Raw genomic sequence first — 121,896 nt, forward strand, 5'->3', positions numbered from 1 at the left:
TAGGTTGGTCTTGAATGCAAATCCCCCTACCTCACTCTCCCAAATGTTAGGATTACAGGTGTGTGCCACCAAGCCCAGAGCAGAGGCGCCTTTTAAGATGAGCTTAAAGGACTGGCAAGAGTTTAGCTGATGCAGCATGAGAAAGACTTCTAAGAAACAGCATGAGTCGAGTGGAATTCTCAGACAGGCCTGAAGTGAGACAAGGCTGATGCCTTCTATGCTCTGTGAGCACAGCAGGAGCCACTAAGTTGCGTCCCCCACCCCCACCCCCAGGGCTCTAGAGGTAGTTGCTAGGAGGACCTGAGAAGACCCAACTGTTTAGTGCTCAGTTTTCTTTTCTTTCTTTCCTTCCTTTCTTTTCTTTTTTTTGTTTTTGGGAAACAGGGTTTCTCTGTGTAGTCCTAGTTGTCTTAAACTCACTCTGTAGACCAGGCTGGCTTGAAATTCAGAATTTTGCCTGCCTCTACCTTCCAAGTGCTCTACTACTCACTAGAAGGAAGATTCTTTTTTTTTTTTTTTTTTTTTTTTTTTGTGGTTTTTCGAGGCAGGGTTTCTCTGTGTAGCCCTGGCTGTCCTGGAACTCACTTTGTAGACCAGGCTGGCCTGGACTCAGAAGTCCGCCTGCCTCTAGAAGGAAGATTCTTAATTGTGGGTGTGGGGTGTGCTGGACTAGCTCGCGCCTTCTCTCTCTCTCTCTCTCTCTCTCTCTCTCTCTCATCTCATCACCTCTCTCCTTCCCCAATCCCAGGGTGCATGTCTCACTGCCTTTCGGCAGCCTAGACAGTTCTGGGGCTAGGGTGGGATGGACGCCCGCACCCTCAACTCAGCTTTGGAGCTTTGTGAGATCCTTGAGCCCTTCCCTTGCTGCAGTGATGCAAATCCGTTCCGGATTTAGTAAAGGCATTCTTCCCGTGAAGGAGGCGCACAGGCGCCAGCGCCTGGCTGGAAGTGCGTCTCCCTGCCAGCCCTGACCTAAGGGCGTTGGGACCTGAGATAGGAATTCCCTTCTGGTTAGGAATCAGGCTTTTGAGAGTAGAAGATGGAAATTCCTTGGCGGGATAATTAATGTAGGGCACTGGGCTGAGAGAAGAAAACCGATGCCTAGCAAACCCTTTAAAGGACTCAGAGCCCAATAGGAGTGACAATGAGCAGGCGGGACACTGGTCTAGAGGTCTGTGGCAGGTTTGTGGTAGGGAAAACTTGAAGGTTAGTGAGCAAAGTTGGTGGAATCTTCAGATCACAAGTTTGGTTAATTTGACCCATCCCTGTCCTGGGGACTTCCTCACCTCTCACAGGGGATCTGCTAGGAGCAGGAAGGGCTGCATGGAGCTCCAGTCTCAGGAACCAGAGCTGCCAGAACTGTGTGGCAGCCTGTGGTGAAGAGTGCTTATATTATATGTACAAGCATGGAAACATGCGCTGACTACAGCATGCCAGAGCAAGCTTTGTAGCCAACGACACATCAGGTGAGCAGTGGTGCTCACTCTACTTACAGCTACTCTGGACTCAGGAGCTGGATGGATTATTTGAACCCAGGAGTTTAAGGGCCAGCCTGGGTAACCTAGTGAAACTTCTTTGCAAGCAAACAAGACACAAGAAAAGAAAAACATGGCTGGAGAGACGGCTAAGAAGTTAAGAGCACTGGCTGTTCTTACAGGGAGTCAGGTTCAATTTCCAGCACCCACACGGCAGCTCACAACCGTCTGGAATTCCAGTTCCAGGGGATCCAATGCCCTCTTCTGTCCTTCAATGTCTGGTGGACAGACATACACAGAAAAGAAAACATTTAAAACAATACAGTTCTTTTCATTAGCAAACATATAAACCAACTTGGCTTTTAGGTCTGCTCTAGCCATTTACTGTTTAGCCTTGGACATTCCTTCAACTTTGACAAATCTTGTTTTTCTTATCATAAAGTTGTAACAGGAATAGGTAGAGACAAGGTATGTTGTGAGGGAGAAGGGAGTTTAAGAACAGTATTTAGGCCGGACGTGGTGGCGCACATTAATCCCAGCACTTGGGAGGCAGAGGCAGGCGGATTTCTCAGTTCGAGGCCAGCCTGGTCTACAGAGTGAGTTCCAGGACAGCCAGGGCTACAGAGAAACCCTGTCTCGAGAAACCAAAAAGAAAAAGAACAGTATTTAGAGCCATTCTTCCAAGGTGGTATGAGAACCCTTAGCCTTTTGGGGGGCTGGTAGAGTCAAAACCCTGGCAGGGTAGAAATCCCAGCTAAGTCTGAACATATGATTAGATGCTGGTCTGGGAAACTCTGGGGAGGAGAAGAAGAATGTTAGTGACAGGGAACCGCGTGGTCGAGAAAGAGGACACAGCGACACATGAGGTATGACGCAGAAACAGTAAGATGGAGTCTTGACATTACCAAGACTAGTTTCATTCTGACAGCCTCTGAGGGCTTTTCAGTAAAAGTAGGAGTTGGGTTCCCAGAGACTGTGTAAAGGCAGGGAGAGCTATAATGGAGGATGGTGTGGCAGTGTCACAGGGAAGGGGACTGGCAGAAAGAATGACAGTGGTGGCCTCTGGATGAAAAGAAGTGGATAGCTCTGATTGAGATCGGAGCGGCAGCTCTTAGTGATGGGTTGAATGGAAGACATGAGTAAGAAGACACGTTAGTCAGCTTTCTGTTGCTATGACAAAATACCCAGGGCTTTAAAGTTTTCAGTGCATGGGGCTTGGTCCTGCCGCTTTGTATTTATGGTCACTCAATGTATCCTAGAAGACCTAAAGGCAGCCAGAAGTAAGTGTGAGAATGGAACTGGGGACTGAGGTCCTAATACCTCCTTTAAGAGCATGCCTTCAGTGACTTTCCTTCATTCCCAGTAGTGCCAGAGGCTGGAGACCAAGCCTTCCACACATGGACCTTTGGGGGACCTTGAAGACCCCAAACTCTAGTGGGAAGCATGAGAACGTTGTGCTTATTTCCAGCTTGGGTCTTTAGTGATGCTATTTTCAGAGGTAAGAAGAAGAAAGAGTAACATATTGGTTGAGAAGCTGAATTGAGTTTTGAACATGTCAGTGGCCGTACCAGTAGACAAGTCCTTAATAATCAGGATCTTTCAATCTTGCCTGGCAATTACTATATCCATATATAGGATGGAGTATGATTACCTATGGCTGATTGACTGTTCCCTGGCTTGGGCTGTTCTGAGTCTGAAAAGAGGATGCTGTCTGTGGTGAGGATGATGTCACCACGGGGCAGGACCAGATAGGTGTGTCTCCCCATATGGTGTTTTAGTGCCAGGCTGTATCTTTGGCTGTGGTCATATTATGTTAGTTCAGGGGTTGGGTTGTCGAGAGAGGGTGATGATACTCTGTGCCACCTCATAGCTGAGAAAAACTGAGGCTCAGACTTAAGTACAGAGCTGAGATATGGATAAAGCGTGTGTAACATACTTTCACAATAGTAACTGACATTTTCTCTAAAACGACAGGGAAAGTACTAAGACCGATGTTCTTAAGTGGAGCAATGTAGACTGGAAGATTAGTGAGGACCAGAGAAGGAAATAGAGAAAACTTCCTGGAGGTGATGTCATTTGTCTAACCCTAGAAACACAGCCTCATTCTGAACTCCCGGCCAGCAATAATTGTCAAACAGCCACTGCCTGCAGAGAAAATCAAGTAATCTAAGGGGCATGTAGGCAGAATGTGCCCACAGACCTCCACAAAGGCAGGCTGGGCTCCCTTCAGACAGGCTGCAGGCCACAGTTTTTTTAGCATCAGCCACCTCAGGATTTGGTTGCACGGCTGCAGCACGGAAGCTGGTACTTATTCATCTTCTTATCAGGGCTTAGCACAAGATGATGTTCATTTTCTAGGTTTTACTTTACTTTAAAAGGTGTGTGTGAGGGGTGACAACAAGATGACTTAACAAGTAGGGTCACTCGGAGTCTGATCCCAGGAACTCGTATTAGTGGAAAGAGAGAACAGACTCAGATTACAAGTCTACCTCTGACCTCCATGTGCATGCCTAAGTACTTGAACGACCTCTCTCCCACTAATACACAAACGAATGTTTTTAAAAAGGCATCATGTGATGAAGTGACAGAGTCTGTCTAAGAAAGACTGGCACTCTGGGCTTGGTGGCACACACCTTTAATCCCAACATTTGGGGGCAGAGGCAGTTGGATCTCTGTTCAAGGCCAGCCTGAGCTGGTTCCAAGCCAAACATAGTGAGACTGTAAAAACAAAGGAAGGGCCGTGTGTGCCTATGTGCATCAGAAGCCAGAGGAGGACACTGGTTGTCCTCATCTACCATTCTGCACCTGTCACCTCGATACAAGGTTTTCAGTGAGCCTAGAGCTAGACTGAGACCCAGTGACACAGCTACCTCTGCTCCCCTCTTCCCCACGGTGTTGAGGTTATAGGTGAGCACACAACCATACCTGGCTGTTTATGTAGGTTCTCAGGGTTTTGAACTGAGGTCAGCATGCTTGTGTACCCATTTTTTCAGCTCTGGGAAGAAGTGTTTTATTAGGGGATAACTTAGTAGGAGTGCTGACTGCTCAAGCGTGAGTACCTGAGGTTCAATCTCCAGCACCCACTGTAAAGCTGAGTGTGAGGTTGGATTTGTAATCCGAGCAATGGGGAGGCAGAGGCAGAAGGCTCTCTCGGGTCCACTGGCAAATCAGTGTAGCCAAATCAGGAATCTCAAGGTCTGCTAAAAAATAATTTATCAGCTGGGCAAGGTGGCACATGGCTTTAATCCCAGCACTTGGGAGGGAGAGATATCGGATCTCTGTGAGTTTGATGCCAGCCTGGTCCACAAAGTGAGTCCAGGACAGCCAGGATTGTTATGCAGAGAAACCCTGTCTTGAAAAACCAAAAAGTAAGGACTGGAGAGTTGGCTTAGTGGTTAAGAGCACTGACTGGTCCTGAGTTCAAATTCCCAGCAACCACATCTGTAATGGGATCCGATGCCCTCTTCTGGTGTGTCTGAAGACAACTACAGAGTACTGATACATACATACATTAAATAAATAAATAAATAAATAAATAAATAAATAAATAAATAAATATATAAATATTAAAAAGGGAAAAACAAAAAGTAAAAACAAAATAAATATATAATCAGGCTGAGCAATATGGAACATACCTTTAATCACAGTATTCAGGAAGGAGAGGGAGATAGATCCCTGTAAGTTCAATTCCAGTCTGGTTTACATAGTGAGATCAGGGCTATCTAGGGCTACATAATAGATTGTCTCAAAAAATTAAAATTAAATGATTTCTTTTTTTTTTTTTTTTTTTTTTTTTTTTTTTTTTTTTGGTTTTTCGAGACAGGGTTTCTCTGTGTAGCCCTGGCTGTCCTGGCACTCACTTTGTAGACCAGGCTGGCCTCGAACTCAGAAATCCGCCTGCCTCTGCCTCCCGAGTGCTGGGATTAAAGGCGTGTGCCACCACGCCCGGCTTAAATGATTTCTTTTATGAGCATGTGTAATTTGCCTGCCCATAGGTCTGTGCGCCTCTTTCAGATGAGATGTTCAGATCCCTGGGACAGGAGATGTAGATGGTGGTGAGCTGCTGTGTGGGTGTTGGGAACTGAATCCTGGTCCTCTGGATAAGCAGCCAGTGTTCCTAAGTCTGGAACCATCTCCCCAGCCTCTAAGCCACAAGTCCTAATGAGAGATACTCCTGCCTCAAGAAAGTAGGTGGATTCCAGTGTGGGAAGCCACATGTGCTGTTGTAGGGTGGCACTGGCTACCGTTGGCCACCACGCATACATAGGCAGTAAAGTTTTTTTTTTGCCAAGATGAGGTTTTGAGAATTAACCAATCAGATGAGAGACAAGGTAACCAATCAGATGAGAGAGAAGTTAACCAATCAGATGTAGGCATGCAAATGAGGTGGTAAGCATAACCCATGCATAACTAATCCGGGTGTGAGACACGCCTCTCCTAGCCCTATATAAGCAGCACCAGTTCTGGGCTTGGGGTCACTTCGCCTCTGCAATCAAGCTCTCCCAATAAACGTGTGCAGAAGGATCCTGTTGCAGCATCGTTCTTGCTGGCTAGTTGGGCGCGCGCAAGATTCCAGCACTCAGGAGGCAGAGGAAGGCAGGTCTTTATGAGTTTGAGGCTAGTCTGGTCTACACAGTGAGTTCCAGAACAGCCAGAGTTACATAGTGAGACCCTGTCTCTAATTTTTTTTTCTTTTCTTTTTTTTTTTTTTTTGGCTTATGTCAGAAGTTGGATTAAAAAAGACCATACCTCATAAATAAATAAATAAATAAATAAATAAATAAATAAATAAATAAATGGAGTGGATGGTTGATCTATTCTGAAGAACACCTGAAAATAACCTTTGGCTTTCATATGCATGGACACACACACACACACACACACACACACACACACACAGTTAATCTATGTCTAGTACATTGGAATATGCCTGTAGTTCTACTTATTCAGAAGGCTGAGGCAGGAGACTATCAAGGTATCAAGGTCAAAGCCAGTCTGGGTCACATAGACCTATTTCAGCAAAAGGAAAGACAAAAAAGAAAGGAAGGAGAAGAAGGAGGGAGACAAAAGGAAGGCCTCTACAAGCACTATATACATGTGGTACACACATACATACATGTAGGCAGAACATCTATACACATATAATACAAATAGAGGTTAGAAAAAGTAAAGTACTTTCTAAGAAAGTTTGTGGGGTTTGATGGCACTGGCTTTGAATCCTGGCCTCCTGAGTGCTGAGGAGGCAGAGGCAGGCAGGTCTCTGTGAACCTGAAGCCAGCCTGGTCTACAGAGCTAGATCCAGGCCAGACTGGGATACTCAGTGAGACTGTTTAAATCAACAACAACAACAATAAAAACAAATTGGAAAGGCAGACAGACAGAGACAGACACACAGTGTATAATGAAAGGCCAACTGTGGTGATACATGGTTGTAGTTCCAATTTTTAGGTAGCTGAAGCAAGAGGTTCCTATAAGTGAAGGAATTCAAGGCCAGCTTAGAAAACAAAGTGACATCTCACCTCAGAAAAACAGAAAGTAGAGGCTAGTAAGATTGCAAATTTGATCCCTGGAACCTGAACAAAACAAAAACAAAGCAGAACAGAACAAAAGCATATGCAGTATCCAGAGGATCTGACTTTCTCCCTCTCTTCTGGTCTCTATAGGCACTCTGCATGTAGGCAAAACTCTCAAACACAGATAGTCATGGTAGTACATTTGGGGGGGGGGTTGGTTTTTGGTTTTTCGAGACAGGGTTTCTCTGTATAGCCCTGGCTGTCCTGGAACTCACTCTGTAGACCAGGCTGACCTCGAACTTAGAAATTTGCCTGCCTCTGCCTCCCAAGTGCTGGGATTAAATGCGTGTGCCACCACACCCGGCTATTTTTTATTAGATATTTTCTTCATTTATATTTCAAATGCTATCCCCTTTCCTAGTTTCCTCTTCAAAAATCCCCTATACCTTCCTCCTGTTCCCCAACCCACTCACTCCTGCTTCCTGGCCCTGGCATTCCCCTATACTGGGGTATAGAATCTTCGCAAGCCCAAGAACCTCTCCTCCCATTGATGGCCAACTAGGCCATCCTGTGCTACATATGCAGCTAGAGTCACGAGTCCCACCATGTGTTTTCTTTGATTGGTGGTTTAGTCCCAACGAGCTCTTGGGGTACTGGTTAGTTCATATTGTTGTTCCTCCTATAGGGTTGCAGACCCCTTCAGCTCCTTGGGTACTTTCTCTAGCTCCTTCATTGGGGGCCCTGTGTTCCATCCAATAGATGACTGTGAGCATCCACTTCTGTATTTGCCAGGTACCAGCATAGCCTCACAGAAGACAGCTATATCAGGGTTCTGTCAGCAAAATCTTGTTGGCATATGCAATAGTGTCTGGGTTTGGTGGTTGTTTATGGGATGGATCCCCAGGTGGGGTAGTCTCTGGATGGTCCTTCTTTCAGTCTCAGCTCCGAAATTTGTCTTTGTAACTTCTTCCATGGGTATTTTGTTCCACCTTCTAAGAAGTAACAAGTATCCACACGTTGGTCTTCCTTCTTGAGTTTCATGAGTTTTGCAAATTGAATCTTGGTTATTCTAAGTTTCTGGGCTAATGTCCACTTATAGGTGCGTGCATATCATGTGAATTCTTTTGTGATTGTGTTACCTCACTCAGGATGATATCCTCCAGATCCATCCATTTGCCTAGAATTTCATAAATTCATTGTTTTTAATAGCTGAGTAGTACTCCATTCTGTAAATGTATCCATTCCTCTGTTGAGGGACATCTGGGTTCTTTCCAGCTTCTGGTTATTATAAATAAGGCTGCTATGAACATAGTGGAACATATGTCCTTACTACAAGTTGGAACATCTTCTGGATATATGCCCAGGAGTGGTATTGCTGGATCTTCTGGTAGTACTATGTCCAATTTTCTGAGGAACCGCCAAACTGATTTCCAGAGTGGTTGTACCAGCTTACAATCCCACCAGCAATGGAGGAGTGTTCCTCTTTCTCCACATCCTTGCCAGCATCTGCTGCCACCTGAATTTTTGATCTTAGCCATTCTGACTGGTGTGAGGTGGAATCTTAGGGTTGTTTTGATTTGCATTTCCCTGATGATTAAGGATGTTGAACATTTTTTCAGGTGCTTCTCAGTCATTTGGTATTCCTCAGTTGAGAATTCTTTGTTTAGCTCTGTGCTCCATTTTTTTCCTCTTTTTTCAAGACAGGGTTTCTCTGTGTAGTCCTGGCTGTCCTGAAACTCACTCTGTAGACCAGGCTGGCCTCAAACTCAGAAATTCACCTGCCTCTGCCTCCCAAGTGCTGAGATTAAAGGCGTACGCCACCATGCCCAGCTGTGCCCCATTTTTAAATAGGGTTATTTGATTTTCTGGCGTCCAACTTCTTGAGTTCTTTTTATATATGTCATATATATATATATGATATTAGTCCCCTATCAGATTTAGGGTTGGTAAAGGTCCTTTCCAAATCTTTTGGTGGCCTTTTTGTCTTATCAACAGTGTCTTTTGCCTTACAGAAGCTTTGCAATTTTATGAGGACCCATTTGTCAATTCTTGATCTTACAGCATAAGCCATTGCTGTTCTATTCAGGAATTATCCCCCTGTGCCCATATCTTCGAGACTTTTCCCCACTCTCTCCTCTATAAGTTTCAGTGTCTCTGGTTTTATGTGGAGTTCCTTAATCCACTTAGTCTTGAGCTTTGGGTAGCACACTCTTAAACCCAGAACTGAGGAAGCTGAGGCAAGCAGAGCCACGTGAATTGGAGGCTAGTCTACTGTATACATAGTGAGTTCCAGGCCAGCCTGGGCTATACAAAAGACCTGTCTTAAAACAAGCAAACAAAAACTTAACAAGCCACCACCAAACGACGACAAGACATAAAACACAAATAAAGCTTAAGTTAAGTTAAGTTAAGACTGGTTACAGTGGTGGCTGTAGAGGTGGCTCATCAGGTGACAGAATTTGTCTGATGACTTGTGATCAGCTTCAGAATCCACAGGGTGTAATGAAAAAAACATTTCTTTGTTTTGTTTTTGTTTTTGTTTTTTTGAGACAGGGTTTCTCTGTATAGCCCTGGCTGTCCTGGAACTCACTTTGTAGACCAGGCTGGCCTCAAACTCAGAAATCCACCTGCCTCTGCCTCCCGAGTGCTGGGATTAAAGGTGCTAGCCACCATGCCCGGCTGAAAGAAACATTTCTCTAAAGCTGTCCTCTGACTCCCACACATTGATCATGGCACACACACACACACACATACATGCAAAAAAATTAATGCAATGATAAAAGTCTGTGTGCACATATTTTTTAACTATTTTCTACTTTTTTGTGGAAGTGGACGTACAGAAAAGGCTAGTATAAAGCATGTTCCTGGAGACAGGTTCCGAGCTGGCCTGGAACTTACTGTGTAAATCTGGCTGGCTTTGGACCCACAGAGATCTGTCTGCTTCTGCTTCCTTGAATACTGTGATACCATGTTTGAGACAGGGTTTCTCTGTGTAACATCCCCAGCTGTCCTGGAACTCTCTCTCTGTAGGCCATTCTGGCCTCAAACTCACAAAGATCCACCTGCCTCTGCCTGCTGAGAGCTGGGATTAAAGTCGTGTGCCATCACAGTTGGTAAATACAGTGTTCTTAAGATATCTATAGTCTTTGGAAGAAAACAAAATCTGTATATAATAGTTACTGTAAAAGCAGAGTAGGCCCAAGGGAACAATAACCAAGATGTCCCGGAGCTCAGGGATGAGTTTGGTAGAAGAGGCACCATCTAGGCAGACCTTGCAGGAAAGACTTACTTAAAAAAAAAAAAAAAAAAAAAAAAAGAACTTAGGTCCTCAGGAAGAGCAGCCACTGCTCTTAAGCACTGAGCCCCAACGAAAGGCTTTACTTGAATTCAGGAGGAAGGAAATAGTGTGAGCCAGGTACTGTAAGCCAGACACTCATAAGCCCAAGTCACAGTGGAGGAAAGGGGAACAGCCTGAGATAGTCAGCATGGGCTGGACTGTGAAGTGAGGCAGTTTGGATTTACTCTGTGCCATCAAACACTTTTAGGCAGGAAGCAACAGAGTCATAATTATGTCTTCAAGTGATCCCTCGGGCTGCAGCTGGGCTGGGGGAGGGGGAGGACTGGCGTGGGACAATCCAGGAACCTGTAAGAGCTGACTGAGTGACTGCTGATGAAGCTCTAGGAATACAGATGGAGAGGATAACAGGATGCAAGGGGGGAAGGATGCTGCAGCTCCTCCTGAAAGACCCTCAGGGCTCATAGAGGACTCGCTCAGGGTGGCCCAATGGAAGTGGGTTTTAAGATAGAGGTCAGCTATCAACTGTGTCCCACCGATATACCTTATAAGAGAGGGGAGGTGGATGGCAGGGCTTCATACTCGTCTTGGGCACCTTCCTGTTTTGACATTGGACAAACTACTGGGAATTGTAGGTCTGGGCGGTTTAGGGACATTCTAGATATTATGACTCCCTGTGGGAATCAGCTTTCCTAGAAGAGATTTCTTCCAGCCTTCAGACCTTGGATGGAGAGATGGTGGACTGAGTGTTAGTGCCGGGTGATGTCTGTAAACATGCAGCAGAAAGGGGAAATTCCCACACAATCATTTAAAAAAAAAGTTGTTTGATATTGTAAATGGCCTGTTTACCTCCAAGAAGTCAAAGATCATCCATAATTTGATAATTTGGGGGAATGCTGAGTCTTTGAAGCTATTAAGTTGCTTTCATTTTTGTTTTGTTTTATTTTTCAAGACAGGGTTTCATTGTATATCCCTGGCTGTCCTGGAACTCACTCTGTAGACTAGGCTGTCCTTGAACTCAGAAATTGCCTGCCTCTGCCTCCCAAGTGTTGGGATTAAGGGCATGTGCCACCACTGCCCGGCCTTTTAAAAAAAAAAAAAGATTTATTTTTATTTATTATATGTAAGTACACTGTACCTGTCTTCTGACACCACAGAAGAGGACATCAGATCTCATTACTGATGGTTGTGAGCCACCATGTGGTTGCTGGGATTTGAACTCAGGACCTTCAGAAGAGCAGTCAGTGCTCTTAACCGCTGAGCCATCTCTCCAGCCCCTTCATTTCTTCTTTACTATATTATTTATTGTCTGTGTTTGTGTATTAGCACACATGTGTCACAGCACCATGTGAAGGACAGAAGACAACTATAGGCGTTGGCTTTCTCTATCCACCATGTGGGCCCTGGGTATCTAACCGGGGTGATCAAGCTTGGTTTACTTGCTGAGCCATCTCACTGCTCCCTTGTGTAGCTTTCTGATTGAGAGACTGAAGGGGGAATCTCGTGGGCAGACTTAGGGATGGAAAGAGTTTCAGGGAGGGGCCCCAGTCTTAATAGCCTGGCTGAGGTGGGTTTTTGTTGTTGTTGTTGCTGTTTTTGTTTTTCATCAGCTTCAATCATTTTTACTCACATTAGCTAATTAAGTGACCCTTTATCCAAGGGGAGATGGGGGATGGCAGAGGATGGCGAGCTCATGCCTTATCACTCTTCCAGAGGCTGGAGGAGACTGATAATGTGACCGCAGTACCAGAGCCAGAGTGTTTGTGTGTTTGCACAAGGGCTAACAAACGAACAGGAGCTAATTGATAGGCTCGTGGGGCCTGTGCATGATGGTCAGCTGATCTCTCTATAACAGTGTGATAAATGCCCCATTCAGTTCAGGGGCAGTGACAGCTCAGAGACACCCAGGCAGACCCTGTTGCTGATCTGATGACAAGCACATGGGGTAATTGCTGCCGCCACACAGATGTCTTTTCTGGAGAGTACTCTTGATTCCAGGAGGCAGAATGTGATTCTTCATGGTCAGAAATGTCACATACAATTCTGTTTTCCACAGAGGAAGTCTTCACACTGCAATAGAGCAAGCAATGAATTCTTACTATTGCTTTAAAAGACAGCAAGCATGATGGCTTATGATATCAGCACTTTGGAGACTGAGGCAGAAGGATTGCCAGAAGTTTGAAGTTAGTGAGTTTCAAGCCATCCTGGGCTACAGAATGGGACCTTGTCTCACAACAAAACAAAAAAACAGGGACCGGAGAGACTGCTGAGTGGTTGGTCAAGAACATTTGTTTTTGCAGAAGACCAGAGTTTGACTCCCAACACCCACATGGTGGTTCAGAACCACCTAAAACTACAGGGGATCTATCAACAGGGCCCTACACACACCACACACACACACACACACACACACACACACAGAAAGAAATAACTTTGCTTAAATAAAAGCAAAATGTTTACTGAGAATAAAAATAAGTAAAAATTAAAAATATCTTAGCTGGGCTTGGTGGTACACATCTTTAATCCTAGAATTCTAGGGACAAAAGCAAGCAGATTTCTGAGTTCAAGGCCAGCCTGGTCTACTGAGTTAGTTCCAGGGCAGCCCTGTCTCAAAAAACATAACACAACACAACAAAACAAAAATCTTGGCTTCCTTTCTTTAGAATCCAACCATTAAAATAGTTTCTTTTCTTTATAATTGTTTGTGTGTTTCCTTAATCATTTAAGGAAAACCAAAAGGACTGTGGGGGCTGGTGAGATGGCTCAGTAGAGGCACTACCTGCTGAGCCCGGTGGACCTGAGTTAGATCCTATGAGTTAGATCCACATGATGTAAGGACATGGTGGAAGGGGAGAACAAACTCAAGGCTTCTCTTTTTTTTTTTTTTTTAAAAGATTTATTTATTTATTTTATGTATATGAGTACACTTGGTTGTGAGCCATCATGTGGTTGCTGGGAATTGAATTTAGGACCTCTGTTCACTCACGGTCAAGCCCTGATCACTCCGATCAACCCCACTCCTGCTCAAAGATTTAATTATTATTATAAATAACTACACTGTAGCTAGCTGTCTTCAGATACACCAGAAGAGGGTGTCAGATCTCATTACAGATGGTTGTGAGCCACCATGTGGTGACTGAGATTTGAACTTGGGACCTTCAGAAGAGTGGTCAGTGCTCTTAACTACCAAGCCATCTCTCCAGCCCTCAAGGCTTCTCTTAACCTGAATATGTGCACCATAGCATGAGTGCCCTGCAAAAGAAAGGGGTAAAATTAGAGCAAAATAAAACAATGGGAAGTGTTTAAAACCTTAAACTCAAGTTTTGATAAATATTGTGTATCAGGGGGCTGGAGAGATGGCTCAGTGGTTAAGAGCATTGACTCCTCTTCCAGAGGTCCTGAGTTCAATTCCCAGCAATCACATGGCCTTCTTCTGGTGTGTCTGAAGACAGCTACAGTGTACTCATATAAATTAAATAAATAAAAATTTAAAAATTGGGCTGGTGAGATGGCTCAGTGGTTAAGAGCACCCGACTGCTCCTCCGAAGGTCCGGAGTTCAAATCCCAGCAACCACATGGTGGCTCACAACCATCCGTAACGAGATCTGACTCCCTCTTCTGGAGTGTCTGAAGACAGCTACAGTGGACTTACATATAATCAATAAATAAATCTTTAAAAAAAAAAAATTTAAAAATTGTGTATCAAAGTTGAAGGGCAAAATGGATGGCTCAAGAGTGAGGTGCAGAGCAGATACAGTCAGGCTGTACTCCTCGACTGATGCTGACCACAGACGTCAGGCTGTACTCCTCGACTGATGCTGACCACAGACGTCAGGCTGTACTCCTCAGCTGTATGCAGCTCTGCCTTTGCTTTGTTGTTTTTTGAGGCAGGATCTTGATATATTGTTCAGGCTCCCCCCCCAAGCTTGTTCTGCAGCCAAGCTAGCCTTGAAATCGTGATCTGCCTCCCTCAGCTTCCCAAGTGCTAGGAAGTAGGTAACAGGCTTTTCTTCTTTTTCTTTTTGAGACAAGGTTTCTCTCTGTAGCCCTGGCTGTCCTGGAATTCACTCTGTAGACCAGGCTGACCTCGAACTCAGAAATTCGCCTGCCGCTGCCTCCCGAGTGCTGGGATTAAAGGCATGTGCCACCACGCCCGGTGTGGTCAGTGCTCTTAACTACCAAGCCATCTCTCCAGCCCTCAAGGCTTCTCTTAACCTGAATATGTGCACCATAGCATGAGTGCCTTACAAAAGAAAGGGGTAAAATTAAAGCAAAGTAAAACAATGGGAAGTGTTTAAAACCGTAAACTCAAGTTTTTGATAAATATTGTGTATTTCTTTCAGAGTGGTTTAAAAGGAACCTAGTAATGTGTTACAACACTCAGAAAGCTAAGGCAGGAGTATGTGAACTTGAGGTCTCAAAACACCCCCAAAATAAATAAGATAAAAAAGGCTGAACATGGAGGTATCCACATGTCCTCTTAACCCTTTAAGAGGTGGAGGCAGGAGGATCAGGAGTGCAAGATTATCCTTAACCATATACTAAGCTCTGGGCCAGTTTGGGCGACATGACGTTCCGTCTCAAAGAAACAAGCAAACAGTGTCTACTGAGACTATCATTGGGTAAAATCACTTGCCTCGAAGCCTGATGACCTGAGCTGGATCCCTGAGGCCTATATGGTAGAAGGAGAGAACCCATCCCTACAAACTGCCCTCTGACCTCCACAGGCCTCTGTGACACTTAGTCTCACACACATGCATATACAAACAAATTGTTTTTAAAATATTTATTTATTTTACTTCTATGAGTACACTGTAGCTGTCTTCTGACACACCAGAAGAGGGCATCAGGTTCCAGTTGCAGAGTGAGCAACCTTCATTCCTAGCAACCACATGATGGCTCATACTGTAGACAGCTACAGTGTACTCATATACATTAAATAAATAAAGAGGGGCTGGTGAGATGGCTCAGTGGGTAAGAGCACCCGACTGCTCTTCCGAAGGTCTGAAGTTCAAATCCCAGCAACCACATGGTGGCTCACAACCATCTGTAACAAGATCTGACGCCCTCTTCTGGAGTGTCTGAAGACAGCTACAGTGTACTTACATATAATAAATAAATCTTTAAAAAAAAAAAAAATAAAATAAAATAAATAAAGAGAGAGAGAGAGAGAGAGAAAACTTAGCAAGGTCTTTAAGAGGAAAGATACTGTAGCTTCCCTCGAGTTTACTAAGCATGCTCACTAGTCTGCAGTCCAGAAGTATGACAGGGAACAGAAATAACAACGTTGGGTGAGGCTGGAGCTTCTCCTGTTTGTAAAGATGATGCTCTACTTCATTTTAGTAGGCACCTCCAAACTCTTTGAAGTTGTCAGACTGGCACCTTACAACTTTGATACAAGATTTTTACCAAAACTTGAGTTGTTGGGTTTTGTTTTTGTTTCTGTTTTTGTTTTTTGTTTTTCGTTTTTCTTTTTTTTCCCCTGAGACAGGGTTTCTCTGTATAGCCCTGGCTGTCCTGGAACTCACTTTGTAGACCTGGCTGGCCTCAAACTCAGAAATTTGCCTGCCTCTGCCTCCCGAGTGCTGGGATTAAAGGCATGTGCCACTACGCCTGGCTGTTGTTTTTGTTTTTGTTTTAAGATTTATTTATTATTATATCTAAGTACACTGTAGCTGTCTTCAGATGCACCAAAAGAGGACGTCAGATCTCTTTACGGATGGTTGTGAGCCACCATGTGGTTGCTGGGATTTGAACTCAGGACCTTCGGAAAAGCAGTCGGTGCTCTTAATCACTGAGCCATCTCTCCAGCCCCAAACCTGAGTTTTATGTTTTGAAAATATCCTATTCTAGCCAGGCAGTGGTGGCACACACCTTTAATCCCAGTACTCAGGAGTCAGAGACAGGTGAATCTCCAAGATTGAGGCCAGGGAAACACTGAGATACCCTGTCTCAAAATCAACAACAACAAATCATATTATTTTTTAAATATTAAATTAAAGGTTTATTATAAAACACAAAATGTTAGTTTCTCAATGTCAGTGATTCAAGAAAACAAAGCTATGAACTCTTGGGGGGTCTGGGAGTCAGGATACCTGTGTGAAGGCCTGGTGATCAAAAGCTACACTTAGGAACACACTGACAGATGCTAACGAGCAACCTTTAGCAAGAAGTAAAACAACACTTTTAGAAAGGTTTAAATCTTTATTTTATGTGTATTGGTATTTTGCCTTGAATGCATGTTTGTGCAGTGCCTAGAGAGGCCAGAAGAGGGTGTTGGATCTCCCTGGGACTGCAGTTATAGACTGTCAGCTGTCATGTGGGTGCTAGAGATGGAATTTAGGTCATCTGGAATGGCAACCACAGGCTGTCTCATCAGTCCCTGATGGGACTAGTGTAAGATAAGACATCTTCGTTATCTCTTCCTCCTCCTCCCCCTTCTACACACACACACACACACACACACACACACACACACACACACACTCACACACACACACACACACACACACACACACACACACTATATTTAAGGATAGTTGTTAGTTACTATATGGGTTTTGAACCTGGGTCCTCTGTATTAGCAGCAAGTGCTCTCTAAAGTGCCAAGCCATCTCCCAGGCTCTTACAGGCTCTTACAGTTCCTTTAAAAAAAATTACTATATACTTCTTTGTTTTTCAAGACAGGGTTTCTTTGTGTAGCTCTGGCAGTCCTGGATCTTATTCCATAAACCATGCTGGCCTCAAACTCAGAAATCTACCTGCCTCTACCTTTCTAATGCTTGGATTAAAGATGTGCATCACCACTGCCTGGCTCATAAGATATATTTTTGAATGTGTTCAGGATGCCAAAAACACATAGAAGCCTCAGACAGAAGTCATTGACGTAATTGCTGAGGACAGGTGAGAGAAAGGGCCATTCAGTTAGCCTAATGACTTGGGAGGACCTGAAAGTTGATGGTATTTGGGGGAAAAGTCACTCAGAGTATGAGGAAAGAGATTTCTTGCTCAGAGCATTCCACTGAGCCGCGGAGAGTGTTGAGTAGCAGACACAAAGCATGATGGAGGAGCTTCTTAGAGTGGTGAGGGGAGGTTTCAAGGTCTCGGGGCTAGTTGGCTAAGTGCTGAATGCTCTAACAGGCAACTATAGGGCTATTCAGATAATCTGCTCTGTCAGGGAGTAGGGATATATACAGCTTCATATGAATTGGGCCTGGATAAATTCCCATGGAAGGTAGAAGGTCTAGTAATCAGAGGTCCAATCTCCAATCGACAGATCCTGTGGGTAACCACAGAATATTAGATCTGTTCCGGGATAAAGTTTTGGGAGAAATTCCAGCTGCCAACCAAGATTGTTGGCAATAAGGGGAGAAAGGAGGACTGATCAGATCACCAAACAGAGAAAATGCAGTCCTTGCCAATTTGTCCCCAAGTCCAGCTTCTTAGGAGGCTGTGGCCATTGAGTTCTCTTGAACTCAGGAGTTTAGGACCAGGCTGGTGAACACAGTGAGACACCAGTTCTTAAAAATATTAAGAAAAAGATAGGCAATCCATCAAGGATTCTGGTGATTTGCAACTTTATGTGTGAGGATGAGACAGGAGAAATATATAACAGAGGGCCTTTTCAAATATTTAATTTTATTGTTTTATTTATGTGTGTGTGCGCGCATTCATATGTGTGCAGCTGCCTGCAGCGTCCAGCAGAAGACATCAGATCTCTTGAATCTGGAGTTATAGGCATTTGTGAAATGTTAGAATCTGAACTCCGGTCCTCTGATGGGGCAATAAATACTTAACCAATGAGCTATCTCTCTAGCCCCTAGTGATGGATCTAATAGTAGATCTTTAGGTTCTGGGGAGAGAAGCATGAGACTAGAAACTAAAAGACAGAATATGGGGGCTGGTGCTATAGCTTAGTTGATAGACTTTTTTTTTTTTTTCATCACCAAAGAGATTTTATTCAAGTTTCTAACACAAATGAGTTATTTTGGTTTGAATTACAGAACTAAGTCCAAACTGAAAACAAAGTTTCTGAGTTTTTTGTTTGTTTGTTTGTTTGCTTGTATTTTCAAGACACAGTTTCTCTGTGTAAAGGAGCCCTGGGTGCTTTGGAATTGCTCTGTAGACCAGGCTGGCCTTGAACTCACAGAGATCCACCTGCCTCCACCTCTTGAGTGCTGGGATGAAAGGGGTGCACCACCACGCCTGTCTCCCTTGCCAGTCTTTAAGGTCTACCAGGCCAGGCCCTTCTCGGCCTTTGCTCTGCTTTTCCCTTGTTTCTTTTCTCTCTTGGCCTTCAGTCTTTTTCTTTGCCTCTGGTTCATCCACACTGGGTCCTGGCCATGCTGGTCTAGAAGAGTCTTTCTGTTTCTCTTAATTTCAGTTTCCATTTTCATGTCATCCTTTTCCTCATCTGCGTCACACCGCCCTTCCTCACACTGCATTTTCTCCTGTAGAGGTTTGGCTACCACCACGGTTGCTATCTCCTCAACGTCTTTCATTAGAGCATCCCCGTCCACTCTGAGGATACTCTTCAGTCTGTTGAGCTCCCTTGGCGCATTCTTCTTTCTCTTCTCGGCCCGCATCTTCCTCTTCCACTTACTCCGCAGGCTTTTAGCCATGCTTCACCTGAGAGACACAACCTCGTACCACGCGTGGGACGCCAACCCAGACTGTTTATTATTATGCAGGATGCCATGGGTTCTATCTCCAGTACTGCATAAAACCAAGCATGTGGAATAGTGATAGCTTAGTTGGGAAAGTGCTTGCCATACCAACATGAAGACGCCAGTACCCATGTGAAGACTGAGTGCACAGCCTATAACCCCAGTGCTGGAAGGAGGTGGCTAGAGACAGGTGTTAGAGCTCACTGGCCAGACAGCCTAGCTGAACTGCTGAGCTCCAGATTCAGGTCTCAAAAAACAAGGTAGAGAACAATGTAGGACACATTAGAAGTCCATATCTGGCCTCCACTGACATGTGTACCTACATGCACAAGTACATATACAAATATGCATACATACACACATACTAAAATCAACATTAGGGATGGGGCACATGCCTTTATCCCAGTACTTCAGAGATGGAAGCAGGATGATCAGAAACTCAATGTCATCTTTGGCTACATAGCAAGTTCCAAGGTAGCCTAGGATGCCTGAGACCTTACCTTTAAAAAACAACAGCAAACAAACAACAACACCGAAAGAGGTTGTGAGTAAGTAATCAGGACTCCTAGCTAAAGAGGGATTCCAGCAATAGCATTCAAGGTTGAAGCACATTAGTGAAAAAGAGAAGGGATGGGCCTGGCATTTCAGTTATACTTAGCTCTCACAAGAGGAGGACACAGCAGGAAAGGAACTCACCTTTGTCTGGTGGATGCAGAATCCTGGGATGAGGGGTGACAGCCAGAAAATTGCCAGCTTTTAAGAGACTGTCATTATTTTAAAGACAAGAAGGAGTCTTGCTACATAGCTCCAGATTGCTTCAAATTCTCCTCCACTCCCTGACTGCTGAGATTATAAGCATGTTACCACCAAGTCCATTTTCCTGAGGTTTTTAATGGAAAAATTCATATGTAGAAAGCACCCAAGCCATCTCCCATCACAGAGGGCCACATTTAAGCTTAGCGCTCAAGTGTCCTACACAGCTTGAAAGAGAGGAGGGGTGAAAATGTCTTTGATCATAAACCTTGGTGGTATTCAGGAGAGGTAGGCACATTGGTGGGGATCAAGGCCAAACCGAAAAGTGTTTAAAAAATACAGGGATAGGATACCTGAATATTCTCTCTTCATCTGGGTATAGAAGCCATAGAAAAATAAAAGCAGAAAAGAAGCTGGGCAGTGGTGGCACACACCTTTAATTCCAGTACTTGGGAGGCAGAAGCAGGTGGATTTCTGAGTTTGAGGCCAGCCTGGTCTACAGAGTGAGTTCCAGGACAGCCAGGGCTACACAGAGAAACCCTGTCTCGAAAAACAAAACAAAACAAAACAAAATATTTTTGTTTTCTCTGCTTCCACTCAAGGCTTTCCAACTTAAAGCTTTAGTTTGGTGAAACATTCAAAGTTCAAAATGTACAAGGAGAAGCTATCACTCAAGGAAAGGCCAAGGCAGTCCTCTCTCTCTCTCTCTCTCTCTGTCTCTGTTGTTGTTCCAAGAATGGAATGTGACTTAGGGTAGTGGACTTAGGGTAAGCACAAGATACAGTTTGAGAAATCAGACTCTAGGAAATAATTCAGGAAGTCTGTATTAACTGAGAGGAATGAATTTTGAAATCACCTTAAACCCATTGATAAACTTTATTGTTTCTGGGTTCTCTACATCATAGATTCTATCTTATTTTTATTTTATGTGTATGAATGTTACCTCACCAGCTCCTACATCATCATCATTAAAATAAATGAATTTAAAGAAAAAGAAAATGTTGAATTCTAAAGAAAGGAAGCCAATGGTGGTGCATGCTTTTAAAGGGAGGCAGAGGCAGGTGGATTTCTGAGTTCGAGGCCAGCCTGGTTTACAGAGTGAGTTCCAGTATAGCCAGGGCTACACAGAGAAATCCTATATCAGAAAACCAAAACCAAAACCAAAACCAAACCAAAGAAAACATTCTCTTTAACTAGACTCAGCGATTACTTCCAGGGCAACCATGTGACCCAATGGGATAAGCCTGTCCCCCAGAATTTCTCTGTTACCATATGACAAAACTTATATTCTATTGGATGGGATTGCTTTGGGGTAGAGTGTAAGCCTGATCTGCTAGATCCATCCGTGGGGAAGCATCTGAGGGGGAGGGAACTGAGAACGAGTCAGATTCTTTTTTTGTTGCTGTTGGTTTTGTTTTGTTTTGTTTTGTTTTTTCTGAAATATAGTTTCTCTGTATAGCCCTGGCTGTCCTGGAACTCAATCTGTAGATCAGGCTAGCCTCGAACTCAGAAATCTGCCTGACTCTGCCTCCCGAGTGCTTGGATTAAAGGCGTGCGCCACCACCGCCTGGCTTACGGGTCAGATTCTTGCTAACACTGTGTTCCAGTTACTTTTCTGTGGCTGTGATAAACACCCAGACCAAAAGCCACTTGGGGAGGAGAAGGTTTATTTCATTTCCCAGGTTACAGACCAACAAGGAGGGAAGTCAGGGTAGAAGTTCAAGCAGGAACCAAGTTGAAAACCATGAAGGAATGTTCCTTACTGGCTGCTAAAAAACTTCAGCTACCTTTCTTACATAACCTATGACCCCTTGCCTAGGGATGGTACTACCCATGGTGGGCTTGGTTCTCCATCATCAATTACCAATCAAGAAAATGCCCACAGATATATACACAGACTAATATAATTGGGAAATTCTTCATCCGAAGCTCTCTCTTCCCAGGTACGTTGACAGCCAAGATTAGCTCTCATACATGGTTACAGCACCTCTGCCCTTCTGTTCCTGACGTGAACCTTTATTTGACTTAAGCTGGGTTTTAGTCACAACTAAAGTCATATTGTGACAACAGTGGTAGTGGCCCCTATGAAAGACTCAAAATTGAAGGTGTCCCTTTATAACTTCAACAATTTTGCTTAATCTTCATAAAAGCTGATGACAGGAAATATCACATAGGACATAAACACAGGCTATGAAAACATTTATATTGTTGTTGTTGTTAGTATTATTAGTTTTGAGGATTGAACCCACAGCCTCAGGCATGGTAAGTGTGCTGTCAAAGACTGAGTTACACCCTTAGGCCCAGAAGATCCCCAGATAACCGCCCCCATGTATGAACCCCAGGAAATCAAAACCAATCACAATGTTAACGAGGCGCTCATCCAGGCTCCTACATGTCCTTAGTGTTCTAACTTTGTATGTTACACTGTCACGGCCAATCCAGGGCACTGAATCAGAAGCCTGAGATCCAGAAGAAAGCCAAATCCCTCATCGCCAGAAAGTCACTCATTTGGAGGTCCAAGCTTGGTAATATGCTATTTATTTAGGTTTCATCCAAACAATTTTGTTGTTATGTTCTGTTTTGCTGGAGACAGGTTTCTCTGTGTAGTCCTGGCTGGCCTGGAACAGCTCTGTAGACCAGGCTGGCCTCAAACTCAGAGGTCCGCTTGCCTCTTTTATCTCTCTTAAAGAGGCAGGGTGTCAGTCTGTTGACCATTAGGTTAGGGGTCTTCCTACTTCTTGTTGCAGAGCAGCTGGGAACCCAGACGTGCATTGTGATTTTCAGTTGTTTTGTGAGCGCCATGATGTATCACTAGACACACTCTCAGGCTCCTTAAGAGTCAAGCTGTCAGGCAGGTCCAGCAGGAAGTTCCTGTCTGTCTTAGATATCATGTTCATGGGTGGCATTTGACTGCACTCTCCAGAACAGATTATTATTACTCAGTCTATGAATGTGAAGTTGGATGGAGGAGTGATAGACAGAACTCACAGCAAGGGTATGTCCACCATCCCCAGAGAAAACAACAAAGGCTTTCCAAGGAAAGGGACCAGAATTTCTTCCGAGGGAGACAGCTCCAAGACCTGACTGATGAGATTATAGAGGACATTTTACACTCTTTGGTGCCTAATAGCTGAACACTGTTCTCATTTTGGAGTAATGTTAAGCCAAATGAGAGGCAAATCTGATATGATATTGAATATAGTTTCAGAAATAAGGTAATATCTTAGGATTTGGGCTACTAAGCTCAAAATCTCTAATTAGAGATATAGTATACATACTATATGGGATGTATATATATATACATGTTGGGAGAGTAAAATCACAATGAGTAATCTAAAATAATTTTCCAGGGATGGCAGAACTTACAGCAAAAGCTACTACCTCTTTGTTTCTGGCACATTTGGTAGGCATTAGGGCTTGTACCAGTCACCACTCTAGCCCACCAAGGAACAGACAGTAAAACTGTCAGGGGCCTTTGGGATTCTTGAGCTGCAAGTAACAGAATCTAGTTGGATCATAATTTATATAAATATTTATATAAACAGTTTCTATTAGTGCTGAAAAAGTAGCAGCTCTGGTTTGGACCCTGTGTCTAAAGGGTCTTGCTTGAGCCCTTTTCTGTGCCAACTTCTCTCCTTAGGATGAGAAACCCATGGGGGCAAAGGGAATAAATTATTTACCCCAAATCCTTGCCTCTCACTTGTAGACCATCCTTAGTACCTGCTTACAAAGCCTCTGTTTGCTTCCAAGAACTTCATGGGCTCTTCCCCCGGATCTCTCTCTCTCTCTCTCTCTCTCTCTCTCTCTCTCTCTCTCTCTCTCTCCTTCTGTCTGTCTCTGTCTTTCTCTGAGTCTCTATGTCTGTGTCTGTCTGTCTCTCTCTAGTTTTTTTCAGACAGGGTTTCTCTGTGTAGCCCTACCTATTCTGGAACTCATTCTGTAGACCAGGCTAGCCTTGAATTCACAAAGATCTGCTTGCTTCTGCCTCCCAAGTGCTGGGATTAAAGGACATGCACCACCACCTCCTGGCTGAATGTGTTTTCCTAAGACCAGAAAACATAGTGCCAGCACCTTTAGATAGATCAAGGGACAGCTGTCAGGAAGGGATGGGTGGAAAGAGCTTGGATACTTACACGAGAGCTACTCTAACAGTACTGGATGAAGCTGGGAGTAAGAAGACAAGGGGTCATCTCTCTCTCTATCTCCTCCACGTTTTGTATGTGTCAGAACTCTGAGGATCCCTGAATATTAAATTTGAATTTAGTCTTCTGGGTTTTCATGAAGATGTATTTGATATAAGTGGACTTTATTTTTTTTAGTTTAATGGTGTGTATTTGACCTTTAATAATTTTGACAAATGGCATGTGGGTTTCCATTAATACTCTTGCCCCAAGCCCTACCAGTGTTAATATCAGAACTCAGTCTGGTGTCAGGAAACTCTAAACTGATGTCACAATGTTATATTGTTATAACAAAATACCCAAGGGTGGGTGCTTTATAAAATAGATTTCCCTTGCCTCGTGGATTTGAAGGCTGAAAAGTTCAAGCTCAGGCAGTCACATCTGATAAAGATCTATTTTTAAATGTTTTTAATTAGCATATTTTAATTACACATAATAATGGGTTTCATTGTGTCATTTTCATGAATGTATATGATGCACTTGGATCATATTCACCTCTCATTATCCTCTTATCCACTCACTGGTCTTCTCAACTCATTCCCTTTCTGCTTAAGTCTCTGTGTGTGCATTAGGGTTTTACGCAGGATGAAGAGTTATTTATAGGAGCACGGGCAATTGACCAGTGGCTGCATCACTGAAGAAAATGTCTCTCCCACCACAGCAACACTAATTGCCTATAGATCCTCCAGAAGGGGTGAGGCCCCATGAGTCATTCCTTACAAATAGCAGTTAACTGCCTATAAATCTTTAAAGAGGGGTGGGGCCTCGAGAGCCCCTCCCACCTTCATGTCAGAATGTTGATCAGCCAAAGCTTGCGCATGTCTTATTCTTGGGTCACAACTTGCCAGGAGTTCAAGAGTGCAATGCTATGTCATGGCAGAAAACAGTATTCTGCAACACCCCACCCCTTTCCCACTCCGGTCCTTCCATCTGTTTTGTAACCACTTCTGTGATATTCCCTGAGCCTTGGTGTGATACAGATGTTCCATTTTGGACTGAACACTCACCGGTCACTTATTCTCAGAATTCTGACCAGTTCAGACTCTTTGATAACTGCTGCCCACTGAAAAAGAAGCTCCTCTGGCCAAAGCTGCCAGCATTACTGGTCTGCTAAGACCTTTAGAGCATAGGACATAACAGCGGACATCATGTGCTGGAGGTGTGAATGAGAGCAGTAAGCCTATAAGAGAGAGAGAGCAAGAGCCAGGTGGTGGTGGCGCACACCTTTAATCCCAGCACTCGGGAGGCAGGGGCAGGCGTTTGAGGCCAGCCTCGTCTACAAAGTGAGTTCCGGGACAGCCAGGGCTACACAGAGAAACCCTGTCTCAAAACAAACAAACAAACAAACAAACAAACAAAAACCAAAAACCAAAAGAAAACAAAAACAAACAAACAAAACAAAACAAAAAGGAGAGAGAGAGCAAGAGAGGAAATGGAGGATGCTGGACTCACAATGTATCAATTCATACTCAAGGCAATTAATCCACTCTCTTGAGGTCTAATGGAGGCTCTGAGATGGGCCTTAATCTGTCTCTCAGATTCGTGCCCCATGACCTAGTTCCCTTCCACTCCACCTTACTCTTAAAGGTGACACCACCTCTCAATTACATTGTGGATCAAGTTTCCAGCACATGAGCTTGTTTTATTGTGATGTTTTCATACAAGTATATACTATACTCGATCATATCCATCTCTCCATTGCTCTCTTTCCTTTTTATCTCCTGTTAGTCCCCCTGTTAACTTTCATGTCTTTTTGTAAAACTCTAGATTACATATAGGAGAGGGGGGAAAAGGCTCATAGCTTTCACTCCCACTCTGGATTATTTCACAATACAATAGCACATCCATCCATTTTTTTAAAAAATATTTTTCTTAGGAGATTGGATATAATGGTATATGTCTTTAAAACCAGCCCTACGGTGGCAGAGGCTAGCTGGGGATACATAATGAAACCCTGTCTAACAATTTAAAATTTTTGGATTTATTTTTATTCTATGTGCATGAGTGTTAGCTGTAATGTATGTCTGTACTTTATATGTCTGGCCATCACCTGTAAAAGCCAGAAGAGAGCATTAGAACTCCTAGAACTGGAGGTATGTTGACTTGATATGATCGTAGATATCTAGGCTGATTCCATAATTTGGCTATTGAGAATAGTGTCACAATAATGATGGGTTCCAGCAGGAGAACTTTGAAGAATCAGCCATATTCAAATCAAAGAAACTCAAGAAACTGGTTACTCCATGTATTCATTCAGTCTTTTAACTCTATTCTATTCATATGATTTCCTTCCTTCCTTCCTTCCTTCCTTCCTTCCTTCCTTCCTTCCATCTTCAACACTGGGGTTGAACCTAGGGTCTTATGCATGTTAGATAAGCACTCTGTCATACAACTCTATCCTTGTAAAAGTATCTTTTACTTACTTGCCTGATGTAATTGTCATCTCAGAGGCTTACTGCTAGCCTAGGCCTAGTTTCAGAAGCCGCCATAGAACCTAATCTTGGCCTAGCATGTTTTCAGCCTCTGAGACTTGCTGTTGAATTAGCCCACCCTTTCTTACTCTTTCTGATCACTGGCTAGCTGATTTAACTCAGCTGTTCTAGCTCAAACTCACCTCTAAGATTGATTCACTCTGGCTTCTCTTAGCTCTGCCTCTAGCCATCTGCTAAACTTCTGACTCTTCATTCTCTGGCTCCTTCTGTCTTCACCTGTGTCTAGTTGTTCTCTCTCTGTAACCTGTCTCTGTACAACTGTCCTAGTAAGATTGCCCTTTCTCCTCCCTCTCTCTGCACTGCTATGTAGCTTCTTTTTTTCTCTTGTTTTCCTGGGAGTTGAGTATATATTAATTCTATCAAATCTTTCTCTGCTTCAACATTTTGTCTACCACTCAATTAGACATCACTTTCAAACATGGGTGCTTCCTTCTACAAACTAAACTTTACCTTCATTGTTTGGGATTAAAGGTGTGTACTAAAGGTGTGTCTGCATTCCAGCCAGATCACACAGACCTAGAAGGTCTTTGGTTGTGAAATTCTTCTACATATCCTCAGACCTCCTCCCTCCCTGCCCCCCTCTTTTTGAGGCAGGGTCATGCTATGTATCCTGGCTGGTCTGGAACTCTCTATGTAGTCCAGGTTGATCCTGAACTCCTAAAGATCTTGCCTCCTAGCCTTCTTTTTACTTTTTTGTTTTGAGACAGGCTTTCACTGGACAAGGCTAGCCCCGAATTCACTCTGTAGCTCAGAAAGTCCTTGACCTTGTGATCTCTATGTCTGGAAATGTAGGTAGTTCCACCAGGCCCTGCCTTCTTTGGTTTCCTTAAGAGTAGTTTCCTTTGAAATTCAGTGTTAGGGTGAACAGTACCCATAGCCAGCTCCAGAGGTTGATACTTTGTCAAGTCCAATCCTTTAAAAGTCTAATTTGGGTGGGGGAGTACTATTTCAAAATATTTATGAAAGGAAAACTAATTAACTTGGCCTGGGTGGGGTCACCTATGACAAGGAGCAAAGTCCTGTGCAAGTTAAGGAAGGAGATTTCATGTTGAAGGCATCACTACAATGGGATAATAGACTCACCAGCCTAGGACATGATCTTCATTCAGTGTCAGGCCATAATCCATAAGCGATACTCTTTGGGCTACCTGATCTAGACTGGAGGGTCCTTGAAATGAACGAATCATTCAGATACATAGAAGAAAATATATGAAAACATCCTCACTTATTTTCTTATAAAAAATTATAAAAGTGTACCCCTCTTACCCCCAAGGGTCTCACTGTGTAGAACTTGACTAGATCTCACAGAGATCCATCCGCTTTAGTAATGGGATTAAAGGTGTGCACTAGCAGTCCCAGAGCATGACACCATTTAAAAATAAACAAATGAACTAAATGGGAAAATATTTTAAAAATTATGGAACGGAGTATGATGGTTTACCCTTCTAGTCCCAACACTTGGAAGGCTGACATATGAAGACTACAGTGAGTCGAGTCCGAGGGCCAGACAGCTTGGGCTCCAGCATAAGAGTTTGTCTCTAAACATTAAAAAAATATATAGAAGAAGAAGACGGCCTGGTATTTGTGGTATTACTTCTCTAGGATTGCGATAGTGTCTTACCACAACTGGCTGGCTTAAAACAATAGAAACTTATTCTTTCATAATACTGGAGGGCTAAAGTCCAAAGGTTCAAAGCCAAGATGTAGGCAGGACTAGTTAGGACTTTCTGGAGACTCTGAGAGAGAATGCATGTCTTCTCCTAGATTCTGGGGGTTGCCATGTAATTCTTGGTGCTTTCTGGCTTGTAAAGGTATTGCTCTGACCCCTGCCACTGTCTTCAAACAGCTTTCTGTGTATGGCTGTGTCTCAGATCTACTTCTTCCCATTTGTCACAAGGACATTTGTCACTGGATCGATAATTCACCTTGAACCTATGACAATCTCCTTGCAAGATTTTTACTTACACCTTTGAAGACTTCTTTTTCAACTAAGGCCATATTTAGAGCTTCTGGGCTTAAGGCGTATACACAGATTGTTAGATAGAACTGGCTGAAGTGGTACTAGGGTATAATCATTTTCCTCAATATATGACTTGGTCAGAAAAAGAGAAGAAAAAAAAAAAAACAAACAAAACAGAGAAGTCTTAGTGGTCTGTTATTGAGTTAAGCGTTTCAGAACTGAAGCAATTCACGGGTGAGATGGGTACTGCCTGGTTCTTATTTGCAGGGTCCTAGGCAAACACTGCAGAAACAGCAACCACAAAGCCCCATATCAAGCTAGGATTCTGGGCTCAATTCCTCTATTGTCTTGGAAAAGAAGACTTAATCCAAGGGATGTGTTTCAGTTGTGGTTGGGGAATAAAGCCTGCAGTGAATTCCACAAGAACAGAATCATGAGGTTAAGACTCAGCAGTCAGAAGCCAGGGAGAGGCCAAGAGAGCTAGGCTGTTAGAGAGGGGGAAAAAAACCCCAAACAAACAAAAAACAAAACCTGAGAGGGCCAAGAAAGGGTGCTGTCTCGTCCTGGTTTTAGGGCCCTAGAGAGAATGAGTTAGTTTGAAAGCACAGAGGTCATGGAAATTGTTGCTTGTTCTTGTAACACTCCCTTATGATATAGTGGGCTTATTTAGGACAAGTAGTGTCTTCCAGAGTGCTCAGCACAAGATCGGTTCAGAGGAGAGGCTTAGTTGAAGTTGAAAATGAAAGCTTGTGATTTTGGACCATTTTTTTCTTTTTAAATCTCTCTCTCTCTCTCTCTCTCTCTCTCTCTCTGTGTGTGTGTGTGTGTGTGTGTGTGAGTGTGTGCTCTGAGATAAATTCTCACTGTATATTCTCACTTGTACTGTGTAGCCATGCTGATACAGAAATCTCTATGTAGCCTGGGCTGCCCCAGTGCCACCGTGCCTAGTTTTTACTGTGATGGGGATTTGAACTCAGGTCCTCATGCTTGCACAAGTATTAGGTTTTCTTCTTTTTTTCTTTTCTTTCTCTCTCCTCTTTCTTCCTCTCTTTCCTTTCCTTTCCTTTCCTTTCCTTTCCTTTCCTTTCCTTTCCTTTCCTTTCCTTTCCTTTCCTTTCCTTCTTTTCTCTCTCTCTCTCTCTCTCTCTCTCTCTCTCTCTCTCTCTCTCTCTCTCTCTCTTTCTTTCTTCCTTTCTTGTTAATTTGTTTTTCGAGATAAAGAGTTTCTCTATGTAGCCTTGTCCATCCTGGAACTCACTCTGTAGACCAAGCTGCCCTGAGAACTCAGAGATTAGCCTACCTCTGCGAATGCTGGGATTAAAGGTCTGTGCCACCACCACCCATCCATATGCATTGCTTTTCAATACACATTTCTCAATACCTTAGAAGCCTAAGTTCTGAAAATGATGTAATTTAGAATTTTATACACTGGCACTCAAAAGAGAGAAATAAGATATTAAATGAAGTTTAGTGTATAATAGTGATTTTTACTAAGTGTTGTCTCTTGTGCAAAATGATTGTAACATCCTCCTCCCCCTCCTCCTCCACTTCTCCTTGAGATAAGAAAACTCTGACATGGTGGTTCATATTAGTAGTCCTATATCTTAGGAGATGGAGGTAGGAGAGCCAGAAATTAGCCTAAGCTAGCTACAGACTTGCAGCACTATTTCTGTCTCTGTCTTCCATGTGCTGGGATTACAGACCTGTGCTATCATGCCCAGCTTCTTCCTTTTAATTAAAGACATTTTTTTGAGTGTATGATTTTTTTTTAATCAAATGATCAAAACTTTTGCTGTTTTTGTTTTTGGAGACAGGGTTTCTCTGTGTAGCCCTGGCTGTCCTGGGACTCACTTTGTAGACCAGGCTGGCCTCAAAATTAGAGATCCTCCTGCCTCTGTCTCTCCAGGGTTGGACTAGGGGTATGCAGACCAGATCTTTTGTATTTCATGCTTGTACTTTTCTTACTCAGAGATTTTTAAAAAAGAGTTTACTTATTTTTGTAGATTTATTTATTTTATGTGTTTGAATGTTCTGAGTGCATGTATGTAGGTTCACTATGTACAACCCTGGTCAGAAGAGGGCACTAGATCCCCTGGAATTAGATGCCCTGGATGATTGTAGGTGCTAGGAATCTTTAAGAGCAACAAATGCTAGAAACCACTGAACCATCTCTCCACCCCCTCAAACGATGATCTTTTAGCCCTGGAAGCTACCTCATTTCACCAGATCTCCGGGATGAGGTCCCTCTAGAGACTGATGTGGAGGTTTCAGAAGACCTTTTTTTTTTTTTTTTTTTTTTTTTAATACAGGTATTACACAAACCACTTGAGCGTTTCCTGCTGCTTGAAAAGAAAACTGTTATCTCCACTCTCAAACTGAGATTAGTAAGAAAACTGGGCTGGCTTTATCCTCAAACAATGATACATGTTAAATGTGTTATGCATTTGAGAACTGTGGCATTATATGACAATTAGATATACTCTAGAAAGGCAGCACAAGCGGCAAACGGCTCAGAGCTACTGAAGAATGACGGCCTCAGAAAGGAGCGTGCTTCAAAGCCCTATATGGAGTTACAGTTCAGAAATGAGCTGGGCTGAAAAACAAAACCCATTCCTTCCCTAGCTGCTGAGCTTCCCTGAATTTCCTACAAACTGCTTGGAATTTTTCAAACAATTCACAGCTGATAAAATAGAAGGGTGGTGGAACTTAACTTCTGTGGTGAAGACCCTGGAGGCAGCCAGCGGGAGAAGGTCACTGTCTGTCTCTCACAGTTCCTGTAACCAAAGAACTGCCTTTTTTTTTTTTTTTTTTTTGGTTTTCTTTTTGTCCTTTCAAATAAACCAGGAATCAGGAATCAGCTGAAGAGCTACAGAAAGAATTACTAGGGTAATCTGAATTTAGAATGCTGTAGAACCTCCTTGGAAAATGTATCATTTGGTGACCACTCAGAGTATGCCACACCCTTAGCTAGGCTTAGGTGACTCAAAGACCTGACCTCCACCCACAAGAAATTCTTCTTTTTTTTTTTAAAGATGGAGTTTCTCTGTGTAGCCTTGGCTGCCCTTGAACAAGATCTGTAGAGCAGGCTGCCCTCAAATTCAGAGGTCTGCCTGCCTCTGCCTCCTTAGTGCTGGGATTAAAGGTGTGCGCCACCAAGGCCCAACTTTCTTTTTTTAAAGAAAACTTAAAATATTATTTTATGTGTATGGATGCTTTTCCTGCATGTATGTCTATATACCTCAGGCGTGCCTGGTACTCACAAAAGCCAGAAAAGGGCACTGGATCCCCTGGAACTAGTGTTTCAGTCAGTTGTGAGCCTCTAAGTGGGTGCTAAGAATCAAATCTGGGGACTCTGGAAGTGACCAGTGCTCTCAACTGCAGAGCCATTTCTCTAACCCCAGAGAATTTTAAGGAACGTTGAAGAGCTATTTCTAACAGCACAGGCGTTAACATATAGCCCAAGGCTGTTCAGAGGGGCTGATGTGAGCAGTCTTTAAGAATGGCAGAGAAAGGAGTTTGCCATTTTATACTGTAGTGTGTCACATGGAGGATAAATTTTTACTGTTCTGATACTTATAAATACTTTGCTATAGTGTGGTGTTTGGACCAAAGAAGGCAAGGAGATTAGGAAGCTGTTCAAATGTGATTCAAGCCAGGTGTGGTGGCACACACCTTTAATCCCAGCACTCCAGAGGCAGAGGCAGGAGGATTTCTGAGTCAGCCTGGTCCACAAAGTGAGTTCCAGGACAGCCAAGGCTACACTGAGAAACCCTGTCTTGAAAAACAAACAAACAAACAAACAATCAAATGTGATTCAAGAAATTGGAGGATTCTGGGGACTGCGGACAGAGCTTGACCTGTAGGGCATTTGCCTCATCTGTATGAGGCCTTGGGTTTAGTCCCCAGCACTACACACAACCAGTTACAGTGGCACACACCTGTCATACCAGGACTGAGGGTGTAAGGCTGGAAAATCAGAGGTTCAAGCTCATACTTGACTGTATAGTGAATTGGAAGCTGTTGTGGTAAATCTCCAACCCAAATAAGCCCGTGCAATGAAAACACAACTCAATTAATATGAATACAAGCTGCGAGCCTAGATTGGGCAGGTCCACCACTACCCTACTCTATCCCCCAGCTAGGAGATCCCTTATAACTTGCGGTTTCTCCATTTTCTTTCCACCTCCTCCTCTTCTGTCTTCCTCTCTCTCTCCTCCCTCTTCCCTTCTCCTTAAAAATTTTCAGCTCCACCTTCCTTTCCAAGGCCCAATCATGGGCTCTAGCCTTTATTTTACAAGTTAAAATGGGGAGAATGTTCACATGAAGTCACCTGAGTAAGTGATAAGTCTCAGGCAGTCCCTCTTGGGAGAAGTAGAATTAGCATCAAAATACAAATAGTACCAGGCCAATTTCCACAACATTTTTCCATTTTTGTCCAATTAAAAGGCTCTTTTTCCATTCTACAATTTATAAAGTATAAGATACACTTAACACCCAGTCTATCAATTTTGTCAATTAAATAAAGCACTCTGCCATCTATCCAACTTAAAAGACTTATAATTCTATACCTGACTTATGTCCTGGTTTTAGATTGTATGTCATCTGAAAATCAACTGGGCTACAAGAGAACCTACCCTGTGTAAATAAAATAGACAAAACAAACACAATTGGCAAGCTGCAATTTGGGCCAGCTTTTTCTTTTCTTTTCTTTTCTTTAATATTCTTTTCTTTTCTTTAAAGATTTATTTATTTTATGTATATGAGTACACTGTCGCTGTTTTCAGACACACCAGAAGAGGGCATCCGATTCCATTACAGATGGTTGTGAGCCACCATGTGGTTGCTGGGAATTGAACTCAGGACCTCTGGAAGAGCAGTCAGTGCTCTTCACCACTGAGCCATCTCTCCAGCCTTACATATATGTAATAAAATATGTACATGTATATACATTTATTTGGCTGCTGGAACTTGCTATGCAGACCAGACTCTGCTAAAACTCAGAGATCTGCCTCCTCCTGCTCAGCCTTCTGAGTGACTGTGACTAAAGGCTCGCACCACCACTCTGGCTTAAGATATATGTTTTAATTATTTTATTTTATGTGTATGAATACTTTGCCAGTATGTATGCCTGTGCACTATATGTGTCAATCGAAGCCAGAAAAGGGCATCAGATCCCCTATAACTGGAGGTACAATAGCGGACCACCACAAGGATGGTGGGAATCTCTGGGAGAGTAGCCCGCACTCTTGACTGCTGAGCCATTTTCTAGCCCCTCGGTGAAACTTTTTCAGGCTTGAAGGCAACTGTATGTATTGGAGAATTAGAAATAAAGAGACCACAGGTAAAAAGTTCAAGGAATCCCAGCTCCTGAGAAGCTGCGACTTACCTGCACGTGCGTCTAGACCATCCTTTTTCCTGGCTCCCACAGCTTCCTGTCAGCTTCCCTTCCCATGCCTGCCATTATTTGTTCCTTTGCCGGCCCTCCTCTATGAGTCTAGAGAACTCACTGTTAAAGATTCTTTCTTACCTAGGTAAAAACATTTGTGGAAACATAAAGAGGCGAGGGGCTGGAGAGACTGGCTCACCAGTTAAGGGTCCTGAGTTCAATTCCTAGCAACCACATGGTGGCTCACAACCATCTATACTGGGATCTGATGCCCTCTTCTGACATGAAGGTGTACATGCAGATAGAGCACTCATACACTAAAAAAAAAAAAAAAAGAGGTGAAACTATAATGTCACAGAAAGGGAATGGACCTGTGGTGGAGACCCTGGCCTCTAGTGTCAGCTCTGTTACTAAGTGACTGCATGACTTTGAACAAGTTCCTTCACTGCTTTGGGTCTCAATTTCTCATCTGTAAAATGAGACTAAAAATACAATCCTCTTCCCCAGGGTTATGGAGACTACATGAGGTAACAGAGCTCACCAGCTGCTTGCCCTGTTTGTGCCCTGCCCTAGCAAAACAGCCTGGACTATTGTTCCTGTCATTTGGATCTCATTTGCTCTGTCTCCTGGTGAGAGCCAAGCTGAAATCTGTTGCCTTGTTGGAGGGGACATTTGTAGAAATGGCATACATATCATCCAGGTGGCCTTTGTGCTGCGGGAAGGGCAGATATTAAAAGAGAGGAACATGTCAGGCTACAGAGAGATGTACTTTCATATCCCTGAAAGCTGAAGGAGAATCCAAGGTGGGAGAGTGTGGCAGAGCAGATTTCCATCATGTGTGATGGGCCTAAGCCCCTTAAGCCCAGGACTTCATCAACGTTTGGACAAATGCCACTTCTTTAAAGCCCACTCATTCATCTACTGTCATAATTCTCAGGGCCTTAGGCTGATATGATTAACTCTATTATGAATAGTCAAATGTTAAAAAAAAAAAGATGAGGGGATGTTAAAAAAAAAAAAGGCAAATGCCATGTAAGAGCGATGCTATTCAGAATGTTAGGCACAGCTATCTCAAGAGATGTCTATCAATCCCCAGGTGAAATGACTTTCTAGAAGATCTACTAACACTGCTCTTTTTTGCAATCTAAGGGAAACTTTTCCACCCAAAAGCACGTGGATTAGGGAGGCCCTAGAAGCTGCAACTGATAATTTTTAGTGCTCTGTTTAGTTTCCATTTATTAAGTGAATTTCTTTAGCTGCATGGGCTAGGTCTCAGGAGATAAGTGGTCAGGGAAGGTGATGGGGGTTGGGGGGAGAAGAGATTGAGGCCAGTGGAATTCTTCCTGAAAGGCTAAAGTTAGTCCTGATGTCAAAGCTAACGACCTCAAGGGAAAAGGTACGTTTCCATTTTGCCAAGCTTTAAAAAAAAATTTGTGTTCAGATGGTACCTTTAATCATGAAGAACTTTTGGCTGAGTTCCAGGCAGAGTCTGCTGGCACAGAGAACTCTGAGATCATCCACTATATTCAGAACACAGAAGAAAAGTCTCATCCATTTCTGAAATATAGGGAAGGGGAGAATGGAGCATATTTGAACAGCTTTGTAATAAAGCAATACCAGGGTTTTAAGTAGGAAGTGCATCCTATCTATTTGGAATTCAGAAAGGTACTATTCTAACTATTAAGTGGCATTGTTTTTTATTCTTAGAGCTTCAAAATAAATTAAGTAGCTTGCATAAATCCAAAAGCAATCTCCAAGCTCAAATATATAAATGAAGGCAGATAGAGTTTGTGATTTACCTAAGGTTAATTTAAAGTAAAGAAAGAGTCAAAAGAAGGAGGGGAGGAAGAAGAGGAGGAGGAAGAAGAAGAGGAAGAAGAGGAAGAAGAAGAAGAGGAGGAGGAGGAGGAGAAGGAGAAGAAGAAGAAGAAGAGAAGAAGAAGAAGAAGAAGAGGAGGAGGAGGAGGAAGAGGAGGAGGAGGAGGAGAAGGAAGAAGAAAGCACCTCCCAAAGCAGCAGGTTGTGACCCAGAAGTTTGAGCTCTGAAAGCTGAATTTAATCCACAGTCAGGCCAAATATAATCCTGCAGTATGGAAGTGGTCCAGAACACCAGAGCTAACATTTTTTTTTAACCTTTGCCAAAGAGCCAAAGGCAGTTAAATGCCATGAATCAGAACCTTGATTCTGTTTCTTTCTTTTTTTTTCTTTTTCTTTTCTTTCCTTTTCTTTTCTTTTCTTTTCTTTTCTTTTTTTGGTTTTTCGAGACAGGGTTTCTCTGTATAGCCCTGGCTGTCCTGGAACTCACTTTGTAGACCAGGCTGGCCTCAAACTCAGAAATCTGCCTGCCTCTGCCTCCCAAGTGCTGGGACTGATTCTGTTTCTTAACTGAAAGAAAAGCCAACATCCTGTGATAGGCACTTCCCACCATGGTAGGACGCTGACTGAAGCCCATCTTAAAGGGAATGTTTTCTTTCTGGACATCATCATAGCTTCTTGTGCCACTCATCCCTTGGAAATCTCCTATGTAAAGGTCTATTTAAATTGGAGATTTGGATCATTCACTTTTTGGTGGTAAGATTGAATTATTGCAGTCTTAGGGTTACTATTGCTGTGATGAACCATCAGTATCAAAAGCAACTTGTGGAGGAAAGGGTTTCTTTTCCTCACAGTTCCTTAGAACGGTTCATCATCAAAAGCAGTGAGGGGAAGAATTCAAGCAGGATAGGAACCTGTAGGCAAGGACTGAAGCAGAAGCCATGGAGACGTGCTGATTATTGGCTTGCTCCCCCTGGCTTGCTTAGCCTGCTCTCTTATAGAACCAGGATCACCAATCCAGAGATGGCATCACCAACAATGGGCCGGGCCCTTTTACATCCACCACAAATGAATAGGATTCCCTACAGGCTTGCCTACAGGCCTATCTTATGAAAATGTTTGTGGTTGTTATTGTTTTGTTTTGTTTTTCTGAGCTAATGTTTCTCCGTGTGGTTCTAGCTGTCCTGGAACTCACTTTGTATACACCAGGCTGCCCTCCAACTCAGAGATCTACCTGCCTCTGCCTCTTGAGTACTGGGATTAAAGGTATGACCACCACTGGGGTGGCTTAAAGACATTTTTTTTTTAATTGAAGTTCCTTTCTCTATCCAGCACAATTGCTTGAATGCCGTGGATCAACCTTGATCATTAGACTTCTGCTGTGTTACCTTTTCACCCTGTCCTGATAAACCCTAGATATTGGTAAGGCCTGGGTGACTACTCTGTGTATCAGAAAGGGAAACCCATCACTAACTGGTCAAGCTCGGTCCAGGCAAAAGTTGCTGTGGAAACATGAAAAGCCATTATTATCTTTTCCACACTTTTGTCTCTTTAGTCTCATTTTCTTTGGGAATGCACAGGGAGGGACACCTGTGTATACCAACTTGCCCTTGACTGACTGCTCAGCCTTTTGAGTTATCTAATGTGAATACTTTTGGCACTCAGATATGGTGAAGTACAGACTGCTGGGAAGCCAGCCACAAATTAGAGTTGTTCTTCTAACATCTTCTACCTGAAGGAGCAGTTCAGGAGATTAAAATTAATGAGCCCTGCCCCAGAGCTGCTTAGCTTTTGAAATACATTTCAACTGAAGAGACAAAAGAAAGCATCTCCAGGATTCTAAAAGAATTCTAGTGTGCTTCTCTAATTTGTTTCCTTAGTGCTTTACCCTCTCTGTATTTTCTGAATTCTTGTCCTTTTACTTTGTATCCAGTTTGTACACATTTTGATTTTGACTGTTTCCTGGGCCTGTTTCAACTCAGTACACCCACATACACACACACACACACACACACACACACACACACACACACACACACACACACCCTCCCCCCCCCCCCCTTTTTTGTTTTTTTCCAGATAGGATTTCCTTGTGTAGACCTGGCTACCTTGGAACTAACTCTGTAGACTAGGCTGGCCTCAGACTTAGTTTTTGAACTCAAGAGATCTGCTTGCCTCTCTCTCTAGAGTGCTGGGTCTAAAGGAATGAGCCACCGTGACTGGCTTAACTCAGAGCACTTTTAAGAAAAGGTAGAACCCAGCTGGGCAGTGGTGGCGCATGTCTTTAATCCCAACACTTGGGAGATAGAGACAGGCGGATTTCTGAGTTTGAGGCCAGCCTGGTCTACAGGGTGAGTTCCAGGATAGCCAGGGCTACACAGAGAAATCCTGTTTCAACAAAACAAAGCAAAACAAAAACCAAACAAAAACAAACAAACAAAAAAACAAAACAAGAAAGGCAGAACCCTTTAGGAGGTAGAGGATTAAAAGTGGAGACCCTTCTAGAGGCCAGTCAATACACAGAGCTACTGAGGATAGGTTTTGCTCAAGCTTAAATCAGGTTGTCAACTCAAACACAATGGGCTTTGTTACTCCAGTGTAAAGAGGAAACAGCCGTTTTGGCCTCCTCAGACTGTATTGTATGGCAGGATGGCAATTCTAGGCACAGGTTAGCTATTCAGGGTTCCCCAGCAAGTTAATTAGCTGTTTCTGAAATGCATGAAAATGTTCAGCATTTTTTCTGAAGCAAGTCTCAGAACTTTAAGCTTGGAAGGAGGGACCTGTGTGTTAGGAAGTGGGAAACAGAAAAGCGCCTTTTTGGTAGGGGAATGCAACACCTGTGACTTACCACAGAAAACACACAGACACTGTAATTTAAAAAATCTATTTAATTCTTATTTCTTTATTTTCTGATTTGAGTACTAGAACTGGAGGGCTCGATGAGATGCCTCACTCTTTGCTTGAGCGTAACTATGGGTTCTAAAGTCCTTCAGTGTGAAGCGGAGTAGCGGGGGGGGGGGGGGATGACTCCCCAAGGAACATTCAAGGTTCAGGTACCCTCAGGGAGTGTGTGTGTGGGGGGGGTGGGGTGGGGGACGATGGGGATCTTGTCTGGACAGAGAGTCCTGCAAGTGGGCTTGGCGACCTTTGCTGTATCTGATGATTTAACACCGGGGTAGGGGAGGGCGAACGCAGCAAGGTGAAGAGGTTTGTGAGGAGGAACTCTGCCCAGAGACTTCCAATGGAGCAGAAGAGTGTGCGCCCCGCCAAGTGACAGCACGCCCCGCTGCCGCCGCTCCCCTCCCCCCGCAGCTAGTCTCCAGGCAGAAGAGTCTCGCGCCAGCCCGTTCTCCCCCTCGTCACTCGTCCGGGAGGACCGAGCCACAGCGGGAAGCCCCGCCAGTCTCCGGGCAGCTTGAGCCCCCGAGCGCTCGCCCAGCCTGTCAGTAACCGCCGTTTGCGCCTTCTTTCTTTCTCCACACCCCCTCTTCTTCCTCCTCTTTTCTTTTCCCCTCTGCCTTTGTCCCGCTTAGTAACTGAGGTCCGACCAATCGCCGCCTTACCGGCCGGCGCCGGCTATCTCCTGATTGGCTCGCTTGGGGCGCGCAGCCGTCTCCGCTCCTCAGCTGGAGCAGGGCAGACAAAAGACGCAGGCTCGGGCTCCGGCAACCGGGCTCAGCCAATCACCATCCGCCCCCCACTCTTGGAGGAGCTCGCGTGCGCCCGGCTCCGACTCCTGGCGAGCGGCCAGCGCCCGGACTGTACCATTCTGAGCGAGGCTAGGGGGTAATGGCAAAGTCTGATTAAAGTGTCGAGTCTCGCAGGCTGACGGGGAGAGTTAAAAGTCGAAGCGGAGGGTGGTGGCAGTCTTCATTTCTTAGGCACTTGACAATCTTTGCAGTTAAGGTGCAAAGGAGTGGAAAGGACAGTCGAGCTACCGGCTCTTCCTCCTGTCCTGCCCGGTTGGTTGGCGCCTCAGCGGGGGTGGCAAGGGGGGAGGGCGGGGGAGGAGGTCCCCTCAGCGCAGTTAAAATGAAACTCTAGTGGTTGGAGCCAGGGCAGAGCGTGAGGGGAGCCGGCGCTGTCGTGGTTACCTTTACTACTCGGGCACAGTCGAGCTGACTGGACTCTCCAAGGGGTCGCCATCCCGAAGCTGCGGAAGCTTGGGTTCCCAGCCTGACGCGAATAGAGCCCGAGTCCCAATCCCAGAGGGAATCGCTCTCCGCAGACCAGTGGGACCCCGAAACTTGAACGCAAACCCCCTTTTCAAGCCTTTGTCACTTCCCCAGCTTTCTCCCAACGCGTTCTTTTTTCCCCCTTCCTCTCCATTCTCTCTTCTCCGAAGGACACAAAAGTGGCTTCCGCTGAAAGATTAGGAGGCGGTGGGAGCTTTTCCCTTTGGAGAGCGATTGTGTAGGAAGGATTTTCGGGAAGCTGCTTTTTAACACCACTGCTCTTTGCTTTCCGAGCTTCCCTGTAACCCTCTGAGGTAAAAACCCCGTAGCTTGAAAGTTCGGGGTATTTTGTTGGGTGCTTTAGGAGGAGAGAAGAGGAGGACCTTGTCCTCATCCTAGTAGTTTGGCTGGACTTGTACTGGCCGTTGGAAACCCCCAAGTACATTTCCGTGTGGAACTTTTGCAAATATATATTTAGATTTTAAATATCAGATAAAAGATATATATGCTTTTTATATATTTCCCGACGACCTGCCCCTGACAGCGCGATGTACAATACGGTGTGGAGTATGGACCGCGATGACGCAGACTGGAGGGAGGTGATGATGCCCTATTCGACAGAACTGATATTTTATATTGAAATGGATCCTCCAGGTATTTGAGAGCAAACTTGTTATTTTTATTATTTTTTAAAATTTTTGGATGGGTCTGATTTGTGCTTAACAAAACCCCGGTGACGTTTTCAGGCCAGAAGTATTCTTGGGTGCGCCAGGTTCGGGATGAGGGGTAGATTGCAGTTATAGCTGCAGTAAAACTGCTCTGGCTTACACCTTTAAAGTTTGCAGTTAGGACCCTGATCCCATTGTCCTGAGGGGGTGGGGGCGGGGGGACTGGAGTGGGAGGAAAGACCCGTTTTGGTTTGGCCTTTGCATGTCATTCAGGGTTTTGACGGCCCTCCACTTTTTTTTTTTTTTTTAATCAAGATTTCTGCTGGCAAGGGATGTATTATAATCCATGCTTGAAGAATTTCCCTTTGTGGCGATTCCTTAAAGCTTATACTTTAGTGCAGTTATCTGCTATGGTTCGTTGTTATTTTACCTTGGTTAACTTTAGAAACTGAGTTGCCTTTGTGATTATTCATTTTGAGACTCCGTGCTTCTCTCATAGAAACCAAATGCCGGTTAGTGATTTTCAGGGATTGTGCGTTCTTATTCATTCATGGCCTTAGTCTGAGGCTTTTTTTCTCCTATGCATATAGTTTCTTAGGTCTGCATGTAGTATTTTACTACTCGTTAATTAATTTATGGTGATTTAACTTAATTTGGGGGGTAGAATTGATATAATTTCGACTCTTAAAAATAAAGAATCTTTCTCTTTCCCGTGAATGGGATATATACATATCTGTGATAGGTTTCTATATATGTACATGTGAATTGTACATATAAATATATTTTTATTTGAGGACTTTGAGGCCACTAGAGTTATTTTGTGTTTCTCACAGTGAAGGAGAAAACAAAACAAAACAAAGTTTTTTTGTTCTTTAAAGTGTGCCTCATTTTATGGTTATTATAGCTGTCAGATATTCAAACCCTCTTTGCATTTATAGATGGTGCTTTATGTAATGATTTTAAATAAGCAGAGGGCCTTTGTGATTCTTTGTTTTTAATTGAGGATAAATTGGTTGCCTTTTAAACTGTGTTATAGTTAACCTACAGAATAAAGTGTTTCTCATTAGAGAACCTTGCTTTTTATAAGACTATATATTTTTGGAAACATTTGAAAGGAATGGAGTCCATGCAAGTATAATGGAGTATAAATGTCTTGTAGAAGGTAGTAGCAATTATTTTTGCATCCTTGTGAGTGGCAAATTATCTTCTTTAAAAATTAGTGATAGTGTTAAATGGTGCCTTAGAAAGTAATAACAGTATTGAATGACCCTTTTCGGAAATTAGAAAGTAATAACAGTATTGAATGACCCTTTTCGGAAAACTCCTAGTGACCACCAAGAGTTTTTCTCTTTTCCTTTGTCTTAGTACTGTCTCCGTTTACTTTTGTGATTGTGGTGTGATCCACACGAAGCTCTCCAGTGTTTATAAAGTTTGCGAGATTTGCCACTGTCTATTGTGTGTTTTCCCTTTGTTTCCCCCAATGGTAAAGCAGAGCCTCTGTGACATACATTTGTCATTCATGTGTTCAGAAATCCAGGACATCACTGGTCTCTCTCCTGTAAAGAGTGAATAATGCTATATATCTGATTTGTAAGAATTATATATTCACATTGCCTTAGAATCATGCTGGGTCATAGAGTATCTTGCCTTCCAGACGTACAAAGGGGATTTATTGGGCGGGGAGTTGAGTAGGGAGGAGGATAGGAAGTAAAGAAGGTACTAATGATTGGAAAATTTTAATTTTGTGAAAAATACTGGCCAAGTTGAGCTGAATATATATATATATATATATATATATATATATATATATATATATATATATTATTTGTTTATTTTTGAGGCTGAATCAAACAATATAGCTCAGGCTAGCCTGTAGCTCTCTATGGTCTAGACTGACCTCTTAAACTTGCATTCCTCCTGTCTCATCCTCTGAAGTGCTAAGATTACAGGCATGTGCCACTATTTTTGGCTCCAAAATAATTTTTCAGAAAGCTATTGTAATTATACAAAATGTGGGTTTTAGTATGCATGTTTAGAAAATTCTGATCCAAACTTTCTTTTTCACTGAAATAAACTTTTGAATTTAAGATGTTTAATGTTTATCTTTTTTTTTTTGGTTTTTCGAGACAGGGTTTCTCTGTGTAGCCCTGGCTGTCCTGGCACTCACTTTGTAGACCAGGCTGGCCTCGAACTCAGAAATCCGCCTGCCTCTGCCTCCTGAGTGCTGGGATTAAAGGCGTGCGCATCCACGCCCGGCTTAAGATGTTTATCCTTAAATGAAATTCTGTATACTAAATATTCAGAACACTGAAAATACAGTTATACTGTGTTTTATATCCTTACTAGGATATGAAAGAAGCTGCTTTTAAATATGCTGAAACACTGACTATAAATTGAATTCATTTTCTTTCCTTCTTCTTTTTTTTTTTTTTGTCTGTTTGATTTTGAGATACTAGATTGTCCCTGTCTGGTGTAGAACTCAATATATGTAGACTAGGTTGGCCTTGAACTCACAGAGATCCACTTGCCTCTGCTTTCCAAGTGCTAAGATTAAAGGAGTAAGCCACCATACCTGGTCTAAAATGAATATGATTTTAACATGTGCATTACATTTTCTCATTATTTTAATTGTTTAATGCCAAATTATATTTTATTTAAGTTATCAGAAACCATAATAATTACTTCAGAGCAGTTCTTTGATTACCAGTGAAGAAACAAAAACAGCTAAATAAGACATATCTTTTTTTTTTTTCAAAACCAAGATACAATGATACTAACATTTTTTCTTTGATAGTTTTATACAATACTTTTTTGATTATATTCAGTTCCCCTTACCGACTCTCCCCAGTTCCAGCCCCCTTTGATTGGCAGCATGTTTGTGTCCATCTTTTTCCTAGCCTTCTATCCTAACAAAAAGTTCTTTCTCTAATCTTCTAAATTAAAAAAAAAATCTTCAAATGGTGCTGGGTGGTGGTGGTACATGCCTTTAATTCCAGCACTCTGGAGGCAGAGGCAGGCAGATAATCTGAGTTTTAGGCCAGCCTGATCTACAGAGTGAGTTATAGGGCAGCTAAACCTACACAGAAAAACCCTGCCTCAGAAGATGGTTTCTTTGCCTATTAAAAAAAAAAAAAGCCCCACATTGGTTACCCTTGCATATAAAGCCATCTTGCTTTTTCTTCTTAATTTTCTCATCATAACTTCTATGGAAGCTTTCTTCTTCTTCTTCTTCTTCTTCTTCTTCTTCTTCTTCTTCTTCTTCTTCTTCTTGTTACTTTACACTTTTTTTTTTTAAATCACTTGTAATGGTCACTTGTCAAAATGTTATATATGTTTTGAACTCATTATCAGATGCATTTTCCCCCCAGAATATATTCTCTGATACCCTTTGTTAGAAGATATTCTTCCCTTTTCTTTTTCTTTCTTTTTTTAGAGTACTTCTTAGATGGAATTTCCTTATCATGTTTATAGTGGCTGCTGCATTTATTTATGAGTATTTTGCCTGATGGAATTGTGTTCCTGCTTGGTTGGAAGTTTCTTAGCTTGTTTAGAGTTTTGGAAGTAGTAGGCAATTTAATCAATATATGTTATAGGTAACTAAGTGTCCCTGTTTCTTTCTAAGTTTAGGTGTTTTTTGCTTAAAGTCCTTGGTCACCTCACTCCTTGGCTATTGTAATAGCCTAGCTTTGGAGTTAGTTTATTTATTTGGGCCCTTAATTGGAATATTATTAATATTTTTGTGTATTATTTATAGGTTGACTTTAGTCTGACTATAAATATCATAAGTTTTAAAACCTGTTATTGCCTTAAAAACTATCTTCCAAAGATCTTTCCCTCTAACTTATCTTTCTTTTCAATAACTATTGTTCATTTCATCATTTTCTTTTTTTCTTTTTTCTTTTTGGTTCGTTTTTTCAAGTCATGGTTTCTCTGTGTAGCCCTGGCTGTCCTGGAATTCACTCTGTAGACCAGGCTGGTGTCTTAACTCAGAGAACCCCTGGGATGAAAGTCATATACCACCATTGTCTGGCTAGATTTTTAGTCTAGAATTATGTCTGAAGGGGCTAGAAAATAGAAAGATGGCTCACTAGTCAAGAACTATATTATAGAGAGTCGTTGTCTAAAAGAAAAAAGAAAAGAATTTAATTGAATCCAAATAGGAGCTTAATATCTTTTTGGAAAATTAATTTTATCTATCTATCTATCTATCTATCTATCTATCTATCTATCTATCTATCTATCTATTTGTGTGTGGAGCAGGAGTGTTATGGTGTGCCTGTGGCAATCAGATGACAAGTTACAGGAGTTGGTTCTTTTTCTCACCAAGTGAGTCCTGGAGATGAAACTCAGGTTGTCAGGGTTGGCAACAAGCACCTTTATTCACTGAGCTGTCTTTGTGGCCTAGGTTTCATATTTTAATGTTCCTGTATTTTCTGGCAGCTGTAGAGATACTGTTTATATGAAATGTAAAACTACCTTCGAAATGTTACGATTGGGGTAGAAATATAATTAAATTGTTAGAGTGCTTGTCTAGTATATATGATACTCTGGGTTTGATCCCCAACACAAGGTAAATTGGGTGTGGTGATACAAGTCTGTAATTCTTCATAGAGGCTGAAGAATCAAGATCACAGCCACACAGTGAGTTGAGACTAGCCTGGGATATGAGATCTGTTTACAAAAAAAAAAGAGAGAGAGAGAAAAAGTACTATCAAGAGTTAGGGTTGTGGGCTAGGTTGGCAAGATGGCTCATTAGGTAAAAGTTCTTGCTAACAGTATCCAGCCTCATAACCTGCATGTGATTCTCCAGAATCCACATGGGAGGAGGAGAAAACTTCCCTAAGTTGTCTCTGTCTTCTACCTGGGCACTCTGACACGTGTGCACCCACATATACATGTGGGGACACACACATTAAATAAGTAAGTAAGTAAGTAAGTAAATAAATAAATAAATGTGGGAAAAAAGCATTAAGCTGGGTGTGCTGCTGCATCACTCCCAGCATTTGGGAGACAGAAGGGGGAGTGTCTGTGTTCCAAGATCAGCATGATTTACATAAGGAATTCCAGGGCAGTCAGGGCTACAAAGTAAGACCCTGTCTCAAAAACAGAAACAAACAAATAAAAGAGAAAGGATTAAGACTGTAGCATACACAGAATAAACAAACAAAATATGGCACTGAGATTGCCAGTAACTCTTACTTCTGAGGTGGCTTTGGATATTGGGGTTACTAGACAAGTAGGCTCTCAGAGACCCTCATCTTTGATATAAGAACTACTGTAGCCAGGCAGTGGTGGTGCACGCTTTAGTCCCAGCACTTGGGAGGCAGAGGCAGGCGGATTTCTGAGTTCGAGGACAGCCAGGACAGCCAGGGCTACACAGAGAAACCTTGTCTCGAAAAACCGAACCCCCCCCCCAAAAAAAAAACCCCAAAACAAAAAAAAGAACCTCTGTAGAATTTATCTGTACATGATCCTAGAATCATTCACGTTTAAAGAATTTAGATAAAGTTCGAGATTAGTGGTACGTACACTGTAATCCCAGCATCCAGAATTCAAGGCCATCTTGGGTTACTTATCTAGACCTCTTAGGAAGAAAAAGAATAAAAGTCTGTACTGGCTAGTTTTGTGTCAACTTGACACAGCTGGAGTTATCACAGAGAAAGGAGTTTCAGTTGGGGAAGGGCCTCCATGAGATCCAACTGTAAGGCATGTTCTCAATTAGTGATCAAGGGGGAAAGGCCCTTTGTGGGTGGGACCATCTCTGGGCTGGTGGTCTTAGTTCTATAAGAGAGCAGGCTGAGCAAGCCAGGGGAGGCAAGCCAGTAAGGAACATCCCTCCATGGCCTCTGCATCAGCTCCTGCTCCCTGACCTGCTTGAGTTCCAGTCCTGACTTCCTTGGTGATGAACAGCAGTATGGAAGTGTAAGCTGAATAAACCCTTTCCTCCCCAACTTGCTTCTTGGTCATGACGTTTGTGTAGGAATAGAAACCCTGACTAAGACTAAGTCTATGTGATAATGGTCCATTAACTCAACACTTGAATTTTGACATCAAATTTTAAAAAGTTTATGTTTTACCTGCATGTATGTCTGTGCCACATGCATGCCAGATGCCTAAAGAGACCAGGAAAGTGCATTAGATCTTGTGAATCTCAGGAGTCAGATGGTTTCAAGCCATCCTATGGGTGCTAGGAATTGAACCCAGGTCTTCCACAAGAGCACTCATTGCTTTTAACTGCTGAGGCATCTTGCCAGCCCCACACATTGTTGTTCTGACAATGTATAAAAGAAAAATGTAATAAAAGATTCTTTTTTAAAATTAAATGACAGAACTCCTAAGATTCTAGACCATTTTGGGTCTCACCAAGATAAACTTTTGAAATTTAGGCAGCAACATTTCCTCAGTAGATAATTAATTGATTTTTTTTTACATATAATTATTGATATGTGTGTGTGTTTGTGTGTGCACACGTGCACATGCTCACATCAGGGTCAGAGGAATCAATTGTAGGAGTTGTTTGACCCCCTTTACCTGTTTGTGTTCCAGAGGTTAAACGCAGGTTGTCAGATGCAGGCATGTGCTGTAACCACCAAGCCATTTCACTGACCTGAAAATTAATATTTTAAATTATTTGGCAAGATACAAATATAGTACCGTTTAGAAAAGTGGTTCATTCGTGCTGGAGCTGTGGCTCAAGAGGCAGAGCACTTGCCTGCATGTGTGAAGCTTTGTGTTCGATTCCCTAGTTCCTACCTCCCAAAGTTCTCAGTGTCTTTTTTTTTTCAAAGATTTATTTATTGTTATATGTAGGTACACTGTAGCTGTCTTCAGACACTCCAGAAGAGGTCATTGGATCTCATTGCGGATGGTTGTGAGCCACCATGTGGTTGCTGGGATTTGAACTCAGGACCTTTGGAAGAACAGTCAGTGCTCTTACCCGCTGAGACATCTCTCCAGCCCATCTCAGTGTCTTTTGTCTTAGGATTCTGACTCTTAAAAATTATTGAGGACCTCAAAGACTTTCTGTTTCAGTGGATCATATTTTTGTTGTTAAAGAGTCTGTGTATTAGAGGTTAGACGGTTAGACCTGACTCGTTATGTACCCCAGTCTGTCTTTAAATTTATGGTGATCTTACTGTCTTAGTCTCCTCAGTGATGGGATTGAAGGAATGTACCATCAATTCTTTAAATCAGCAGTTTTCAACCTGTGGGTCATGACCCTTTTTGGGGTACACATGAGATATTCTGCATATTAGATATTTACATTATGATTCATAACAGTAGCAAAATTAGTTATGAAGTAGCAATGAAATAATCTTATAATCTTATTGTGGTTGAGGGTTACCACAGCATGAGGAACTGTATTACAGGGGTGCAGCATTAGGAAGGTTGAGAACACTGCTTTAAATGAATTATATTTACTGTTTTGGAAAAAACCTAAGAAATGCAAAAAATGCTTAATTCAAGTCAAGTGTGGTGGCACATATCTGTGATTTCAATACTTTGGTGGTGGAAGCAGCAGGATCAGGAGTTTGAGTATATCCTCAGCTACAAAGGGAGTCTGAGGGAAGCCGGGCTACATGAGACCCTAGCTCAAAAACAGAAAAAGAAAAACATTAATTCATTTAAAAATATAACAGAGCATGGCATATTAACATTTTAAAATGAAAAAAAAAACTTTTCTAAGAAACAAAATAAAGATTACTGAGAAAAATATTTGTCCTGTTTTTGCATGCTTTTAATATGCAGCTTTATAGCCAGATATTTGAATAATTGCTCTTGCCCTTGATTCATTGAAATACCATATTTAATAGCCTATGGAGAATTCTACAGATAAGAGAGAATTCTAGTGAAGAAGACAGGGTAAGTGGTGGTTTTAGAGGTTCATGCCTCTAATCCCAGCATTCAGAAGGCAGAGGCAAGCAGACCTCTGTGTTCTAGGCCAGCCTGATCTACAGAGGGAGTCCCAGGCCAGCCTGATCTACCGAGGGAGTCCCAGGCCAGCCTGATCTACCGAGGGAGTCCCAGGCCAGCCAGGTCTATGGAGAAACCCTGTTTCAACAAAACAAAACAAAAATATTTTTTAATTTTTAATTTATTATTATTACTTTGTTTTCTTGAGACATGATTCCTAGTTAGGGGTTCAATTGCTTCAATGAAACTTCATGACCAAAAAACAAGTTGGAGAGGAAAGGATTTATTTAGCTTACACTTCCACATTGCTGTTCATCACTGAAGGGAGTCAGTGGGGTATTGCTTCCCCTCCCTCCAGTGGAGTCTGAGGGAAGCTCAGAGATATACCTGTCCCTGTATACTGAATGAGAGTCATACATGTACAAGATAACACCTGGCTTTTTTTTTTTTCCCCGAGACGGTTTCTCTGTATAGCCCTGGCTGTCCTGGAACTCACTTTGCAGACCAGGCTGGCCTCAAACTCAGAAATCCGCTTGCCTCTGCCTCCCGAGTGCTGGGATTAAAGGCGTGTGCCACCACTGCCCACCAACACCTGGCTTTTTAACACCTGGTTTTGGGGATAGGAACTCAGTTCTTCAAGCTTTCAGGCCACTTTACCAACTAAGCCATCTCCTCAGCTTCATATTATTTGTAGACTCAGTACCATTTTATGCTTTCTTTGTACCATTTCTTTTAGCCAAACAACTATCTTTATCTGTATGGGTGCTTTGTCTGCAGGTAAGTTTGTGTAGTATGTGTGTATTGGAGGTCAGAGGAGGATCACTTGGAGTTGGAGTTAGAGAACTGCCGTGTGGGTGCTGGGAATTGGACCCAGGTCCTCTGGAAGAGCAGCCAGTGCTTTTAACCATTGGACCATCTTTGTAGCCCCTGTTGTGCATATTTGTAAGTTTATATAAAGTAAGATCATCTGTTTTAATAAGAGAGGCACAATAAGTTGTGCATGTCCCATGTCAGTGTGAGATCTACATTCTGCTCTGGTGTTGAAGAATGAAAACAAAACCAAAGTTATTGCCATCCACCATTATCTACTCGTGATTCCCCAGGGCACATAGCTATGAAACCTTGAGTTGTATTAAGAAAACTTAATTTAGTGATATTATGATTGTTGTTGTCATTTTTGTTGTTGTTTGTTTGCATTTGGAGACTGGCTCTCTCTGTGGAGTCCTGACTATCCTGGACTAAGTAGACCAGGCTGGCCTCAAACTCATAGAGATCCACTTGCCTCTGCCTCCTCAGTGCTAACTGAGGTTGAAAGTTTGTGACCACCATATCCAGCTAAAATTTTTACTTTGAAATTTATGATAAATCTGTCATGACTCAAATTTTATGATTATAAATTATTTGGGGAAGCCTCACTGAAATGAATTGCTTTGGAGTCTGCTCTGTTTGTCCTATTTGTTTTACTTATGTGTGTGTCCCACATGTGGAGCCCAGAGGACAGCTTGCAGAAGTTCTCTTCCACCATGTGGATCTGCAAATCAAAGTCATGTCATTAGAGACATTTTTTTTTGTCCCTAGAGTTTGTTTTTAATGTGTATTTGACTTTTTTTTTTCCAGACAGGTTTTACTATTCAGTACTAGTTGGCCTAGAGCTTGCTGCAAAGGCTAAGCTGTCTTCGAACTTACTAAGATTTGCCTGCCTCTGCCTCTGCCTCCTAAGAGCTAGCATAAAGGTATGCACCACCATGGTCAGTCTGTATTAGATTTTGAATTTCAGTTTTGTAGTAAGGACAGTTTTTATGGTATTATTTATTAATAAGCATTTTTCTGTTGTTGACATATGTATCATAAAATAGTTACTGTTTTTAGGGACAATTTGCAGAGCTGATTTAATGGCTTAAGAACCAACATTTTATCTATGTGACAGACTTCAGGGTTTGTTGAACTCCTGTTTTCATTAACCACATACAGGTAAAATGTAAAATGTGCTTGAGACAGGCCTAGTCACTAGTCTTCTAGTAAAATGGTCGCAGTGATTCCAGACAAACTCACACACGGCTTCTAAAAGAACAGGGACAGAGGCATCTGCTTCTGAGCTTCAGTTTTCAGGGGGGAGACTCCAGAAACCTTTCCCAGACTTCTTTTTGCCCAGAGTCAGGTCATATGCTAGTTCCAGAACCAGTGATCGATTACCCTTAAACTAATTGCATCTCTGAAAGTAGACTGGTGTTGGTTTCCCCTGAGGCATACTGTAACCGAGGGACTCTGTTAGGGAGACAAGGAGGAGGGACCCTAGGGGAGCAGTCAGCAGTGGTCATGATTTGCAGAACCACAGTTTTCCTCAAGATTATTCTTTTACTTTTTTTTTTTTCTTTTTTTGATTTTTCGAGATAGGGTTTCTCTGTGTAGCCCTGGCTGTCCTGGAACTCACTTTGTAGACCAGGCTGGCCTCGAACTCAGAAATTCGCCTGCCTCTGCCTCCCAAGTGCTGTTTTTTACTTTTTTTATTCCTTTATTTATTCACTTTATATATCTTAATTGCAGCCCTCCTTCTTATGGTCCCCCTCAGGATTATTCTTGTGCTTGTGCTTTAAAAAGAATTAGGAAGTTAATTGTTTTCCCCTTTTAGAATTGAAATCTAGGGATGGGAAACCCATTTTCACTTTCTGACTTGGAGTTCACAAGGCCAGATGGTATATATTAAAAGTTACATAAAAGGACAGTGAGGTGGCTCAGTGAGTAAGAGCATTTGCTACCAAGCCTGATGACCTGAGTTTGATTTCTGGGATCCACAAGGTAGAGAGAGTTGCCTCCAACTTCCACACTTGTGCTGTTTCTTGAGAATACAAATAAATGGATTAATGAACAGAAAGGAGGGGCTGTGTGAGATTGCTCGGTGCATAAAGTGCTCTCTCTGCTGTGCCTGCTGACCTGAGTTTGTCCCCAGGATCCATGGAAAGGTGGAAGAAGAGAACTGACTTCATGAAGTTGTCCTCTGGCCTCTACACAAGTGCTGTGGTTTGAATGATTTTACTTACACACACAGCATAGACCGTTTGTAAGCCAATAAACTCACTGCATCACCAAGTTAAAAAAAAAAAAGCAAAAAGCATAAATGAGAGTAGGCGTGTCTGTACATGCCTTTAATTCCAGCTCTGTACTTACTTTGGAGACTGAAGCAGGAAGAAGGAGAAGAAAGCAAACTGTAAGATAGACCTTTTCCTGTTTTGTCAGTTACTTATTGCAAGAAGAGGTAACCTCTCTGGTTGATACTTTTCTCAGTTGAGGAATATTAGGTCTGGAATAAATTTGCATAGCAACTAAAAATGTGAGAGAACATTGAATAACTATAAACGTTTACATTTTAATTTAGTGTGTGTATCTCAGTGTATGTGTGTATATGCACACATACAGATGGAGGTTAGAGGACCACTTGTAGGAGCTGGTTCTCTTTACCATCATAGGGTCAGCAGTCAGCAAGTACCTTTACCCACTGACCCAACTCACTGGCCCATAAACTTTAAAGTCTAAAGTAAACGAAGTAAACTTGGAATGGGTTATGATTTGAGCACTAACCTTAAAAATTAGGACACCACTATAAAGTAATCTATAGATTATATCTTTTAACTAACGTGTATGATACACTTACAAATTGGTTGTGTTCCCCCATCCCCAGTATGTTGGAAAGGTAAGGTCTATATCATAGGATGTTTAAGAGAAGTGGCTTTGGAATAAATTGCCTGACTTGCTATTGTGTCTCTGCTACTTGTTAGCTTACATCTCTGGGTCATTTACATGTGTTATATTTTCCTCATTTAAAAAAATGGAGGTGAGTCTAGGGTGACAGCTCCATTGGTGAAGTGCATTGACAGACATAAAGGCCTGACCTCTGTCTCCTAGAAAACTGGGCATGGTGGTGCATGCTTATAATCCCAGCCTGCTTTCTTGTACCTCTACATACATGGACATAGACACAGAAAAAAAATTGAAGTGGTCTGATCCTTTGGTAGGGTTACTGTGAAAGTTAATTGTGTGTGTGTGTGCGTGCGCGTGCGTGTGTATTCATATGAATGCCTGAAGGCAGCACTGACTATCTTTCTGGATTTGCTTTCCACATTATCTTTTGTTGGACCCAGCGCCAGTTGGTTAGACTGGCTAGCCAGCGAGCTCTAGAATTTCTCTTGTCTCTTCCTCCCAGTACTGGGAATACAGGCGTGCACTACCATGCCAGGAGTGCTGGTGACCCAGAGTCAAGGTCCCACTGGGCCATCTTCCTAGTTCCTACTTTTGTGTATTTATTCATTGATACTTTTAACAATTTGACTGTGAAACACTGTACTAGGTGCAGCAGTGAGCAAAACAAGTCTTCACAAGTGGGGGAAGAGAATCAACAAATTCATAACTATAATACACAGTAATGGTGATAAGATTATAAATAAAACCAAAGTATAAAAATGGACTCTGAGTTGGGGAACTGATAATGTTAGCTGGTTATGAAAGCAAGTGTGTACATATATGGCAGACATGAGAGCAGGGGAGTTTTTCAGGTAGATACAATATCTAATGACTTAGCTTGAATCAGGACTGTCTATATCAGTGACATATTCGGGGATCACATAGGAGACCAGTGGGGTTGGAGTAGAATGAAGGGAAAGTATAAGAAGTAAAAACAAGCTGAAGAGATGGCTCAGTGTTGAAAACGTTTTCAATGCAAGTGTGAGGACTTGAGTTCAGATTCCCTCACACCCTTGTAAATCTGGACAGGATGGTATGAGTCTTTAATTTCAGGCCCCTATGGCAAGATATGACGCAGAGATAGAATCCCTTGTAGCTTGCCTGGTATGTGTAGTGCAATGGCAGACAACACAGACCCTGTCCCAAACAATATAGTACTCAACCGACATCTGATATTGTTCTCTTCCATACCCACACCTGCCTACACAGACGGAGGTGTGCACACATATCATGCATACACCCACAATTTTTTAAAGGAATTGGAGGAGGCTTAGCATTTAAGGGTTCAAAGGTCTGGAGTTCTTTTCCCAGCACCCACACAGGTGTCTCAGACCATCTGTAACTCCTGGTTCTAGGGGGAACTGATCTATCTGGCTTCACAGGCACCAGGTACCAACACATATGCGCGCACACACACACACACACACTTATGGTAATTTTTTTTTTTTTTTGAGACAGAGTCTCTCTGTGTAGCCTTTGCAGTCCTAGAACTCTGCATAGACCAGGATGGCCTTCAACTCACAAAGATCCACCTGCCTCTGTCTCAAGAGTATTGGGATCAAAGGTATGAGCCCTGTGCCCAGTAATAAAAATTATCTTAAGAAAAAAAGAGCGATGATGGCTAGGCAGTGATGACGCACACCTTTGATCCTAGAACTCTGGAAACAGAGACAGGTGGATCTCTGTGGATTCAAGGCCAGCCTGATCTACAGAGTGCATTCCAGGACAGCTGGGGCTACATAGTAAAACTCATCTTGAAAAACCAAAAAAGAGAAAGAGTGGAGAGAGGGGAAGGAGGAGAGGGAGAGAGAGAATATGAATGATACAGGTGGTGGAGAGAGAGAATATGATATAGGTGGTGGTAGAACATGTTATTGTGTAGGACATTGTGAGCCATTATAAGAACTTAGGCTTTCAAACTTGAGTGAAGGCCCTAGTAAAATGGCTCAGCAAGTAAAGATACTTACTGCCAAGCCTGTCTATTCAATTTGATCTACATGGTGGAAGGAGAGAACCAACTCCTTCAGGTCATTGTTGACCTCTACAATGTGTTACATCTGTACATGTGATCACATACATGCATTCACACAAAATGTAATATAACTTGAATAGATGAGCAGCTCTCAAGCTGTGCTGAGCAGGGATGTACAGTAGCTGCCGGCAGAGAATACAGATTGGTGGGAGTGGAGGAACCAGTCGGAGCTCTGGCAGTAATAAGTAGTGGGTGCATTCTGAATATTATTATTGTCAATTATATGGACTGTCATTTCAAATTGTTTTGTAGTTTCTTAGCTATTTATTTCTGAATGTGAGTTGATTAAAAAATTAAGCAAAAGTTATGTATTTTTACTTTCTTAAAGTGTTATGATTCTGGTCTCTGAAATTTAGTTGGTTAGTAGAAGTATATTTGGCCTTGGTTATTGTAGGAAGAGCTGCCATAATATATTTATAAACATTTAGTATAAATCTAGTTTGTACTATAATTTACTTTAAAAGGTAAGTTTTAGAGGCTGGAGAGATGGTTCAGCGGTTAATTAGTTGGCCCATACCTATTGGTAACTCTAGTTCCAGGAGATCTGACACCATCTTCTACCTCCAACAACACCATCCACACACATGGTCCCTGGGCATACATGCAGGCAAAATATTTATATATATTAAAATAAAGTAAAACAACCCTTTAAAACTTTTTTTTTTTTTTAAGATTTATTTATTTATTATATGTAAGTACACAGTAGCTGTCTTCAGACCCTCCAGAAGAGGGAGTCAGATCTCATTAGGGATGGTTGTGAGCCACCATGTGGTTGCTGGGATTTGAACTTCGGACCTTCGGAAGAGCAGTCGGGTGCTCTTACCCACTGAGCCATCTCACCAGCCCTAAAACTTACTTTTTAAAAGTGGCTTTGAAAAGAAGATTTCCCTGAAGGTTCTTAGCTTATCCTATGGGCTTTGACAGGAAGAAGAAATTTGAAGAAACCATGCCATACACATTTAATTTTATGTTAGAATAATTAATATAGATTTATATATTTTCTCTTATTAATGTAGGTTTTTCCTTTATTCAAGTCTAAATTAGGTGGAGTAGACTGATTGCAGTATAATATTGAAGTGCCTAAACATATAGTAGGGTACTAGAAGAACTTTTTATTCAGTTTTTGTATGTTTTTTTTTTTAACATTGTGTGTGTGTCCTCAGAGGCTAGGTAAGTTTGTGGCCAGCCTAGACTACATTGTGAGACCCAGTCTCAAAAACAAAAACAAACAAACAAACAAACAAACCCAAAATATGGAAGACAGGGAATAAAAGAAGGAAGAAAGAAAGGAAAGGATGGGAGAGAAACCCTTTTTGAAAAAGAAAACAAAAGCCTTTCACTCTGTCACTTTTTTTAGCAGGCCACATGACTCAAACCGTCCTCCTTTTTCCTCAGAATAGTCTGTTCTCAACTCTTTTTTTTTTTTTTTTTTTGGTTTTTCAAGACAGGGTTTCTCTGCGTAGCCCTGGCTGTCCTGGAACTCACATTGTAGACCAGGCTGTCCTGGAACTCACATTGTAGACCAGCTGGCCTCGAACTCAGAAATCGCCTCCCAGCTCTGCCTCCCAAGTGCTGGGATTAAAGGCGTGCGCCACCACGCCCGGCCATGAACTCTTTTTGTACAAAGCTGCTGTCTGTTCTGATTGCCGTTAACCTTTAAGCTTTCATAACCTCTTCATCTACATAAGAGAACTTCCTTACTGATTTTTCTTTTTCCTTCCTTCCTTCCTTCCTTCCTTCCTTCCTTCCTTCCTTCCTTTCTTTCTTTCTTTCTTTCTTTCTTTCTTTCTTTCTTTCTTTCTTTCTTTCTTTCTTTCTTTCTTTCTTTCTTTCTTTTTTTGGAGGCAGGGTCTCACTTTATAGCCCTGGCTGTCCTGGAATCAGGCTAGCCTCAAACTCATGAGATCCACTTGCATCTGCCTTCCAAGTGCTAGCCTTAAAATCGTTCACTATTATGCCAGGCCCAGTTTCTCATTAATCCATCTATTTTTCAGATTGGCAACCATTTACCTGGTGCTACACTGCTGCTGGTAAAATCAGCAGTCTCACCCCAAGTGCATTTAGGACCCCATTTGCAAATCAGACACATCGAACACAATTCCCACCTTACAAATGTTTCAACAAAACTTAAGGTACATTAATTCACACATGTACTAAGCTGTTAATTCTCTATGATTGTACCAGTAATATATACGTTCTTCCTCTGCTTAAATACTTTTCTTAATATGATTCAAACATTTAGTCAACCACTAGTTACTAACAGAGCTAGGTATTGGAGAATGAGCAATTATTGATTCAATTCCAATTCCTATCCTATAATGGAATTAATAGCCTAATAAGGAATAAAAAAGCTAAACTACTACTAATAAACATAAATAATTTTAAAAAATGGACCAGAAAAATGGCAAACAGGTGAAGATACTTGCTACACAGCCTAATGACCTGAGCTCAATCCCAGAGACCCACATGCATGCATCTGTGAAGACATTATACAGCAACACTTTCATTTTTGTTCCATTTATCAGTCATGTTTTGGCTTTTAGAAGGCTTTCTGCTTAATTTAAAAAGTATCACTGGGTGATTTAGACTTGTGGGATATTAGTTCAGAACTTGGAGGTTAAGTCTTTCTCCAAATAATCATTAATTATAAGAATAGCTGTCACATATTGGACTGGGACTGATCTGAGGTGCTCATTGGTTTCTAGGGTTCAGTAATGAAACTTTAGGGTTGTCCGATAAAATGTATACTTTGTGTCTTATACACTATTTGGGACATATTATACTAAAAAGTATTGTGGGGTTGGAGATTTAGCTCAGTGGTAGAGTGCTTGCCTAGCAAGCGCAAGGCCCTGAGTTCGGTCCTCAGCTCTGGAAAAAGAAAAGTATTGTTTATTTGAAATTCAAATTTAGTTGGGTGTTATATATTTTTTATTCGTTATATCTAGCAACCCTAATTTAGGGAAAGGCTGCTAACTGGACAACATCTTCTAGTACATTTTCTGTACAGTGATGTGTAACTTAATGAAGTAGATATCTGAGTGAAAATTCAACAGAAATTCACTAAAACAATGGATCTATAACTGGAACTGGAACTGAAAAGACCAAAGAGGAAGGGCATCTGGCTTGGTCTGACCAAATGCTATTAAGCTTTGATATTGCCTCCAGTTCTTTTGGAATTACAAATCTCTGTTGTTTTTTTCTCAAGTTGGCTTTCCCAGTGATAAAGATGGCTGCTGCCTTTGGGTCCTGGAATTACAAGTATCTTATTCATAGACGATAGATGATGCTACATGAGCATGACACAGAAAGCTTGATGTTGAGTGTGCCGTGACCACCTCTGTGCTGTGAAGGGTCACTGCTTTAGAACCTGTCTGCACAGGAGCTGTTAGAGCTACTTCAAGGGTTTGTCACAACACAGATTGCTTGGCCTTACCTTCGTGGCTTCGATTTAGTAGGTCCCTATGAGTTTGAGTTCTAGTCACAAACCACACTTTTTTTTTCTAATTAAATTTTATTTTTAATTTAGTTTTTACATTCCATATTCCACTTCCCACCCCCCATCCACCCTCTGTCTCTGCATATCCTACACCTCTTCCCCACTCCACCACGTCTCCACCTGACCTCTACACTCCCTGGGGCCTCCAGACTCTAGAGGGTTAGGTGCATCATCACTGAATGAACACAAACCCGGATGTCTTCTACTGTATGTGTGTTGGGGGCCTCATTTCAAATGGTGTATGCTGTCTGTTTGGTGGTCCAGTGTTTGAGAGATCTTGGAGGTCCAGATGAATTGAGACTGCTGGTCCTCCTACAGGATCACCCTTCTCCTCAGCTTCTTTCAGCCTTTCCTAATTCAACCACAGGGGGTCAGCTGCTTCTGTCCATTGGTTGGGTGCAAATATCTGCATCTGACTCTTTCAGGTGCTTCTTGGGTCTTTCAGAGGGCAGTCATGATAGGTCACTTTTTGTGAGTTCTTCATAGCCTCAGTAATAGTGCCAGGTCTTGGGACTTCTCCTTGAGCTGGATTCTACTTTGAGCCTGTTGCTGGACCTTCTTTTCCTCAGGCTCCTCTCCATTTCCATCCCTGTAATTCTTTTAGACAGGAACAATTAAGGGTCAGAGATGTGACTGTGGGATGGCAACCCTATCCCTCACTTGATGTCCTGTCTTCCTGCTAGAGGTGGGCTCTATAAATTCCCTCTCCCCACTGTCTGGTGTTTCTTCTAAGGTCCCTTCCTTTGAGTCCTGGGAGTTTCTCACCTCCCAGGTCTCTGGTGCATTCTGGGGGGTCACCCCAATCTCCTATTTCCTGAGGTTTCCTGTTTACATTCTTTCTGCTGGCTTCAGGGCTCCAGTCCTTTTCCCTCACCCAATACCAGATCAGGTTTCCCACTCTGCCCCACTCCCCCCCACACCCCATTGACTTTCCCTCCCAGGTCCTTCCCTCCCTCCCCACTTGTGATTGCTTTCTTCTCTTTCGCAAGTGGGACTGAGGTATCCTCACTTGGGCACTTCAGCTTGTTGAACTTTTTGACTTCTGTGGACTGTATCTTGTGTATTCTGTACAGCTTTTTTGCCAGCTAATATCTACTTATTAGTGAGTACATACCATGCATGTCCTTGGGTCTGAGTTACCTCACTCAGGATGATATTTTCTAGTTCCATCCATTTGCCTGCAAAAGTCAAGATGTCCTCATTCTTAATAGCTGAGTAGTATTCCATTGTGTAAATGAACCACATTTTCTGTATCCATTCTTCTGTCATGGGACATCTAGGTTGTTTCCAGCTTCTGGCTATCACAAATCAGGCTGCTATGAACACAGTGGAATACATGCCCCTGTGGCATGTTGGGGCATCTTTTACGGTATATTCTCAAGAGTGGTTTAGCTGGATCTTCAGGTAGATGTATTTCCAGTCTTTTGAGGAACCTCCAGATTGATTTCCAGAGTGGCTGTCTCAGTTTGCAATCCCACCAGCAATGGAGGAGCATTAGAATCACTGCTATGACAAATCTAGGCCCATTCCTGAGCTGAGGAACAGGTTAGTCCCATCTAAATTTCTTACCAGGGTTGGGAAGGAGCAAGGTATTTTAGAGAAACGATAACTGTGTCCGTGAAAAGAAAAAAGAAGACGCTGGTTTTTTTTTTTGTTTTTGTTTTTTTTTTTTGTTTTTTTTGTTTTTTGTTTTAGATATCCACTTTTCTTCCCATTTATTTAGGCAATAGCTTCTTGATTTTTCTTACAAAAAAATTTCAATACCACTTGCAATCAATGTGGTAAGGTAGAGGTGGTCTGATCTGTGGTCTAAAGATACGCTTATGGTCCACCCCTGATCAATAAGGGCTATTGCTGGGTGATTGGCCCACCAGTGAATAGGGCAGTGATCTTTGCAGTAAATGAACATTCTATTTACTCTTCTCACTGATAATCTGAAAATGACATAAGCCTTATCTTCAAGGAGCTCAGACCCACATTGTTAAATACATGAAGTACTTCCCTGTATAACCCCTTTATTTTCATCTGGCTGTCATAAAATGTACACTTTCATTTTATTAATATTGTATTACCCTTTAAATTACATTTTATTTATTTGTGTGTATGTCTATGTCTGTAGTATGTTCTGAGGGTTCCAACCTTGAGGGCGATGGTCTTTCCTTTCAGGGTTTTTACAGAAATCTGCATCTTGGTGGTGGTTCTACCACAGAAGGTGAACCAGAAAGAAAGATCCCATTTTTATAAAACAAATAAAATACAAAGTGTATTTTACATCTTTTGTCTAGGATTATACAAACACAAAGAAAGGTAGAAAAGTATTTTTCATGTACTCATTTGGTGGGATGTAGCAAGTAGACAAAACAGTCTTTGTGTTCTTCTATGAGTGGAGGTAAAACAGTATGCAAATAAGAAGTAAATATAATTGGTTAGGTAGAGATAAGTAGTGTAGAAAATGAAGTGACTGGCAAAGGGGGTTGGAGGGCCGAGAAGGAATTGCTGTGTGAGTAGTCAAAGAAGGCCTCACTAATGTAGTGGCTTAAGCTTATTGTAAAATATATACAGAACTATCTAAACTATAAATGTGTAATTTATTGAGTTATATAAAGTGAACCACCCTATAACCACCACCTACATAAAGATGAAGATAGCCAGCTTCTAAGAAGTCCCAGGCACTCCTGTTTCCAATTATAGCCTTTTTCTCAACAGGTAATTATTAAGTTGACTTTTTATAGCAATTACTTTTTTCTTTATAGTTATATCCCTAAATGATGCATATTGTTTCTGTCTGCTTTTGAGTTTGTTATACATGGAATTTTTTGTTTGTTTTGTTTTTTGGACAGGGTTTCTCTGTGTAGCCTTGGCTATCCTGGAGCTCACTCTGGAGACCAGGCTGGCCTCAAACTCAGAAATCTACCTGTTTCTGTCTCCCAAGAGCTGGGATTAAAGGCGTGCACCACCACTGCCTGGCTTATACATGGAATTTTGAAGAATGCATTTTCTTATTCTTTTGTTTATTATTTTCTATACTGTTCTCATATAATGATAGTTTCTTTTTTGTTAATATAAGGTATTTTGTTGTGTACTCATTCATTTTTACTTTTTTCTTAGACAAGTGCTCACTCTGTATCCTTGGCTAACCTGGAACTCCCTATGTAGATCAGGCTGGCCTCAAACTCAGAGAGCCACCTACCTCTGCTTTCTAGGATTAAAGGCATGCACCACCACTGTCATTCTTTTTTTTGTTTTGTTTTGTTTTGTTTTGTTTGAGACAGGGTTTCTCTGTATAGCCCTGGCTGTCTTGGAACTCACTTTGTAGACCAGGCTGGCCTCGAACTCAGAAATCCACCTGCCTCTGCCTCCCAAGTGCTGGGATTAAAGGCGTATGCCACCATGCCCGGCTGCTCTTCAACTTGTGATCTTCTTTCTCAGCCTTCTGAGTACTGAAACTATGTGTATGTATTAATGTATTCAATCTTCAACCTAGTAATTTTAATCACCTCTGCAGAACTTTTGTAATCAAGTGATGAAACATATTCAGAGGATGGCATATGGACAATTTTTTATTAGGGTAGTTATTCTGTCAGTAACTCTAAATTTGAAGAAGATAAAATTTTACCAACCAAAGTTGGATTTGGTAATACATGTGTTTAACACCAGCATTTCAGAGGCAGAGGCAGGCAGATCTCTGAGTTGGAGGCCAGCCTAGGCTACAGAGTGATTGCCAGGACAGCCAGGGCTACACAGAGAAGTCCTGTCTTGAAACAAAACAAAACAAACAAAACTGTATTTAAAAAAGGGAGTGAGAATGAGTTGAAAAGAGAGAAGGTAAGGATGGATGTTCTGTGAGGTATAGAGCCTTGAGAGTTGTGTGTTTGGAGGAGCTATGGACATTTTGTTTTATCCAGTATGAAAAGTGCCTGTGGGAAAGCTCTTGAAAAAATGAGCCTGGAAGAGTGGGCAGAGACAAAGGCGGAGGAGGGCCGTCTATGCTGTGTTGAGTGCAGATGTTATCCTGTATCTAGTAGCTCTTGAAACAATTTGCTAAGCTAGGGTGGTTAGTTTTGAGAATTGCTTTCAGAATAAGCAATGAAGGTAAGAAAAGAACCAGGGATGCATTTTCAAAAAGGAAATGGATTCCTACTAGGATTAAACCCAACGTGATTATGTGAAATGAAGGTAGATTCTACTCTACTTTTCTGTAGGGAGGGCCTTGATAAGACATACTTAGGGAGTGGAATAGGCATCAGAGTAATAGATTTAAGAGTAAATATGAGGCGAGGAAACAAACAGGAAATATGAGTCACCTTTAGAAAACTTATGAAGCAAACATGAAAGTTAACTAGAGAAGTAAGAACAGTTTATGTAGCTCAGGCTATCCCTGAACTTAAGTCGTTATAATGACCTTGAATTTAGGATTCTCCTGCCTCCTGCTCCTGATTGGGCTTATAAGCACGTGCCACATGAGGCTGGTGTTTACACCCAGGGATTCATACATTCTAGGCAAGCACTCTCCTACCTGAGCCACATTCCCATCCCAAGAAACATGTAAGAATATTAGAGTTGAACTTGTTTCCTATTTTCAGGCTTTATATAGGTAAAATTCAGACAATGGGTCTGTGTGATTAGATGGAGAGAGGAAGGTGGTGGATTTGAAGATATGAAGGGATTATTAGTTTAGCAAAGGAAGAGAGAAACCTTTGTCCAACACTCAGAAGTCTGAACGTGAGTTTCAAGAAGAATGGAGGTTGGGTGATAAAATTGGGTGGCTGCAGAATTATTTTTTTCTGGTAAAGGGCACAAGAAGGGGGAAATAGGAAACAGTTATCACTTGTGGGTTTGCTTTTCAGGGTTTCAGGTGCTTGTGGTCAACTGCAGTCTGATAGTAATACATGAAAAATTCTAGCAACAATTGATAAAGGTTAAATTGCATGTTGTCCTGTGTATTGTGATGAAATCTCCTACTGATCCTAATACATCATGCATAGGACACAAATCTTCCCCTTTGTCACACAGAGGCCTTGGCAGTCACGTAGTAGCCATTTTCATTATTAGATCTACTGTTGGAATATCTCTGGGCTTATGTTCGTTTAACCCTTCTATCATAGCCTAACCCTGTAACGCTATGCCTTCCTCAGTTACCACCCTTTACCCCATCATTTAGGCGTTGTGCCGTCATCGCACAGCATTAGAGGAAGGGTGGATAAAGCATAATAAGATATTCCAAGGGAAACCACATTCATAAAACCTTTTTATTAACAGTATATTGTAATTTTTGTATTTTCTTAATCTCATACATTTAGTTTATAAGTTTAACTTTGTCATAGGTATATATGTACAGGAGAAGATAGTTTCTATTAGATTCAGATGTTATCTATGGCTTTAGGTATTCATTTGAGATCTTGGAGTATATCTTCCTGGGATCAGATTAGAGTGACCATTGGCCACTCTGTGGGATGGAAAGGTCACTGCTTAGAGGCATGTGGATAAATTGCTAACAAAATAGTAATCTCAGTTACCATTAGAAACTATAAATTGGAAGTGGCATGATTTTCTAAACTGTTGTAATTTCCTTCAGGAGAATTCAGAAGCTGTGGCATAGTAATAATAGAAACAGGGTTTTGGGGTTTTCCCCACAGTGGAGTGACAAAAGAACAGGGAGCTTGCTAGTGAATTCCAGGCCAGCCTGGCCTATAGAATGAGTTCCAGGATAGCCAGGGCTACATAGAGAAGCCCTGTCTCAAAAAAAAAAAAACCAAAATAAATAAATAATTGAATAAATAAATAGGAAAGCCTCAGAGAAAACTCTTGTTAGCCTTCATTCATATATATATATATATATATATATATATATATATATATATATATATATACATACATATACATATATATGTATATTTTAAAATTATTTTTAAGCTATACATGAAAACTGTATACATATGTTGGATACCATATGATATCTATCTTAATGCTTAGATCAGGTTAAAGAGATTTATGTTAAAAAAAAAATCTCTCTACCTTTTCCAGCCCATGGTCTTGAGCATGACAGGCAAGTAAGTACTCTACCATTGAGCTTCATCTCCAACCCGCCATCTCCCACTTTTTTTTAGATATTTTCTTCATTTACAATTCAAATGCTATCCCAAAAGTCCCCCATACCCTCGCCCACCCACTCTCCTACCCACCTACTCCCACTTCTTGGCCCTGGCGTTCCCCTGTACTGAGGCATATAAAGTTTGCAAGACCAAGGGCCATCTTTTGATACATATGCAGCTAGAGACACAAACTCTGGGGGTACTGGTTAGTTCATATTGTTGTTCCACCTATAGGGTTGCAGATCCCTTTAGCTCCTTGGGTACTTTCCCTAACTCCTCCATTGGGGGCCCTGTGATCCATCCAATAGCTGACTGTGAGCATCCACTTCTGTGTTTGCCAGGCACTTTTTTTTCTTTAAAGATTATTTATTATTATATGTAAGTACACTGTAATTGTCTCTAGGCACCCCAGAAGAGGGCGCCAGATCTCATTACGGATGGTTGTGAGCCACCATGTGGTTGCTGGAGTTGGAACTCAGTTAAGAGCAGTCAGTGCTCATAACTGCTGAGCCATCTCTCCAGCCCCCGATTTTGTTTTGTTTTGTTTTTGTTTTTGTTTTTGTTTGTAGAAAGGATCTCTACATAGCTCAGGGTGACCCTGCATTTGAGATCCTGCTTCCTTGCCTCTCAAGTGGAAGGACTGTAGATCAACATCTTACTATTTTACATGTATATGAAATCATTCTGCATTTGTCTTTCTGTGTCTTGCTTATTTCACATTTTTCTATTTTCATGCCATGAATCATAGTGTTTCTCTGTGTAGCTTTGGCTGTCTTGGAACTTGCTCTGTAAACCGGGTTGGCTTTGAACTCACAGGGATTTGCCCGCCTCCGCCTCCTGAATGCTGGGATTAAAGGTGCACTCCACCACTGCCCAGCACCCTCTACACATTTTTAAAGATTAAAAAATTGTTTAGATTTATTTTTTCTCTTTTATGTATATGGTGTTTTGCCTTGTGTTTAGAGTAGCTAGAAGAGAGCATTGCATTCTCTGCACCTGGAGTTACAGAGCCACCATGTGCATGCTGGGGATTGAACTGGGTGCAGAGTCCTCTAAAAGAGTAACAAATACTCTTAACTGCTAAGAAAATTGCTCCAGCTCTCAAAAACAAGGTAGTAGTTTTATTTTAAATTGTGTGTGTGTGTGTGTTTGTGTGTATATGTCAAAATGACCTTGGAGTACTTGGTGTGGTTGTTGAGAATCCAGTCCTCTGTAAGAGCACCACGCACTCCTAACTGCAGGCCTATCCCTCCTTCTCCCCCAACTTATATTTGAGACAGGGTCTCACTGTGTCTCCTCACAGTCCTGAAACTCACTATGTAGACTAGTCTAGCCTCAAACTTAGAGGGCTCTGACTACCTCTGCCTCCTTAAAGCTGAGATGAAAGGCATGCACCACCATGCCTGATGCCCACCCCCTTTTAATGGCCAAACAATATTTTATTTTACATAATGCCATGCTTTATCTATTTGTGAATTGATTTATATTTAGATTGTATTTCTTATGAATAAATGCTATGAGAAGCCGGGTAGTGGTGGTGCATGCCTTTAATCCCAGCACTTAGGAGGCAGAGGCAGGCAGATTTCCAAGTTCGGAATTCCAAACTACAGAGTGAGTTCCAGGACAGCCAGGGCTATACAGAGAAAACCCTGTCTCAAAAAACCAAAAAAAAAAAAAAAAAAAAAAAAAAAAGCTATGACAAACACAAGGGTACAGTATTCTTCTTAACACTTGATTTCATGAAAATAGAGTAGAATTGTTAGATCATATCATTCTGCTTTTGGTTTTTGACTATTGGGTCATATGGTTATTCTTTCTTTTTTCTTAACTACCATAATTTTGCAAACAGTTGTTATCTTTATTGATTTTTATTTTACGTGGGTATTTTGCTTATATGTTTGTCTTTGCTTTGCACATGCTTTCATGAAGGCCAGAAGGGGGTGTTGGATTCTCTGAAATTGGAGTAACAGTTGTTAGCTGCCATGTGGAACACTTGTTATCCTTTGTCATGCTTGCCCACCTTTGGTGTTGGCGATTGACCCAAGGCTTCATACAAACTAGGCAAGTGCAACCAAAACTACTACAACCAAAATCCCCAGATTGTTGTTGTTTGGTTTTTTAGACAGAGTTTCTGTGTATAGCCCTGGGTATCCTTGTGCTTTTTCTGTAGACAGGGCTGGCCTCAAACTCACAAAGATCTGCCAGCCTCTGCCTCCCATTAATCTGCTGGGATTCATGGTGTGCACCACTCCCACCCGGCCAAAATCCCCAGATTTTAATATAGCTTAGTCCAGATGTTGCCCTCACTCCCAGATTTAGAATGTAACTTGAATTACATCAGTAAGAGCTGTAGACTTCCAGAACTTTCCAGAACCTGTAAAGCCAGAATCGGGAAATATTTTGTTCACATGATATACCAGATGACATGAAAAAATAGCAGTATGTCAAGGAAGGCTTTATGTAAGGTGTGTTTTCAAATGATGAGCAGAATCTCGGACTTTCTTTGTAGTGGATCTGGAAACGACTGGCGTCACAGCCTCCTGGTGCTCTGAGCTGGAACAGACCTTCCCAGTGCTTGTCAAGCTCCCCTGGTTGGCTTTTGACAGCAAAACTGGTAGTTCTCTCAGCACCAATTTCTACAAACCTTAGTGCCACAAACACCTCACTTTCTGAGAAGATTCATCAAAGAATCCTCTTCTTTAAAACTATTTTAAAACTATAGATTTTGTCCATTTATAATGAGAACATGCAGGACAGACAGGACAAGCTGCCCTCATGCCCATGTATGCTTCCTTTTGCTATGCTTTGGCTGTTTCAGTGTCAGGAGGAAGCTCTTCATACTCATATATTTGCTGCTATGGCTTTTGTGTAGGGTATGGTGAAAGTGTTGTGAATTGAGAAATAGCCACCTTGATCACCCACCAAACTAAAAACTTCATAAAGAAATTAAAACAGGGTGAGTTCAAGGCCAAACTAGCTAACTAGCAAAACTGTCTCCAAAACAAAGGGTTGCCAGTAGAGCTCAGTTTGTGTGCGCGCAGTTCCCCCCAGTCCCTGTTAGGAGGAGAGAGAGAGAGAGAGAGAGAGAGAGAGAGAGAGAGAGAGAGAGAGAGAGAGAGAGAATAAAACTGGGCTGGGGATATGGTCCTGTGCTAGGTAACTAGCATGTACAAGACCCTGACTTCCATTCCCAGTATCATAAATAAAAGGTAGGAAAGGAGAAGGTAAAGAAGAAAGAGAAAAAAGAATGGGGAAGAAATTAGATTCTCACAGAGACTTAGTAATGCTCAGAAAAAGTTCTCACAGATTCCTTCTAATCTAATGAACTGATGGTGTTTGACCATTTTCAGTTGCTAAGACCTTTAAGAAATGATGACAGTAAAACAAGTTATCGAAGACTGAGGAATGCACAGAAGCACAGTAGACAGTCAGCCAGTGTGCACAATGAAAGTATGCACTGAGCTGGGCGTGGTGGCACATGCCTTTAATCCCAGCTCTGGGGAGGCAGAGGCAGGCGGATTTCTGAGTTCGAGGCCAGCCTGGTCTACAGAGTGAGTTCCAGGACAGCCAGGGCTCCACAGAGAAACCCTGTCTTGAAAAAACAAAAAACAAAAAACAAAACAACAAAAAAAGAAAGTATGCACTGTGAGGCAGCTTGGCACTAATACCCAGTTGTTTACATCATGATTTCCTAATGCATATACAAGACTTAAAAATGAATAAATTTGAAAAAAGACCAAGAAAAATATAAGAAACTAAAATAGAGTGTCAGAAAAAGATAATAGCAAATAGAACTTTTTACCTATTTATAGTGGTATATTTAGATAGTTGCTCTATTATAATAAAGGCAGATTAAATCATACGGTGATATTCTGTTTACTAAAGGATACTAAATTAGTGACAGAACACTTATGGGCCTGACAAGTAGCTCTGATGCCATCTGACTTATTCATCTTTGGTAGATGCTGATAAAACTGAAAGACCTAATCAGTAAAAACCACAGGCCACTTGTAAAATGAAAACTTCTTTGTAGTTCCCAGTGTGGAACCCTGTACCTAGTGCATCCTTCTTGAAGACTCTACCACTGAGTTTTAGCCCCACCCTAAAGAGAATAAAAACAGTCTTAAAAGTAGTTTAGGCCTCTAAATAAATTCCTAATCTAGGATTCAACTGTATTATTTTTCAATTTAAAGGGAACAATGTAAATGGTTCTTTTTCACATAAAGTAAATGATCAAGCATATCACAATGGTTGGGTTCTCATGAACCATGCATGTTCATCTTAAAATGTTCACTTTGTATGACATTTAGCTGTCAATTGGAACCCTGGGTGGCAATGAAGCAAGAACTTTATAGATGATGTATTTCATACAGAAGTGCCAATGCGTGGTATGCAACTGTGTGATGGTCTGAGCCATGTCACTGCTTGGCTTGGGTTTTCTAATGAGAACCTTATCTCCTGCTGCAGAAGTGAGCTTAAGACAGTCATCCTATAGTGGATGTTTGAAGTTTCCACCCCCAAAAGAAGTAGCATCCATCAGATAGCTTTAGCAACAGCTGTCTTCTGTTGAGCCTGCTCCTCTACGGATCACCAAGGACTTCATATTATTATTCCTGTTCATGTACTTTGCAAAGAGGCCAGCATCCATTGTGAATCCTCAAGCATACACTTCAAAGGACTTTGCGCTTTGTTCATCAGGAACAATGACTTGAGTAACTGTTCTGTCAAACTTAGCACATTTTCTAGCTTTTAGAACTATCTCAAGTTTGCCGAGCATCTTCTGTTGTTATGAAAGCCACTGCCTACAAGCCCAGTAGCCCATTCTTCTGCTGCCTGGCATTTGTGACTGAGCACTGGCTAGTTCTGAATGATTCATTCTTCTCTGGTAGCAGCAATCATTATCTTATGTTCTTATTGTCTGTATGATAACAGGCTACACACCAAATTTTTACAGCATTCCTCAAGGCACCGTAGGACAGTACACCTTGACTATATCTATGTGCCCATTCTTGGTCACATGGTAGAGTGGTGAATCTTTTTGATAGTCAGTGGTGTTTACCAAAGCATTATGCTGGAACAGCAATTCTATACCTTCAGGTACCGTACATGACCATATGGTTCATGCAATGGTGTCCATCCAATGTGGTCTTTAACTTTTGGGTCATTTCCATTTTGCAAAAGGTATTCAACAGAAGGTATATTGCTTTTAATAGAAACAACATGAAGCACAGTCTCTCCTGTGATTTCATTTCCTGGTGTAGTACTGGGTGATGACTTCACTGTGGAGGGGCTTGACATCATTTGTCTGTGAGTTGAATTATTCAGCATAAGTAGTGGTGTGTCCAGTGAAAGTTTAAGGGAATCATCTGATATGGTAGTTTCTCCTGAGTGTGACATCAACTTTTCACTCAGAGATGAGTGTTACCAGTAACATCTGATTGACAAAGCAGACTGATGGTTGGGGTGTAGGAAAAGGTTAATATTACTAAGGAGCAAAAACCATTGTGGAGGTGGGGTGGGATTTCAACTGTCCACACCGAGCAAAATTGTTCTGCACTTCAGTCCTGCATGCCAAGTGTTCAGTGAGGTCTGGACTGAATGTGGCAGCTCAGTGACGCTGAGGAGGAGGTGTCTACTCTCTGCTTTTGTAAAGGAGTTGATTAAAGCTTTCCCCCCCTTATTTTAGAAAGTCGAATGTTTTGTTTCTTTCTTTTGTTTTACAGAAGGCTTTCAAAAAGTTGAAAATTTAATTTAAATAACACGTTTTCTTTCCATATAACTTCTCTTTCTCCCAGAGTAGCTTGATTAAGCAGCTATTTTTCCAAGTATATTTGACCATAAACAGTTATAATACTCTGAGAAGTTTAAATTTATTGTTGTCTTGTGCCTTTAAAATAAAATGCTTTTTGGTCTAGGGACTATATTTTAAAGGCTTATTTTGTTTTATTTTATATTTTGAGCCTTTTATAATACCTAGTTTTTACAAATATATGCACTGGGATTTTTTTGTTTGTTTCTGAACAGTGATTAGTAAAACTGATAACATTTTCTAGAAATTCAGGGTATGGACCTCCTAACATGGTCAATTATAATAGCATGACTGAAACTTTCTACTAGGATTTATCATTTGATAAAATACTTCAGGTTTGTTGTGTATCTTTTATTGACAACTCATTTGCTTTTGATAAAATTTAAATTGGATAATCCTTTAGTTTCTTTATATTTAAATACCCTTAGTACTGCAGTACTATATAGCTGAGAACTGAATGAAAAATTTTTTTCTTTTTAATTTTAACATTTTCTTAAGCTGAGAATTTTTCACATCAAGGACATTTGTGGGAGAAAGGATTTACTATTTAGAGGATAAACATGTTTCACCATATGGCCCAGGCCTTGAACTCTTGATAAAGCCTGCTAAGTGCTGGGATTACAGGCCTGTATCAGAAGGCCTAGCTAGGAACTTTTACAAAACCAAATTTGAGAAATTAAGAAAGGGAAGTATTGAGGGACATTCGTTGACTTTTTTTTTTAAGATTTATTTATTTTATTTATGTGAGTTTACAAGTGTGTGCTACCACACTATATTAAAAATCCAAGGTTTTTGAGTGTTTATATGCCAAAAGTAGAAAACTTCACACTTGATTTCATGTGATAGCTCACAGTTAAAACAGGTATAGTAAAAATGTTGTATAAAATTACTTTTAGACTAAATTTATAGGATGTATGAATGAATTATATATTTGGATTTATGGCCCTTATGCAAGATATCTTTTTATGTGACTATAAACATTCCAAAATATGAAAAGATTTGGGATGTTCATTTTGTATCACTATTAATGTATGTATATGTATGTATGTATGTGTGTGTGTCTGTGTGTTTGTGTGTGTGTGTGTGTGTGTGTGTGTGACTGTCTGTGTGTTTGTGTGTGTATCTTTTGAGCTTAGGCAAGAATTATGTTGGTTCTCGGAATCATACTCAGGTCCTTGAGTTTGCATTTACTTCCTGAGCCATCTCCTCAGTGTCATTTCTGTAGATTTTTTTGCAGCAGGTCCTCGTGCAGCTCAGACTAGCCCCACTCTCGCAGTGTGGCGGAGGATAACCTGAGCTCTCCATCCCCCTTAGATGGGTCCATAAGAGGCCGTGTCCCTACACTTGGCTCCAAGTCTCACTTTAATGCAAATAGAGTCAGTTTGGGAAGAACAGCATTTCAAGAAAGCTGAAATAGGCCAAGAGATGGTTTTCTTTTGCCAAACAGCCAAAGAGTTAATACAAAGGATTTTTGTTAAAGGAAATTAAATGTGCTGCTTCTCTGAACACTTCATAAATAATGAGAAAGCAAAATAGACTTCATATTGATATGAGAAATTTGGAAGGTCTGGATGTACGATACCATTGGCCATTATATTCCTATAAGCCAGGACCCAGTCCAGAGCAGGTTCCTAACCCTAGAGTTCTGTGAAGGCTGAGAGAAGTGGAGAAGCTACAGAAGGGAAGGAAAGTTGTTAGTACAACGGTATTGGAGGTTCGTGTGGTTTTAGGAAAGAACTGTCTCTAGCCAAAACAAAGTGTAGCGGCATGAGCAGCTGCATACTACGGACATGATCGAGTGAAGATGAATGATAGAGCTGGCTGCAGTAAGCCAGACATTTCCAGTGTGAGTGGACTGCCTTTAGAGTGTAGAGTGTCACCTATGATATCTTATAGCTGTTGGTGCTTGGCTTGAAAGGACAGGCTCACTTTCCTGTTAGGAGTGAATGTGGTTGTTCACTTTAATCTCAAACTAATAATTTCCTACTAGTAACACAGTAAATCTGCTTATGTTTTACTGAAAATATTGAGATCTTCTTAGAAAATATTCTTTTCAAAATACTGCTTGTTAACAATATACATGGATACCCAAGTGTCCTGATAGAAATGAAAGATAAATACTGTTTTTTAAAAAAAATTTTTTATTGGATATTTTCTTTATTTACATTTCAAATGTTATCCCCTTTCCTGGTCCCTCCCAGTGGCCCCCCACCTCCATCTCCCCTCCCCCTGCTTCTATGAGGGTGTTCCCCTACCCACCCACTCCCTTGAATCCCCCTACACTGGGGCATCCATCTAGCCTTCACAGGACCAAGAGCCTTTCCTCCCATTGATGCTTGACAAGGCCATCTTCTGCTACATGTGCCACTGGAGCCATGAGTCTCTCCATGTGTACTCCTTGGTTGGTGGCTTAGGCCCTGGGAGCTCTAGGGGGTCTGGTTAAATACTGTTTTTATGCCTGCCTGCTAATGTAATATCAATTCTACAGCTGGAGGATCAAAAAGTAACTGCATTTGTGTTTGTGTGTGTGTGTGTGTGTGTGTGTGTGTGAGAGAGAGAGAGAGAGAGAGAGAGAGGAGTCTATTTGTTCCTTTCACCTTTACAGAGGTTCTGTGGATTAAACTCAGGTCACAGGCTTGTATAGTAAGCTCTTTACCCAGTGATGTAATTTCAATGGCTATAGCAACCATAAATAGTGATTTGTTTGATGGATGTGAATGATTGAGGGAAATGATGAATCTTCCAGAAAGGATTCGTTGCTATAGATGCTCTGAAGGAAAAGAAAACAAAAAAGTTGTGTCTGGGCATGGTGGAACATCCCTACAATACCAGCATCCAGGAGATTGAAGCAGGAAGACAGCAAATTTGAGGGCAGCCTGGACTACTTAATGAGACCCTACTTAAAAAAGAGACTTAAGTGTGAGTCATGGAAGGTCATGAGAACATCAACATTTCCAAGAGCCTGGAGGGATTTGGTTCAATCATACATGGCATCGAGGGGGTCAGAACTGCAGCTGTGGTAGAAATGACAAGAGAATTTGAGTTAGAATTGGTTTACTGAGGTGGAGTCTGTTAGTAAAGATACTGTGATGTTGATGAAGTGATCACAGGATTTCGGATGTTAAATAAATAACCCTAGGTGATAAAGCACAGTCTGGGAGGCTGTAAATCTTATTTCTATCTTTTGTACTTTGAGACAAGGTCTTTGTGTATGATCAGCCTTGTCTCACACTCACTGTACGGCTCCCCCTCCTCCTGGCTCTAACTTCCTTGAAGGCTGTGATTACAGAGGTGGGATGCCATGCTAGTACCATGCTAGGCTTTTGCTCCATTTGTAAAAGTTCTACTCTAAAAAAGTTCAACATCATCACATTACAGGAATCTTTCCATTATAGGCAGGGTCAGTCAGCATGGCAAACTCTCTGTTGCTCTCTGAAGAAATTGTTACCAGCCTTCAGTACTCGTGTTTTGCAAGCCATTAGCTATCAACACCACGCTTCTCTGGGATCAGGATCTGCTGAAGCCTTAGGTCTCATTAACATCTTTAGTAAGAATGTGTTTTTAAAAATACATTTACGTATTTTTAGGCACACGACAGTACAGTGTAAGTTTAACTTACTATAACATTGATGAATCAAAAGCCTAAAGTGACATTTATTGCAGTGCTTCTTAATGTGGCCATTTAGATATAAACTCATAGTCTCAACAGAGTACGCCTTATGATTGCCCACCTGAAACCCAGTTCATGGGTTTGACTTTAGTGTGACATCTGCCTGTTCTAGACTTTTCCCTATTTCTGCTGTCTTCAGGAGAGCATTCACTTTTCTCAGCTGTGTTTGGTGTCCCTGAGTATGACAGTCTGTTCTGGCTTCATTTCTGTACTGTGATGACAAAAAGCAACTCGGGAGAGAGAGGCTAACTTTGGTATAGTTGGTACAGTTTCATGGTCTAGTTCGTTTCTGTTGGGAACTCAAGACAGGAATTTGACAGTTATGGTACATTCACAAATGGGAGCAAGAACTGAGTGCACACACTTGTGCCGCTTGCTTTTGCTCAGCTTGATTTCTCCATTCATGTAGAGTGAGTGGAGTCGCTTACACTATGTGTGTGTGTGTAAGTCACAATGTGTATATAGTAGTTCAAAGATGGTTCCCTCCACCAGTGTGGGCCAGGGCAACTTTAACTTAGGTCACCAGGCTAGTTCAGCAGACCTTACCTGCAGGCCACCTAGTCTACATAGTACATTCCAGAACATTTAAGATTACACAGTGAGACCCTATGTCAAGAATAAGAATACCTAAAGCCCAATATGGTGGCACATTGCCAATATCCAATATAATGTTAGTTACTAGCTAGAATCTTCCTGTTGTACATTAGTCACTTAATAGTTTTTGGAATGAATCGCTCAGGTTAGGGCTTTACTGATGTTTCAAAGATGTGAAGTTTTACTGAAGTAAAAGTATTTTATGAAGAGGAAAAACCTTTATATTTCAGGCACCTGTTGGTAACATTTCAAAAGGGTCCCCCTGGCTAACACTAACCTGCAGCTGATTTGATTACATCCTATTTCTCATTGATTATTTCATACAGGAACTAGTCCTGGGTGAAGAAATTAGAAAATGAATAATTTTTATATTCAAATAACATACATTTCTCTTCTAGCTCTTCCACCAAAGCCACCTAAGCCAATGACTCCAGCAGTCACAAATGGAATGAAGGACAGTTTCATTTCTCTTCAAGATGCAGAGTGGTACTGGGGAGATATTTCCAGGTAACCAAAAATCTACTGTAATTGAATGCAGTGTTTTTAATTGATTTTTTTTCCTTTGGTTTTTAAAGACAGGGTTTCTCTGTGTAGCCTTGACTGTCCTGAAACTCACTCTGTAGACCAGGCTGGCCTAGAACTCAGAAATCTGCCTGCCACTGCCTCCTAAGTGCTGGGATTAAAGGCGTGCGCCACCACTGCCTGGCTGAATGCAGTGTTTTTAATTGATTTTGAAGTAGTAGTTAAATAGTTTAGTGCTCTATTGGCTTTCATTTAAAGATTACATTTTAAAAAGTATGTGTGGTAACCCTTCAAGAGTGTATTTAGGGGCTGGTAAGAGGTCTCAGAGGTTTAAAGGTGATTGTGCCTTGCCTGATTACCCGAGTTCAATTCCCTGGATTCCCATAGTGGAAGAAGAGAACTGATTCCACAAGTTGTCTCATGATCCACCTCACATGCATTGTGGTGTGTCAACACACACACACACACACACACACACACACACACACACACACACACACACACATACACACAAAGAAAAATTTAAGAGTCTATAGGGCTGGAGTGATGACTCAGAGGTTTTATGTACAACTCCAGTTCCAGAGAGTCCAACAGCTTGTGTCTCCACAGGCTCTGCATGCATTTGGTGAATAGACATGCATACAGGCAAAACATCCATAGACAATTAAAAAAACCCTTTTTAAACAAAAGCATCATTCTTTCATTCTCAAGACAAAATGACAGGAGTGTGACTGTACTTTTCCATCCTGTATCAAGGATGAACTTTTGAATATATAAGCCTTACACATTTAATACAGTTACATATGATTAGAATAAAGGAACTTAGATTCCTTTACCTGTTTTGTTTTGTTTGTTTTGGATAGGCTCTCATTCTGCAGTCTTGGATGCTGAAACTCAGTATGTAACAGAAGCCTCCCTCTGCTTCCCACCACCATGCCTACTGGCCTTCCTTTTTCTTTGTAACGCAGTCAGGTCTTGAATTTGGGGTCCTCCTCACTTACCCTTCCAGGTATCTGGGGTTAGAGACCTGCACCACCTGGCTCAGCCCCTTACCTTTTTCTCCCTAAGGCAGTTGATCTAAGATGTTTGCATGCACAAGAGTCAGTTGAGGTGGCGCGCAGGAACCTCCGAGGCAGGGTCTTGAATCATCTCAAACTTTAGATCTCTCCCCTCAGCCGTTGTGGTGCTAGGATATAATGGTCAAGTTCCACCATGCCCATCATTAGGTGATTTTGATGCAAGTCTGTTTGGTTTCTTTTTCATTTTCTGAGGCAGGGCTTCTCTGTGTAGCCCTGGCTGTCCTGGAAGTAGCTCTGTAGACCAGGCTGGCCTCAAGCTCACAGAGATTGCTCGACTCTGCCTCCCAAGTGCTGGGATTAGAGGTGTGTAGACCTGGTTTGATGCTGTTTTTAAAAATCATTTCTTTTAGTTTTTGAGACTGCATCATTTTCCCTTCCCTTTCCTCCTCCAAACTTTCTTTTTCCTTCCATGCTCTTTTAAATTCATGACTTCTTTTTGTAATTTCTTTATATAGCTTATTCTCAGAAATAGACATCAAGGAGAGATCTGCTTTTTGGATTAACAGTAGATTTAGATAATTTTGAACACAAAGAGGGAATATTTGTTTACTCATACACTATTAATTGAATATTCTATCTTTTATTTATATTTTTCTCATTAAAGTAATGGGTCTCCAATTTTTTTTTTTTTTTTTGGAGACAGGGTTTCTCTGTGTAGCCCTGGTTGTCCTGTAACTCACATTGTAGACCAGGCTGGACTCGAACTCAGAAATCCGCCTGCCTCTGCCTCCCGAGTGCTGGGATTAAAGGTGTACACCACCACGCCCGGCTTTGTTTTTTTGAGACCGAGTTTCACTATGTAGCTCAGTCTGGCTACAAGCATGTTCTGAAGACCCTATTGACCTTGACTTTGTCCCCCTGCCTCAGCCTCATAACTGGACAGTTTGCAGGCTTGTACCCCCATGCCCATCTATTGTGCTTTCTTTTCTTTTTTAACCCCCAGCTGTTTCTGTGGAGGCTGGCTCCAGAGGATGCTGTAGTGCCTCTGTATATCACCTTCTGGGCTTCTCTCAACCTTTGTCCTGCTACCAAGTGGTACCCATCCCAGTTCTCTTTTACCCATATCGTTTTACCTTTTCATTGTTATTAGGTACAGTCATACTGTTATACACATAATAACCGTCCGTCTGTCTTCAGAACTTGTGCATCTTTCGAACTGAAACTCTATGGGTTAAAACGGGTCTTCTTCCTCTCCTTGAGCCCTTCCTGACCAGGCTTCTATATTCTGTCTTTATGAATTCAACTACTGTAAATAGTGGGATTATATAATATTAAACATTTGTGACTGGCTTTTCACTTCTTTCAGATATCTTCATAGTTCATTCATGTGTCAAAATTTCATTTCTTTTTAAGGCTAAATATATTCTAATATTTATAAATATCACATTTTGTTTATTCAGCTAAAATAAGGATTTGGTGAACTTTTGTTTGTTTTTTTTCAGCTTTTGTGCTGATATGAATGACGCTGTTATAAACATTTTTTTTATAAATAAATATCTGCTAGACTTCTTGTTTTTGATGATTTTGGATATTTACTCCAAAAGTGGGATTGCTAGATGATTTGTTAATTCTGTGTTTAACTTTTGAAAAGGACTTAATACATTTTATATTAAAATTCAGTAGACCAATTATATAAGAGCTAGAATGTTTTTAATATTTAAGTGCCATTTAAACTATACTTTAAAATCATGTTTTATTGGAATTCAAGGATCTTTTATGTCTTGCATTCCACTGAGTAATGTTCCTGAAATTCCTAAGCTGCAGAAGGAATTTGTTGTTAACACTAATTCAAATTAGAGAGCACCGTGTTGATGGCCTGTGAACTTTAGTGAACTTTCCTCTGCTCAGTAACTTAAAGCAGTGACCTTCTTCCTAAACAGCTGTGGGTTTTCTTGAAGCTCTTCATGTTCAGACCTGCCTGAGAAAGCCCTAATGGCGCATTCGAAACACGATCTGAACAGACAATTGAAATCTGGAGGAGTTAGACATCAAGTAGTCTTTCCCTAGATTATATAACATCAGAAATAAAATCAGATTTTGTTTCCATGGGGAGGACCTGCTGGAGACTTGGGGATATTGTAGCTTCCAGCTGGTCTTGATAATAATATGTGAAGACAACCAATGTTTAAGATTTTTTTTCCCTTTCAAATGTTTCCTATAATTTTGCTTCTCAGGGAAGAGGTAAATGACAAATTGCGGGACATGCCAGATGGTACCTTCTTAGTTCGTGATGCCTCAACGAAAATGCAGGGGGATTATACATTGACTTTGAGGTAAGTGCTTTTCAGCTTCTGGCTGGAGTCCTCCTAGCATAAATATATATAGAGTTCTGTATTTTATTTAAATCTTTATGTATTTTCCATTTTTATTTAATTTAGATATATAATTTTTAGCTTTCCTAACATTTTAACTTTAAAATCCCTTTACTGTACATAAAACATTTAAACATAGAATGTTGCCTATTTTATTTTTTATTTTAAATATATGTATTAATAAGATAAAAAGGCTAAAATTCCTAAATATTAGGGAATAAAGAATATATTATCTTATTCTCTTGCCTTCATTAATGAAGGAAAAGTCATGGATGTAACTTAATTTTCCAGAAGTTCTATTTTTTCCTAGTGTCGGCTTAGGAAGTGGAACTCAGCATAGTTTTGACAGATGAGGATAGGTAGACAATAGAACAGGTCTAGCCTGTGCTCTGTCTTCCATGTGGACATACTGGCGTTTTATAAATGGTAGAGCTAGGACATTTTATACTTACAAGAATGAGACATATATTAAAAACAGGTCAAGAGCAACTTCATTAGCTATTTCTACATTTAATTTTTTAAAAAAGATGTTTGTATGTATGTGTCTACACTGTAGCTGTGTAGATGGTTGTGAGCCTTCATGTGGTTGTTGGGAATAGAATTTTTTAGGACCTCTGCTTGCTTAGGTCAACCCCGCTCGCTCTGGTAGACCCTGCTCGCTTTTGTCAACTCTGCTCACTCAGTCCCTACTCCAGCCCAAAGATTTATTATGCGTAAGTACACTGTAGCTGACTTCAGACGCACCAAAAGAGGGTGTCAGATCTCACTATAGGTTGTTGTGAGCCACCATGTGCTTGCTGGGATTTGAACTCAGGACCTTTGGAAGAGCAGTCAGTGCTCTTACCCACTGAGCCGTCTCACCAGCCCCTCAACATTTAATTTTAATCATTAGAATCACATAATTGCAGGCTAGAGAGATGGCCCAATATTTAAGAGCACATGTAGAGCCCTTGAGGACCTGATTTTGATGGTTCTTTGAACCCACATCAGGTGGCCCGTAATTGCCTGTAACTGCAGCTCCGGAAGATCTGATGCCCTCGTTTGACCTCCATAAACACGTGTATAATTTAAAATAAAAATAAAATATTACAATCACCTAGTTGTAATAAAGTTTTGTGATTTGGTTGTATAATATTAGTGGTTTATCCACTTACTTATTCACCAACAGCTTTACGGTGCTAGGCAAGAACTCTACACCTCATCTCCAGCAGTTATTTATTGACACATAATAAATAAACTGTTTAGCTCTTACTAACCTAGAATCATAATGTAGACCAGGCTGGCCTTGACCACAAGAGATACTCCTCCCTGCTTCTGCCTCCCGGTATTGGAATGAAAGGATTAAGGATGTGTATGAGGTATGTGTGTGGGCACACAAGCCATCACTCACATGTGGAGGTCAGCAGACAACTTTGTGGGTTCAGTTCTCTTCTACCTTTAACTGGGTACTATGAAGCAACCCATGTGGCCAGCGTTGTGCTGTAAATGCCTTTACTCACCAAACTCTCTCACTGGACCCCTAGATTTTTTTCCAAGACAGGGTTTCTCTGTGTAGTCCTGGCTATTCTGAATCTCACTCTGTAGACCAGGCTAGCCTCAAACTCAGGTCCACCTGCCTCTGCCTCCTGAGTGCTTTGATTAAAGGCCTGTGCCACCATGGTAGGCTCTAGAAAATGTTTTTAGTCTCACCAAGATGATATTTCATCCTCAAATTCTTAGTTATACCTACCTAAAAATAACAGTTATTTATGTTCAAGAGTAGAAGCCTGTAAATGTTATAGAACTGGCCAGGCTGATGGATGGGTCAGCAGGTAGGCACTGCTGCCATGACTCATATTTTGAGTTTGCTTTCCAGGACACATGGTAAAAGGAGGGAACTGATTGCTACAGGTTGTTTCCTCACCTTCACATGGACTGAGTAGCATGTATACACACACACACACACACACATACACACACACACACACATACACACACACACACACATACACACACACACACACACACACACACACACACATACACACACACACACACACACACACACACACACACACAGAGAATCAAGTAAATAAATGTTTTTAAGGTTCTATGACTTAGCTGAAGTTGCAGTATTCTTCAGGAGCCAAGATAAGCGGTGCTTTCCTAGTTCAGGACCACTTTTAGGACTTGATGATAAAAGGAATTAGGATGGAGAGTTGGCTCAGGGGTTAAGAGCACTGGCTGCAGAGGACCCACATGGGCAGCTTACTGCCAACCGTCTATAACTCCAGTCCTCGGGTCTGACACTCTCCTCTGACCTTGGTGAGTACCAGTCATATTTAGGGAATACATACATACATGCAAACAAAATACTTGTGTATATATATATATAATAAAATAGTTTTTAAAAAATTCATGGAATCTTCAATATTTACTAGTTTACATGGGTCAGTTCCTTGAATAACGTTGCTTAAAAAAGGACCCTGTGATCTTCCTTCAGAGGCAGTCCATTTTATTGTGCAATAGTAATAAAATCTAGAAGATTATCTTTACATTGGGCATTATTTCTAGGATTGGGAATATTGATATACTTAAAGCATGGCTTTACCCTGAGGAGTTTGTAACCCATGTGTGTGATAGTGGAGTAGGAGAACAAAGGCACCCATACCTTCATTAGAGTTCGTTCAGTTGCCCATTCTGTTTACCCAGGCTGGCCTGGAGCTTACTATGTACACCAGGCTGGCTTCAGACTCACAGAGATCTGCTGCTCTGCCTCCCAAACACTCGAACTAAAGGTGTGCACCACCATGCCTAGCTCCTGCTTTTTAACTGTAGTCACGGTTGTTCTGCTTTCTGTCTCTGAATCTTACTACTCTAGGGTCCTCATATAAATAGTACTTATTCTTCTGTGTCTTGCTTATCATTTTTAAAAATTTATTTTATGTATATGAGAACACTGTTGCTCTCTTCAGACACACCAGAAGGGGGCATAGGATCCCATTACAGATGGTTATGAGCCACCATGTGGTTTCTGGGAATTGAACTCAGGACCTCTGGAAGAGCAGTCGGTGCTTGTAACCTCTGAGCCATCTCTCCAGCCCCTTGCTTGTCATTCTTAAGTTTAATATCTTTAAAGCTCATATATGTTACAGCATGGACTCAAATTATATTTCCTTTAAGGCTGGATAATATTCTGTTGTATGTCTGTCTATATTTTAGTTTTCTACTCCTTGATAGATAACTGGCAATAAAATTAGCAAGAAAAATTGTATTACTTTGTAGGTACACTTAACATAATTCTACTTGAACCTAGATTCTAGAGTGTGAATTGTCTGTAACTATCCTTTAAGGTTTTCATCCATCTAGAAAAGATATAGCAATAGTTGGTTGTCAGGAAATATTTGAGTAGAGCATAGATTAAATGGAAGAAGGACAGAGAGCTTTCTTAGAGGCAATGACATGTGAGCTTTCCCTTCATGGGTTTGCTTGTCAGACAAACGATGGACTTAATTTAGTTTAATGAACAGTTAATCTCAGGGATATTTAATTACACAGGGCGCTTAACATGTTAAAACTTTTGTCTGCTATAACTTCCATCTAGGAGGCAAAGGCAGGAGGATTGATAAATTCAAGTATACCTGGGTAACTTACTAAGACTATCAAAATAAGAAGTGAAGAGTAGAGTGTCTGGAGAGATGGCTCAGTAGTTAACAGCACTGGCTGTTTTTTTAGAGAGCACAGGTTCAGTTCCCATCGGCCACATCGCAGCTCTGTAACTGCAATTCTAGAGTTTCTGTGTCTTCTTCTGACCTCCATGGGTACCAGGGAAGTACACGGTGCACAGACATACATGCAGGCAAACACCCATACACATTAAAAACTGTTAAAATAGGATGAGCATACAGCTTAGTGGTGGAGTGCTTGTTTAACATGAGTGAGGACCCAAGGTTCCATCTCCACTGTTGCCAATACAACAAAAGAAAACTAATTTTGCCTAAAGGACCACTTAGGCAGGTAAAGTCAAAGGGTGTATTGAACAAGAGTTAAAATTAGAGTTTCAAAAAAAATAGGCTTTGGAGGATGTAAGAAATTAAGGAGATGCATTTTAGGGCATAATGAAAGCCGACCTTCATGGAAAAAATGATATTTTACGTGTAGATGGAGTTCGTTGCCAAGGGAGATAACACTGGGAGCAGGGAAGGTGGAATGAGAAGTCAGAGCCATCTTGTGCGATGCAGTTCCATTCTGGCCGTGTAACATTTGTTAAAAAGAAGTGGTAGGGAATAGAAGGTTTGAGGGCTTCGAGAGCCTTGAATTCTAAAGTTTGGAGTTTATATTTAATATTGTAGGTGGGTGTAGAGAGGTTATGATCAGACTGTATTTTAAAGGAAAGGAGGAGAGACAAGGTGGGAGATCCTGTCCAGTTGATGAGTGCTTCCCTAGCATGTGAGAGATCCTGAGTTTGATTCTTAGGATCAGGTGTGCTGGTGCAGGCCTGCAGTCTCAGCAGGCCCCCAGGAGGATCTAAATTCGAGGTCAGACCTGACTATGTAATGAGTATGAGGCCAACCTGGGCCATATGAGACCCTGACTTAAAACAACAAAACAATTAAGGAAATAATGACAGATATCTAGGAATCTTTCACAGAGGGAGAGGTAGTCATGATTGGATTTAGGATTTATTGCTTATTTAATATTTCCTGAGTACTAACATTGTTTAGACTCTTCTAAGCAAAGCTAAGCATCAGAGCACAGCCCTCCCTTGTAGTGAGAAGGAGGGAGTGAAGACAGGGAGACAGCACAGGACATTAAAAAAAGAAAGGAGTTGAGACAATGTCAGAGCCCATGAAGTGCTGCCCAAGGGAGGGCGATGCCCTCAGGATTGCGGACGGAGGAGGCTCAGGAGGGCTCCTGAGGCAGCAGCCTCTGAGACTTGGATTAGAAGTCTCCAGCCAGAAAGGTGGACCCAGGAGTGAGAGCAAAAAAATACAGAAGCAATCTGGGTGAAGATTTAGTGCAAAAACCACTTTGTGGTTGCCTTCCATTATCAAGATGTTGAAACTAGAATGGAAATAAACACATAAAATAAATAAATCTTTAAAAAATAAATAAAATAAAAAATAGAATGGAAACAAACTTTGCAGAAACTTAACGAGCCATGAGAAGGACTTTGAATTTTATTTCTAAGTGCAGAAGGATTGGTAGATGACTATACACAGGGAATGACATGATTCAGTCCTGATTGCACACTGTCCTATGATACTCCTGCTGTTATAGGACAAGACTTGAGGTAAAAGGTTATGGAGAATTAAGCCAAAAGGAGCTTAGTAACAGCACTGGAAGAAGGTGAAAGTGATCATGGTTTGAACTTGCCAAGCTTAAGACTATGTGTTCCATTTGTAGAAATAAGAAAGTTGGGTCAGATTGTTTTTAATTTTTAATTTTAATTTCTACTTTATGTGCCTTAGTGTTTTGCCTGTATGTATGTCTGTGTGAGGATGTTGGATGCTCTGGAACTGGAATTACAGACAGTTGTGAGCCTCCATGAGGGTGCTGGGAATTGAACCTGGTCTTCTGGAAAAACAGCCAGTGCTTTTAACTGCTGAGCTACCTGTTCAGCATCCAGATATTTATTTTTATTTATGTGTATGTGCCACCTGTGTGTGGGTACCTGAGATCTGATCCCCTGGAGCATCCCAGTGTGGGGGCTGGGAACTGAACTCAGGTTCTCTGAAAGAACAGAGAGCAAGAACTCATTTTTTATTCCTAAGACAGGGTTTCTCTGTGTAACAGACCAGGTTGTCCTGGAACTTGCTCTGTAGACCAGGCTAGCCTTGAACTCAGAGATCTTCCTACCTCTGCCTCCCAAGTGCTGTAACCGAAGGCATTTGCCACCACTACCTGGCAATAGGCTCTGAGACATTTATTCAGTCCATCTACCTCAACTTTTTCTGAGGTAAGAATTGATTTTTAGCTCTCTAGAACTTTTAGGAAAAAATTATCTTTTTTTTCTTTTGTTCTTTTTTGTTTTTGTTTTTTTGAGTCAGGGTGAAAAAATTATCTTAAGATATATCTAGGGCTGGCGAGATGGCTTAGCGGGTAAGACTGACTGCTCTTCCAAAGGTCTTGAGTTCAATTCCCAGCAACCACATGATGGCTCAACTACCTGTAATGAGATTTGATGCCCTCTTCTGGTGCATCTGAGGACAGCTACAGTGTACAGTGTATAATAATAAATAAATCTTAAAGAAAAGAAAAAGTTCTTCTTCTTCTTCAAAAAAAAGATATATCTAGAGATATAGGGGTTTAATGCTTATGAAACCATATAGCACCAGAAAAAAAAAAAAAAAAACTAGGTACCACATGTGTAGAGCCAACAAAATTTCAGTGAAAGAAATTTCATACCATCTGTAATGGATCTGATGCCCTCTTCTGCTGTGTCTGAAGACAGCTACAGTGTACTCATATACATAAAATAAATAAATAAATCTTTAGAAAGAAAAAAGAAAATGATGATGATCATGTATTACATTGCTTATGTAGGTCATAGGACAACTTTCAGCCTCTATCTTTCCTTCCACACGGTGGAGCCCAGGGCTGAACTCAAGTCACTGGGCTTGGCAGCAAACATTGTCATCCATGATCCATCTCCGCAGACACCTGCCCCTTCATGATGGTGATGTTGCTTTTCATTCTTTTTTTTCAAGACAGCTTCTCACTGTGTAGCCATAACTAACCTAGCACTCTGTAGACCAGGCTGGCCTCGAACTCAGAAATCCGCCTGCCTCTGCCTCCTGAGTGCTGGGATTAAAGGCGTGCACCACCATGCACGGCTCATTTTCTTTTTAAAGAAGAAAGCTGATGTTCCTGCTTAGATGGCAGCACGCTTGCCTATACACATGAACCTCTGAATTGGATCTCCAGAATGACATAAGCCAGTCGCGCTGTAAGACTAGAACTGAAGGTGGGGGCAGAACAGTCTGAGGGTTATCCTTGGTTAATGGAGTTTACTGGCAGCCTGGCTACCTGAGGCCCTCCTCAAAACCACAGCCAGGACAGCCCACAAAAAAGGGGGAGCAGGAAGAGCAGGAAGGACTGGGTCAAGGGGACAGAGGCCGGATTGATAAAAGTACTGGTGACCTTGTGATGGAAGAGAATGGGATGAAGATGGTGAGATGACTCAGTAGTTAAAGGCACTTGCTGTGCAAGCCTTGAGTTCAATTTCCAGAACCCGTGTAAAAGTGGAAGGGGAAACCAGTGGCACGTGTCATTCTCCCAGGAGTAAGTAATGATCTATTAAAAACAAAACGTGGCGCACGCCTTTAATCCTAGCACTCGGGAGGCACAGGCACACACACACACACATACACACACACACACACGTAATTAAAAATTAAGCCTTACTGTGATCTACAAGGTGTTTCATGATCTCCTATTTCCTCTTACCGCACTTACTGTTCTCACTCTTGGTCATTCAGCCCTCAAGTCACTGGCCTCTTTTTTTTTTTTTTTAAAGGATGGTGGCTGGCCTAGAACTTTCTATATAGAACAGGCTGGCCTTGAACTCACAAACATCTGAATGTTTCTACCTCCCAAGTGCTGGGATTAAAGGAGTGCACCACCACTACTCACTAGCCTTTATTGTTTTTATTTTTACTTTATTTACTTTGTCTGTCTGCATGTGTGTCATAGTGTGGAGGTCAGAGAGCAACTTATGGGTGCTGTTTCTTTCCTCTTACCAAGTAGGTTCTGTGGATTGAGCTGAAGTTGTCAAGATGGGTGACAAGACCCTTACCTGATGAGCCTACTCTATGGTTCTTCTTTTTCTACTTTTAGCCTGAGGCAAGAAGATTGCCACGAGTTTCAGGCCAATGTTGACTATAGTATAAACCTTGTCTCAAAAAGCTGAAACCCAACCCAACAATCAGCATGTAGCCCTCTCCTCCCCAAGCCTCAGAGCTGTGGCGTGCACATACACTGTCTTAAGTTCAGAGCTGTGGCGTGCACATACACTGTCTTAAGTTCTCAGAGCTGTGGAGTGCACATACACTGTCTTAAGTTCTCAGAGCTGTGGAGTGCACATACACTGTCTTAAGTTCTCAGAGCTGTGGAGTGCACATACACTGTTTTAATTTCTCAGAGCTGTGGCGTGCACATACACTGTCTTAAGTTCTTTGAGAGTGTGGGCTGTATCTGGCTTCTTCTGCCACTGTGTCCGTAGCACTTTGTGTAGTTCCCATTATTTAGTAGACATTTGTGGGGGTGTGTAGCAGAGTAACACCCGGAGAAAGGCAAGACTGACTTAACTAACATGACTTAGTTAGCCAGTGCTGCTTCAGAATTGTGGAATCTGACTTGGGTAGTTTATTTTAATCATATTTAAGTATAGCACAATTTTGGAAAAAAGCTTCTCGATGAAAATTATCTCAGTCCTACGTGTACAACAAAGCTTAAGACATGTTTTGGGTTTTTTGTTTTGTTTTGTTTTTTGTTTTTTGTTTTTTTGGTTTTTTTTTGGTTTTTCGAGACAGGGTTTCTCTGTATAGCCCTGGCTGTCCTGGAACTCACTTTGTAGACCAGGTTGGCCTTGAACTCAGAAATCTGCCTGCCTCTGCCTCTGGGATTAAAGGCGTGCGCCACCACCCCCGGCTTATATTGACCTCTTCTATAAAGATGGGTTCTGCTTACTCAGAAACAATGCTCAAAATAAGTGTCTAGGGAGAATGCCTGAGGTAAATGTAATAGCCTGTAGGGGTCAGGATTGGCCCGGCCACAAGGTAATATAGACATTGCCCAGGCTGTTGTAAAGTACAGGCGACGTCTTCCATAAGGATGGTTTATTGACTGAGAAGCAGTGCTCAAGATCTAGAGAGCAAGAGTCCAGGATAGACAAACATTATAGTCTTGGTGACTTGGGTGAAGCCCCAACTTACAGGGGGCTAGCAAGATGGCTCAGTGGTTAAGAGCACTGGCTGCCCTTCTAGAGGTCCTGGAACCACATGATGGCTCACAACCCTCTGTAATAGGATCTGATTCTTTTATGGTGTGCAAATGAACATGCAGACAGAACACTCAAATACATAAATACATAAATCTTAAAAAAAGACTGGCCCTACAGATAGCAGAGATCATCAGTATTGTACTGCTGCGGACAGACACCGTGACCAAGGCAAGTCTTATAAAGGAAACATTTAATTGGCGCTGGCTTACAGATTCAGAGGTTTAGTCTACTTGTCATCATGGCAGGGAGCATGGTAGCATGCAGGCAGAAACGGTATTGAAGTACTTGACAGTTCTATGTCTAGATCTGAAGGCAGCAAGAAGAGAGACTGGGCTTGGCATGGGTTTCTGAAACCTCAGAACTCACCCCACAGTGACACACTTGGAGGAAGTGTTTCCTCCAACAAGGCCATATCTCTGAATCCTTTCAAATAGTGCCACTCCCTGGTGACCAGTATTCAAATCTATGAGCCTTTCTATGGAGCCTTTCTTATTCAAGCCACCTCACCAGGTTATTAACTATGTACTTCCCCAGTCTTCCAGTGTAAAGCAGGTGTGTGCACCCACTCCTCTTTCCTGATTTTCCTAGTGCTTATCTGTGAGCACAAGGACTTCGTGCCCTCTATAGATGTCCAGAGCATTAATTTGAATGAGTTTTAAGTGAGACAGACCATCTTGGATTTATTGTCTATATATGTGTGTGTGTGTGTGTGTGTGTGTATACACCTATACTAATCACATACCATTAGTTGATCTTTGTAATGTGCTTTTTATATGACTAGTTCATCACCCATCTAAATACTGACCTAAGCCCTGTATAATTAGAATTTTAACCAGTCTATAGATTCAGGCCTGAGTTACTTAGCCTTTCACAAGTCCCAGTGGATCATCTGTCATGTGTTACAAATGCACAGTATAAGGCATATAACCCCTCCCCCACATCATGGTGCTGTTAGAAAACCTGAGTGGGAACAGCACAGGATTTTGCTGTTATAGGATAATCAACCTGGTATGGGCTTAGATACTGCTTTATGGGGCTTATAAAACATTGCCATTTTAATTTTAGTTATAAATTCCTTTTTTCTTCTTCCCTATTTCCCCTTCTTTTCTTCTCATTGATTTTCTTTTCTGGGGAAGGGCCTTGTAGCCCAGATACACAGGGCTCACACTGTGATTCTCCTTTAGAGTCCCAGGTTTGCGGCATGTACTACCATACTTGTCTTAGAAAGGGTCTTTAAGGGATTGTTTGGATTTAACTTAGTAAATAAAGATGGTCTGAGGTACTTAAGCACCGAATTATATCTGTAATATGAACCTTGAGTGTATTGGGAATACTGAGAAAAATGTTTATATAGAGATGGCTTCTGCTTCTGCTCAAAGACAGAAATTGCCTCTATTCTCCATGACAAATAAAAAAATAAAAAATAATCAATTTATTTACATTTTAGGGTTTTTTTTTTGTTATTTTTAAGTAGTATTTTAGGCTAAGTTTCTTGATATTGACTGTTACATAGATTTGGGTATTTTGTTTTGAGACAGGGTCAGTCTCTATGTAGCCCTGGCTTTTCTGGAACTCCTTATGTAGACCAGGGTAGCCTTAAACACACAAAGATTCTCTTGCCTCTGCCTGAGAATAAAGATGTTACACAACCATACCCATCCCAGATGTGTTGATTTTTAATAACTAAGGTATTTTATGGACAAAGAAGTAGGAGAAGAAAAAACAAAACAAAAAACAAAACCTGAAAACAAAACAGAAAAAGAAGTAGTCCAGGTATGATGGCCCTGTGATTGGAGGCAGAGGCAGGAGGATCTCAGCTGTTCAAGATCAGTCTGTTCCACAAAGCAAGTTCTAAGACAGCCATGGCTACACAGAGATGTTGTCATAAAAACACTAAACAAAACAGAACAAAGCAAAGCGAAATAAAAAGAAAGGTAAGAAAATAATATAAAATAATATATAGTTTTACACACATAATTATATGTGCTGTTTTACCACTTCTGCTTATTAGCAAAATAACACATTTATTTGATGTGAACTAAGTTTTTATATCTTCATATGAAGTTAGTGTTTCAATAGGACTTTGGGGACAATGCTACAATTACTGTTTTATTGTTCACAGGAAGGGAGGAAATAATAAATTAATAAAGATCTATCATCGGGATGGTAAATATGGCTTCTCTGAGCCCCTGACGTTTACTTCTGTGGTGGAGCTTATTAACCACTACCACCACGAGTCTCTCGCTCAGTACAATCCCAAACTCGACGTGAAGCTGACGTACCCAGTATCCAGATTCCAACAGGTACGACCATAGGGGTTCTTGTGGGATTAGTTCATATAATTTTATTCTATTAGGCTTATTGGTTTATATTTATTGACCTAATTAATCCTGAGTGTGGTGGGGCATGCCTTTAATCCCAGCAGAAACAGGTAGGTTTCTGTGAGTTTCAGGCTAGCCAGGGCTATGTGAGACCCTATCTCAAAAAGAAAAGAAAATAATAAGATGTAGTTCTTAAGTAATATTTTAACTACATTAATTTAGTTTTTTTGGTTTTGTTTTTTGAAATAGGGTTTCATGTATGTGTGCTGGCTTTGAGATCACTATGTAACTGACAGTGACCTTGAACTATGATCTTCCTGCCCCAGTCTCCTGAGTTCTGGGATTCTAGGCTTTTGCTATCACACCTCACCTTTTGGGAGTGGGGTGTATGTGAGCCCAGAGATCATCTCAGGAGTTAGTCCTCAGAACCATTCACCTTTGTGTAGTGAGTCGGTCTTATTGGAACCTGGGGTTTACTGATTAGCCTATGCCGGATGACCGAGGAATCCACCGATTTCTGCCTCCCTAGCAGTGGGATTCAAGCATGTGCCACCAAACCTCACATTATTCAAATCTTCATGTTCATGCAACAAGCACTTACCGACTGAGGCATCTCTCCAGCCCTATTTCCTTCTTTCTTTCTTTTTTTTAATTTAAAAGTTTTATGTATGTGTGCTAGTGTGTGCGTGTGCGAGTGTCTGAAAGGCCAGAAGACATGACGTTACATTGTGTGGAGCTGGAGTTACAGACAGCTGTAGATTGCTGGATGTGCGTGCTGGCAATGGACTGGGCTGCTCTGAAAGAGCAGCAAGTACTCTCCACCACGGGGCCATCTCTACAGTTCCTCCAGGCCTAGTTCTTTCTCTCTTTTTAAAAAAAGTTATTATATTTTGCTTCATGTGTATGAATGTTTTGACTGCCTGGTATTTTGTCTGTGTGCATATATGTGCCTGGTGCCCACTGAGGCCAGAAGAGGGCATTGGATTTCCTGGAACTGGAGTTACAGATGGTTGCTAGCTATCACATGGGTGCTGGAGATCAAACCTAGGTTCTCTAGAAGAGCAGCCAGTGCCCTTAAGCACTGAGCCATCTCTCTAGCCCCATCTCTCTCTCTCTCTCTCTCTCTCTCCCCTCCCTCCCTCCCTCCCTCCCTCCCTCCCTCCCTCCCTCCCTCCCTCCCTCCCTCTTTCTTTCTTTCTTTCTTTCTTTCTTTCTTTCTTTCTTTCTTTCTTTCTTTCTTTCTTTCTTTCTTTCTTTCTTTCTTTTGGATTTTTCGAGACAGGGTTTCTCTGTGTAGCCCTGGCTGTCCTGGAACTCACTTTGTAGACCAGGCTGGCCTTGAACTCAGAAATCCGCCTGCCTCTGCCTCCCAAGTACTGGGATTAAAGGCATGTACGACCACTGCCGGCTTTCTTAATTTTTATAATGTTATTTTTATCTGACTGAAAATCTGATCTTAGTGTTAATTAAAACACTTGTTTTTCTTGCTGGGTGGATGGTGCACGCCGTCAGTCCCAGCACTAGTGAGGCAGAGGATCACTATGAGTTTCAGGCCAGCCTGGTCTACATACTAAGACCCTAGCTCAAGAAACAAAACGAAACAAAATCTTTATAAAATCAAAGCATTTTTTGGGTGCTTGCTATCCAAACAGGACTTCTAAAGTTGAAATATAATTTAAATGTAAATAGACCTGGAAAAACATGTCAGAATTAATAACATTGCTTCATTTTTATTTTCTTCTGTCTGTGTAGGATCAGTTGGTAAAAGAAGATAACATTGATGCAGTAGGTAAAAATCTGCAGGAGTTCCACTCTCAGTATCAGGAGAAGAGCAAAGAGTATGACAGGCTGTATGAAGAGTACACAAGGACATCACAGGTGAGGGAGACCCTGCCTTTAGGAAGAAAAGGAAGCTCGAGGGAGCTTGCTCCAGATGATCTTTGCAGGATCATGGTTGGCAGATGTTGAACAGTTGGCTGGATCGTCTGCTGTCTGTCAGTGTTAACTCAGGGGGTCAGGAATGGGGCTTGACTGGTAGAGTGCAGATTGCTTCCTGTCATTCACAAAGTCCTAGGTTTGATCCTTGCATCATATTAAACTGGGTGTGGTGGTACAAGCCTTTAATCCCTGGTACTGGAGAGTTAGAAGCAGGAACATCAGAAATTCAAGGTCACCCTCAGCTGTGTAGCTGTTGGGAGCTAACCTGGGGTACATGGGGACCTGTCTCCAAAAAACTTTGTCAAAATTAGGTAATATTATAAATGATAAAATTAGCAAAATGACAAATCCCTGAGATAGAAAATAATTTTTGTCCATATGGGCAGTACAAGGCTGTGTCAGCAGCTCCTCTGTCAGCATGATTCTCAGGTCTTTCTGTTTCATGCTCTCTGTGTCTACCATGAGCCACCACCACCATGTTTCTAATAAGAAAAGAAGCCCTCCTCCCTGCCCAGGGTTTCTCTGTGTAGCCCTGGCAATCTTGGAACTTGCTCTGTAGACCTTAACCAGGCTGGCCTTAAGTTCAGAGATCTGCCTGCCTCTGCCTCCTGAGTGCTGGGATTAAAGGTGTGTGTCACCTTGCCCAGCTGGTTTTGTGATTTTTTACGACAAAAACCATTTATTTTATTTAAATAAATTTAAACCATTTAAATGTGCGTCCTCTGCTAAAACAATAAATGCTCGTCCCCACTGAGCCATCTCCCAGCCTGAGGTTTTCTGCTTTAAGTGGCTTCTCATTTATTTTCATAAACCTGGTAGTATCATCCTGTCTTTGGGTTTACTTTAAACAAAAGTTTTGTTGATTCTATTGATCTTTTTAAAGAACAGTTTCGATTTTGTTGATTTCCCCTGCCTTCCTATCTCATGTTCTCACTCTTCTTCCCTTTCCTTTTGTTTTTGTTTCTTTGCGACTCAGTCTCATTTAGCCCAGTGTCTTCCTGGCCCTTTTGCCTGTACCTGGAGTGCTGGTCTGACAGGTCTGATGATGACATCACTAGCTCTCAATGTTGGCTTTCTCTTCTCATCTTTATTGCTTCCTTTTTACTGCTAGCTTTGTATTTCATTTGCTTTTTTTCTTTTTTTTCTTAGTTACTTATGTTATCCAGTTATATAGTTGATATGAGAGCACATATCTCTTTAGAAAATAACTTATTAGTAGTACGTATGAGGATACTAGTGTCACTGCACACTTCTGCAGGTCAGAGGACAACTTTGTGGATTCTCGAGGTCTGAGTCCCAGGGCCTTCTTACCATACCACTGTCAGTTTTCTTATTGCTGAGAAAAAGAATGTGACCAAAAGCAACATGGGAAAGACCCTTCTTTGGGTGATTTTTCATCTTAGAGTTGTATTCTATCAGGAGGGAAACTCAGAGCAGGAACTGAAGCAGACACCATAGAAGAATGCTGCTTACTGGCATGCTCCCCATGGCTTGCTCAGCCTGTTTAATTCAAGCCAGGAACACCTGCTCTGAGGTGGTACCTCCCACAGCAGGCTAGGCTCTCCTGTACCAGTTATTAATCCAGAAAATGGCCCTTAGACCTTCCTACAGGCCAGCCTGGTACAGGCTGTTCTCAACAAGGTTTTTTCCTCTGAGAAGGCCCTACCCTGTGTCCGCTAACAGAACTGACCACCACACCAGTGAACCTTTGAACTACTTACTATCCCTCTCTACCAACCGTCTGTCTTGTTTTTGTTTTTGATTTTTGGAGATGTGGTTTCTCTATATAGCCTTGTTTTTTCTGGAACACACTCTGTAGATCACTACTGGTTTTTTTTTTTTTTTCATTTTTTTTTTAAATTAGGTATTTTCCTCGTTTACATTTCCAATGCTATCCCAAAAGTCCCCCATACCCACCCCCACAATCCCCTACCCACCCACTCCCCCTTTTTGGCCCTGGCGTTCCCCTGTACTGGGGCATAGAAAGTTTGCAAGTGGGGCTGGTGAGATGGCTCAGTGGGTAAGAGCACCCGACTGCTCTTCCGAAAGTCCGAAGTTCAAATCCCAGCAACCACATGGTGGCTTACAACCATCCATAATGAGATCTGACTCCCTCTTCTGGAGTATCTGATAGCTACAGTGTACTTACATGTAATAAATAAATAAATCTTTAAAAAAAAAAAAAAGAAAGTTTGCAAGTCCAATGGGCCTCTCTTTGCAGTGATGGCCAACTAGGCCATCTTTTGATACATATGCAGCTAGAGACAAGAGCTCCAGGGTACTGGTTAGTTCATATTGTTGTTCCATCTATAGGGTTGCAGTTCCCTTTAGCTCCTTGGGTACTTTGTCTAGCTCCTCCATTGGGGGACGTGTGACCCATCCAATAGCTGACTGTGATCATCCACTTCTGTGTTTGCTAGGCCCTGGCATAGTCTCACAAGAGACAGCTATATCTGGGTCCTTTCAGCAAAATCTTGCTAGTGTATGCAATGGTGTCAGCGTTTGGAAGCTGATTATGGGATGGATCCCTGGATATGGCAATCACTAGATGGTCCATCATTTCATCACAGCTCCAAATTTTGTCTCTGTAACTCCTTCCATGGGTGTTTTGTTCCCATTTCTAAGAAGGGGCAAAGTGTCCACACTTTGGTCTTCGTTCTTCTTGAGTTTCATGCGTTTAGCAAATTGTATCTTATATCTTGGGTATCCTAAGTTTCTGGGCTAATAGCCACTTATCAGTGAGTACATATTGTGTGAGTTCCTTTGTGATTGGGTTACCTCACTCAGGATGATGCCCTCCAGGTCCATCCATTTGCCTAGGAATTTCATAAATTCGTTCTTTTTAATAGCTGAGTAGTACTCCATTGTGTAAATGTACCACATTTTCTGTATCCATTCCTCTGTTGAAAAACATCTGGGTTCTTTCAAGCTTCTGGCTATTATAAATAAGGCTGCTATGAACATAGTGGAGCATGTGTCCTTCTTACCGGTTGGGACATCTTCTGGATATATGCCCAGGAGAGGTATCGCGGGATCCTCCAGTAGTACTATGTCCAATTTTCTGAGGAACCGCCAGACTGATTTCCAGAGTGGTTGTACAAGCTTGCAATCCCACCAATAATGGAGGAGTGTTCCTCTTTCTCCACATCCTCGCCAGCATCTGCTGTCACCTGAATTTTTGACCTTAGCCATTCTGACTGGTGTGAGGTGGAATCTCAGGGTTGTTTTGATTTGCATTTCCCTGATGATTAAGGATGTTGAACATTTTTTCAGGTGCTTCTCTGCCATTCGGTATTCCTCAGGTGAGAATTCTTTGTTCAGCTCTGAGCCCCATTTTTTAATGGGGTTATTTGATTTTTCTGGAGTCCACCTTCTTGAGTTCTTTATATATATTGGATATTAGTCCCCTATCTGATTTGGGATAGGTAAAGATCCTTTCCCAATCTGTTGGTGGTCTTTTTGTCTTATTGACGGTGTCTTTTGCTTTGCAGAAGCTTTGCAATTTTATGAGGTCCCATTTATCGATTCTTGATCTTACAGCACAAGCCATTGCTGTTCTATTCAGGAATTTTTCCCCTGTACCCATATCTTTGAGGCTTTTCCCTACTTTCTCCTCTATAAGTTTCAGTGTCTCTGGTTTTATGTGGAGTTCCTTAATCCACTTAGATTTGACCTTAGTACAAGGAGATAGAAATGGATCAATTCGCATTCTTCTACATGATAACCGCCAGTTGTGCCAGCACCATTTGTTGAAAATGCTGTCTTTTTTCCACTGGATGGTTTTAGCTCCCTTGTCAAAGATCAAGTGACCATAGGTGTGTGGGTTCATCTCTGGGTCTTCAATTCTGTTCCATTGGTCTACTTGTCTGTCACTATACCAGTACCATGCAGTTTTTATCACAATTGCTCTGTAGTACAGCTTTAGGTCAGGCATGGTGATTCCACCAGAGGTTCTTTTATCCTTGAGAAGAGTTTTTGCTATCCTAGGTTTTTTGTTATTCCAGATGAATCTGCCAATTGCCCTTTCTAATTCGTTGAAGAATTGAGTTGGAATTTTGATGGGGATTGCATTGAATCTGTAGATTGCTTTTGGCAAGATAGCCATTTTTACTATATTGATCCTGCCAATCCATGAGCATGGGAGATCTTTCCATCTTCTGAGATCTTCTTTAATTTCTTTCTTCAGAGACTTGAAGGTCTTATCATACAGATCTTTCACTTCCTTAGTTAGAGTCACACCAAGGTATTTTATATTATTTGTGACTATTGAGAAGGGTGTTGTTTCCCTAATTTCTTTCTCAGCCTGTTTATCCTTTGTGTACAGAAAGGCCATTGACTTGTTTGAGTTAATTTTATATCCAGCTACTTGACTGAAGCTGTTTATCAGGCTTAGGAGTTCTCTGGTGGAATTTTTAGGGTCACTTATATATACTATCATATCATCTGCAAAAAGTGATATTTTGACTTCTTCCTTTCCAATTTGTATCCCCTTGATCTCCTTTTGTTGTCTAATTGCTCTGGCAAGGACTTCAAGTACAATGTTAAATAGGTAGGGAGAGAGTGGACAGCCTTGTCTAGTCCCTGATTTTAGTGGGATTGCTTCCAGCTTCTCACCGTTTACTTTGATGTTGGCTACTGGTTTGCTGTAGATTGCTTTTATCATGTTTAGGTATGGGCCTTGAATTCCTGATCTTTCCAAGACTTTTATCATGAATGGGTGTTGGATTTTGTCAAACGCTTTCTCAGCATCTAACGAGATGATCATGTGGTTTTTGTCTTTGAGTTTGTTTATATACTGGATTATGTTGATGGATTTCTGTATATCGAACCATCCCTGCATCCCTGGGATGAAACCTACTTGGTCAGGATGGATGATTGTTGTGATGTGTTCTTGGATTCGGTTAGCAAGAACTTTATTGAGGATTTTTGCATCGATATTCATAAGGGAAATTGGTCTGAAGTTCTCTATCTTTGTTGGGACATTAAAGAGGAAGCACAAAAATCCCTTAAAGAATTGCAGGAAAACACAACCAAACAGGTGATGGAATTGAATAAAACCATCCATGACCTAAAAAGGGAAGTAGACACAATAAAGAAAACCCAAAGTGAGGCAATGCTGGAGATAGAAACCCTAGGAAAGAAATCTGGAACCATAGATGCGAGCATCAGCAACAGAATACAAGAGATAGAAGAGAGAATCTCAGGTGCAGAAGATTCCATAGAGAACATCGGCACAACAATCAAAGAAAATGGAAAATGCAAAAAGATCCTAACTCAAAACATCCAGGAAATCCAGGACACAATGAGAAGACCAAACCTACGGATAATAGGAGTGGATGAGAATGAAGATTTTCAACTCAAAGGATCAGCAAATATCTTCAACAAAATTTTAGAAGAAAACTTCCCATACCTAAAGAAAGAGATGCCCATGAACATACAAGAAGCCTACAGAACTCCAAATAGACTGGATCAGAAAAGAAATTCCTCCCTACACATAATAATCAGAACAACAAATGCACTAAATAAAGATAGAATACTAAAAGCAGTAAGGGAAAAAGGTCAAGTAACGTATAAAGGCAAGCCTATCAGAATTACACCAGATTTTTCACCAGAGACTATGAAAGCCAGAAGAGCCTGGACAGATGTTATACAGACACTAAGAGAACACAAATTCCAGCCCAGGCTACTATACCCAGCCAAACTCTCAATTGCCATAGATGGAGAAACCAAAGTATTCCACGACAAAACCAAATTCACGCATTATCTCTCCACAAATCCAGCCCTTCAAAGGATAATAACAGAAAAAAAACCAATACAAGGATGGGAACCATGCCCTAGAAAAAAGAAGGTAATCCCTCAACAAACCTAAAAGAAGACAGCCACAAGAACAGAATGCCAACTTTAACAACAAAAATAACAGGAAGCAACAATTACTTTTCCTTAATATCTCTTAATATCAATGGACTCAATTCCCCAATAAAAAGACATAGACTAACAAACTGGCTACACAAACAAGACCCAACATTTTGCTGCTTACAGGAAACTCATCTCAGAGAAAAAGATAGACACTACCTCAGAATGAAAGGCTGGAAAACAATTTTCCAAGCAAATGGTATGAAGAAACAAGCTGGAGTAGCCATTCTAATATCTAACAAAATCGACTTCCAACCCAAAGTAATCAAAAAAGACAAGGAGGGGCACTTCATACTCATCAAAGGTAAAATCCTCCAAGAGGAACTCTCAATTCTGAATATCTATGCTCCAAATACAAGGGCAGCCACATTCATTAAAGAAACTTTAGTAAAGCTCAAAGCACACATTGCACCTCACACAATAATAGTGGGAGACTTCAACACACCACTTTCACCAATGGACAGATCATGGAAACAGAAACTAAACAGGGACACACTGAAACTAACAGAAGTGATGAAACAAATGGACTTAACAGATATCTACAGAACATTTTATCCTAAAACAAAAGGATATACCTTCTTCTCAGCACCTCATGGTACCTTCTCCAAAATTGACCACATAATTGGTCACAAAACAAGCCCCAACATATACAAAAATATTGAAATTGTCCCATGCATCCTATCAGATCACATGGACTAAGGCTGATCTTCAATAACAAAATAAATAATAGAAAGCCAACATTCACGTGGAAACTGAACAACACTCTTCTCAATGATACCTTGGTCAAGGAAGGAATAAAGAAAGAAATTAAGGACTTTTTGGAGTTTAATGAAAATGAAGCCACAACATACCCAAACTTATGGGACACAATGAAAGCATTTCTAAGAGGAAAACTCATAGCTCTGAGTGCCTCCGAAAAGAAACTAGAGAGAGCACACATTAGTAGCTTGACAACACACCTAAAAGCTCTAGAACAGAAGGAAGCAAATTCACCCAAGAGGAGTAGAAGGCGGGAAATAATCAAACTCAGGGGTGAAATCAACCAAATGGAAACAAGAAGAACTATTCAAAGAATCAACCAAACGAGGAGCTGGTTCTTTGAATAATCAACAAGATAGATAAACCCTTAGCCAGACTCACTAGAGGGCACAGGGAAAGTATCCTAATTAACAAAATCAGAAATGAAAAGGGAAACATAACAACAGATCCTGAAGAAATCCAAAACAACATCAGATTCTTCTACAAAAGGCTATACTCAACAAAACTGGAAAACCTGGATGAAATGGACAAGTTTCTAGACAGATACCAGGTACCAAAGTTAAATCAAGATAAGGTTAATGATCTAAACAGTCCTATATCTCCTAAAGAAATAGAAGCAGTCATTAATAGTCTCCCAACCAAAAAAAGCCCAGGACCAGATGGGTTTAGTGCAGAGTTCTATCAGACCTTCAAAGAAGATCTAATCCCAGTTCTGCACAAACTATTCTACAAAATAGAAGCAGAAGGTACTCTACCCAACTCATTCTACGTAGCCACAATTACTCTGATACCTCTACTGTTTTTAACCGTAGGTGTTTGCATCTATAAATACCGTGGATAGCTGCTTTTGTTGTGTCCTGTAAGTGTTCTTATGGAGTGCCTAGGTCTCATGTATCACAAGGCATTTTCTAATTTCGATTGTCATTTCTTTATTTATTTTACATTATTCTATGAGGTGAGTGTCACTAGGTAGCCCTGGCTAACCTGGAACTTCACTGTGATAACAGCAGCCTGGAGCTCACAGAGATCTGTCTGCCACCAGCTCACAAGGCTTCTGGGATAAGGCATATATACACCACCATGCCTGGCCTTTGTTGTTTATTTTTTGAACCATTAATTGTTTCAGATCATGACATTTAATTTTTGTAAATCTCTGACTTTTCTAGCTTTTCTTCTATGATTTCTACTTCCTTCTCGTTGTGGATCAGAAAAAGTCCTCTGTATGATTGTAGTCTTACAATTTATTAACACCTGAGGCTAGAGAGATGGCTCAGCATTTAAGAATACTTGTTGTTTTTGTTGTTGTGTTTTGTTTTGAGACCATTTTTCTCTGTGTAGCCCTGACTGTCCTGGAAGTCGCTCTGTAGATCAGGCCAGCCTGCCTCTGCCTCCAGAGTGCTGGGATTAAAAGCATGTACCACTGCAGCCAGTAAGGACACTGGTTCTTGCAAAGCATTTGGGTTTGGTTCCCAACACTCAATGGTGGTTCACAATGATTTTTAACTATACTGCCAGGGAATCTGATGCCTTCTCCTGACCTAGAGTTTGTGGCACTGGGCACACGTGTGATGTACATGCACACATGCATGCCACTCATACACATAAAATTAAATAAATCGCAGAGGCAGGTGGATTTCTGAGTTCGAGGCCAGCTTGGTCTACAAAGTGAGTTCCAGGACAGCCAGAGCTACCGAAAAACCAAAATCAATCAATCAATCAATCAATCAATCAATCAATCTGAAAAAGTAAGTTAAAACATACTAAAACTTGTTTTGTGGTCTAATGTGATATATTTTGGATATAATATTTGGAATATAATATTTTTATTTAAGAATTACCTATATTCTATTCTTGCTGTGTGGAGTGTTCTTTATTATGCCTATTAGGTATATAATTGGGTTAATTTACAGCTAAAAAAATCTTAGTGATATTACATAAACACTACTCTTATGCATCTCTGTCCCTGCCTGCTCCCTTCTTTTGTTGAGATGATCTCTCATTATATAGCTCTGGATAGTCTGGAAATCACTATGTAGACCAGGCTAACCTTGAACTCATGCCTCTACCTCTCAAGTACAAGGGCTAATACTAAAACTTATGCCAGCATGCCCTAATCCTATAGTTTGCTATATATTATCCAAGATTATATTTATGTATGTTTTATGCCTATAATGATTTTTTAAAAAGATTTATTTATTTATCTTATATATATGTGAGTGCACTGTAGCTGTTTTCAGACACACCAGAAGAGGGCATGGGATCCCATTACAGATAGTTGTGAGCCACCATGTAGTTGATGGGAATTGAACTCAGGACCTCTGGAAGAGCAATCAGTGCTCTTAACCACTGAGCTATCTCTCTAGCCCTATGATTCTTTTATTCATTTTCTTTTCACATCATATAAAATAAAAGAGGCAGCTCTAGGTGTATAGGTCACTGATAGAACAAGTGTTTCCAAAAATCAAGAACAAATTCAGCATTTGTAGCTTCCTGGTTTTGATCTCAAGCCCTGGAAGAAAATCCCCTAATTTACTAACTATAAAGCCTGATATTATGAGTGGCTGTTTCACTATCCATGTACTATTGACCACTTGAATGGAGTCAGTCTATAAATCTCTCAATAACGAGGCTCATTGTGCTAAAGGAATAGAAGACAATGAAACTTGAAATAAAGGTGCAGACACCAAGCACACACATGATACATGATTTATTTGGGCAAAAACACACATAAAAATAAACAAGTGTCCTTGATGCTCCTTTAGTCCTTCCTCCCCTCTTCTGTGGGGTTCCCCTTGCTCCACCTAGTGTTTGGCTGTGGGTCTCTGCATCTGCTCCCTTCAGTTCCTGGGTAAAGCCTCTCTGATGACAGTTGGGCTAGGATCTGAGTTTTTTTTTTTTTGCCAGTGTGTGTTTGGTTCTATCCTGGGTCTCTAAGCTGTCCAGCCTCTGGTTCCCGTCTGTCTGGGGAATATCAGGTGTGGGTTCCCTCCCATGGTGTGGGCCTCAAGTTGGACCAGTGATTGGTTGGCCGTTCCCGCAAGTCCTGTGCCACCATTACCCCAGCACATCTTATATGCTGGACAATTATAGGTCGGCAGTTTTGTATCTGGGTTGGTGTCCCAGTCCCACTGCTAGGAGCCTTGCCTGGTTATAAAAGACAGCCAGTTCAGTCTCTGTGTCCCCATTACTAGGAGTCTTTGCTAGGATCACTCTCATCGGAGCCAGAGGGGTCGAGGACACCATGAGAACATGGCTCACAGAATCAACTAAGCAGGGCTCATAGGGTCACAGATCCTGTATGGGTCTGAGTGAGGCCCTTTGCATATATGTTATGTTTATACAGCTTGGCATTCTGTGGGACTCCTAATAGTAGGACTCTTTTGCCTGCTTTTGGGACCTGTTTCCTCCTACCACATTGTCTTGTCCAGCCTTAATATAAGGGTTTAGGTATAGAGAGAATGTCTTCTATATTGTATGGGTACATCACCTGTCAATTAAAAAGCCTATAGCCTAAGTCTTAGGCAGGACATAGGGTTGAGAGAAAGAATTCTGGGAGAGAGCCCAGGGGAGATGGACTCATGGTACCTGAGCACAGGTAACCAGCCACGTGGTAGAATGTAGTTTAAAATAAATGGGCTATCTTAAGGTATGATTCTAGTCAGAGTTGAGCCCAGCTATATGAGGGCAGAGGACTCAGCATTTGAACAACACAAGTATACACTTGACACAGTGTATAAGAACATCATGCCTACATGGAGGCCAGTCCTGTTGTAAGTTATGCCATGTCCAGCTGATAGTCCTAGGAGGCCTGCTCTTCTTGTGAAGGGAAACTGAGGAGAAGATCTTGAGGAAAGGGGAGATTTGAGGGGGGAGCTGGGAAGAGTGGAGGTATTGGGATCTGAAAATCCAAAACAACCCAAGCAGTCACAAGAGTCCAGCAAAGCAAGATCTTTATTTGAATTAGGTAGCAAAAACTGAACCAGGGACAACAGCATATATTTGAGAGCTGACTATGTCTTTGAACATTCACCTTAGTGAAGCAGAAAAATAATAAAGCCCATAGGCATCTGTGGTGGTTTGAATAGGTTTGGCCTCCATAGACTCATGTCTTTGAATGCTTGGTCATAGGGAGGGGCACTATTAGAAGGTGTGGCCTTATTGGAGAAGGTGTGACCTTGTTGGAGGAAATGTGGCACTGTGATGTTGGCGGGCTCTAAGGTTTCCTGTGTATGCTCCGGGTTCTGTCCAGTTCAGAAGATAATCTCCTCCTGGCTGCCTTGGGGTCAAGGTGTATAACTCTTGGCTCCTCCAGCACCAAGTCTGCCTGCATGCTGCCATGTTTTCTGTCATGGCGCTAATGGACTAAACCTCTGAAACTAAACCAGCCCCAATTAAATGTTTGCCTTTATAAGAGTTGCCTTGGTCATGGTGTCTCTTCACATCAGTGAAACCCAAACTAAGACAGTATCTATGCCAAGGTACAGTTACAACTTTTCATCAATCAGAATCATTTGTTCTTGTCCTGGTTAAGAACACTCACTGTGTTTTGGGGCACAAAAGAAGAATGAGAAAGAAGTTGGCTAGCCACCTGGAAAGCCCTAGCGCCCCGAGAGCCTGGGAACTTGACCTTAATTTTACCTTATGATCAAAATGGAGTCTGAAAACAGAATAGCAGCACTTGGGGGTAAGTCTCATTTGTCTCACCCATACAGAGGATAGGATGTAATGTATGAAAAAATGAAATAAACGGTCCTAAAAATTGAAATAACATACTAATATTAAATACACATATACATAAAGGCACACAGCAGCACAAATATCTGAGAGGCCAGATCTTTTGGGTTCAGACTCCCATCTTAGAGAACCTGACTGTCTTAGTTAGGGTTTTTATTCCTGCACCAATAAGATTTACTTATTACAGAGTTCCGCCTGCTTGTACACCTGCAGGCCAGAAGAGGGCGTCAGATCCCATTATAGTTGGTTGTGAGCCACCATGTGGGTGCTGGGAATTGAACTCAGGACCTCTGGAAGAGCAGTCAGTGCTCTTAACCATTGAGCCATCTCTCCAGCTCCCTGTGCCTGCCTTTTATATGTGGATTCTGGGAATCAAATTCAGGTCTTCATGTGTGTCAGGTACTTTGCTGATTGAGCTATTGCCACAGACTTACTCCTTTTTTTTTTTCTCTCTCTCTTTAAGGAGCATTAAAGAACAAAGAAAACAAAACAAAACCGATAACACAATCCCCAAACTCTATACTAGTCAGGGTTCTCTAAATGGGGGGTGGGCGGGAAAGGAGTGTGGTTACACATATGCCCCCTTTTAAAAAGTTATTTTTATGGTCCACTATAACATAGGCTCATCTTGAACTCAAGCCTGAATTCCTCATCCTCCTGCCTTCACCTCTTCAATATTAATATTGTAAATATGTGTCACTATGCCTGACTCTAACCTTATTTCATTAATAATCTTTTTCCAAGACGGGGTTTCTCTGTATATCCTTGGCTGTCCTGGAACTCACTCTGCAGAACAGGCTGGCCTCGAACTCAGGTCCACCTGCCTCTGCCTCCCTAGCACTGGGATCAAAGTATGTGCCGCCACCACCTGGCTTAGTGTTGTTGTTGTTGTTGTTTTAAATTACATGTTTATTTATTTATTTGTGTGTGTGTGTGTGTGTGTGTGTGTGTTTGTGTGTACTGTAGCATATGTGGAGGTCAGAGGACAGCTTTCAGGACTTGCTTCACTTCTTTTATCATGTGAATCCCGGGACCACACTCAGGTCATCAAGCTTGGTGTCAGATGCTTTTTCTCACAGAGCTATCTTCGTGGCCTGGACATTACTTCTCAGAACAGTTCATTGTACTGTGTTCTCCCTAGCTTTACGGTTCTTGACTTTACGACACCTGATTTCTACCGTGCAGCGTTTGCATTGGCTTACTGTTTGCCTCAAAACCTTTTTAAAAACCTGGCTAACCTTACTCTTACATCCTTCTACTCTGCTCAGACATATGTCATCATCTCAGTAAGGCCTAGATGGCATCTTTATTTAATAAATTGAATGTATTGGCCAGGCATAGTGACAAATGCCTGTACCTCAGCCCTTGGAAGCCAGAGGCCGGAGGCTCAGGTATTCAGAGTCATCCATGTTTTGGGGGAGAGGCTTCAGTTTCACAAATTCTCATCATCTACCAGGAAGTACTTCCCGTGTAGTGTGTTCTTAATAACTATTCATTGAAATTAGTAAATATGAGTTAGTTGAAAAACTAACTATCCTACCAGTGGAACTGTATAGAACTATGAGTATTCAGGATAGCCATCTGTGGTGGTTTCATTATGCTTGGCCTGTGGGAATTGGCACTATTCTTTCTGGAAGTTTCTGCGCAATCATTACCTTTCCAAGAAGTACACTGAACCAGAGTTAAGCCCGTAAGTGTGTATATTGTTCCTGTTTCCTCCTGTAGGAAATACAAATGAAGAGGACTGCCATTGAAGCCTTTAATGAAACAATTAAAATATTTGAGGAGCAGTGTCATACCCAAGAACAACACAGTAAAGACTATATCGAGCGCTTTCGCAGAGAGGGGAATGAGAAGGAGATCGAGCGGTGAGTGTATGCAAGACTGAAGCAGACTGCTCCTTAGTGATGCTTTTCTGCCTTGTTTGTTTTTATTCCCTCAAGCTGCAAGTGTTATATGGAAAGCTGGCTATTCACACTAATGGTACCAAATGGCATCTCTTCTAAGTTTTATCTGTGTAAATTCTTAATTCTTGTCCATTCTGTAGGACGTAGGTTAGATATAACCTTTTACGGAAAAGTCTTCCTAATACCTCATACTGTTTAGGAATGTTTTGTTAGTGTTCATACATTGTTTGGTCCTGATCCCAATACAACATATGCCCACTGAATTGCAAACTCACTAAGAATAGACATGGTGGCTTATTTTTCCTGATATAGCCCAATGCTTACAGCTACTGTAGACCTGCTCTTACAGTACTAGCTGGGAGTAATGACATATATCTGTATAAGCTCAGCTGTTCTGGAGGATAGGCCATAGGATTGCTTGAGCCCAGGAATTTAAAACCAGTCTGTGTAGCACAGTGAGACCCTGTGTCGAACAAACAGTCACAAACAAAATAAACCCAACAAGACATTAGCACCCGGTTTCTGCTTCATGATCTTCCTGCTTCTGTTGTTATTTTAGACTTAATGTGTCATGTATTTTCACAGAATTATGATGAATTATGATAAATTGAAATCACGTCTTGGTGAGATTCATGATAGCAAACTGCGTCTTGAGCAGGACTTGAAGAAACAAGCTTTGGACAACCGGGAAATAGATAAAAAAATGAATAGCATCAAACCCGACTTGATCCAGCTGCGTAAGATCCGGGATCAGCACCTTGTGTGAGTAGCCTGGGGCCGAGTGCTGGGGACACACCAGTATTAGTGCATTACTGGAACTGGAAATATCGTCAGTGAGAGAAGAACTTGAGAACTAGAAGGTAATATGTAAGAATTTAGGAATGAGCCCTTTAGTAGTAGGAGAACCCAGAATGACACAAATTAAGTCAGAATATAGGGCTCTACTTCATGCAAATATTTGGAACTCTCAGATGAAATTAGCAAAGTGTTACAGAATAAAAGTTACATACTGAGGCTGGAGAGGTGGCTCCGTGGTCCAGACCTCATGCTGTTCTTCCAGAGGACCCAGGTTTCCAGCACCCATATGGTGGCTCACAACCATCTGTAACCCCAGCTCTAAGGGATCTGATGCCCTCATCTGAACTCTGTGGGTATCAGGTACATGATGCACAGACATACATATAGGCAAAACATTTATAAGGTAAAATAAATATAAAGAAGAAAAGTATACATTGGTGTTTCCTTAAAATATAAAAACTAGAAACTGTAGTTTTATAGTGGAATCACAGAAGTAGAATTATACCCTAAGAGTAAATTCTACAAATAAATAAATAAATAAATAAATAGAACAGGAAGTTCCTTAAAGGAGTTTTATGCTTAAGAAATGATACATGTCTGTAATCCCAGTACTCAAGAGGTAGAGGCAGTAGGACCAGAAATTCAAGTCCAGCCTCAACTACACAGCAAGTTAGAGGCCAGCCTGCACTACATGCGACACTCATATGTACATGAGTGTGTGCATGAGCCAGACACTGTAAGAGGGCCGGGAGGAGTAGAGAGGGGGTGCTGGCAAGACCAGGATGAAGGCCACCAAGCTTGACAACCTGACTTCAGGCAACCCCCATAGTAGAAAGGAAGACCCAACCTCTGTAGCCATATGTCCCTGTTCCTTGCTGTTTGCTCTACCATGTACTTATGGTGCGTCTCCTCTCCTGGTGGTCATCTCTGTTCTCCTGTCCTTTGTTCTTTTCCCCTTCTTTCTACCTGCAACCCTCTCACTGGATCCTCAAGTCCCACTTTCTCCCTCTACTGCCCAATCGCAGGCGCTAGCTATTTAGTGACCAGTTAGATTGGGGAGCAAGGTTTACGTAGCGTCACTTGGTGTATATGAAGGATCTGTTCATTGGGGTAACCAGATCTTGAGAACCAGTGTTTGGCAACATCTGACCCACTCACTACACTGTCCTCTATTCAGGGTCATGCCTCTTCTCCCAAATGTAAAAAATGTATCTATAAAAAAATGAAATTGGGGCTGGTGAGATGACTCAGTGGGTAAGAGCACTGACTGCTCTTCCAGAGGTCCTGAGTTCAAATCCCAGCAACCACATGGTGACTCACAACCACCGGTAATGAGATCTGATGCCCTCTTCTGGAGTATCTGAAGACAGCTACAGTGTACTTATCTGTAATAATAAATAATTCTTTTTTAAAAATGAAATTTTGTGTTTAAATAAAAAAGTGTGTGTTTAGTAGGTACTTGAGATCCTTTGAGTAGTGAAAACCAATGATTTAACTTTTTTTTTTTTAATTTTTATGTGTATGAGTATTTTGCCTGCACGTTGTAGGTGCTGGGAATTGAACCTGGGCAGCCTATGCTCTGAACTGCTCTCTCCCCAGCTCCCAAATCCACTTTTCCCCCCCTTGATATTAGATTTATTTATTTTATGTGTCAGTGTGTAGCCTGCATTGTGTTATACACCAGGCGCACTGTGGTGCTCTTGGAGCTTCTCAGGCCTCTCTGCTTGGGACGGTCATCCTGGTAACGGGGCTCTATCCTGCCACTTTTAAATAGCATTATATTGGGGTTAAGATTTCAACATGTAAACTTCAGGAGAATACAAACCATTTATGATGTAGCATGGTCTAGACATAGAACCTTGAAAATTCTGTTTATAGTTTGAATAGAAGAATTTAGGTCATTGCTGGCATGGTGACATGTATCTGTGATCCCAACACTCTGGAGGTAGAGACAGGAAAATCCAGCAGGCTAAGCCCGGCTTCAGTCACTAGCTTGGACCAGCTGAGAATGCTTTTGTTTTTGTTTTTAAAGTGTTAAAGAGATAGCTTAATGGACAAAGGCACCCACTTCTAAGCATGGTAACCTGAGTCTGGTCCCCAGGACCCACAGGGTGGAAAGAAAGGACAGCTTCTCAGTTGTATGTATACACACACAGTACATACAGTTCACAAGATCCTACTATAATCACTATAATTCCATTGGTTTATACTGGTCAAGATAAAATTATTAATATTGATTACTTGTGGGGGGAATACTTGATTAAGAAAATAGCCTGAGGTAAATTTTGGGGTCCTTTTCTGTTCATATTAATAAACTCATTAAAAATAGCTTGCCATAAGAATTATAGATAATGATGAATACCAGGTAATATGTACTGGAGTGATTCACCCCCCTTCCTAACACCTCTTTCCCTTCCCCTCACTCTGTGTGTGTGTGTGTGTGTGTGTGTGTGTGTGTGTGTGTGTACATTGTCACTGGGCTAGGCTTTGAGACTCTGTTTGCAGAACCACACTGCCATTCCTGTCTCACTTGTTTTTAACTTTATCAAAATATAATTTACATCTTAAAGAATTTGCATATTTTAAGAGTATAGTTCAGTGTCTTTAGCATTTACATAGGTATTTGTAATCATCACTGCATATTTAATAACATTTTTTTACTATAAGCAGCAATCACATAGTTTTTGCCTATCTTCCCTATTATCCTTATTCTCTGGCCCTTAGCAACATCTGAGCTTCTTGACTCTGCCTGGACAGTCTTGCTATTCAGAATATGTCACGAAATGAAGCATGCAATGTGCATTCTTTTATAAATGGCTTCTTACACATGGCATGATGGTGTTAGGTTCTTCTGTTTGTACAATGGATATAAATACTACATGTTTTTGTGAATAGATATGTCCTCTTGTGGCCATGAGAGGAGTGGAATTGCTGAATTGTATGGTAGTTCTGTTTGTGGACCCGCCAACACTGTTTAAAATGTGGCTGTATTATTTACACTCATACCAGTGGTATAGGAATCACTTCTTTGTTTGTTTGTTTGTTTGTTTTGTTTTGTTTTTGTTTTTCAAGACAGGGTTTCTCTGTATAGCCCTGGCTGTCCTGGAACTCACTCTGTAGACCAGGCTGGCCTCGAACTCAGAAATCCGCCTGCCTCTGCCTCCCTAGTGCTGGGATTAAAGGCGTGCGCCACCACTGCCCAGCAGGAATCACTTCTTAATATATTTCTAATAACTCTCAGTGTTTATGAGTGATTTTTCTTTCTAAAATTTTTTTGTTATTTTATTCTTTTCATTTTTTTTTTCCTAGAGGGGTCTCATTGTGTAGCTCTGGCTGTTCTGGAACTCACTGTGTTGACTAGACTGACTGGAATTCACAGAGATCCACCTGCCTCTGCCTCCCTGGTGCTGGGATTAAAGGTGTGAGCTACTACACCTGGCCTCATTTTATTTTTATTTAGAGAGAATAAAGTTCTGTCCACAAACAATGGTATACTCTTCTCTTTTTTGGGAGGCAGCTATATTCATCACTGTCCACCATGTACCTCTTACATAAAAAGTATTTAATCTCATTTATTATGAATCTTTCCCATCATGTGGATACCCAAATGTGAACATGTGCTTCTGTGTTGGGTGTACACGCACACACACACACACACATGCACACATACACAGACACACACGCGCACACACACATACAGACACACATGCGCAACACGTGCACACTTGCACATGCATGCGTGCACACACACATTGAATCACATAAGCATGTCTGAGCAACTGTGGCACTGCACTTAGTGCATGTTTTGCTTTTTTTTTTTTTTTTTTTACATGGTTTCTCTGTGTAACAGAGCCCTGGCTGTCCTGGAACTCACTCTGTGGACCAGACTGGCATTGAATTTACAGAGATCTGCCTGCCTCTGCCTTTGGGTTTAAAGATGTGCAACACCTGCCAGCCAGCCAGATCTACTTAGTGAGACCCTGTCTCAATGAAACAAAAAACAAACACCAAAAAAAATCCATCGTCTAGGAAACCAGGGAGCACACGGTCTTCTGTCCCTGAATCCTCCCGACTGCTGTCATTAGCTGCTTTCCTGGTTCATAGTTATTGACTTTTTTTTTAAGATTTATTTATTTTATGTGTATGAGTACACTGTCGCTGTCTTCAGACACAGCAGAAGAGGGCATCAGATCTCATTACAGATGGTTGTGAGCCACCATGTAGTTGCTGGGAATTGAATTCAGGACCTCTGGAAGAGCAGTCAGTACTTTTAACCACTAAGCTGTCTCTTGAGCCCCCATGAATCCTCCACTCTCATATTCCTACTTCAGACTATGGGTCTCTGCTACGTTTGAACGCAAGTAGTGTGTGCTTCCAGAAGAGAAGAGAAGAGAAGAGAAGAGAAGAGAAGAGAAGAGAAGAGATACCTGCTTAATTTCAAGTGTTGTGTTTCTTCCCTTTGGCAGGGACATTGGCTGTGGTACTTGTTGAGGGTAAAGCAATGGAGAGACTAATTTAGGGAAACTCTGGCCACTCTTCTAGAGACTGGAAAAATAAGCGGTTCCTGGTCTTTCAAAGGGTTCAACTTACTTACCTTGTTCAAGCAGTTGAATTCTGACTGTGTCTTCTCTCTTGGCAGATGGCTCAATCACAGAGGAGTGAGGCAGAGGCGCCTGAATGCCTGGCTGGGGATCAAGAATGAGGACTCAGATGAGTAAGTCCCTCAGCAGGAGACTGCTCCGTCATGCATGTGGGAAGTGGGCTCTCAGGCTCACTAGCAGATTTGAGGCCATTGCGCCTGTTTGGGACGAGTTACCTGAAGAATACAGAGTACACAGTTGAGCATAGAAATGGCCCACATGGAACCTGGATGCATACAGTGCCACTCAAATGTCTTAGCGTACTGAATGAGTTCTGTAGGTTTTGTGCCATAGTAAATAGGAAAGTCGTTTAAAACTCAACACTCACTTAATTTTATAAAGATTGAGAACAACATTTTATTAGCTTTTAGATGTAAGAAAACTGATTGCTAGAATAATATTTCAAATATTTAATTTTTAGAAGCTATTTTATCAATGAGGAAGATGAGAACCTGCCGCATTATGATGAGAAAACCTGGTTTGTGGAGGATATCAACCGAGTACAAGCAGAGGACTTGCTTTATGGGAAACCAGATGGTGCATTCTTAATTCGTGAGAGTAGCAAGAAAGGATGTTACGCTTGTTCTGTGGTGTAAGTCTTCTCTGGGGATATGACCTTTTCAAATCTGCATTAATTAATGAAAGTCATTATCATAAAGTTGAGATGGGATTATGGTGATAAAGTATGGTCTGCCATCAAGTGTTCATCTAATGGTTTTAGGATGGACTGCATTTGAGTATGGCCTTGCTGCTTACTTGCTGTGTAACATAGATACACAACTTAGCTGGTCCTTGTCTAGTCTTACCTGTAGAGCAGAGGTGATAATAATACTTGCTTGGAGGTAAGTGTGCCTACTAAAGTGATTATGATAATCATGCCACTGTAAGACAAGGTAGGAAGCAAAGAAAGATGACCAACTGAGTGCTGTCAAACAGGGCAAGATTCAGACAACTATGGATGCTTTCTCTCTCACACAGAATATGAGTATAAATATAAACAACATAAAAGCTGAAGGTGGACAGCCGAGGCTATACAAAGAATCCCTGTCACTATTGGGGAGAGACAAGAGGAACAGATGGTACAGATGGTAGCCAGGAGGATAGAATAGGATTGAAGTATAATGCCAGCTATGTCTCAAAAGTCATACTGGGGCCCCCAGGTAGCTTAGTAGGTAAGGCGCTGGCCCATGCTTGATGACCCAAAGGCTCCATGGTGGTAGGAGAAAGCTAGCCCATCAAGTCGTTTACTGATCTTCACATGCACACCATGCAAACATAATATATGCTCCTCAACATAAAGAAACAAATGTAATTTAAGAATCCTTTAAAATGTCACATAAAAATCCATTATTTTGTATTGTAACTTAAAAAAACTAAAAGGAGGGCCACATAAAAGGGTCTCAGAGATCAGTGAGATTACAGGTATAAGCTATTACACTTAGCTCCCAGACTTCATTCCTAAAATATCTAAGATAGTTAGAATCACTGTGAAGTAGCCATCAGCAGTGGGCCTCTCCTGTGTGGGAATGTTTATTGTGACTGGGGAAAAAAGAGTTAGAGGTTTATGGAAGATATCTTAGAACTGGATCCTAGGACCTGAGAGTGCTGTCTATGGAAGGAAATGAAGACGGAGATGAAAGTGCAGTGTTATCGCAATGTATCACAGTGTATCGCAGTATGCCACCGCTGTACATCTTCATATACATTTACATATACACTCAGGCCACACCCACGCACCGACAGGCCACGCCCACCACAAGGCTACACGTGTGCATTTGCATAATATTTACATATCTTTATATATTTACATATACATTTAAATATACACTCAGGCCACGCCCATACCGAGGCTGTCTAGAGTGGGACTTACAGAGGCCCATGTTTGTCTGACTTACTCTGCTTAAGTTGTGAGAGCAGAAATGACAGCGGGCAGTGCTCACCAGGCTTCAAGTCTTAGAACAAGGAAAGGAGGAGGCCGCATGTCTCCTATAAACACTTTGAGCAAAGTGACTGGACACAAAATTAACTCACAAATCAGTAGCTCTCCACAAATGACAAGTGGACTGAGAAATAAGGGAGACAACTTTAACAACAGCCTCAAACAACAGAAAATACTTAGAGTAACCCTAACTAAGCAGGTGAAAGACTTGTATATAAAAACTTCATTCAAGGCATTTAAGAGAGAAATTGATAAAGAAAATATCCAATAAAAGAAAAAAGTATTCCTAGCACAAAATAAGAAGAAGAAGAAAAAGCTCACCCAGAAAAAAAGAAAGAAATTGAAGGAAATGTAAGATCTTCCATGCTTATGAATCAGTAAGATTCATAAATGGCCATTGTACCACAAACAATCTAACGCAATTCTCATCAAAATCCCAACACAATTCTTTATAGATGTTGAAAGGACAATTTTCAGTTTCATATGGAAACACGAAAAACCTAGGATAGATAAAATGTTCCAGAACAATAAATATACTCCTGAAAGTATCACTATTCCTGATTTCAAGCTGTACTACATAGCTGTAGTAATAAAAACTACATGGTATTGGCATAAAACAGACATGTCAATCAATGGCATTGAATTGAAGACCCATATGTAAACTCCTGATTTGTTTTAAATAAAAAAGCTAGAAAGACAATACAAAGAAAATTGTCTTTAACAACTATGTTGCTCAAACTGCATGGCTGCTTGTAGAAGAATCCAGATACACCCATACTTAGTACCCTGCACAAAACTCAACTCCATCTGGGTCAAAGGCCTGAGCATAAAACCTAAACACCCTGAACCTGATGAAGTGAGAGCGGGGACTATCCTGGCACTCATCACTACAGGAAGGACGTTCTGACCAGAACACTCAGCGCAGGCACTCAGATTCACAATTAATAAATGGAACCTTATGAAACTTCGAAGGTTCTACACGGCAAAGGACACCAACATTTGGACAGACCAGCAGCCCACAAAATGGAAAAAAGATTTTTATCAACTACACATCTAATAGAGGGCTAATATCCAAAATATGTAAAGAACTCAAAAAACTAGAAATCCAGAAAACAAATAACCCAATTTTAAAATGGAATACAGATCTAAATGGAGAACTCTTAAAAGAGGAAACTCCAAGTGTACGAGAAACAAACACACGTTCAACGGCCTTAGTCTGGTATTCAGGGAAATACAATTCCAAACTATTTTAAGGTTTCATCTTACACCTGTATGAATGGCTAAGATCAGTAACACAAGTGACAGCTCATGGTGGTGAGGAGGTGGAGTAAGGGGAACACCATCCAGTGCTGGTGTTAGTGCAAATTTGTACAACCACTATTGAATCAGTATGGCTGTTCCTCAGGATGGTAGGAATGGATCTACCTCAAGATCCAGCTATATAACACTCTTGGGCATAGGTCCATAGATGGATCTTTAGGTCCATAGATTCATCCTACCACAGAGACACTTGCCCAACCACGTTCTTTGCTGTTCTATTTATAATAGCCAGAAATTGGAAACAGCTTAGATATTCCTCAATAGGAAAGTAGATAAAGGAAGTGTGGTACATTTACACAGTGGAATATTACTTAGCAGTTAAGAAAATGAAACAATGAAAGTTGTAGGTAAATGGAATTTTAAAAAACCATCCAGAATCATCCAAGTCTAGCTAACCTAGACTTGGAAAGAACAAAATGGTATGTTTTCACTTATATGTGGATATTACCTGTTAGGTCAATGATAACCAAACTATAATCCATAGGACCACAAAGGTTAGGTATATAGAGTAAGGGACTAGGGGAGGAAGATTGATCTCATTAGGAAATGGAAATCGAATAGTAATGGATGGATGGTGGGGCTGGAACAAGAGAATCAAGTGGGGAGGGAGAGGGGCCCCAGGGAGGAAATATGGAAAGAGACAGCTGAAATTAAGGTCATTTGAGGGGGTCATATGGAAATCTAATACAGTAGAATCTTCCTAAAATACATACAGATATGAGAAGGTGATGTAGTTGAAATTGCCAAATAATTGGGGAGACAGCCCAAACTGGCCATCTCTTGTTACCAAATGAAGCTTTCAGTCATAAGATTGGGTCACACCTAATTGAGTGGGGGATGCCATGAGGATCTCCAAACGACTCAGACTGTTGCCAAGGCCATAGGTTGTTTTCCACAAACTGAGAGCAAGGTTCCACTGCTGAAGACAGCACCTACACAGCTCTTTGAATATGGAGAAGTTGAATTGGTGCCATATAGAGCCTTTATCCCTATTGCTTGAATGCCTTTGATACTGAAAGTTCCTCTGTATGCTATTAAATGAAACGTAAGCACCAACCCTGCCACGGACCCTTGGGATTGACAGTGGCAGCCTACCTGTAAGACATGTAACTGCAATGTTGGCACAAAGCTTATGAAAGTAGCCAACCATATCTGATTTGACTTAAGGCTCACTCCATGAGATGGAATGCTTACCCAGTGCGCTTGGGTGATCAAGAACCAGAGCCTGTAGCCCATGGATGTAGGGTAAAAACGAACTAGTATAATTCTTAAGAAGTAGCAGAGCCGGGCGTGGTGGCGCACACCTTTAATCCCAGCACTCGGGAGGCAGAGGCAGGCAGATTTCTGAGTTTGAGGCCAACCTGGTCTACAGAGTGAGTTCCGGGACAGCCAGGGCTATACAGAGAAACCCTGTCTCGAAAAACCAGAAAAAAAAAAAAGAGAGAAGTAGCAGGGAGGGCAATAAAAGGACAGTCTGCTCTGCTCTCCACATAAGTGCCTTGCTTAGCCATCATAGTGAATCTTTCTAGACTAAGCATATAAAATGAAAAAGAAAAAAAAAGAATCTTTCTGGCTTTATTTTTTAATAATCTGCATGGCTTTAATCCAAGCATTTGTAAGCAGAGGCAAGCAGATCTCTGAGTTTGAGGTGAGCCTGGTCTATAGAGTGAGTTCCAGGATATCCAGAAACACAGAAAAACCTTGGCTGGAAAAACCAAACGAAACCAAACCAAAACCAACCAAAACAACCACAACCATCTCCGCCCCTTGTTCTATAGTAGATGGGAACGCACACAAAGACCCACATCCAGACACTATTCAGATCCAGAGACTGAGAGACCTTGGAACACTGAGGCCTCCACCAAGTGTAAGAGCCAGGGGGGAGAGAGGACTCTGAGGAAACAAAGCCCCACTCAATCAGCCTGATGAAAGTTTATGTGAAGAGACTGGGGCAGCACGCTCAGGGCCTGCTTGCCTCTGCACCAGGTCCTCTTTGAGTAGACTATGGCTTCCAGCTTAGTGTTTGGGGGGAATCCTAAGTGTGTGACGAAGCAGATCTCTATTTCCTGTGCCTTTTCTTGGGCTCATTTCCTTCTGTTTGTTTTTTCCAATTCCAGTGTGTTAGTTTCTCTTTTATCTCACTTTATTATTATCCCTTAGAAGCCTGTTTATTTCCTAATGAGAGACAGAAAGGGAGTGGACCGACATGGAGCAGAGATGGGAAGGAACTGGGAGGAGCAGAGATGGGAAGGAAACTGTAATCAGCATATATTATGTGAGAAAAAATTCTATTTCAGTAAAAGGAAAACAAAAATTTAACAAAACACCAAGAAAGCAACCTTAGAAAAAGCATTATGCATCACGACTAAATAGGATTCATTTCAAAAGAGCAAGGGTGCTTTAATAGAAATTATACTAGGAAAGCAACCAAAAAATTACATGATATACTCAATATATTCACAAAACATATTTGCAAATCCAACTCTCTCTCTCTCTTTCTTTCTTTCTTTCTTTCTTTCTTTCTTTCTTTCTTTCTTTCTTTCTTTCTTTCTTTCTTTTTTTTTTTTTCAAGACAGGGTTTCTCTGTATAGCCCTGGCTGTCTTGGAACTCACTTTGTAGACCAGGCTGGCCTCGAACTCAGAAATCTGCCCTGCCTCTGCCTCCCAAGTGCTGGGATCAAAGGCGTGTGCCACCATGCCTGGCAAGACTCTGTCTTAAAAATAAAAAGACATCATAATTGGAAAGGAAGAGTTAAAATGGGTTTATAGAGGCTGCAGGTTACATAACTCTCTTTCTCTGTATATGTGTGTGTGTATTATACATATGCGTACATGTGTAAATATGAATACATGTGTATGTGTAAACATATATATCCATATAGATATATACATATATACAGATATACTTACTTACTTTTCTTGTATTTACTCTTGGGTAGGATCTCATGTACCTGAGGCAGGCCTCACATCTGTCGTGTTTCTGATTATGACCCTGAGTTTCTGATACTCAGGCCTTTACTTCTCTAGAGTTGGGTGCTACCATGCCCAGTTTATAAAATAGTATATTTCTGTGTACTAGTAATAAAACCCAAAGTGAGGTGACATGCCACTTAAAATTATGAATTGCCTAGGAACTAAACAAATATGAGTTATACAATGATTATCTGAGAAACGTGATTAAAAGAAGTTGAGAGTTTGGTCAGTGAAGATGACCACATGTTAATATCTAGTGCAGTGAAGATGACCTCATGTTAATATCTAGTGCAGTGAAGATGACCTCGTGTTAATATCTAGTGCAGTGAAGGTGACCTTGTGTTAATATCTAGTACAGTGAAGATGACCACATGTTAATATCTAGCGCAGTGAAGATGACCTCGTGTTAATATCTAGTGCAGTGAAGATGACCACATGTTAATATCTAGTGCAGTGAAGATGACCACATGTTAATATCTAGCGCAGTGAAGATGACCTCGTGTTAATATCTAGTGCAGTGAAGATGACCTCGTGTTAATATCTAGTGCAGTGAAGATGACCACATGTTAATATCTAGTGCAGTGAAGATGACCACGTGTTAATATCTAGTGCAGTGAAGATGACCACGTGTTAATATCTAGTGCAGTGAAGATGACCTCGTGTTAATATCTAGTGCAGTGAAGATGACCTCGTGTTAATATCTAGTGCAGTGAAGATGACCTCGTGTTAATATCTAGTGCAGTGAAGATGACCTTGTGTTAATATCTAGTGCAGTGAAGATGACCTTGTGTTAATATCTAGTGCAGTGAAGATGACCTCGTGCTAATATCTAGCGCAGTGATTTGTGCTCTCTCCTAGTGCTTCACCTTGTGGTGACCTCCAAACAGAAAATTATCTTCATTGCTACTTCATAACAGTAACTTTGCCACTGTTATGATTGTAATGTAAATCTCTGTATTTTCTGATGGTCTTAAGTGATCCCCTGTGAAAAGGTCATTTGACCCCCAAAGGGGTTGCGACCCATAGGTTAAGAACTCCCAAGGCAGTTTTCCTGTCACGGTCACACCTACTCAGTTCCTTGAAATGTAATAAACTTGATTTTCTTTCCACCAAAACATCTTCATAAAGTTGATCTACATAGTTATTATGATCCTAACAAAACCCACAGCCCTGGGCTGGAGAGATGGCTCAGTGGTTAAGAGTGCCGACTGCTCTTCCAAAGGTCCTGAGTTCAAATCCCAGAAACCACATGGTGGCTCACAACCATCTGTAATGAGATCTGATGCCCTCTTCTTGTGTGTCTGAAGACAGCTACAGTGTACTTACATATAATAAATAAATAAATCTTAAAAAAAAAAAACAGCCCACAGCCCTAGCTGAATATTTGCAGAAATTAAAAAAAAGTTTCTAAAATTCCTCTGAAATGCACAGGACCCAAAACAACCCAAAGCACTGCCACCTGACATCAGCACTCATGATTGTAAGCTACAACAATCAACAAAGGAGGAGTTAACAAATGGACATGTATGTGGAGTGACAGGAATTGAGGGCTGAGAGAGTAGGCCTACATGGGTGGTGGTTGTACATACCTGAAGTCAAGCCTTTAAGAGGCACAGTTGTGTTTGATTGACAGGATGCTTCTGCCTGGATCCTATGTATAACAATTGCTCTGGACTTCCTCTGTTTCCTGGACATGCCTTAAGTATTTTCCTGTGTTGTCTCTCAGTGCAGACGGGGAAGTGAAGCACTGTGTCATCTACAGCACGGCTCGAGGATATGGCTTTGCAGAACCCTACAACCTGTACAGCTCACTGAAGGAGCTGGTGCTCCATTACCAGCAGACATCCCTGGTTCAGCACAACGACTCCCTCAACGTCAGGCTCGCCTACCCTGTCCATGCACAGATGCCTACGCTCTGCAGATAAGCAGAGTGGAAGAGACACGCTCTCTAGCCGTTTTTTTCCTATGGTTTTTATTAGACTACGATGAGGGCATTCTTTCAACGTAGACTGCTTGTTTTGCACAAGTGATTCTGTGAATGTGAAATGGAGAGGCCAAGCAGTAGCTTGGATTTAGAAATGAGGGGCCCAGGGTCTCTGGCCTCGGCTGTGCTGCTGCACTGATGGACTAAGCTGGAAGCAGATATTGGTTTCATGGGGTTTGGGTTTGTTGTCAGGCACCTTTAAAAGAACAGCTAAGGCTTGTTGTGGGTTGGGGTGGGGGTTTTATTTGGAAGTTTCTGAAGAGTCCACATCCCTTTGTCCTCAACCCTAAGAATGCAGCAGGTCACAGTTCTGCTGGGAGTTGTTTTGATTTGATAGTCTCTTCCCCTTTCCCCCAAATAAAGAGCCGATTTTGGCTCTGTGGTAAAGTGGGATTTGGTTTGGAGGGAAAAACAACCAAAGGAAAATAGGGAGGTATGGGATTACATTTTCAGAATCTAAACCAAGGAGGCAAAAGACCCCTTCAGTTGATGTTACTTCAATTTTATCAACATAATCTAGGCTTCAGCATCTTCACCAACTCCTCCCTCTAAAGCACTGTGTTCAAAAACCAACAAAGCAGCATCGCCAGACCAAGGTCTAAGGGGAGGACAGTAGTAGCTGAATGTACACTTCTGTACCAAAACTTGAAAGACTAGAAATGTGAGTTTCAACAAACACTAAAATTGGTCAGTGTATTTCCTTTTGCCCTGGCCTTGTTTCTCAGATGAGGAATAGAATTATTTTGTGGAAATAGTAAGCTTTGAGTCATAATGAAGTTGGTGCTTGTGTGGTGTTTCTTTAAAGAAATGTTTGAAACCCTTGTAAGTTGTTTTATGAGTAAAGAAACAGTGCAATCCAGTGCTTTTAGATGGCTTGATATACCAAATAATGATAGAGAACAACATTGTTGTGTGCTTCCTCAAGTTTAAAAGCCTTGCCAAAACTATACAAGGATTAATTTGCCTTCATCTCCCCTTCCTTTTTTGGATAGGGTTTAGGGAGCCATAGGTAGCTAAAGGAGGACTCGAGTTTGTGGTCAGAGACCTCAGTAAATCACAGGCACATGAGGCCTGGTATCCATGGTGAAGGGTCCATCACATGACATGTTATTCAATACTGTGGTTGAAGCGTTTGCCAGAAGAGGGGATGACGTGGAGTTCAGACTATCTGGGGAAATAATCCACAGGCTTTCCTGCTTGCCCTTTTTGTGAGCCTGCTGTTAAGGCAGTGCACACAGCCTGCTCTCATGCTTCCGTGGCTGTGGTTTAAGCCTTCAGCTAAGTGAAGTTAGATAGAGGAGAGGGCAGCCATCTATTTATGGATTCACACTCATTTAAGAGTTCAGCTGCTTCAGAGTCAGTTCTGGAGCCATAACAGGCTCAGTATGACTCAGCTGCTTGAGCCCAGTAATGTGCAGTCAGGCAGTTTAGACAAGCAGCCTGTGCCTGGGTCATCAGGCTTACAATCAGGGAAGATGAAGTTTGGGGGCCAAAATAAAGATGAATATGACTTTCCCTGAGCACTTCCTTTGGTGACAGTGTCTAGAAGAAACCACAGTATAGAGATAGGTCAAAAGTTTTGAATAATTGTCACAGTTGATAGGGCATGCCATTGATGGCTTTTTCTTGTTCATGCTCCAGTGTGAAAGAGAGGAGATTGACCACCCTCAGCCACTCTGTAAGGCCTTTTTCAAAATTGCCAGCTTAAAATCTTGCTCAGTTTACCAAGTAATGCCAGGCTATTTGTTGATTGGAATACCTGTGACTTTGTACTGATGTTGAACTTGCTGAAGCAGTTATATGCTCAAGATTAGGTGTGAGGAATCCCTCTGATCCAGCACTAAAATTTTAGTATGTCCTGAACGCCTTTTTAAAGAAATCTCTTCCAAGTAAGTCAAAATGATAAAATATACAGCTTTAGTGTTGAATAATGTCTTTACCTTGTAGGCAGACATGGAAGATATGCAGGAGAAAGCAGCATCTACACCTGGGCTGGACAATGGAGAAAGACAGGTTTTCAGTCCTATATTCTTTCCCTTTGAGTAACCACTTTGTGGGAGCTGAGACCAGGGATCATTTAATAAATCGGAAGCTATCTTTTTATTTTTCTGCCAAGTTACTACATGATTTATCTGATCCTGAGCTGTGGAAATGGCATGAGGAGCAGTCTCCTAAGAGTGGCCCTGCTGTCTGAGGGAGTCTGGAAGCAGGTGTTGGTCTTCTTCTCAAGGCTAGCTCAAAGTTCTGTCTCATGATCTAGGCCCTGGGACTATCTCTTTTGGCATCTTAACTGTAGACTCATTGACTAAAGCAGAGGCTAGAGACAGATTAGGACCATAGGGGCAGGCAGATCAGCCAGTCCCCAGATCAGCCAGTCCCCAACAGGAAAGCAGCTTTGGGTTGGCTAGATACAGTTTTTAAAATAAAAACAAAACAAAACAAAGCTGTTTCCACCTGGCATAGTTCAGCTTAGGTAGGTTGTTTATGTTCTTGTCACTGCTCCAGCAATAGATGAAGACATCCTACAGCTCCACACTACTAAGACACAAGCTTTCTACATTTACTTCAGACTCAAGCCCGAGTGGCATCTTCCTTGTGTCCCTTCTCTGCAAGGTACCAGCTTCACCCATTCTCCAGAACTTTAAAGAAAAAATGTACTTGAACAATTTCTGATTTCTAGGATGATCTCTACTGCCAGTTAGATCTTCTTGAGGTTTCCATGACATCATACACCAGAGGTCCATTCTTGGTCCTTTGCTGCCAACTGCTCATTCTTGACTTAGCTCTAGCCATTTGTGACAACCACCCTTGTTTCCTTACAAATCCTCGCATGTAACTTTGGTACTTTGTTGTTTCTTGTGAAGAATCTATTCTGTTGTCTTTGATGTAATAAAAAAATTTCATGTAGTTTATGTAAAAATAACTGACTCAGAAGGAAGCCAACTGTGTCTTGTGTTGGAACAATTCATAATGTAATTTCTAGACCACTTTTGCAAATTGTTCTTGTCACCAAATGTGTTCAGACATTGCTGTGCGGTTGTGGGGAAGGGGTGGGGGGAAGGTAAGGTGAGAACATTGTTGGGGCTTTTTCCTTTTTTTAACCTTCTCCAAGACTTGGAATGGTTGGCAGACTTGCTCCAGATGCAATAAAGACATTGCAGTGAAGCATTTTTTGGTTTTCTTGGCATGGAGGGCAGTGGGCTAAAGCAGGTTAGGGAGTAAGGTAAGAAGTTCTGCATGCTTGAAGTCCATACTGGGGCCAAGAGAGGTTCTCCTTCCTATAAGAGGAAATTAAAACTCAAAAAACAAAAACAAACAAACAAACAAACAAAAACCTTTCTACCTCCCAAAGGACACAAATCCAAAATTAAATGAAAGCCATTTCCTCCCTTTAACACCCATTCAAGTAAATGCATTTTATTGGTTCTCATACTCAGAAGTGTTTTTCTACTCTGCGACTAGGAGAAATGGACTTAGTTTTATAGTTTATGCTTTTGTCCCTCTTCAAGGTACAATACCCACATGGCATGGTCAGGGAATACCTGTTTATTTACCTTGTGCTGTGCCTTTAGTCCCAAGACAACCGAACTTATCTTCTTGGACATCTCTGTATCGCATATGCATTGGACTTAAGAGGAAGGCTGACGATCATCCTGTCCATCCCCAGACCCTCACGCCTGCCTACAGCTATAGAGCTCCCTCTGTTAAATCACAATAGGTAGCCCTTCCAACCACACCCACACCCAGAGTCCCATGTATATTGGATTCTATTTCCTCCCTGCAATCTTTTTGTTTTGTTTATTTTTATTTATTTATTTTTGAGACAGGGTTTCTTTGTGTAGCCCTGGCTGTCCTGGAACTCACTTTGTAGACCAGGCTGGCCTCGAACTCAGAAATCCACCTGCCTCTGCCTCCCAAGTGCTGGGATTAAGCCATGCCTGGCTTTTTTTTTTTTTTTTTGGTAATCTTTTTTTCCACTCAGTTTCATCATCCACATTTAAAATGGCTGGGTGTATAGTGCTACTGAGATAGCTGCTTTTCTAGAGGACCCAA

The 121,896-nt window shown here is 41.5% G+C and overlaps 1 protein-coding gene and 2 pseudogenes across 8 annotated transcripts; 1 reads left to right on the forward strand and 2 right to left on the reverse strand.

The window, feature by feature from the left end:
• Window positions 1-18,343: 18,343 nt before the first annotated feature.
• On the reverse strand, window positions 18,344-18,941 carry Llph-ps1 (annotated as a pseudogene).
• A 20,410-nt stretch (window positions 18,942-39,351) lies between these two features.
• On the forward strand, window positions 39,352-121,008 carry Pik3r3 (phosphoinositide-3-kinase regulatory subunit 3). Of its 8 annotated transcripts, none has more exons than XM_006502860.4 (11): window positions 39,352-39,498; window positions 40,256-40,365; window positions 74,120-74,228; window positions 77,497-77,595; window positions 88,740-88,920; window positions 90,691-90,816; window positions 104,008-104,150; window positions 104,775-104,951; window positions 109,627-109,701; window positions 110,049-110,219; window positions 117,591-121,008. In XM_006502860.4, the coding sequence occupies exons 2-11, from the start codon at window positions 40,260-40,262 to the stop codon at window positions 117,865-117,867; spliced, it is 1,464 nt and encodes a 487-aa protein (XP_006502923.1). In that variant the 5' UTR covers window positions 39,352-39,498; window positions 40,256-40,259; the 3' UTR covers window positions 117,868-121,008. The 8 variants fall into 8 exon arrangements, with proteins under 8 accessions (XP_006502923.1, NP_001342514.1, XP_006502924.1 ...); NM_001355585.1 differs by having other exon boundaries at window positions 39,368-39,498; window positions 117,586-121,008; XM_006502859.3 differs by lacking the exon at window positions 39,352-39,498 and adding an exon at window positions 39,541-40,025.
• On the reverse strand, window positions 67,975-69,058 carry Gm18535 (predicted gene, 18535; annotated as a pseudogene).
• Window positions 121,009-121,896: the final 888 nt, after the last annotated feature.

The sequence above is a fragment of the Mus musculus genome, chromosome 4, assembly GCF_000001635.26.
Source record: "Mus musculus strain C57BL/6J chromosome 4, GRCm38.p6 C57BL/6J".
Taxonomy (NCBI): domain Eukaryota; kingdom Metazoa; phylum Chordata; class Mammalia; order Rodentia; family Muridae; genus Mus; species Mus musculus.

Coding starts and splice junctions, on each gene's coding strand:
- Pik3r3 (XM_006502860.4), top strand. CDS start 40,260: ATGTACAATACGGTGTGGAGTATGGACCGCGATGACGCAGACTGGAGG. Junction 40,366..74,119: donor TATTGAAATGGATCCTCCAG/GTATTTGAGAGC, acceptor TTTCTCTTCTAG/CTCTTCCACCAAAGCCACCT. Junction 110,220..117,590: donor TGTTACGCTTGTTCTGTGGT/GTAAGTCTTCTC, acceptor CTCTCAGTGCAG/ACGGGGAAGTGAAGCACTGT.